The sequence below is a fragment of the Ambystoma mexicanum genome, chromosome 13 (assembly GCF_040938575.1).
Source record: "Ambystoma mexicanum isolate Mex_15411 chromosome 13, UKY_AmexF1_1, whole genome shotgun sequence".
In the NCBI taxonomy this organism is placed as follows: Eukaryota; Metazoa; Chordata; class Amphibia; order Caudata; family Ambystomatidae; genus Ambystoma; species Ambystoma mexicanum.
In genome coordinates this window covers 715,703,385-715,847,563 of record NC_090938.1, presented here as the reverse complement: position 1 = coordinate 715,847,563, position 144,179 = coordinate 715,703,385, and the positions used below count along the sequence as shown (strand labels likewise).

The window sequence follows — 144,179 nt, the reverse complement described above, 5'->3', positions numbered from 1 at the left end:
AGCGGCGGGCCAGAAAGTAGAGCGGGTCCCATGCGAGAGGAGGAGCAGTGGGCCAGAGTGGGACGGGGTCTGCAAGAGAGTAGCAGAGAGGGAGCAGAGGGCCAGAAAGTAGAGGGAGCAGCGGGATAGAGAAGGGGCAGTGGGCCAGAGTGGGACGCGGTCTGCAAGAGAGCAGCAGAGAGGGAGCAGAGGGCCAGAAAGTAGAGGGGGTCGTGGGCGAGAGGAGGAGCACTGGGCCAGAGTGGGATGGGTCTGCAAGAGAGTAGCAGAGAGGGAGCAGAGGGCCAGAAATTAGAGGGAGCAGCGGGCTAGAGAAGGGGCTGTGGGCCAGAGTGGGACGCAGTCTGCAAGAGAGCAGCAGAGAGGGAGCAGAGGGCCAGAAAGTAGAGGGGGCCACGGCCGAGAGGAGGAGCACTGGGCCAGAGTGGGACGGGGTCTGCAAGAGAGCAGCAGAGAGGGAGCGGAGGGCCAGAAAGTAGAGGGGGGCTGCGCACGAGAGGAGGAGCAGTGGGTCCGAGTGGGACGGTGTCTGCAAGAGAGCAGCAGAGAGCGAGCGGAGGGCCAGAAAGTAGAGGGAGCAGTGGGCGAGAGGAGGAGCAGTGGGCCAGAGTGGGACAGGGTCTGTAAGAGAGAAGCAGAGAGGAAGCGGAGGGGCAGAACGTAGAGGGAGCAGTGGGCCAGAGAAGGAGCAGTGGGCCAGAGTGGGACGCGGTTTGCAAGAGAGCAGCAGAGAGGGAGCGGAGGGCCAGAAAGTAGAGGGGGCTATGGGCGAGAGGAGGAGCAGTGGGCCAGAGTGGGACGTGGTCTGCAAGAGAGCAAAAGAGAGGGAGCAGAGGGACAGAAAGTAGAGGGGGCTGCGGGCAAGAGGAGACGCAGTGGGCCTGAGTGGGACGCAGTCTGCAAGAGAGCAGCAGAGAAGGAGCGGAGGGCCAGAAAGTAGAGGGAGCAGCGGGCTAGAGAAGGAGCAGTGGGCCAGAGTTGGACGTGGTCTGCAAGAGAGCAGCAGAGAGGGAGCAGAGGGACGGAAAGTATAGGGGGCCGCGGGCAAGAGGAGGCGCAGTGGGCCAGAGTGGGAAGCGGTCTGCTAGAGAGCAGCAGAGAGGAAGCGGAGGGCCAGAAAGTAGAGGGAGCAGCGGGCTAGAGAAGGAGCAGTGGGCCTGAGTGGGACGCAGTCTGCAAGGGAGCAGCAGAGAGGGAGCGGAGGGCCACAAAGTAGAGGGAGCAGCGGGCTGTGAGAAGGAGCAGTTGGCCAGAGTGGGACGCGGTCTGCAAGGGAGCAGCAGAGAGGGAGCGGAGGGCCAGAAAGTATAAGGGGCTGCGGGCTAGAGAAGGAGCAGTTGGCCAGAAAGTAGAGGGAGCAGCGGGCTAGAGAAGGAGCAGTTGGTCAGAAAGTAGAGGGAGCAGCGGGCTAGAGAAGGAGCAGTGTGCCAGAGTGGGATGCGGTCTGCAAGAGAGCAGCAGAGAGGGAGCGGAGGGCCAGAAAGTATAGGGGGCTGCGGGCTAGAGAAGGAGCAGTTGGTCAGAAAGTAGAGGGAGCAGCGGGCTAGAGAAGGAGCAGTTGGTCAGAAAGTATAGGGAGTAGCGGGCTAGAGAAGGAGCAGTGGGCCAGAAGGTAGAAGGAGCAGCGGGCCAGAGTGGGACACGATCTGCAAGAGAGCAGCAGGGAGGTAGCGGAGGGCCAGAAAGTAGAGGGAGCAGCGGGCTAGAGAAGGAACAGTGGGCCAGAGTGAAATTTTTCATATTAGGAAAAATAGTATATCGCGTGCCAGCCTACATTACAAATGTCAAGGACAAGCACTGCATTAGCCCCTGATCAAAAGTACATGCAGCCAGGTGTTGGCTGTGATACACGGTGATAGCAACACCAAAGGGGATAAGTCTGGCTTGTTTCGGCCCTATGTTCCTGCTCGTGCACTGCGTTCGGCTGACCGCTCCACTCTGGCTGTCCCTAGAGTCCAGCGTGCAAGAATGGGAGTCTGCTCTTTCTCGGTCAAAGCCGCCATGCTGTGGAATGCCCTGCCTATTGCCCTTCGGGTCAGTCTGATTTACATGCTTTTTAGGAAAGCTCTGAAAACACTGTTATTCTAGCTTCCTACTTTTTGCTCTGCTTAAATTAGCGTTAGTCTTCAGGGCCAGGCTGCCTCTTTTGGTGTTGGTTGCGCTGTACCTTGGTACGAAAAATTGTAACATAACATAACATAACATGTTCCTGATATTGTAGGAATCAATCTACTAGATCCTGATTGGCCCCTCTCTGAGAGTGGCGTGCTCTAGCCGTCACGTGGGACTTGCTTCACGGCGATCCATTAGGGCTTGATCCCCCTTCCCAGTGCTTAAGGCATGTGGATCCCTGCATATCTCACGTCCCCCGCTTCCAAGCTCTCCTTGCGCCCAAGGCAGGAAAGTAATCAAATGGATTCCTCTACCACCGCTCTGAATTATAAGGATTTGACCCCGGCAGTGTAGCCGTTTCCGGGATCAGCGAGGGTGCAATGGTAGGGAGCTTGGAGAGGGAGGACAAAGAGTGTCGCTTCTAGTTGGAGGCGGTGGGAATTCACTGCGCTTGGGTTTCTCTTTTCTATGTTCCACAGTCTGCACCCCAGCACCCCCCCCCCCCACCGGATTTAAGTCGCCGGGTTTCAGCATAGTGGCTTATCGCATCCAACTCTGTCCGATTCTATCCTACCCGGTGTCTTCGTAGCACTCGCATAGAGATCTGGCTTTTGACCCCTAACATGAGAGAAGGGTGTTGACCAGTGTCCCTCTCGTGTCATTCCGTGGTCCAAAGATTCCTGACTAACCTTTGATGGGTTCTGATTTAGACCCTTTAAAGAGCCAGGAACAGAGGATTCGAGGCCCTCTCAATAGGGTCTCAAAGGTCATCTAGCTCATCATGCCTGATTCTTCCAGGCTGAGAGCGCTGTAACACAGTACGTGTGTTATCCCCATGTAATGGTACACAATGCATCGACCCCAGCGGGACGCAGCGGACTGGGGCTCTGAGTCTGACCCCTGCCCGCCCCTTTACAGCCGGGGCGGGGAGGTGTAGTAGGGCCCCTGGAGGCTGGAGCCCAGTTTGAGCTTAGCAGCTAGCTTAGCTAACTCTCTTCTTGGTGGCGGCCGCCGGCCGGCGCCGCGGGTGCTGGCGGCGGGCCACTGCCCACTGCTGGCTCGACTCGAGTCGAAGAAGTGGGGCATATTTGTCTCGGACTCACTCGGGCACGCCACGCACCGGAACAGCCCACTGCCCACAATGTGTTCCTTTTGTGGCACTGGGAGTTTTCTGTTAAAATGTGATCATGCAAATTGTGCAATTTAAGAGGAACAGGGTGTGCCGTGGGGCTGGGGGCTTGAGCTGGAACGGTTCCTTAACTTCCTTTTGTGGCACTGTTTGAATAGTGCCCAAGGCGGAGTTTTCTGTTAAAATGTGATGCAATGTGCAATTTTAAGGAACAGGGTGTGCGTGCGGGGCTGGGGGCTTGAGCTGGAAACGGCAATGTGTATGTGTTCCTTTGTCTATGTAGCAATAGCAAGCATGGAACTCGCTGAGCCTTTTTAATTGTATTTGGTAATGTATATGCTGTTGCCTATCTCCAAATGCACCACAGTATCTATCCCTATCTAAATGATATGTGGAAGTGTACTTTTTCATGAGCGTTGTCAACTTTTTACATAACTGGCCATTAGTGTACTATTTTAACAAATACAGTTGATTAACTTCTGTACATCTCGCTTTTTACTGTGGAGAACGGCATAGGCGCATTTAAAATTCACTTTGCTGGAATTTGCATTCTAATTGCGCATACGTTATCGGGCTCCCGCGCTCCTTTGCCTTTTTCTAAGTGTATAGCTGGCTGGTTTGCCTAATGTTTAGCAGTGGTCCATTGCAAACTCTATAATCTGAACACCTGGGTTGGGTGCCAACTTCACTATCATCAGTGTTAACAGGTGCTTTCCTTTCACCATTTTGAAGCGGACATTATGGTAGTTTTAGCTTTTGTGTGGGCAGCGATAGGTATTCGACAGGTAGGAGGGGTCAAACTTACTTGTGTGCTGGCATCTAACTTCTTTACACAGTCTAATGAGACTATTTTGGTTCAGCTTCAATGTTACAAGCAGTTAACTCTCTCATTTAAGTCTGAAAGCGCCCACAGAAAGACTGCCGTGTGAATGAGCTGTGTCCTGTCCCACACCACCCTTCCAATCACTCCCTTGACATGTTAGTACTAACACCCCATCACGATTTCAACTGCCTAAAAATGTATGCATTCAAATGCAGTTTCCAACAATGAAATGCTTTGCGTTACTAATTGCAGGCCTTTGTTAACTGTGCAGCTGCAGGCGTTGTCTGTGTCTTGTTCTGCCAACGCTGTGTAGATCACCCAGGACAAATCAACTTAACCCAAAATTTAGGGGGCGACTAAACCCCAATCTGCACAATGGTCGTTGCACCACTCAAGCATGTTGTGGCTTTGCTGCATGTCCACCACATACATGCCAACATGTAGGACCCATTCAATTTATGAGATGGTAGTCCATTCCTGTTTTTATCTTTGCCTTCTGTTCCTTGTAGTCTTGGAGTCATAAGGGGCAATCCTAGACTACAAGTCCCAGAACGCTAAGAAACAAGCAGCACCTGACCTGACTACCATCTTCTGAATGGAATGGGGCATGCTGACATGTATGACCATACCCTGCTGTCTCCCCGACCATGCTCCACTGCGCCGGGTTCCCTTTGTAGGGCTGAAAGGGAGAAAGATGCCTTGGTGGTTTGTTCCAGAAACAGGGCCTTTACTGACAGTGTTTTACTGACGTGATGTTGTTGTTTTCAGGCTGGCTTTGACATCCAGCTAACAACATCAGCCTACCATCAGGTGCTCAAGGCCCTGGGATTGGCTGGCAGCTTGTCATGGACGTGATTTACTAGAGACTGCACGTTGGGATCTTAGAAACTACCCTCAACAGTCAGGCGCCATTGCCTTGTGTCATGCATGCACTTGTATTTGCTGAGGCCCTTGTCACACAAGCACTACTGTGGGCAGAGCCTGAAAAGTAGATGCATTGCACACAGTCTTGAAATGCGGCCAAATTTGCACCAGACCTGCAGATGCTCATTTTACTATAGCCGATATGATAGCTTAGTGGGTTGAGCGCTCGCTGCTGTGATGTGTGTGTGATCTGCAGGTTCGAATCCCAGCAAGGTCATCTCAGCCTTTCATCCTGAGGGCGATAAATGAATACCAAGACAGGTTGGGTGATATTGTATGCATATTTATTCTATAAAAAAGAGCTTAAGCGTAAGTGCTATACAATAACATTATCATTTGGCCTTGGACGTCTGCTTGTATTCACAGTAATTTGACAATATGGATCTATAGACACAGATATTAATGATACATATGGTGATCCTTTCTTGTATTAAATGTATATCACATTAGTGAAATCATAACCATATTTTTCATAGTGTACTTAGGAACAATGCTATTTCATGGCCATTTCCTGTTTTGTCAAGGGGTGAAAGGTAGTGTTTCATTAATGGCACTGATTCTGTAGAAACATCTGTGTTTGCGCAGTGAGAACCGTGGTAGGCAATGCATTCCTTTCTATAGCATTGCGCTTTGCTGGGCACAGATTCCTCAGTCAGTGTTCACTCTGTATCAAGTCTCACTCACACACATTGTTTTTTACAAGCCCTTGTAGTTGATGTCTAGTTTAGAGCTTATATTCAAATGACCTTTACCTGTTTACTGCAATCCCAGTTCCCTGCAATAGCACATTACTATCTGGAAATGCTTTAGCAATTTGCATCCTCCAAATGAAACAAGGAATACATCAACACATCACAAATCATCCTCTATTGTTTTTTAGCTCAATTTGCATATAGCCTTTATGGACCTGGATGCTCTACTCCTTTTTTTTGTGACAGACTACGGTTTAGCCCCTAGCTATTGGGGGATGCTTGCTTCGGTGCCCATCATATCTTTGTTACAAGCCCTGCACTGTATTTATATGCTATATACTGTGTTTATTGGGTTTTCGTCATCTTTACCTTGTTTCTTTTTGCAGGCAGGTCACTGTTCAAGTATCCACTCGAGTCAGGCCTTAGCGCGGAGCTACCAACAGCCAGCCAGGCAAGCTCATCCCTGTGGGTAAGTAACCACTAGTGACTGTACATATTCAATGCAGTGCAATGTAAGGTGGTCCTGTATAGCACACTCAAACTACTTTGGCAGCCTTTATTGTGCACACCTGTTGTCTCCCCACAGATGCACGGCCACCCTAGGCTCCAGTCCAGCATATAAGCAGAACAGTGACCAGGCAGAACTCCTAGCCTATTCCTCCTCTTTCAATCTGGCCACGTTTTGTTATTGTGAATTTGCATCCAGGCCTAATGTATGCTAGGGCGAAAGGAAAACCTGGATTATACCACTCTCAAACACTGGGGTGGAGGGTAGGATGATTACACAAATGTGTGCATTTGTGTGCATGCAGCAGGCATTCACTTGCTATATGTATGTTGCTGCATGCACCCTTGGTGTTTTTCATAAGTTAATTACAATGCAGCTTTCCTTTTTGGGTACTATTTTTTTCTGAGACGTCATGCCATAATACAACGTCCAGGCCACTGCTTGCTCGCCTGTAGAAATAAGATGCATGCATCCAGTTCATTTACCATGCCATGGGACTGGATTACTGTTAGACTCAGCATTTTATAGACCCAGCTGGATATTGTTCTCTTTTTTGGGAGGGAGGTTATGGTGAGGCTGGGGACAGTCGCATCTGAAAATGCTGACAAGCACTTGTTTCCTCTTACTGAAATTATATTTTGGATGTTGGCACTGGCAGCCAGGTTACTTAGACCTACTGTGATAAAGGTAGGAATCCGATGCACAATTAAGCTAATTTTATTTTTTAGGGGAGAAATGGATTCAAAAAAAAGAAAGGGAGGAGCAGAAAAACTAAGAGAAAAGAAGAAAAGGCGAATTGAAGAGGAAATCCGGCAAAACAAAAAAATTGAAGATCTGTTTACAGGTCAGACCATCAAAATGTCAAGTGGTGTTGCTGGGAGAAAAGTGGATGAGGGTGACCAGCCATCTTCTTCAGGTATAAGTGTTAAACCTGGTTCTTCACTGGACCCATCAACAAGAGATCAAGATGTGAGAAGACTAGAAGCCAGAGTCTCTGCAGTTATTGGAGACATCTCAACAGAGGCAGATGCTTCAGCAACTACAATGTCAGCAATCATTGAATGTGCCCCCCAAGAGGAAGTGTCGGAATCAAGTCTGCCAGAAATAATTGAGACTGTACATCTCGAGGAAGAGGCAGTCGGTGGTGGTACCAGTCTGCCACAAACAATTGAAGATTCCCCCAAGGAAGAAGTGTTGGAATCAAGTCTTCCAGAAATAATTGAGGCTGTTCATCTCGAGGAAGAGGCAGTCGGTGGTGGTACCAGTCTGCCACAAACAATTGAAGATTCCCCCAAGGAAGAAGTGTTGGAATCAAGTCTTCCAGAAATAATTGAGGCTGTCCATCTCGAGGAAGAGGCAGTCGGTGGTGGTACCAGTCTGCCACAAACAATTGAAGATTCCCCCAAGGAAGAAGTGTTGGAATCAAGTCTTCCAGAAATAATTGAGGCTGTCCATCTCGAGGAAGAGGCAGCCAGTGGTGGCACCAGTCTGCCACGAACAATTGAAGATTCCCCCAAGGAGGAAGTGTCAGAATCAAGTCTGCCAGAAATAATTGGAGACAACATCATCTCCCCAGAGGAAGTGGCAGGTACTAGTCATTCGGAAGAATCTTTATCTGCTTTACAACATACTGAAGACTCAGGGAACGGGGGTGTGAAGCACAGAGCACGGAAAGATGATCTACAGGTGGCAGACTACTTGTTTCAACGTCCAAAACCAGATCAACTTTCCTATTTCTTTCAGCACCATCCAATTCAACCTCCCAAACATAGACACATCAAAGCCAGCTTAGCCTTTTGGAGGAAAGATGGGGCAAAACGGTATTGGTTAAGTTACTCTGAAATACAAAAGGCCCTTTTTTGCACAGTTTGTTTAGCGTTTACTAAACGTGGAGAGAGGGGTCTTTTCATCAACGGGATGAAAAACTGGAGGCGTATTTACCAGCGCATTGCAGAACATGAGGCAGGCCAAGGTCACCGGAGGTGCACAGATTCATATATATTAAACTTTTCAGGGGTTGACATAGGCGGTTTACTCTTTCACCGACAGAAATTAGCTCGAAGTGAGCAAATCAGAAAAAGGAGAGACATATTGGAGCGCGTTATTGATGTTGTAAAAGTCATTGGGAAAAGGGGGCTCAGTTTTCGTGGGAAATCAGAGTCCATGTCCGAGCTGGATAATGAAGAGCTGGATCATGGCAACTTCCTTGAAATCCTTCTGCTCCTAAGTAAATATGACAGACCTCTAAAGGAACATATTGAGGTCATTCAAACCAAATCCAAAAAGAAAACTGGGCAAGGCCGGGGTGCTTCTGTGACCTTCATGTCAAAGACTACAGTTGGGTATGTGATTGAAGCCATTTCCAAACTGATCAAAATGGTAATCTGTCAAGAAATAAAGGAAGCAGGGATATTTTCCATTCAGATAGACTCAACCCACGATGTGAGTGTTACCGATCAGTGCTCTATAATTATTAGATATGTTACAGACACTGTACATGAACTCCTACTAGCAGTAACCAACTGCACTTTGTCTACTGGAAAGGGGCTGTTTGAGTTGTTGCAGAGTGTTATTAAAGATAATGGTCTTGACCTAGGCAAGTGCATTGGGAATTCAACCGATGGTGCATCCAATATGCAGGGGCAGTACAATGGTCTCACATCCTGGCTCAGTAAGGAATCCCCTGGTCAAATACATGTCTGGTGCTATGCACATGTATTAAATCTTGTACTTGTAGAGGGGACACAAGTATCAAATGAATCCATGGCTTTGTTTGGCCTGTTAAACTCCTGTGCCGTTTTTTTCAGGGAGTCCTACAAAAGGATGGATGTGTGGCGTGAGCTGTCTGTGGAAGGCCGCAAAATCCAAATAATAGGAGAAACAAGGTGGTGGGCAAAGGATGCAGCACTACGGAAAGTTTTTGGCTCCTTTAATAACCCAAACAAAGCAATGTTCATTGATGTGGTTGTTGCACTCAATAATATTGGCTCAAATACAGATAAATTCAATGCAAACGTCCGTTACCAAGCTTTAAACTTTTCTGAATCTCTGTGCAAATTCCAAACAGTGCTCACAGCTCAGTTATATCTCAGAGTATTTAATTCGACAACTCCATTATCTAAGTACCTCCAGACAAGTGGAATGGACATCCTACAGGCACAAAGAATGGTCTTGGACACTACAAAAGCGCTTGCTGCACAGTCAAGAAATTTTGATTCTGTGTATTCTGCAGCTGAAAAATTTGCAGAATGGGCCAACGTGGGATTGGAAGAGAGAGGCTATGATAAAAGAGTAGAAACTGCACTTCCAGAGGGGAGAGTGGCCCACAAAAAGAGGATGCCTGGAATGAATGCAAGGGATGAGCCAATCACCTTGGCTAAAGACCGGTTTAGAGTTACTGTACATAATGCCATTATGGACAACATTCTTCAAAGCCTAACTAGTCGTTTTAAAACCCACTCATCACTTGCCGCAGATATAGCATGCCTGGATCCCAAAAATTTCAATGAAAGTCTACCCGACAATGCTCTTACAAATATGTGCTCCTTGCTTGAAAGACTGGATGACTCCATAACGCTACAGGGGTTAAGGGAAGAACTCTCAGACTTTGCAAGCAAGTGGACTAAACTGAGGAGGACACTACCAGAAGAGTATGCCTTTGAAGCCCTACACAGTGAAGATCTAGCACTACAAGATTTTGGAGAGCTACCTTTAGTACAGAAATGCAATACATGCCGTAACTGTGCAATATGTTGCTATGCAATTCTAAAAAGGTATGAACTTTTTAGTAGTGCTTACCGGCAATTGTATTTGGCATACAAGTTCATCTTGACCTTATCTTGCACACAGGTAGCATGTGAAAGAAGTTTTTCAAAATTGAAGAATATTAAAACCCGCCTAAGAAACCACCTCTGCCAGGACAACCTCGAAGCCTTTATGCTCATGTCAGTGGAGCGTAATGTGCTTGTCCAATTGCAAAATCCGGACATAATCGACCTGGTTGCACATAAAAGTGCATTGTTGCAGGAACTCTTGATTGAGTGATTTCCAGGATTTTCATGAAGCTGGAAGCAGGATTTCCAGGAGCTGTGGACCCTGTCACAGAACTGTATGCAACGTTATGTTATTTTATGAGTTGTGTTGTTATTGTGTCATCATTTGGCTGTGTACTGCTTATTAAATGCAACTCTATTTTCATTACTGGTGTCAACGAGTAGACATGCTTTGAGTCTGGTTCTGCAAAATAAGTATTTTACTAAGTGATGATGTTTTTATTTTTTAAAAAGAACAAAAGGAATGTTATAAAATAATAATAATAATTTAGCATTTATATAGCGCTACGAACCCTCAGGTATCTGAGCACCGCTTATTAATACCCACGGTGTGTGGTGCTCATTTATCGACCTCGGAAGGATGAAAGGCTGAGTTTGATCCTGCCGGGATTTGAACCTGCATCAGCAGGCTCTGCACAAATGTCAAAGCAAGTGCTCTAATTCTAATTGTTTTTTTTATAGTGCTTTACTCGCTGTGCTATCGGACCGGTTATCACTTTCCCAGGCGTTGCTCATCATACAAGCAACTCTTTTATCTGAGAAAATGTAGGCCACAGTAAGATCAATATTTGGAGTATTTTTGAATACACAAAATGTTAGGGCAAAGAAACATTAAACAATCACGTTGCCCCTGGATAATCCCTGTGCCACTCAGTCTGTCAGTCCTATGTAGAGCAGAGCACCTCTAATAATGTCTAGCTGCAGCCTTGAGAATATAGCACACCAGCTACTGAAAGAAAGCCAGAGCAGACCTGACAAGTGGAAGGCTTCTGGCAGTGAGCATCGTGGGGGCAATATCAAACTATAGCCCACATTCATTTCATTGTGTACCCGTTTCAGCTGACTGGACTGGGCAAGAAAGGAACTCATGACAATCTGAAGCTTGGCACAGTGTGTGTGTGCTCCACATGCCTGCCCAGTGCCGGCACGCCTGCTGCTCACTGCATGGGGGGGCAGATAAGGGGCGCAGGGGTTAGGAAAGGCATCCACTGCCCTCCCCCACCTTTAGAGGCACCACTGTGTATGCACACTCTCCAACTCCCCAGCTCTCCTTCCCATCCATCCTTTATTTCCCTGCCCCACCATCATTTTCCTCTCTTCCCTCCCACTCTGCCTAACTCCCCCAGACATCTCCCCCTATGCACACCTCTTAGTTTCCCTTCTACCCCCCATCCATGCATGCCAATAGGTCAACGCCCATCTACTACCCGCCTCTCGCCCAATCCCCATTTGTTTGATGTCTAGCTTGTATTCCAAGACGAAAGCACCTGCCAGAGAGCCCAGAAGCTGTGGACACTCTGCACCATTCACAAGTCCTCTTGGCTTGTGCAACAGAGAGCATCGCGGATGGGATGGGTGACGAAGGTGGTGGGGTGGGGACCGTGGGGTACACAATGGATGAGAGCGGGCCGTGTATGGATGCCAGATCCAGAGAAATGCTCAGTACGCCTCATTCACAAGTGGCGTGCCGTGGTGCTCATTTTCAGATGATGTGCTGCTGGCCGCCCCTTGCGCCTAACAGTGACGGCATCGGCATCACGGCGCGGCCAGCAGCAATCCATGATAACGAGGGGAAGTGCATATCACCATGAGTCACTGGCCCTTGCTATACAGACGTGAAAGGAACGAATAGTGGTGCACGTGCACCGTGCATGCATCTCTTACCTGAGCAGCCTGGCTCGGACGGTGGAGGCTCCTCCTGCTGAACTTCGTCTGCGGTCGCTGCTGTCTCTGTCTCTCTCTCGTACTCGAGTCGTCTCTGGGGGATGATCTGATCATGGTGGAGAGAGAGGCCCGCGAACGCCCATTTATTCTCTAGGTAGTTGCCGCGGCCCGCCGCCCGGCGACACAGAGTCTGGGACAGCGCCGCAGCCTGAGCCACATCCATATTCCAGAGTCCCCGGCCCAGCCCCGCCCAGGCACAACAGTTGTTTCAACTTTGCACAAAGGGCAACACCTTCCTGAAAAGTTGAAAGCAACTTGTTGGGCCCGGGCGGGCGTGGAGGAGGCCGGCGCCAGACTGTGTGCTGTGCCCCCTGGGGGCCTGGGCGGCCCAAGTCCAGCCCCCGACCCAGCCCTGGCGGCAGGAGGAGGCCGCAGGCGGCGCAGGCCTGCTAATTTCATTAGCAGAGCGACGACGGCGAGCCGGGGGGCGGCCCCCCCAGGCCCACAAGGCGAGGGAGTGAGCACTAGTGTGACAGTGAGCACCACTACGCCCATGCCACCCATGGCTGCACGGTGCATCTGCATGATGCATAAATTATAATGCACGATGGCATCATGCAAATTTGCTAATTAATGTGCTGCTTCCTTCCTCCTGCTTTATCAAATCATCAAAGCAAGGTAACAACAACGTGTGTTGTTACCTTGCTTTGATGATGCGTGACAGCCAGCCTGACCCCTGCCCGCCCCCCCCCCCCTGCTGCAGTCGGTGTGTCAGTTTCCTGCGCCTGAAGTGCGAGTGCGAGCGAGGCAGCAGCAGCCAGCCTGGCCGGCCCTGCTGAGTCGATGCAAAGTTAATGTAAAAAAAAAAACACGGCCCGGGCCCGGCAGCGCTGGCACACTCACGCAAGCAGCGCAGCGCCCATGGCACCTGTCTGCCACTGCTAGCCAGTGCCGTGCAACAAACAGTAAATTAAAAAAAAAAAACAGTAAATTTAAAAAAAAAAACGGCCCAGGGGGTGCTTCACGAAAAACCGGCCCCCAGTTCTCAAAGTACACCGGCCAGTGGCCGATCGGCCGATGCGGCCAGTCCAACCCTGGTTGCCACTCTTTCCCTCCCCCACCTTGTTTGTTTGCTTGAAGTGTTTTTGCCCCCATCTCAGACTACATCTACCACTGTTTCCTATTTGCCATTCACTGAATCTCCTATCTCATTTTCCTTACTTCCCCCAGAGAGTCTAGGGTGGGAATCAAGGACTTAAGGGATTTTATTTATTTATTTATTTACTTATTTATTGTGTTTAGTTCATTACGAACTTTTACAATTTCACTTGTTTACAATAAATCAATCACAACAACTTTCACATAGATAAATATTCACATATAACAATTTTAAAATCAGCAATAAAACACACATCCATTCAAAACATAAATAAACATTTCATTCTAGTTCAGAAACATAGCAGATTCGTGTTCAATTCATATCGGGTATCAATCAAATTGCTTCAGTTTCAGTCAATTTCAGTTGTACTCTTTTCCATACCCAGTAAAGTGCCAAGTGCGTTGCTGCTGATTGTGTGTTAGAGCAAGTTACCCAGAATGGTCATGTGGAGAGGCCCTAAATACGGGCATTCTGTAAACAAGTGTTTAAAGGGATTTTTGCGATACAGTACCGTGTATCTCGGTGGACCACCAAACCCATGGTTCCCCATCATTCATATGCCTAAAAGAAAACTGCACATCTCCTCTCTTTCCACAGTGTGGCGCTAGATGCAAACTGTGGTACATGAGGTTTAGCCACACCCACCATGTTGCTTGGATGTGGGCTGTGTGAAGGCCGGAGCTTCCTGATCATTGCCGCCAGTGATGTGAAGTAGTGGTGCAGTGAGAGTTAAGGTGACATTTGTCATTCAGTCAAATATGTTTATTTGGAGACAAAATCCATAAAACAATACATGATACAAACAATTCATTTCATAAATGAATAAAAAATACATAATAAAAAGAGCGTGTCCATATCTTTTCATAACTCAGTTATAAAAACGATACTAAGGGCCTCATTACAACCTGTCAGGTCCGGACCGCGGTGATTTCGTGACGGCGGAAACAAAGTTTCCGTGTCCGCAAGGTTGCGGAAAAACCGTCCGATTACGTGATGTCGGTCGCACCACTCGGACGCGGAAACGTTGTTACCGCCGTCACGGAAAAAGCCACAGAAACATACATAGCACTGCCACGAGCAGCGCAAAACCGTGTCCGCCTCCGTCGCCACGGACACGGAACCGGAAATACCATGATTGCCGAAACCGGAAACAGAGAGGCGGCGACCATATAAAGCACAATCCATTGCCATCCAGAGTCAGCACAAGCTCAATCCACACAGTGAGAAGGCAAAAGGGAACACCAGCATGTCTGCCAGGATTCCAGCTCAGAGGCAGCGCAAACAGCGCTTCAGTGAGGCGGAGCATACTGTTTTGGTGGAGCATATCGTTGAGCATGCCGGGATGCTGTTCAGCGCCGATCAACGGCGTGCCACACAGCAGCGGAGGAAGGAAGTGTGGGCTGAAGCAGCACGCAAGTGCACTGCTGTGGGCGTGACTACGAGGAGCGTCAAGGACTGCCACAAGCGGTGGGATGACCTCAGGCTGAGGGTCCGGAACCAGATCTCCAGACACCACCAACGCAGCAGTGGGACAGGTGGAGGACCCCCTTCCCCACTGAGGCTGCAAGCATGGAAGGAGCGTTGCAGCAGTGTCCTCCACCTGGAGGGCATCCATGGGATCGGGGAGGCTGAGGCAGGAGTGAGCCCACCTGCAGATGCTGGTAAGTGCGCAAACATGAATGCCATATGAGAATAAGTTGATGGCATGACAGGGCCAAAGGACCCATTAACAACCCCCCCCCCCCGGGCAGTGCATGACAGGGCCAAAGGACCCATTAACAACCCCCCCCGGGCAGTGCATGACAGGGCCAAAGGACCCATTAACAACCTCCTCCCCACCCCCCCCCCCCGTGCAGTGCATGACAGGGCCAAAGGACCCATTAACAACCTCCTCCCCCCCCCCCCCCCCGTGCAGTGCATGACAGGGCGAAAGGACCCATTAACAACCCCCCCCCCCCTGGCAGTGCATGACAGGGCCAAAGGACCCATCAAGATCCATATGGCCACCAACATCACATCAATGCATACCCCCAACAATCAGATGCATGAAACTAACACTATTGAATGATCAGCCTGTATGATGCATGTGATGCACCCAGCAGGCACCACCACAACACTAATTATATGTCCTCTGTGTACCCACAGCTGAATCAAGTGACAGTGACACGGCACAACCCGCCAGCCAGTCTGCACCGGCACGTGTCGAAGCCACCGCACCTGCACAAGAGGATGCTGCCAGCAGTTCGGCATCACTGCACCCAGTAACAACAGCAACAAATGTGCCGGCAACCACCACCGAAAACCCCAGCGTCTCGACGCTGCCTGAGCCAACACAGGTGCCACAGGAACCCATCAGGGGCACCAGAACCAACACAGAAGGCAGATGCACTGCAGTTGAGGCGGCCTGTAGCGACAACAGTGCCCAGGCAGAGCACCCTGATACTGGGCCTCAGGGGGAGATGGCCACATTTGATGACCTGGGATCCTTTCACCAGCTTGAGTTTAGCCCCACATCATTCAGAAGTTCCCTGAGGTCACCCACCCCATCTATGGCAGAGCTCAATTCCCGCATGCAGCGGATGGAGGAGCAGCAGGCTATCCTCACGCAGCTGGTGGAGAGGCAGCTTGAGGAATCTCGGCTGCAAAGGGAGTGCTACAGCACGTCAGTGTGTCGGCTGTCAAGGTCAATAGGACGTTTTGCCAACACTATTGTCACCCTGGCACGCCATGTGCGGGAGGGCAATGATAACACCTCCAGGATCATAGAGAGCCTGTTGATTGGGCAACAGGCAAATATTGCCCGTATGCCATCCATACCTGATTCGGTGCCATCAAATACCACCACCCCATCCAGCTCCACTACTGACAGTCCATGGAGGTGCTCGAGTCGCCTAGCGGGCCTCTCAGGCAAGGATACACAAGCCCAGAAGTGCACACGGAAGTGATGGCATGTGTGCGGGGCACTGCAGGACACATGTGGACTTGAAGGGTGTGAGGGGAGGGTATGTTTGGGTGGTGGGGGAGGTCGTTTTGGGTGTTTGGACATTGGAGCATGGGTGGGGGTGGGTACGTTTGGGCGGTGGGGGAGGTTGTTTTGGGTGTTTGGACATTGGGGCATGGGTGGGGGTGGGTACGTTTGGGCGGTGGGTGGGCACGGGTGTGCAGTTTACATTACCATTGCACCTCCTTCCCTGTTGTCAATTCTTCAATACATTTTCATTTTAAATCTAAACATACATGTGTGGACATCTATCATTTCATTTGCAGTACTACCAATCATTTATTGTCATCATCATGTGCATGCATTGCTGTGAATGTGCTGTGTCTCAGAAGTAGATGCAAATCAGTTCATCCCGTGCTCTTTGGCCATCATGTGGCCCCCCAGGGGGAGGTGGTGCCATCCCATCCTCATCCCCATCCCCATCCCCATCTCCGTCTCCAACTTCTTCATCTCCTTCTGGTGGCATTGGGATGTTCCTGCGCAGGCAGATATTGTGCAGCATGGCACATACCAGTGTGATTTTACCCGTCTTCACTGGGCTGTACAGCAGTGCCCCACCAGATCTGCTCAAGCAGCGGAACCGGGCCTTCAGCAGTCCAAATGTCCTCTCAATCATTCCACGTGTGTGGATATGTGCCCTATTGAACGCCTCTTCATGCCTGTTCCTTGGTCTCCGTATAGGTGTCATCAGCCATGGCGTGAGTGCATATCCAGCATCACCTACATGGGATGGAGATGGGGGGGCATGTCAGTGTTTGTGGTATCATGTCTTCACCTGATGCTGTGCTATCTTGTATCATTGTTCATTCATGCATATTTGCCATGCAGTGGTTGGAAGTGATTATTGGCCATCACAGTGGATGCAGCCAACTGGATATCGGCCTACACATGTACGTGCACGTGTACTCTGACCTGTGGGTGACATTTGCTTGTGATTATGGCATAGTGCAGTGCTGTGCACACATGGCAGAGTCACTCCATTGTGTAGAAGTAGTTAATGCAGGACGTCTCATTTACAGGCATCATGTGCATTGGGAGGTCAGTGTCCCATTTGTGGGTGGGTGTTCGCAGTGGCACAAGGTGTATGGGACAGTGGAAGTATCGGCTGTGTGTGTCATGTGGCAGGGTGTGTACGGGCACACAGTGGTAACCTGTCATGTCTTACTTCATGATGTTTGTGATACGCAATCTATTTGGTTGATGGCAGGTGCCGTGATGCATGTGCGGTCACAGCGCCACACTCACATTGCCCATTGTCCTGGAGACACACACACCACTTCAACAGGGTCAGAGCATTGTCAGCTGTACTCCCCTAATAGCCAGGTGTTTTGTCCAGCATAGCGTTCCATGTACCGTGGCAATGTGGAATTGCGCAGTACCATTGAGTCATGGGTTGAGCCTGGGAAACGTGCGCAGCAGTGTGTAATCAGTTGCATGGCATCACATACCATCTGTACATTCAGTGAGTGGTACTGTTTCCTATTGCGGAAGACCATCTCAATTGCACGTGGTACTGTCAGCTCGATGTGGGTGCAGTCGACCGCACCTATGCAATTTGGCATGGCTGCTATGGCATGGAAGGCCAACTTGGTGGCAATGACCTCGAGGAGGGTACGGGGTAGGGCTATGTGTTCGGACACATGGCGCAACAGGGCATCCAGTACCTGGACCAGCATTTTCGAAAAACAGGGTTGTGATATGCCGTGCAGCTCACCGACCGTGTGTTGATAGGTGCCAGTGCCGAGGAAATGCAGCACAGACACTACCTTCAGGAGGGGGGGATGGCGGTGGGGTTGTCTATGTGGCTGCTGATGTTGTCCTCAATCATGGCAGTGATGTACAGGATTGTGGGTCGGTCCAGCCGGTATAGTGTGGGGATTTGTCCAGGGGTAAGGTTCCAGGGTGAGGCCCTGATGCGTGGTATTGCTGGCTGCCTGCGGCGTTGTGCCGGATAGACAATGGGGTTGGCCATGGGTGCAGGGTTGGCTGGTTGGCGCCTACACCTCCTCCGCCTCCGCCTGCTCCTCTGCACCATTACTGCCATCATGTGCAGTGCTGCCTGTTGGTTGAGTAGGCCCAGTCCCAGTGCTACTAGAGCTGCTGCTTGCATGTTTCTGTGTTGTGTTTGGCTGGGTGTGGCCCTTTTGTAGGCTCCCAGTGTGCTGCTGGGTCCAGCTGGGCTGATTAAGTGCACCTGTGCCCTGATTCAGTTCAGCAGGCACTGTTTAACGTCTTGTTCGCGGTGGCGGCTTTACCGCCTCCGTGATCACGGTTTAACGCAATTTTTCTGGCGGTGTTTCCGTGTCCGCGCTAGTTGTGATGCTTGCGGTGTTTCGTATTGCCGGTAACGGGGCGGTTTCCGTGCAGGCGGATTTTCCGGTGACCTTTACTCCGCGGTGGTGGTTTGGGGAGGTGCTATTTCCGGGGACGCGGGTCATGATTGGGCGGAGGTGGAAACGGTGCCAGTATGGTTTCAACGGCAGTGTTAACTCCGGACCGGTGCACTTGTAATGAGGCCCTTTTTGAAAGTTCTTCCTGATCTTGTACGCTTCTCTCAGAGAAGTCGATAAAGCCCCAGTTACATGATTCAAATTTGCCATAAGCAGAAAAAAGAGTGCCGGTCGACATTGGTTAAACTTAAAATTACAAAAATAGTTCTTCGTCTGATGTGCAAATAATTGGGGCAAAATAACATGAAATGCAGCAAGTCTTCTTCAGGTTGCTTGATTGCATAACGGACAGCTTATATCGTCTGGCTGGTCAAACCACTTTGCCGTAGTAGCTTTCAGTGGCAAAGTGTTAAAACGCGCCGTCGCGATTAGCCACCTAGCATACGATGTATTGCTCCACCCCAAATAAGCTTGTACGGTACGTGGACTTGAAATTACTACGTGGCTACGATTAGAGTACATTGCGAAACTCACTTACTTCACGTAATTAGTAAGACTGAGTAGTAAGGTGCAATTTGTATTGCTGGTGTGACTTTTCATCCAACACAAAAGAGTGTTGGCAAAGTGTCTGTTTTACCTGATACTACACCGCTGAGTAATTGAACCTGATGCTTTCGTCCCATCTTATCTGCCGGTCTTTGTGTGTTTTTGTGCCACCTTGATGCCTGCGGGCTGTCGGCGCGGTATAAATAAATAAATAAATGCTCGTTAGACTCTTATTAATGTATTCTAACCACAGAATGTTCAGGGCGACATTCTTTTTTTAATAATTCACAGATGATAAACTGTGTAAGGGAAGGCCCCTCGTCTGCCCACACCCTTAACCAGTCCGACACTGGCTTGCGCTTCAATTCATCCTCTATGCAGCTTTGTCCCAGCTCTTCAGGTGTTGCATAGTGAGCTGCTGATTTGGGAAAGCATCACAATGTCTTTAAAAAGGTTGTTTTGCTCAGTTTAAATCCCGCTCCTGTCCCTAAATAACCAAAGTGAAGCCCCATATGTCACTGTTGCTTTAGCCTGGATGTTGTACACCCTAAGAATCACATCCAAGGGCTGGCCTGCACGGTCTCCGCACATGCTCATCAATCGAGTCACCCCATTTAACTGTTGATGCATCCTCAAAAGTTGCTTCCCAATATGATTATCCCCTTCAGGTTTGAGGACAAAACAATCCCCTAGATAATCAAATTCCTCTACCCTCGAAATTGTAAATCCCTCACTTGGCCTCTTAGGCATTTGTCTTAATGCCCTGCTGCTGTGGCACGTCATTACAGCGGCTCTCAGTGTATTAACTTTCAGCTCTAATGCATTCATAAACAATGTGTATCCATTTGTTCATTTCTGCAGGTCCACAGGCGTGCGAGCCGCCAGCAGCAGATCGTCGGCATACGCGAGAACGGGAAACGTCTTCTGCCCTAGCGACGGAACATCGGTCGTCAAAGCTGTTAATGCTCCCTGCAAGCTATTTATGTAGATCGAAAACAGTAGTGGCGCAAGCATAGCCCAATTAACTTTGTCGAAGGCCGTGCTCAAGTCCATAAAGTCCAGATAAATCGGTTCCTTTTTTACATAAAGTGACAGTGCACACAATAGATAAAGATGTGTACGTGTTCCCCATTCATTTGGAGTGAGTGTGTTCACCTTATTAGCACATGAACATCATTATTGACATCCTCTCAGCCAATCAGAATGTTCAGATTGCAGTCAATAACTACTGGCATTGACTGCATTCTGAACATTGTGACTTCAAAAGCAGGCATGGAAACCGTAATGCAATTTCCTGGTAAGATGTCTTTCAACAAGGCACGTCCTCTCTAAGAGAGACTTTTTTTCACTGCAACATCCAATTTAGTACACCAAAGAGAACGCTAAAACATGGGAACATGCTTTCTCTTTCTTAAACTGTTTACTTTTCCACGACCCCTAATGCGCGCTCATGTTAAACCCACTGTAGTTTAACCAAGTTGCAAATGAAATGCTTAACACATGAAGACACGCTTGTTAAATACTACAAAATACAACCATATTTCGTTTACTAACTTTGTCGATTTACTTTCTCATTATTAGACTAACATGCGTTACTTCTGCACCAAAGCTCCCAGACATGTGTTGCTACTACCAGTATGTGCTAATAGCCTTATAAACCTTGTGAGGGCTCGTTATCGCTTAGGATAATGACGCTTGCCCAAAGTATGGCCCTCTGCTACGCCTTGGGCCATAACTTTGTGGCGGGTCATTATCCCACGATAACAACCTCTACCTCGGTCTATAAGGCTATAATGTTGACATTCTCAGGGTTTGAAGGCTATTTTGTATTCCTTTGGTCTGAGTGTTTGTCCCTTGACGTTGGCATTTCCAAAGTTTGATGACTTAACTTTTTTACTACTCTCATTTTAAAAAAGTCAGCTGATTTCCTTGGTTTTTTTGCATTTTTTCCGCGCGTGTGTGTGTGTGTTCCTCAATGTTTGTGTCTCCTTTTCTATGCAATGATGTGCACATTATGCTTACCTATCTCCCTACCATATTATATGTGGGCCTGTGTATGCGTGGTACGCAATTCACATGTGTGTATTAAAAACGTGCATGTGCACATATGCATTCCGAGAATGTTGCTCATGCATTATGAGCATCATGAATGTGTGTATGCATATTACGTGCATATAGCATGTGTGTATTGGCTTTTTTGTGTAATGTGCATATGTACATTCTGTTTTATGAGTTGTGTGCTTACGTGCATTACAGCGCATGGTCCGTGCTTGCATCGCCAATGCAATGTTTAAACGTACTGCGTGCTGTCTCCGCATATGCACATTATGTGCATGTTGCTTGTGCAGATTGAGCTCAGGTGTGTTTCGAGCATTTATAGGGCCCGATTCATGGAATATTTGCCCGGTTCAAAGTGACTTTGCACTGCTGAAAAGTCACTTTCCACTGCCGACACAAACCCTGTTTCATGGAACCGTGCAGAGTTTATTTGCGCCATGCAAAGTCCGGGTAACGTCAGCGCATAGTCATTTTTGCAGTACACAATGGGCCTCATTATAAGTGTAGCGGTCTGAAAACAAGGGTGCTGGTAAAATTACTGGCCCCCTTGTTTCCGGACTGCCACACTACGAGTCTGCCTGCAGGGGCCGTTGCGCCTGGCAGGTCTGACCCTGTCTGGCGGAAAAGCCCCTGCAGGCAGACTTGGCATCGAAGCACTGGCCCAGTCAGTGTTGGTGCTGGTGCTTCCGACTCCCCATTCCCGTGGAGTCCCGGGGACTTGCAAAATCTGCCACCTGACTTCACGCTCTGCCGGGACATGTGATGTCCCGGTGGTACCCGGAAGTCAGGTGGCAGATTCAGTCTAACGGGTTTGGCGGCAACCCGCCAGTAGCACCCGCGGGTTACCTCCAACCTCGTAATGAAGCCCAATGACTTTGCCTGGACATTGCACGGTTCCATGAATCAGGGTTTGTGTTGGCAGAGCAAAGTCACTTTTCAGCAGTGCAAATTCACTTAGAACCGGACAAATATTCCATGAATCGGTCCCTATGTGTTAGTGTGGGTCCTTACGCAAAGTCTGCAAGTGCGTGTGTCCATTATTACACTGACCTACTGCACAGGCGCAAATTATAGATAGGTGTGTGCCAAAAGTCTCAAAAAACCAGAGCAGACATGTGTCCCCAAAGCAATGATATTTTTTGTGTGTGTGGAAACCCCAATGCAAAAATGCCCATTTGTGCATGTTCTTTTATCAATGGAAAACATCTATGAAAATATGGCATGCTTAATCTGCTTGAGGCCAACTCGGTTGCTTGCCAGATTTGGGGAAATTCCATGGATGAGGTTAAACGTTAGAGGGAACCAGTTTCTCGGCCACTGTTGTATGCGTATATGGCGCCATACTGTGTCGTGACAGTCTTGCCCGCGCCGCATTTGCATTCCATGCCCCACACTCATACCTTGTTCTGAAGCTGTTTCCTGCTTCACTCATTCCTGCCTTAATGTAGCTCACCTGTCTGTCGCCAGCCCCCTTGCTCATGCCCTGATCGGCCTGTTTTCCTGCCTACGCACAGGGACGTAATCTAGGGGTTGCCAGAGGTCGCAACTGCAACCTCTGAGGTCTCTCTTGCGACCTCTGTGGGCTCCTTTGCGACCTTTAAAAAAAATAACATTTTTTTTGTGTAATGCAAGCTCCTGGGCTGTGGCCAGCACCATGTGGCTCTTTACTTTTGGAGTGGCTGGCTTTCTTGTTCAGGCCCCTTAAAAAAAATATATAATAAGAACAGGAGTGCCACAAGTCTAACACTTTCAGCACTGACCCTAAATAAGAAAGAATAGGAATAACAAATAATTTCTCTTTCTGGAATTCTATACAATAATTGCTAGACTCATTAAAGGTTTATTTCAGGCACATTTCAGGGGGGGAGTCACTGATTTAGTTTGTTCTTAAACGCCTCGACTCAGCCTTTCAACCTGCTGAGGTCGATAAATGAGTACCGCACAGGTTGAGTGATATTGGATGTATATTTTTTCTATATAAAGTGCTGAAGTGTAAGTGCTATATAATAACACATCATTATCATTTGGTCATGGACGTCTGCTTGCATTCACAGTAATTTGGTAATATGGGCCTATACACACTGATCTTAACGATACATATGGCGATCCATTCTTGTATGAAATGTACATCACATTATAGTGATTTCGTAACCATATTTTTTGTAGTGTACAATGCTATGTGATGCCACTTCCTGTTTTGTCAACGGGTGAAAGGTCATGTTCCATTGCTTCACGCGATATAACTTCAGGGTGGGGCAAATGACATCACTTCCTGTGATGTCTCAGGGGTCAAGGGTCGTGTGATGTCACTTCCACTACCCCTGACATTTTGGTGAAATGACGTCCCTGGCTATGCACCTTGCCACAAAGGGGGGTCTACACCTTTGCCTCCTGTCCTTGCCATGCTATCACCTGCTCTCAACTCACCCCCCTTCCCAATTCACCTTTTCCATGCGTGTGTGCATTTTACGCATGCCCAGTTAGCAGGGAAAGGATTTTCTGGCGATGAGCATTTTCCGACGTTACACCGGCCCTATGCTTCCGCCCTACAACCTGCCCTTACTGCTTAGTCCTTAGCGTCCTCTGCCACCAAAATAAATGCTGTGTGTATCTGCACACTGGTGCACTTGATGCACTGCAAAGTCATGCCACCACTGCCACTAGTGTGGCAGTATAGTAAATACATGCAGCTGTGCCGTGTGTACGCCGCTGTTTATCAGATATGAGTTCAGATTAATGTCCCCAGAGTCAAACATTTTGTGGAAATGCTATGACCCCTACCACTATAAACTATACACAGAGTATGCCGACCTTATAAGAGAAGGTCTTCCTAAATATGAAATCAGTTAGTGGTGCGCTTCTGACCAATCTTGAATGTTTTGAGTTTGGAAATAGGCAGCGTCCACCTCTCCACTTAGCCCACCCTAAAGACTAGGACCATAGGAACCAATAAGCTTGTGTTTGGAAAGGGATTAGACGCGCTCTGTCTTCCTTAATTAAACACGTCACAATGATAAACTTGTAATTAAATCAGTCAGTATTTATTCTTGTATGGATCAGCCGACACGTGTTTCGACCAATGGTCGTTTTCAAGGCTAACATTCATTTGAAAAATCAAAATAATGAAATGTTGATATAGATACCCATGTATATGATTATTATTGGATATTTATAATGCCCTTAATACCCAGAGGTTTCTAAGTGTGGACTCGGCGATCGAACCCCTGTTGCTCCTTTTTGTCTTGTTTCCAAAGCAAGCACGTAGCCCCTGAGCTATCCTCCTGAGATGTCAAAAACATCATACAACTATAATAGATAGTGCATATTTAAAAAGGTGCAAGAGCAACAGTAGATCATTGGTTGGTTTTACATACCCATTAATAGTTCATCAATACCGGCTCGAGCGGATGCAGAAAGAAACAGGAAAGGGGACACTTGTTTACCATCTTAAACACAGGATTCAGTAATTGAGCATCTCCTATTTGATATATTTGTGCATTTGCACCTCACGTGTCCATCGTCAATTTGATTATGTGGTAGGGTATATCCTGTCCCATCTGTGTTGTGTTAAGGATTAGTATTGTACTTCCACTTGCTGCATTTGTTGAATCACCACGACGACGGTAGTGGTGATAGAGGGGACATCAAAAAATTGGCACTTGGGTTTGTGGGTGTAAAGTAGGTGCACAAGTGTATACTGATAGACCCAGAGACCCCGGCCGGCAAAACGTAGGTATGGTCTAATATTTTAAGGAGGGAGAGGAGTTTAAGAAGGCGAGTTTATCAGATAATGTTTCCATATGCACGGCAGAGCTGATGGCAGTGGTTATAGCTATGGAGAAACGGCTGGCAACAGTAGTGGTATTTGTGGACTCGCTGAGTGCGGTACAAGCCATAAAGGAATGGTGCCAGAAAAGATATTGGGCCTCATGGCTACCCCCTTACCACATTCCGGATCTTGGTTCTCGAAATAGGCACTTAACGAGTCATTCCAACCTTCGAGGACCCGGTAAATCCCCATTCCGGGAACCATTCCCCATTCGAGCCCCCATAGGCCTCAATGGGATTGGGGATGGAGCTAATAACGGTACCGCAATTTGCGGTACTGTTATTAGCTCTGAAGTCCCTTAATGGGTCCCTTCCATAACACCTGGTAAAACCAGGCGTTAAGGAAGGGACCCGCTAAGGGACCTCGGAATAGGGTGGTAAAGGATTACCGGAACTTGTGTCCTTACCGGTGCCGGTAATCCCTTACCACCTACCTTGTAATGAGGCCCATAGTGTTGACTATTAGACAACAGCTGGAGAAATGCACAGCGGGAGGGATGGGGATTGAGTTGGCATAGATCCCCATTAATTGTGGGATATAGGGAAACGTGCTGGTGGACTGGGCTGCGTATGAGGCCACGACCAGGGTGGTATTGGATATCGAGATCTCCTTAAGTGTGTCTGATGCTCAGGTGGCGGTGAAAGGCAGAGTTAAGGGGGAATGGCAAAGCAGATGGGATACGAGCAGGAAAGAAACTATATTGAATCGGCTAAGAGTGGCCCATGCAGGTTTGAAATGATGGTAGTTTAAGATGGATAGAGTCCCTTTTGCGAATTGTGAGGTGTGCGGAAGCCCGGAAACAGTGGATCACTGTCTGATGGGATGCGAAAAGTACAGACTGCAGAAGGATTTGCTATTAGCCAGGATGAGTCGCATCGGGGAGTCAATGAAGGGCATTTCTGACTTGCTTCACCTCAAAACAGGGTCAGAGGATAAGCAGTGCAGGTTCCTGTTAGGGAGACTGGGAAGTATGAGGAGATTTAGTAGAGGTGTGGCTGACAAGGGTGACTAACGGCGCACATCATCTCTCCAGAGGGAAATCGCAGGCTCCGGCCCTTGAGGAGCCATCCCAAGAAGAAGAGGCTTTGGCTGTTTCTGTGTTCAGTCTCCAGCACTCAGACAAGACCAACTTTGCCGAAGCGCTGCTCTGGGCTTGGTCCCACCCCAAAGGGATCAGTCCAGCTGAAACTGCTAGGCCACATCCCTTGTGCACGAGACCACAAGCAACGGCAGACGTATGATGTCCTTGGATGTCTAGGCCCAGCAGACTTGGGACCCATGCCTGGGCTTCCCCATCCCACTCGGGGTGGGGTAAGCAACACAGAAGGTTGGTGACTGCTGAGGAGACGCGGCTTGGTAGTTTGGGCTAGCCTTCTCCGATTAGAAGCAGTGCCAATACTGATTTGCATATAGTTGGGTCTGCAATGGGGCAGGCGGGCTGAAAAACCAAGGAGTGGAAGGTATGCCAGTCGGTAAGATAAATGACTAAATCTTGCACCCCTCACATTTTTTGGTTTTAGTTGCTGGAGCGACACAGGACATCCACCACTTTTGAACGCTTTCATCCCTTGCTGCCCATGGCCAGCCTCTCGTGCAAGCAGCACGTGTTTGCAATGCACACAGCAAATGCACGGTGGCGGTGGGCCACACTCATCATGAGTGTGCACATTGCATTGCAGTGCAATCGCTCGCTGGGCCGGGCCACCGAGAGGGCTTTCATTCCTGGGTGACAGGAGCTGGGGAAAGCGCAGCGTGGGTGTGCTCCGGGAGGCGGCAGGTGGAGGGCAACTCAGTGGCATCTGTGCTCGGGGAGGCCCGTGTGTGCACCGAGGCGTGGCATCAAGAAGGCCTGCTTTCTACTGCACCTCGGAAAGGAGAGGCCGTTTGAAAGGAACCGACAAGAAACACTGGTTGTGTCATGAAGAGGCCGGGGAGGGGCAGTGGTCGAAGTGGGCGGGAGCAATAGGGAGTGGTGCTCCTCTACTTCTTTTAATTAGGTTTTACTGTTCCTATACTTTCATTTTAAAAAGAAACAGTTCCATAATGGTTTCGTTTTAAGCGTAGGAAGAAGTTGAAACTTGCACTTTCACGTTCCCCTAAACAGCAGGCACATGTGTTTTGGGGTGTGTACTGTGCGTGGGAGGGGGTCTGATGATGGAATTTGTGGGGAGAGGTGCAGGCCAGTAGGGAGCATAGTGCCACTACCTCTTTTCGTACACTTCGACCACTGGGGAGGGGAGCATGTGGAGTAAACACTTGACGCTACGCACCACCAGGGAATGGGAGGGAACTCTGAAACGCGAGAGCCGTGAGGGCAGGGTCAGGGAAACGAAGGACTAGGTCCTTGTTTCCTGATGGAGATGGATTCGGCCAGTGGGAGCGCGGGGGGGACCAGGGGGTGGGGAGAGCAGGCGAGGAAAGCGGACTGCAGGGCCAGCAAAGCAGAACTCGCAGGGGCACAATGAAGGTTACAAAAATGCTTTTCAGGGGAAATATGCACACGGGGAGCTGGATGCCTTACCTCAGAGACAAAGTTAAAGAGTGGCGAGGGAAACAAAGGACTAGGCCCTCATTTCCTGATCGGGATGGATTCGGCCAATGGGAGCGGGGGAAGGGACCAAGGGGTGGGGAGAGCATGCGAGGAACGCTGACTGCAGGTCCAACAAAGCAGCACTCGCGGGGCACAATTAATAAAAATAAATGCTTTTCAGGTAGAATATGCACACAGGGGAGCTGGGTGCCTTACCTCAGCCACGGAGCTAAAGAGTCGAATGTATAGAACATATAGAATTAATTATATCAATTATATATATAGAACATATGGAATTGACGACGGTAGTGGTGATAGATGGGAAATCATATGGCCGTGGTTAGAGCTATGGAGAAACGTCTGGCAACAGTAGTGGTATTTGTGGACTCGCTGACTGCTGTACAAGCTATAAAGGAATGGAATGGTGCCAGACAAGATATAGTGTGGAGTATTAGACAGTAACTGGGGATTGAGTTGGCATGAATACCCAGTCATTGTGGGAAATTGGGAAAGAAGTTGGAGGGAAAGGGCTGTGTATGAGGCCACGACCAGAGAAGTAGTGGATATAGAGATCTCCTTAAGTGTGTCTGAGGCTCAGGTGGGGGTGAAAAGCGTAGTTAAGGGAGAATGGCAAAGCAGATGGGATACGAGCAAGAAGGAGAGGCATCCCAAGAAGAAGAGGCTTTGGCTGGTTCTGTGTTCAGTCTCCAGCACTCAGACAAGACCAACTTTGCCGAAGCGCTGCTCTGGGCTCGGTCCCACCCCAAAGGGATCAGTCCATCTGAAACTGGTAGGCCACATCCTTTGTGCACGAGACCACAAGCAACGCCAGATGTATTCTGGGCTCATTGGGCATCACCAGCGAGGTGACCTTGGATGTCTAGGCCCAACAGGCTTGGGACCCATGCCAGGGCTTCCCCATCCCACTCGGGGTGATGAAAGCAACACAGAAGGTTGGTGACTGCTGAGGAGACGTGGCCTGGCAGTTCGGGCTAGCCTTATTCGATTAGTGGCAGTGCCAATACTGATTTGCATATAGTTGGGCCTGCAATGGGGTAGACGGGCTGAAATACCAAGGAGTGGAAGGTATACCAGTCGTTAAGATAAATTACAAAATCTTCCACCCATCACATTTTTATTAATTTATTTATTATTTTATTTGTTTGGCTGATTACTTCAACCTTTCAAACTTACATACAATTCTAAAATGTGTGTACAGTTCTAATATTAGTAAAATAATTTGTACAAGAAGAAAAAAAAGGATTTATCAGTAGACAATTAAATTCAATTTCCATAGATTATTGACTTCATTTAGGGAGAGCTGCAGACATAAACTGAACCAATGCAATATGCATTGATGTTCTACCACTGGTTAGTAAGCGCCCCCAAATTTCCTCTTCTGAGTAATAGCATAGGATTTGTAATGAATTCTTAAAATACTTTTGTCGTAAAGAAATTAGCACAGGGCAGCTAATTACTAAATGAGATAGAGATTCTCTCTGCATATTATCTGTGCAAAGGCGACACCAATTTTGATTTTTTAACACAATCCCCGTCTGGCAAGAATTTCATTAGTGGGATACAAATTTTGTCGGATTCTAAACATTTGGGTTCTAACGTAACTCAACGGACATTTTCAAAGATACTTTTCCATAGATCCCAAACTTTTATGACCAAATATTAAGATGGAATGATCAACATAATTGTTACATACATTTAGAGTATTAATCCAATCTTGGCGATAGAGAGCTAGCTTAGCTTTTGCGGGATTTAGAGTCAAAAGTTCTAATGTTACATTGACATCCTCTAAAGTGTTTAATACACATTTGTACCAGGTATTAGGAAATTTAGCCAGTGAGGTTAGAAGATAGTGTGCAATATAATTTAGAATATTTTTCGCAGAGGCTCCTATCTGGCATTTTCTAAAGAAACTACACATTTTCCAAATTACTTGACACTGTATCGAAATAGCACCTAATTCATAACGTAAGAGTGAGATTGGGGTACATCTTGGTAATTTAAAGACTGACTTCCAAAAGCTTCCTTCATATTGGTCCCAGTAATTTCTTGGTTTGGGCAATAGTGTCTCAGACCCGTATTAAATTATTGGAATCACTTTTTGCTGGTAAAAAGTCATTATATGCTTGGTGGTAAATTTACCATATTTACGCATCAATATGGTTGCTTGAGAGGCTAAAGTTTGAATTTTAGCATCTAGAGTCAGAGAGTGCGAAGGGTCACCCAAGCTTCTTGTAAACAACAAGCCTAGGTATTTATAGTTGGCTACAACCGAGAGCTTTTGTTTGCCCAAAGACTAGCTTAGATTCGGTATATTCTTTTTAGTTTTCCCTTGACATATTACAACTCTTGTTTTTTCTATATTCATTATCAAGTTGTTTTTCGTGCTGTATTTATCCAAACAATCAAGCAGATTTTGCAAGCCTTGGGCAGTTTGAGATAGAAGCACCAAATTATCGGCATATAATATCCAAATTATTTTTTGGGAGCCTAGCTTAGGGGCATCAGACATGATGTCATCAAAGGTGACTCACAGGTCCAAAATAAATAAATTGAATAAGGTCGAAGCCAAGATGTACCCCTGCTTCACACCTCTTTCTGTCTTGATTCAGGAGGAGAGAAGCCCTTCCAAGGATACCCTTATTCGAATGGTTGTGTCTGAGTGTAGTTCTTTAATTTTTACAAGAAGAGAGGATGGACAACTGCACTGCTTCAGTTTGCGAAAAAGTAACTGACGATCAACCGAGTCGAAAGCGCAAAGCAAATCCACAAAGGCCATGTATAAGGCTTGGTTGCGATTGATATATTTCAACTTCAGCATGTTAAGAGTTATCATATTTGGTGCAGTACCAAGACCAGCAACAAATCCTGTCTGAAAAGGATCTCTTATGTTGGAAGTATTCATCCACGCATTTCATTCTTGCAACACTATGTGAGAATAGATTTTTCCCAGTGCATATAACAGAACAATGGGTCTGTAGCTTTCTGGTTTACAATGATCTCCTTTTTTGAAAAGGGGAACAATTATAGAATGCTTCCAAGATGATGGAATGGTCTGAGAAAGATTCATTTGTTGGAAAATAGAGAATAAGACATTCGTCCAAAGTTCTGGATGTTGTTTAAGGATTTTATTTGACAGGCCATCAGGGCTTGGAGTGTTGGACTGACTGATCAATAAAATGCATTATATCAGACTTATCTATATTGAGGTGAAAGTGATCAGACCCACTGGGGGTCATTACGACCCGGGCGCAAAGGGATACCAGGCACCAGTAATGACACCGGTGCCGGTAATCCCTTTGCACCCTATTCCGACGTCCCTTTGCTGGTCCTTCCTTAACGCCTGGTTTTAGCACGCGTTAAGGAATGGACCCGCAAAGGGATACTGGGGTCAATAACGGTACCCCAATTTGCGGTACCGTTATTGACGCCTTCCCCCTTCCCATTGAGCCCTATGGGGGCTCAAATGGGAATGGGGAATGGCTTTTCAAATGGGGACTTACCGGTCCCGCAAAGGGCGGAATGGACTGGTAAATCCCCATACCACCACGTCGGTGGCGGTACCGTTATTGGTGCTAGTCATGGCGCTAATAGCGCCATGACTAGCACCAACTTCGGAATGAGGGCCACTGTCTATTACAGACACGCATGTTACACCGGGACGTGCAAAGATCTTACCAAAATAATCCACCCAAACCGCTTCATTTGGGAAGAAGAGGTTACACTGTTAATTGCTTCAAGCGAACTGTGTTTTTATCCCGCAAAATTTCTAGCATCTTTTCCTCATCTGATTGAAACAGCTGTGCACGATATGTACGAATCCAATTTGTATAGGTCGTTTTTATGTGCTTTAAGATTCTGTAATGCACACTTATTAGAAGATTTGCTGCCTCACGTTGTTCTTGGTGGAAGAGTGCTTTCTTATTCTTGACTACTATGTCAAATGCGTGATTTCTATGCTCATAGACTTTCCGTTTTGTGTTGCAAGAGCTACATTTTTGTATGACATCATAATAAATGGATGAACTTGAGACCTGATTGGATTTGGAATGGGCAAATACATCATTTAGCAAATCGCTCATTTGTGATACCGATTTTTCTGTCCATCTCACTCGATTAACACTGTTATTAGCAAATGTTTTCCCACCCATTGTTCTCTACTATGTGTTAAATGTCATGAGATTAAGGGCCACTGTGCACATAGCATTCGATGATCGCTACACAGTGTTCTTTCAATTTGAAACAATTTGACTTTAGAAAATAGCCCACTGTCTACGTATATGTAATCAATTGTGCCTTCTATATCTCTTCATGACCATGTTGCGTGAGGAGGGCAATCATACATGCTAGCACCATTTAACATCAGCAAACCTCGCCATTTCATCAAGTGATCCCAAGGAATCCATCTCATCTGCTCATGTGTCTTAGTATTGTCAAAACAATGCAGATTTAGATCTCTAGCAACTACCGTATGGGCAATCTCGGGGACAGTGGCAATAAAATCTAATAACGTGGAAACGTCATTGATAAACTTTTTATTTTCAATCCCATTAGGATTCCAGTATAAGTTAACTAGAGCATATAGAGTGGTACAAATAGAGACAATTGTCGATTGTGAGTAAGAATTTGGCGAGTAAGTATGTATTATAGAGATGTTTGTACTGGTCTTTGTGCATGTAACAAGGCCAGACACAGGGCAGCCTCTAATACCCTTTATAGCAGCGGTTAGATGTACTTCATGATCATTCCACATGACAGAGTCAGTGATCCAGGTCTCCTGTAGCATAACTATGCTAAATTTTGATAATTCACAATTTTTGTTGTTGATTAAATGTCGGAAAGCACATGTGTTCCATGATACTAAAGAGATCACTGAGTTTTCTTCTCCATGCTCTAGTTCACTTGTGGACTCCATACAATTTCATGCACAATTTTGGATTTTCTGAACCAACAACTCCTGTTCACTGTTGTTTAAAGACCATGACACCGTTTTTTTGCCCACCTCTTTCGGTAGAGTGATCTCATCCGCAAATTCCAATGGACCAGATAGCATAACAAATCCCATTTAAAACAGTTCTTCTTTTGATTGCCATATAAGATTTCTCACAACTCTTAGGCGGAACCATAATCTTACAGAACTTAAGACTTTGTATTTATAAACTCTACCTGTTCAATGTCCGAGCTATTGATGTCATCAAGCAACGGAACATCTGAGAATAGTTCCATAAGGCTATGACGATTTAGATCGTATTGCGGGTAGGGGTCAGGCCGGCAACCAATAATTGAAGATGACATGTTTTTGTAATTTGAATTTGCCTGGATCTGCGCTATAAACAACGGTTGGGATTTGGCAGTCTTTAACGATGGAAGTTTTTCACTTAATTTCCCATGATTTTTAGGTAGTAGGGCCTGCAACATGCGGGCTATCTCCGCACCAGGGTCCTCAGAGTGAGTTACAGATTCATTTCGAGCTAAGTTGTTATTTTCGGGGATTCTAATGGGCTGATTTAAGTCCAACGAATTCTAGCTACAGAATCGATTACTGGCAGAATTGCTCATTTCACTCATTCCGGCAGCTGTGTGTAGTGATGTTACAGACACAGATGTAAACCCAGTACCCGCTTTCATTTTATCAACATTGGAGGGTGAAGGTGCGGGCCCAGGAAAATCACCATTAGTGAGATCAGGGGCCTTCAGAACTCTTGGATTTGAGAATTGGGACGTATAAGCGTCAACTTCTCTCCTAATCTCTTTGCGACGCAAATCTTTTTCCTTTTATTCGTCGCACTGCAGAAGAATCTGTGGCGGATCAAGGAGAGAGCTAACACCTAAATCAACTGGCTTAGATTTGGGCAAGCTATAGTGATTTTGGACAGCTTTAACCAAATCATCTAAGGGCTCATACGGAACAGCCAATTGTTCTGAGTTTCCTAAGGCACTTGATTTGAATCTTCGATCTTGGGCTGTTAGCATGTATTTTTTTGAAACAGCAGTGGACGCTATTTAACAATTAGCAGGCGGGAACCATCAGAGTTTTAATAAATTGTTTGGAGGCAGCCGTCATAAATTGTTTGCTCCCTTTGGTGTTTTTGGTTTTCTTTTCCATTTTCCGTGGGCCTTTTGCAGCGCAACTCTTATTTTTCACATTACTTGTTTTTGAGAAGATTGTATATGCAGTTTTTGTATTTGTCACATTTGTTTTTATTTCAATACAGCTTTTATCAAGCGACAAATCCTTCGTTGGGATTGTCAGAGGTGTATCAGTAACGATGGTATAGAAGTTGCTTGCAGCTTATTGGCACCTAAATTTACATCTAGACATTCTGCAAGGTTTGTTAGAAGCCGAGTCTTTACACAGACTGACTTGCATTACACTTCTTACACTTCTTGCTGAAGGTAGTATATCATGTTTTGTTTGCCATGCTATGATAGAGGCAATCTGGCTACTTTGTACATTCATTTGATCATTCAAGGTATCAAATAATTTGATTAGAGTATTCATAGTAGTTTGCATTACATCAAACGTAAAAGCTAATAGTTTGGACACGCCATCATTTACATGTTGCGTTCCATTGACATTTTGCTGGCGCGGCGTGGGAGCTAGAAATGATGATGCAGCACTTATATTTCGCTGGGTGATTTCTGATATGTTTGGTGAGAAAGACACATTCAGCGAGAATGATAATTTTTCCATTAAGACATGATTAGAGGAATCTGTATTAGATGCATTTAGATCTATAACTGCAATATCTTCATTAATCACAGATATATCTGGAAATATCCTCGGCTACAGGTGCCAGGGATTCACCTCTTAGAACAGTACTGTCAGACAAAGATATATTACATACAGTTAGTTCAATTACATCTTGTTCATGATGCACGACTGGCAGGGCCAATTTCACAGATGTGCTGTCATTTCGAAGACTATCTTGTGATTTAGCAATGTCTGTGGGAGGGCCTTTAGGCACTGTTGGCGAGTAAAAAGTTCTAATGCCCGTAGTATTGGCATCAATCTCATAGTTCCTACCTTGTTTCTTGCCGTATAAGCGAGGTCTCGGTGTTGAGCAGGATGGAGGTATGCCTGCTGAGTTTTTCAATACGCTTTCGGCATTTTCCGTATCAGGAGCTATATGCCATGCGTAATCCGTGGTGGTGGCATGTCAGTTCTTAGTGTGTACAGCTTTCGCTTCATTGCGTACTTCAAAAAGTAGTCTTGGAGCCACAAACACGTAACCAAATGTAGCCACAGTTGTTTAAATTTGCTCAGCTACTCAAGACTACCAAAATGTAAGGAAGAGGCAGCTTACCAAGGAAAAAAGAAAAAGAAATAATAATAAAGCACACTCAGAAAGCACTGCAGCACTGCGACACCGCTGCGAAGCGGCAAAGCAGTGCTTTCCAGGTGCTTTGTGCTAGGTGTGCGCGCGCTGGTGCACACGAATGGCTCCTTTTATGAGTACGTGACCACAAAGGGGCGGAGCTATAAGCCCGCTGGTTTAGATTATCTAAAAACAAGTAAAAAAAGGTCTAAATATAACTAGAAGTACTGAAATATGTATCCACTTGATCGAAAAATGAGGAAAGGTTATTGGAGAAGGTGAAATACCAAGAAAGGTTCTCACAGCAGCAGCAGAGTCTGGTGCAAAGCGGTGCTTTCCAGGTGCTTTGTGCTAGATGCGTGCGAATGCCTCCTTTTATGAGTACGTGACCACAAAGGGGTGTAGCTATAAGCCTGCTGGTTTAGATTATCAATATAAATTCCAGAGTTGAAACAAACAATCTCACAGCAGTAGCAGAGTCCGGTGCAAAGCGGTATTTTCCAGGTGCTTTGTGCGAGGTGCGCATCACATTTTTTGGTTTTAGTTGCTCGCTGCGACACAGGGCATCCACCACTTTTCAACACTTTCATCCCTTGCTGTCCAGTGCCAGTCTCTTGTGCAAGCAGCAGCACGCGTTTGCAATTTACAATGCACACAGCAAATGCACGGTGCCGCTGGAATCCCAGTGATTTGACCGAATGAAAAAGTATCGAGGCTGAAATATCCGAAAACAAAGTGCTCGAATGACCAAAAGTTCTAACACTTTGTTTTCGGACATTTCAGCCCCGATAATTTGTTAAAACACACATTCTCTCACACACACCCACAACACACCCACAACACACCCATAACACCCCCCCCCAGCATAATGAAACCCCACTTACCTTCACCTTCACGCTGGTTCCTGCAGCGCCAGTTCCCTTTCACTTCTGTGATTGGGAACTGGCGCTGAAGGGTCCTTTTCTTTTCTTGTTTTTTTTTTTTTAAACGGACGGCTGCAGGGTTGTCCCCATAAAGTATAGTGAGCGGGGCAATGCGGGGACACCCCCGCAGCCCCCGTTTTTTTTTTAATGATACCACCAGAGGATCAAACTTTTGGTGTTCGATCCTTTGGTGGTAGCATTTTTAGAACTTTTGGTCGTTTCGACCTTTTTTTTCCGGTCATTTCGACCTAAACCGTGCCGCTGGGCCACAGTCATCATGAGTGTGCACATTTCATTGCAGAGCTGTGCCGGGCCACTGAGAGGGCTTTCATTCCTGGGTGACAGGAGCTGGGGAAAGCGCAGCGTGGGTGTGCCCCGGGAGGCGGCAGGTGGAGGGCAACTCAGTGGCATCTGTGCTCGGGGAGGCCCATGTGTGCACCGAGGTGTGGCATCAAGAATGCCTGCTTTCTACTGCACCTCGGAAAGGAGAGGCCGTTTGAAAAGAACCGACAAGAAACACGGGTTGCATCATGAATAGCCAGTGAGGGGAGCATGTGAAGTAAACACTTGACGCTACGCACCACCAGGGCATGGGAGGGAACTCTGAAACGCGAGAACCATGAGGGCGGGGTCAGGGAAACGAAGGACTAGGTCCTTGTTTCCTGATGGAGATGGATTCGGCCAATGGGAGCGCAGGGAGGGACCAGGGGGTGGGGAGAGCAGGTGAGGAGAGTGGACTGCAGGCCCAGCAAAGCAGCACTCGTGGGGGCACAATTAAGTTTTAAAAAATGCTTTTCAGGGGTAATATGCACACAGGGGAGCCGGATGCCTTACCTCAGCCACAGACCTAAAGGACTAGGTCCTCGTTTCCTGATGGGGATGGATTCGGCCAATGGGAGCAGGGGGAGGGACCAAGGGGTGAGGAGATCAGGCGAGGAAAGCGGGCTGCAGGCCCAGCAAAGCAGAGTTCACGGTGGCACACTCAATACAAAAAAATGCTTTGCCAGGGAAATATTCTCAAAGCCTACTTCTGGCTTAGCGTCCTCACCTGGTGTGCTCGGTGATGCTTCTGGAGATCTCCCCTTCTTCTTTTTGTCCTTTTTCTCTCTGGCAGTCCATCAGCCGGTGTTCAGATATGGTCTACCCCTGTTGGAGGCCACTGTGCTTGGTTGGATAAACAACCCAAGCAAAGTGAACTTTCCGGGAGGCACCTGTGTGGGGAAAAAGCCTTGAAGGCACAAAAACACCACGTCCTGAATCCTTCTTGAGAGTGCTGCAATAGGTGTAGATCCGGCAAGCAACAGGTGAGTGGTGGCAAAGGAGCAGGACGGTAAGGAAGAACGCACAGCCAAACAGAGCGGAGAGGCAAGGGTAGAGGACAGAACAAGGCTGGGAGGGCCAGAAGGGCTGTAGAATAAATGGTAGTCACGCGGCAAAGAAGTGGAGGAGAGCACTGAAGCTAACAAGCGTCTTACCCTGCGTCCGGTGGAAAAGGGTTGCAACGCAGTGAGACGCTGTTCGGAAGCTCCAATAAATGGTAGGGGCCATAATGGAAAACAGCAAGTTGTTCGTTGCACTCTGGCTGTGACGGAACCATCCCTGATACGAGACAGCAGCATCTCCACACGCTTCAGTGGCGCAGCAGGACAGTATGACCCCTCCAAAATCTGGGATTACCAGGTTTCCAGGGATGTCGGCGATGGAACTGTTGAATTAATTGAGGAGCATGGACACGACATGAAGATTAACAAGATCTTTCATCATCAGAGTATCGTTTTCAGTGGATGAGGTACTGTAGTGAACCACAATGAAATCGGGAATCGACTATGCGAGAGACCTCATACTCTTCTGGGCCAGTGTCTTTTACGACCAATCGCTGCTTCGTTTTCTGATGAAATCTGCCAGGAAGATAGGATTTGAGCAATGAGGAGCTGAAACCCAGATGCAAACGACTCAGGCTCTTAGGAAGTTGTAGTTTGAAAGCCACAGGATTGACCTTGGTGAGGATCTTGAAAGGCCTGAGGAAACAAGGAGATAACTTTGATGGTTGGATCCACCTAGCGAGGTATCTCGTGGACAGCCAGACCTTAGTACCTGTCTACCATTCGGGACATCTTCTTCATTTTTAATCCGCATAGAGCTCGTTTCTCTTCTTACTCCTTTCAAGGTTGCTGTAGGCATCCTTGTGTTTTTGGGTGAGATCTTCAAGCAGAGAATCGACTGAAGGGACCCTGGAAGGCGGAAAATTAATTGTCAGAATATACTTGGGATGAAATCCATAAGTATAAAAGAAAGGACTCATCTTGATGGCTATGGAGTGAATTCCATAGGTGAATTCTGCCATGGGTAGTAGGTCACATCAGTCATCCTGCTCTTTATTGGTAAAACAGTGGATGTATTGCTCCTGGGTGTGATTAAGTCTCTCTGTCCTTTACTTTGGGGATGGTAGCTGGACGACAATGCCCGGCGGATACCCAAAAGGCTACAGAGCGTAGACCAAAACAATGAAGCAAATTGAGACCCTCTATCCGATACCACTGTCTGTGGAAGTCCATGTAGTCTAAACACATCTTAGAGGAATACTGAATCCATCTGACAAGCAGTTGGGACCCCAGAAAGGGGTGACAAGTGCACCATCTTGCTACAAGAATCAATGGAAACCATGATGGCGGTGCAGCCGCGGGAAGGGGGCAGGTCCACAATAAAATCGGTTGAGACGTGTGGCCAAGGACCAGAGGTGAAGTTTCTTATTGTAGGAAGCCCGTTGGTCTTGTGATAGAGTTATTACTCTGAGCACAGGTGGAGCAGGAGAGCACATGCGCTTGCACATATTTCTTAATGGTAGGCCACCAAAAGGTACAGGAATCCAGATTGAGCGTGGCTGCGACACCTTTATGTCCGGCTGTCTTGATGTCCTGACACCAGGACATAACCATGACTTGAAAATTGGCAGTAGGAACGAATAGATGCTTGCCAAAAAATAGAAGACCATCTTCTCTTATCAGGGACATCTGGAGATCGGATGGTAGTGTGTCTAAGGTTTTTCCTGATGCGTCTCTGACCTTCCGTAGAAGGATGTTGACCTCATAAACTAACCGCCTCCCAGACAGTAGCAACTCCTTGGGCATATGTTTTCAAGAATAGTCAGCCAAGCTTCTAGAGAGGCTGTCAGCAAGTATGTTCATGTTCCCGTGGAGACAGGTGATGTAGAAGTCGAACTGAGAAAAGTAGTTTGCCCATCTGGCATGGCATGAATTGTGGCATTCCATCTGTTGCAGAGCACGAAGGCTGCAGTGATCTGTACGAATCTCATAAGGGTGTGAGGCGCCCTGCAGGAGAAGATGCCATCCCATGTAAGCCTATTGCATGGCCAAGAGTACCTTCTCCAATATGGAATAGTAGACTTCACTGGAGGGAAGCGTGCAGGAATAATATGCTGCACAATGCTCTTCTTTGTTGCTTCCTGCCTGTAGAACTAATGCTCCTACGCGCCCCTCCGATGCACCTATCTTCACAATGAAAGGAGCTGTTTGGTCTGGCTATAGAAGGATGGGTGTGGAACAAAAGTATGAGTTCAGCCATAGGAAGGCAAGATCGGCTTCGGGGTACCACTTTTTATATTTTTTATTTTGTTGTTTTTTTATAACGCACTTAATACCAGAGTTCAGTTTCTAAGCGGAGATCTGGGATTCAAACCTCTGTTGCTCTGTGTGGTCTTGCTTCCAAGACCAGCACGTTGGCCCTCTGCAATCCTCTGTTCACTTGAAAGGAACATTCTTTTTGAGGAGTGCAGTGATGGGTAGGACGATGTTGGGTGTCCTGACCCACGTTTGAGCTATCATGCTGCAACATTTGGTGCTGTGGGCTTAGAAAATCCAAGATGGCCAAAAAGCCCAAAAGTGCGCCAGAATCCAGGAGAACCACGCAGTTTGTGCGCACACCAAAATGGTTACCTCACTTGCCACCCACCAGTGTAAAGAAAGATCTTTGTTAACAAAATCCACTGTTACTGATGTCAAAAAGTTGCTGAAATCGTGGCTCACCGGACCACTTTAAAGATTCAACCCTTTTGTGGGGTTCCACATAACCATTTTACTGTAAGGAGCCCCATCAAAACAATGTTAAGCAAGGGTTATTTACTACCATGTAAGAACCATTCCTGTTTGGAATGCATTAATCCAAGAAAGATCCCAAAAATGGATGCAGTACCAACAAAATCCTCAAGGCGGCGCTAGCGGTCTAAACTCTGACAGGAGAACTAAGTGCAGTTGCTGACAAAGGGATTTGACTCCGCTGACTTCAAAGGCTGCATTTTAATTAAAAATGAGCCACCTGCTGTTCCCAGAGGCCAGAAGCCTGGGAAACCCTCTCACCTCAGGAGATTCACACCACAGCCCAGGATATCACATGGTCATAATAACCAAATGCAAAGTGACCCCCTGGTCTGCTGACCTCAACCTCCTGGAGACCACACAATAGGCTATTGCACGTGAATAGAATATGTTGATTTTGACTGTTTCCTGTCAACAAAGGCCTGCCTGCCAGAAGACACATGTGATCACTGACCGACCCAAGTCTTGGAGGCGGATTCCAACACTCTGAGAACTGAATTGAAAGCAAAATATATATTTTACAGAAACACTGATAACTCTTTGTAATCAAACGACAGGAATGTATAACTTTGGATTCAAGCCCAAACTCCAATTTGTGTGATGTTCTGGGGCAAAACCCTGCTATTTATGTATACTACAGACTCTGTGTTTAAGCTAGAGACATGGTAATTTACTGGAGTATGTATGGACAGGCCGTGTACATGTGTATAAATCTGGAGAAAAATCCGATGTTGCAAAACCCACTAAAAAGCACCAAAGGTTGCCATTTCTGAATGCAAGCCTCCAGGAAGAGCAGAATTGGAACAGGGGCTACCTCATGTGATATGTGATGGGTGCATGTAATTTCAAAACACTGTGTATCTATGAAATATGTCTTTAGGTCAAATATAGATTGTGTGTAAAGTTGACAGGGGTGGGTTCTCTGTATCATAAACAGACCTCATCATGATGACACTTCATTTCATTCCCCCAATCAAGGGGAAGAGGAGGAAGTGGCCAATGACAAGTGGAGAGGGGTAGGGCCTAGAAAGCTAGCCTCTCCACCCACTTTCAAAACACATAAAACCAGACAGTCAGGACAGATAGGGACATGCTATTCCATCTGCTGCGGGACGCTCTGCCGGGAAAATCCATACTTTACCTCCATCAACCTCCAGAGAGCCAACATAGAGACTTCAAGCTATCCACCTTCAGAGACCAAGACTTTACTTCAGAATTTGTAGCAGAGAGGTCAACTACAAGCTAAATCCCTCTTTAGCAGGCCTCAAATCATTGCCACTATTCACAGCCAGGCGAGCTGTTTGAATTCTTTGCAAGAACTCTGGCCATTTGCCAGGGAGCAGTGTTGTATCCAGAGAGAGACCAGCTGAACCGGAGACCGCTGTATCCGGACCCACAGACCTGATCAGAACCAGAGACCCAGACCAGACCAGCAGAGTAGAGCTGACCCAGACGCTGTGCGCAGAAACCGTCCGTGGCGAGTGAAGAAAACCTGTTGACCAGATCCGTGGCGAGGCCTATTTCTAAATATATTGTGAGTACCTAGCAGAACTGTGCAGAACCAATCTCTTAGTTAAAATAATATAATTCAATCTATTTTAATCTAACCAGAACTGCCTCCTAACAGTCACCTGTCATTTGCAAAGCTGTCACTTGTCATTTTCTAGCTGCAAGCTGTAACATGTCGCTTTGAACTTTTAAAATTTAAAATCCGAAAAACTACTTTATTTAATCGTCCGTATCTCTGGAACCGTTTGGGCTAGGAACCGACCTGCTACTCCGTATACTTTTGCCGTAATCACGATTCTCGCGCTCGCGAATTTTACCGCGATTTGCGATTTGGTTAAAAATCCAGCCACGTGTGAAAACAGCAGCTTCATTGCTTTCCTTTGCCAAAAATTCGTTTCACCTGCTAGTTACTCCTAGATCCTTGCTAAAGTGAGCCTGAACTCATCCTAAGTATATTTCACTCACCCTGAACCTCCTAAAGGGAATTAAAACCATTTTCAGCATATTTCTCACTGCATTGTCACCATATTCAAAGCATTTTGCCTGTGTTTCAAAACTCCTATCTGTTGTATAAGCTGCTGGGGGGGAATTGAACTGAATTACATTTGATTGCATTTCTGAGAACTGTGTGCTTTCCTTCCATTTCCTTGCATTGCATAAAGGGGGGAGTGGATTGCCAGAGAAAAGTGATTACATTGTTTTGTTGAAATCATATTGAGTATTTCTGTACTGCAATTTCATTCCACCTTGCATCCATTTGAAACCATAAAAGTATTGTTGCTATCTTATCCATCCTATAACCTCTCATCATGGATTATAAAGAAGTGTGCTAGTGCCGGACTATCCATTATTGATTACTGCTCAGATTAAGTGTGATATTCAACTATTAATTTATTATAAAGTGTGATATATATATATTGTTTAAATTATCAAATAAACCGTTTAAACTTGCAAAACAGAACTACTTCGTGGCTCAGTGGGGTCAGGGGGATTCCAAGAGAGAGGTGTTATATAGGGGTAGTCATCCAGAACTCATGAACTGGACATAAAGATATATCAATAAGGGTTTCCATTCAGTATCCCAGACTAGGCATTGACTTAGCTGTAGTGCTGGATTGAATCCTCTTACAAATTGGGGGCTCGAGCCGGACGTTTGGGTTAGATCTATCACTTGTGCAGATTAATACAGTGTGCCAGCTGACCAGATACACATATCCGGTCGGATCACCACGCTGTGTTACGCTGTAAAGCACTCCTCAAAGGAACGCTCTAAGGAAAAGGTCTGTTTTGCAAAAATAAAACATAAACTTCTGTAAGTCAGGAAGGAACTCAAATTCCAGAATGACGACCTTGGTAGATATGAAAATAGCCAGAGAACACTTCTTACATAAGCTATTTGTGAGAGGTGAGTGGACTCATCAGGACCAAACGGTCTGGTTGCAGGCCATCACGCAACAGGTCACTGAAACAGGGTCAGATATATGGAGAGATCAGGGTCCCTTACATGTGGCCCTGAGTGAACTATACATGGCTCCTAAAGCTAAGGATGAACAAGACAAGATGGTTAGGATAGCGGCATACCTGTACCTATATATGGGAGACATGCAGGATAAATGTACTGAAAGCCAAGATCTGGCGAATAAGCGACAGATGGCGTTAGAGAAGGTCCAATCTGACCTGGTCTCTTCTGAGCAGAGGCTGCAGGGGAGCCAGGAGTCAGAAAATGATAGTAGGCAGTATATCATTAAAATAAAAGAGGACATGGATATACTGCAACAGGAAAAGACAGACCGGGATACCAGAATTCTGGCTTTGCAGAAGGAACGCCAAGACAGTTTGGACTCCCTACTGCAGAGCCAGAAAAAGCTGGAGCAACAGATCAATTTCAACAGGGCATGCACAGAGCAGGTAGCCACCCTGCACATCCAACTAGACAGAGAGAAAGAGGAGAGCAATAAACTGATCCTGAAAGACCTGGATACCCAGGCAGAGTTTGATCAGGAGCGCCAGAAAGCTGGTGCCTTCCAAAGGCAAAGGGACGACCTGGCGTCACAAATTCAAGCTCTTGGTCAGGAAAGGGACACCTTAGGCCAGGAAGTCTGCCACTTAAGAAGAAAAATGGAAGAAAATCACCTGGCCCACCAGGGACTGGGTGACCTCCAAAAAGAACACCAGGACTTGCTAGAGCACACCAGGAGGGTGGAGGAGGCTCTGGCAAGACAGGAGCAGGCCAATAGGGACACAGCTCAGGAGGTAACCCTCCTGCAGCAAAGACTGGCCCAGTGCTCCAGGACCAATCAGGAAACGCAGAGAGAGAATGAGGCTCTCTGCCAGCACAACGATAGGCTCCAACAACAGGTAGCGATGCAGGAGAGACTGATAGAGTCTAGTAAGGCCTTAACTGAGGAACTGAAGGCGCAGGCTCTTGCATTGCAACAGGTAGCAGGGGCGGATAGAGACCAGGTGCGCTGGGAAAGGGAAACTCCTGAGCATAACCTCAGGAGCCCTAGTACCAGAGGCCTTTATCTCTCTCAGTCCCTGGATTCTGCCACCCCCCTGTCCCCTGGCGCACATGAGCACCGGGCCACAGGGATGGCAGATTACTATCCAGCCAGAAGCATGGGGCTCATAGGCCAGTACCTCCCAGGAATGGATGGGCGGGCATCCGGGTATGGGCACCCAAGCACAGTGCAATTTAGTGGGGAACCCCAGGAGAGTAGGCCCATTAAGGGCATCCTGAAAACCTCTGCCCAGTTAGGTCAGTGGGGGGGGTACCCATCAAATCCTGGCAGCAAGGAGGAATCTGAAGACCCCTCTGAACGGCGCAGGATGCAGGAGACCAGGTCCCCACATTCTGCCAGCCATTCCCAGGCTCGCAGAATCCGGGAAAACCTGGAAGATCAGACGGGAACCTCTGGGAGCAGCGCTTCTGAGTCGGAGGATGAATGGACCAGGGTTACCCGAACCAAAAAGGCCAATAAGGCAAAAAGGCCTTGCTTAAGGACCCATTGAAGCAAATAAAGGCAATAAGGAGTGTCATCATGCCTTATCACAAGAACGCCAAGTATTCTGTTTGGGAACACTTGGAGCTTTACGAGCAAATGATGGAGACTTTCCATTTGAAGGACAGCAGTAGCTGCATCCAGTACGTCAAACGGACATTCTCCCCAGAATACTCCAGTTTCTTTGCGGGGCTGGAGGACCAAAATCATTTAAGATGGTCCACCTATAAGGCGGCCATCTTGAAACATTTTTCTGTTCACAGAAATCCTCAAGAGGCTCGCAAGGCAGCCTACAATTTGCAATGTGGGGAGGATCAGGCCCCACAAGAATTCGTGCAAGAACTGAAACGTGCCTTTGCGCAGACCACCAGAAGGGTGCGCACAGACAGCAGAGAATTTGTCAATACATTTTTCCATGCCTTGCCCAAATATATAATGACCCAGCTCGTGAGAGATTTTCATGAGAAAAGATCTTTAGACTGGGTCATTGAACAGGCTACCCGGATCTATGAGGTACAGAAGCCTATCGAAAATAAAAATAACGCGCCGAAAAACCCCAAAAACAACAGCACCCCTGCTGCTGCCAAGGTGGCAGAGGTAAAGGTCACCCCCGTTTTGGATTTGGAGATGGGGGGCCTAAAAACCTACCTGCACCTAATAATGCTAAGCCCAGAAGGTCCTCGGGCCAGTCACAGACAGGGAGTGAAAGAGGTAGTCCCACAAATGGGGTCCCTCGCTCTCCTGACTATGTAAGTCCCCGTTACAAGGGAAACAGACTAATCCTGGGTTATGTGTGGACTCCTCCAGCCCAAGGGGGGGGATCCAGCCAAGCACCTGACCCGGGGAACTTCCCTCCTAACTTCCCCCAGGAGGGCAGAAATTCTCCAAATCCTGGGCAGAACTTTTTCCCCAGGTATCCACCCAATTTCCAGCCCCAAAATCATCCATCCTTCTTTCCCCAATTCCCTGAGCCCAGACAACCTAATCCGGGAGAGGGGAGGCCAAGGGTGGAGGGGTACCAAAATCTTCCCACCCAGGGGTACTACCAGAGAAGGGATAGCTACCCTTCCCGGGATCAGCCCAGGGGAGAAAATAGAGCCCTGTATCAGCCTGAGCGGGTTTCCCAGTAGAGCGCCAGGTCCAAAATATGACACGGGATCTGGGTCACATACTGAGGGCTCAACAGAACCCTCAGATGAGCGTGCCACCGCAGAATGCCCCAAACTCTGGACCTGGTGCTCCAGAACAATGACGGGGGCAGCACCCCGATAACACACCGGTTCCCAGGGAGGAGGCACAAGGGGAAGGGGGGTGTAAAGCCTTGGAGGAAGCTTCCTTCCCAACTTGTAAACAGCCCCTGGAAACCCAGGAACCGGAAACAAAATCTCCTGCCCCTGAAAGCCCGCCTCCCAAGGAGCAGAGGGGGGGTAGGAGAAACAAAGGACCCAAACAGACCCACTTTGTGGAGGAGGTACAGGTCTTCCAATTTGAGGGAGAGGGATCCTCAGAAGATCCTGGGAAAAGGATCTTCTCCTTCAGAGATGGGGGAACTCCTCCCAAAGAAAAATGGGTCCCAAGGGATTCCAATCCAGACTGGGGAGATATGGAGACTGAGCTACCGCAGCCCATCATCTCATCCCAGAACCCACAATACCAAAATCCCCTGGTTCAAACCCATCCTGGTGACTGCCTCCAAAAAGGGGGGGCGGCCCAGAACCGGAACCAGGGGAACCCACAATGGCTCTGATCTCCAGTTGCCAACTTTTTCTTTCAGATTCCCAAGGCTCTCCACAGAATTCTGCCCAAATTTCTTCTCTTGCAATGTCCAAAACCAGAAAGTTATCCCACCAGTTGTCCAAAAATGTGCATTATCTGTGCCCCCTTGAGGAGAAGGAGGGAAGATACTATGCCCTGGTACAAGTACAGGGGCAGGGTACGATTTCAGCGCTGGTGGACACGGGATCTCAAGCTACCCTTCTGTCCAGAAGGGCCTTTGATGAACTGAATGCAGGAAGGCGAGGGAATTACCAAATTCCTCTCACCTCACTTCCTGGACAACTCCAGAACTTTGACGGGAAGGAAATTCCCGTCGAGGGGACGGCAGATTTGGACATTAAAATTGGGCGACACAAGTTGAAACACCCAGTCATAGTTGTGACTCCAGAGGGCACCCCTTGTTTACTAGGGAATGACCTCCTGAGAAGGTTGTCACCCCCTAATAGATTGCGTAAACAAGGTCCTCTGGACCCAGACTAGCCGACCCAGAGTGTCACCCATGTTAGTTTAAACGGCACCTGCCACATGGTTGAACAAAAATCTGACCAAGTAGAATTTCACTTCCAGAACAACCAGATTCCAGACGTGACAGTAATAGCAGTAGGACAACAGACTGGTGATGGGGGGTCCTCTCTATTTCTGAAAATCAACCTTCCTTCCAGTCTAAAGTGGTATTCCACGCTGGAAGGAAACACTCTGAAATTCTATACTAATCCACAATCAGAAACTCCCACTCCTATAGTCCAGAAAGATGTGAAATCAGCTCAGAGCCTGGCTGATATTCAACAAATTGGAGAGCAGTTGTTCATCCCTGTTCAGTTAAACGATGGGAAGGACTCTGTTCTCGCCCGAGTGTGTGTGAGCAACGGTAAGAGCTTCATCAGCGAAGCCATGTTCCGCCAACTCCCAAAAGATCAAGCCATTCCCACATTCAAACTGATAGACAAATGGGAAATGGACCTGGAAGCGCCTAATTCCAAACATCTCCTGCCAAGCAGGTGTATGCTGAAAATATCCATTGGCAACAAGAGCATACTCCATAATTGATGGGTTGTGCGAGATGTCACTGCCGCCTTTTACTTAGGCAGTGACATTCTCAATCGCTTTGCCATTAGCTTGGACCTAATAAACTTCAAAGCTTGGTCCCGATTAGCGGATAATCCCATGGGCTTTGGTGATCCAGAAAAAGCATTTAGGTCAGCTCAATTGCTACCTTATGCAGTTGAAATTCAGATCAAAGAGGAAGTCACCATCCCAGAAAGGACCCGACAATTCTCCCTGGAAGTGAAAGTTAAAAGAGGACAACATTTGAAAAACCCTGATGCTTACATACATCTAAACGCTTCTCTCCAACAGCAAGGGTTGGGGGTAAACCCAACTCCATTAGTCAACATAGAACATGACACCATTCTAATAGAGGTGGATAACAGCGACTTAAAGAGTATTACTCTAGCCGCAGGCACCATTATTGGAATGGCGGTTGATGACCGACATTTTTCCATCGATTTAGGAAATGAACTGTTAGGACCAATCCCCAAGGACTGTTTTGACAGTGACAGTGAGGACAATACAACACCAGACAGGATTTTTACCCGGCATGGGGGGAACTTCCTGGTGTACACTTCCTGGCCCTATGGTAAGGAAGATGTGACTTGTGGCTTCAGGAGGGATGAGGTGATTTTCCAGGTCCATGAGGGTTGCCTTTCCCACCTGAGGCCTCCAGTCCAAATCAGCACTCTGACCAGGGACTTCTCCACCCAGCTGGAGGAGGCCGCTGAGATAGCCAAACCAGAAGTCTTTCCAGGCTTCAGGCAGATGGTGGAAGAGAGAGTCAACCTAGCTGATGCCTGTGTGACTCTGGAACAGAAGCAAAAGTTGAAACAAGTTTTCTTGGATTTCCAAGATCTCTTTGCGGTAGACTCATATGACTGTGGTCACACCGACATCCACACAACAACAATCCCCACGGACCCTGGCATGACTCCATTGTTTGTGAAGCAATATCGCTTGCCTCTCGCATCAATGGAGTCCCTTACTTTTGTTATTGTTATTGTTATTGTTATTTTGCACTTATATAGCGCCTTATATACCATTGGTATGGTCTGAAGGCGCTGGTAGGTTGAACGCCCTTGGGAACCGAAGTTCAGATCAGTAGAGAGAGTAGGGAGAGTCAAAAGGTGCGTGTGTGCACCGGATATGTGTGCAGCTCGTGCGGTACACATGTAATAGCCGATTCTTATTGATAGGTGTGGTGGTTGAGAGATCAGGAGAATGTGTTCGTTCTGGCAGGATTTATCCGGAACGGATGTGGCTGCGTTAGGCCTGAGGAAAACGCCTGGCTGGGGAGTGAGACCAGCAGTGTTTACATAGAATGATGTGGAGTAAGCGGTGGATGTTCGTATGGGAACAGTTATACCGAATGGTGTCATAGTATCTCTGTGTTCTAGTTGAGTGGTGATGTAAAGGAGAGAGTAAGCGTGGGGTGTGGTAAGAATGGTTATATGCTCTTTCAATGTGCAAACTTCTAAAATCACTTTCCCAGAGAGGCTACCGGGCGAACTTCTAAGTACAATTTTCCATACAGAGGCTATTGGGAACGTTTCTAAATTCAGTTTATCAGCGAGGCTACTAGGCACACTTCTAAGTGTAACACTCGCGGAGGCTATTGGGTACACTTCTAAATGCAAATTTTCACAGAGCGTCTACTGGGCTACATTTCTAAGTTCAATTTTCCAGAGAGGCTATTGGGCAAACTTCTACTTGAGACTTTCCAGGGTGTCTATTGGATACACTTCTATAATCAACTTTCACAGATGCTATTGGTAGCACTTCTAAATGCAGCTTTCACAGCGTGGCTAATGGGCACACTTCTAGATGTAGCTTTCACAGAGGATATTGGGCCCATATCTAAATTCATTTTCCACAGAGAGGCTACTGGGCGCACTATTAACTTCATTTTCCTGCGAGGCTATTGGGGATACTTCCAAATTCAGTTTTCCAGCGAGGCTATTAGGAACATTTCTAAATGATGAAATAATTAAGAACCTTGAGTCCAGGGGAATAATCCGTCCCGTCCACAGCACCTTCAATAATCCGGTGCTGGGAATATTAAAGCCAAACGGCCAGTGGAGACTCTGCGCTGACCTTAGGGAGCTCAACAAACGGGTCCATACTTCCCGATGGCCTCTTCCCTACATTGACCAAGGGCTGGCCCAGATTCAGGGGTCACAGGTATTCACTGCAATAGACCTGAGCAATGGATACTGGACCGTGCCGGTCAGTAGGGAGGACCAATACAAGCTGGCTTTTACCTTTGGGGGCCAGCAGTATACATGGACCCGGACTCCCTTCGGATACCTCAACTCCGGCAATGAATTCAACATTTTCCTACATAAGGCCATGCCCGACCTAGGTGCAAGGGGTAACCTGGCTTATGTAGATGATGACCTCATCAAAAGTTCATCTGTGGAGGAACACATAGCGGAGATACGTTATGTTCTGACCCAGTTGAGGGCCGCCGGAGCAAAACTTTCCTTTCAGAAAGCACAGTGGTGTAGAACCCGTGTTAATTTCTTGGGGCATGAGATTACTCCTTAGGGTCTCTGTCCCCAGGAAAGGAAAGTGGAAGCACTTCAGAAACTGAAAGACCCCACAACTCTGCGGGAACTAAGGAGCCTCTTTGGACTGACTAATTACAGCAGAAAGTTCATTGAGTGCTACGCAGAGATCACCAGACCCCTGATTCATCTCCTGAAGGGGGGGTCAAGTGGGAATGGGGTCCAGAACAAGCCGAGGCGGTAAAACAACTCAAGAGAAGCCTCTCACAAGCGCCTTGCCTAGCTTACCCTGTCAGAAACAAGGAGTTCTTCCTGGAGACGGGGTTCTCTAATACGTGCTTGACGGCAGTATTATACCAAAAGCATGACAAGGTCAATAAAGTAATCTCCTATGCGAGCAAAACTTTATCCTCTGTGGAGGAAAAATTCAACGATTGTGAGAAGGCACTCCTGGCAACGGTGTGGGCATTGAAGAATTACCGCCCGTTTATCCATGGGGAACACATCATAGTGGAGACTCCACACCAGCCTCTGCAATATCTCCAAAGTGACAGAATCTGGGCCGGAAATGTGAGTAATTCCCGAATTACTTCCTGGATTCTGTCAATGCAAGGCTTTCCTGTGGAGGTCCGATATGGCCAAAACAAGAAGAGTCCCCTCGCGCAAGGTCTGGCTGACTTGCATGATTGTGCCAGAGAAAACTGTCTCGAGGACGAAAGTCTAAAAATCAAGGGCAACATGGAGGCATACCTTAATTCCCCACACAAAGTCTTTGAAGAGGACAAGTGTGAGGGAATGCCCACTGTCTATGTGGATGGATGCTCTTACCATGTTGACAACGACGGGGAGAAAGAACTGGTGGCCGGCGTAGGGAATGCATGGGTGAATGAGTTCCCAGAACCCTCCGCTGGATACAAAATTGGTCCCCGAAGTAGTCAGGTGGCAGAATTGATGGCTGTGCATCAAGCCATCCTCACTGCTGTCCAACATCAACTCCACGAACTGGTCATAATCACAGATTCGGATTATGTCCGGAACGGGTTCGTGGAGCACCGGGTTAATTGGAAAACCAGAGGCATGTTATGTGCTAATAACAAACCCTTGAAACATGGGAAGTTGATCCAAAACATTGATGATCTGGTCACCTCGAATGAGATGACCATCTATTGGAAAAAGATCAAGGGTCATTCCAAAGTGGAGGGACCAGACAAAACTGGAAATGACTTAGCTGATCAGCTGGCCAAAACCGGGGCCATCCAAGGGGATCTAATTGAGATTGAGTCCCTGTTGGGGGAAATCCAGGTCACTGCTATCACTAGGTCCCAGACAAATGCTCACAATGACCTTTCAATTGCACAATGGAGCAAGGAGACCCCTGATGCTGATTTGATTACCGCTCAGAAGGGGGATCCAATAATTGGTACATTTTACCAACACATTGAGGACCCTGAGAACTTTCCCCTGACGGATACCGATTACAACGGGAAAGAGGACCTTAGAGTGTTGATGAAATGTCCAAAAATGTTCCGGATCCAAGACGGTTTGTTGGTAAGGAAATCCAAAGCTGGCCACGATCAGTGGGTGGTTCCTACCTCATTCCGAAGCCTGATGTTAAGTCACGCCCATGATGCGGCCACCGCCGGTCATAGGGGGTTTCACACAACACTGGAAATCTTAAGAGAGGTTGCATACTGGCCACACATGGGCCAGGACCTCAACCAATACTTGAAGGGTTGTCTTGTGTGTGCACAATTTCAGCCAACATCCCTCACACACCGGGCGCTTCTCCAAAAGAGGGGGATGACACTGCCATGGTCAGATTTACAAATCGACTTTGTAGGCCCTGTGATTCGCTCGACTAGAGGAAACAAGTACATGTTGACCGTTACATGCTTGTTTACCAAGTGGGTGGAATGTCTCCCAGCCCCAAATTGCAAGGCAGAAACAGCAGCTGCCCTGATGATTAACCACATCTTTTCCCATTTTGGTCTACCTCAAAGGATTGAGTCAGACAGAGGTAGCCACTTCACCAGTGAAGTAATGACAAAGATGTGGGAGATACTGGGGGTCAAGAGAAAGCTACACATTGCTTACAGGCCAGCTTCTTCTGGGGCAGTAGAGAGATATAACCGAACCATTGTGAGCATATTAAAGAAGTTTGTGGCAGATTCTGGGCCAAGTTGGGATATCCGATTACCTCTGGTCCTAATGGCCATCAGATCTACCCCTTCATCTGCAACCAAAATGTCACCATTTGAGTTGATGACTGGACGCAAGATGGTGCTTCCTCAGCATTTGCTCTACAGAACCCAAGAGCAAACGTTGATAAATGCCTCCACAACTCATGAGTATGTGGAGAATTTAAGGAAACACCTTCAGCATGCTTTTGCCTATGCTCAGCGGAATCTAGAAAGATCAGCTGAGAGTATGAAGACCCACTATGACCTGAAAACTTCCAGGAAGGAATATCAGGTGGGGGACCGGGTCTATCTATACAATTTCCAAAGGAACCAGGCCAAGCAGCGAAAATGTTTGCCTACATGGAAGGGATCCTATGAGATTATAGACAAGATCTCCCCTGTGGCCTACAAGATCCGCATCCCCAAAGGCGGTTTGGCAGAGGGGGAAGACAAGTGGATACATATAAATCAGCTAAAGTGTTGCCATCCCAGGCACACTCTGCAACAACTGGTGGAATCCTCTGGAATCCTAGAGGGTACTGTCTCAGATTAATTCAGTTCTAACTTAAAATATCCTACATATCGCCTATCAAATTCTGAGTTTCTCAATGTGGGTGTTTTCGTTTTTGAATGCAAAAAGAAATGTGCATGTTCATATGTTTTGACTATAAATTTATATGCCACCCCACTATATCAATGGTGGGGGAAAAATGTCTATGAATAGGTATTGCCGCTCTTCCTTTGTCGTCCTAGGAGAAAGAAAACCTTGAGACTGGCCAGGGAGGACGATCCGGAGACCGGGAGCAGAGACGCGAGGGGCCCAGGGTACCGCCCAATATTCCCATCAGGACCGGCGTGGAGAACCGATCGATCAGTACCGGATGGAGGAAAAGATGCTGAACTGTGCCATTTGCAGAATTGGAAGAAGATTATGTGGACAGACCAGTGCGTGGGTCAAAACCCTTGTGCACCCGACTCCCCATCAACTCAAATTCAAAGGGCAGTCAAGTGGGGGGATTTGTTGGGTGTCCTGACCCACGTTTGAGCTATCATGCTGCAACATTTGGTGCTGTGGGCTTAGAAAATCCAAGATGGCCAAAAAGCCCACAAGTGCGCCAGAATCCAGGAGAACCACGCAGTTTGTGCGCACACCAAAATGGTTACCTCACTTGCCACCCACCAGTGTAAAGAAAGATCTTTGTTAACAAAATCCACTGTTACTGATGTCAAAAAGTTGCTGAAATCGTGGCTCACCGGACCACTTTAAAGATTCAACCCTTTTGTGGGGTTCAACATAACCATTTTACTGTAAGGAGCCCCATCAAAACAATGTTAAGCAAGGGTTATTTACTACCATGTAAAAACCATTCCTGTTTGGAATGCATTAATCCAAGAAAGATCCCAAAAATGGATGCAGTACCAACAGAATCCTCAAGGCGGCGCTAGCGGTCTAAACTCTGACAGGAGAACTAAGGGCAGTTGCTGACAAAGGGATTTGACTCAGCTGACTTCAAAGGCTGCATTTTAATTAAAAATTAGCTACCTGTTGTTCCCAGAGGCCAGAAGCCTGGGAAACCCTCTCACCTCAAGAGATTCACACCACAGCCCAGGATATCACATGGTCATAATAACCAAATGCAAAGTGACCCCCTGGTCTGCTGACCTCAACCTCCTGGAGACCACACAATAGGCTATTGCACGTGAATAGAATATGTTGATTTTGACTGTTTCCTGTCAACAAAGGCCTGCCTGCCAGAAGACACATGTGATCACTGACCCACCCAAGTCTTGGAGGCGGACTCCAACACTCTGAGAACTGAATTGAAAGCAAAATATATATTTTACTGAATCACTGATAACTCTTTGTAATCAAATGACAGGAATGTATAACTTTGAGAGCCTTCATTTAAAAAATGTACCTTCGATTCAAGCCCAAACTCCAATTTGTGTGATGTTCTGGGGCAAAACCCTGCTATTTATGTATACTACAGACTCTGTGTTTAAGCTAGAGACATGATAATTTACTGGAGTATGTATGGACAGGCTGTGTACATGTGTATAAATCTGGAGAAAAATCCGATGTTGCAAAACCCACTAAAAAGCACCAAAGGTTGCCATTTCTGAATGCCAGCCCCCAGGAAGAGCAGAATTGGAACAGGGGCTACCTCATGTGATATGTGATGGGTGCATGTAATTTCAAACCACTGTGTATCTATGAAATATGTCTTTAGGTCAAATATAGATTGTGTGTAAATTTGACAGGGGTGGGTTCTCTGTATCATAAACAGACCTCATCATGATGACACTTCATTTCATTCCCCCAATCAAGGGGAATAGGAGGAAGTGGCCAATGACAAGTGGAGAGGGGTAGGGCCTAGAAAGCTAGCCTCTCCACCCACTTTCAAAACACATAAAAGCAGACAGTCAGGACAGATAGGGACATGCTATTCCATCTGCTGCGGGACGCTCTGCCGGGAAAATCCATACTTTACCTCCATCAACCTCCAGAGAGCCAACATAGAGACTTCAATCTATCCACCTTCAGAGACCAAGACTTTACTTCAGAATTTATAGCAGAAAGGTCAACTACAAGCTAAATCCCTCTTTAGCAGGCCTCAAATCATTGCCACTATTCACAGCCAGGCGAGCTGTTTGAATTCTTTGCAAGAACTCTGGCCATTTGCCAGGGAGCAGTGTTGTATCCAGAGAGAGACCAGCTGAACCAGAGACCGCTGTATCCGGACCCACAGACCTGATCAGAACCAGAGACCCAGACCAGACCAGCAGAGTAGAGCTGACCCAGACGCTGTGCGCAGAAACCGTCCGTGGCGAGTGAAGAAAACCTGTTGACCAGATCCGTGGCGAGGCCTATTTCTAAATATATTGTGAGTACCTAGCAGAACTGTGCAGAACCAATCTCTTAGTTAAAATAATATAATTCAATCTATTTTAATCTAACCAGAACTGCCTCCTAACTGTCACCTGTCATTTGCAAAGCTGTCACTTGTCATTTTCTAGCTGCAAGCTGTAACCTGTCGCTTTGAACTTTTAAAATTTCAAATCCGAAAAACTACCTTTATTTAATCGTCCGTATCTCTGGAACCGTTCAGAAAGCTTAGAACCGACTTGCTACTCCGTATACTTTTGCCGTAATCACGATTCTCGCGCTCGCGAATTTTACCGCGATTTGCGATTTGGTTAAAAATCCAGCCACGTGTGAAAACAGCAGCTTCATTGCTTTCCTTTGCCAAAAATTCGTTTAACCTGCTAGTTACTCCTAGATCCTTGCTAAAGTGAGCCTGAACTCATCCCAAGTATATTTCACTCACCCTGAACCTCCTAAAGGGAATTAAAACCATTTTCGGCATATTTCTCACTGCATTGTCACCATATTCAAAGCATTTTGCCTGTGTTTCAAAACTCCTATCTGTTGTATAAACTGCTGGGGGGGAATTGAACTGAATTACATTTGATTGCATTTCTGAGAACTGTGTGCTTTCCTTCCATTTCCTTGCATTGCATAAAGGGGGGAGTGGATTGCCAGAGAAAAGTGATTACATTGTTTTGTTGAAATCATATTGAGTATTTCTGTACTGCAATTTCATTCCACCTTGCATCCATTTGAAACCATAAAAGTATTGTTGCTATCTTATCCATCCTATAACCACTCATCATGGATTATAAAGAAGTGTGCTAGTGCCGGACTATCCATTATTGATTACTGCTCAGATTAAGTGTGATATTCAATTATTAATTTATTATAAAGTGTGATATATATATATTGTTTAAATTATCAAATAAACCGTTTAAACTTGCAAAACAGAACTACTTCGTGGCTCAGTGGGGTCAGGGGGATTCCAAGAGAGGGGTGTTATATAGGGGTAGTCATCCAGAACTCATGAACTGGACATAAAGATATATCAATAAGGGTTTCCATTCAGTATCCCAGACTAGGCATTGACTTAGCTGTAGTGCTGGATTGAATCCTCTTACAACGATTTCTGAGACGTTTTTTAGGAACTTCCTACAAAAATTGCCCAACCCTACAAAATGTTGGATATCTTTGACTGTTCAAGGAGTAGGCCATCGCATGATAGCGCATATTTTTGAGGGTCCATTTGTTATGTTATGTTACCGTTTTTCACACCCCTGAGGCAAACCAAACAAAAGGCAACCTGGCGCTAGTGCTGAATCAAGAGAAAGAAAAGAGAGGACCTAGAACAGTAAAGTTTCAAGAGCCTTCCTAAATTGCAGATGGCAGATACCAAACGCAAGGTGTCAGGAAGAGCATTCCAAAGAGCGGCAGCTCTAACCGAGAAAGAGCGGCCACCAGTTCTAGCTCGATGGACCCTAGGGACAGCCAAAAGAGAGCAGCCCCCGGATCGTAATGTGCGGACAGGAACATACGGCTGGAATTTTAGCTGCAGGTAATCCAGGCCGACACCATAGAACGCCCTATGCAGCAGGCATAAAGACTTAAAATGAACACGTCTGCCCACCGGCAGCCAATGGAGAGATCTCAAAACAGGAGAAATATGCTCCCGATAAAGGGTGACAGTGGCGAGGCGGGCAGCTGAATTCTGGAGAACCTGCAGGCGCTGTATCAAATAATCTGGCTGAGCCAGATAGAGAGTTGCAGTAGTAAATCTTGCTGAGGACTAAAGCAGAGACCACTGGAGCTTGCAAATGGTGCAGGAATAAATTGGAGGACCTTCCTAAGAATTTTCAATCGAAAATGGCCTGCTTGACAGACCGCGCCAACCTGGGGGGCCATGGACAGAGAGGCGGAGAGTTTGACACCTAAGTTCTTAACCACTGAGACAGCAGCGGGGAAGGGACCAAAAGAAGAAGGCCAAAAAGCAGGGGTCCAACAGAGGAAGCAGATGAAGAACTCACAACCAGGACCTTGGTATTGTCTCCATTTAATTTAAGGCAATTCTCGGCCATCTAGCAACCCACGGCCGTAAGGCAATCTCGCAGCTGAGTGGCATGGGCTGGATAACAAAGATCCAGCCTAACCAAGATCTGCATGTCGTCAGCGTACAAGTAGCATCTAAAGCTGTGAGCGTGGATGAGAGCGATCAGAGGCCGAATATAGATTTCGAAAAGAGGGGGGGAATAGGGCAGAGCCCTGTGGGACACCACACAGCAGAGCTTAGACTGCAGAAAGAAAAGTTTGAAGCAAAAGGTGCTGTGAACGATCAGACAGAAAAGAGTGAAACCAGGCCAGGACTGGGCCTGCCATGCCTGCAGCAGCTAAATGACTGATCAGGATGGAGTGATCAATGGTATCAAAAGTGGCAGGCAGATCTAACAAGATCAGAGCCGCTACTCCACCCTGATCAGCAATAAGCGTAAAAGATCGTCAAGCACCGAGACCAAATGATCTTGGTGCCCTGGCCAGGTTTAAAGCCCGACTGAAAGCCATCTAGCAAAGATGTAGACTCACAGAAACTCACCAACAGTGGGGACACCAAAGATTCAAGTAACTTCATACGAAAAGGGGAAGAGAAATGAGTCGGAAATTAGCAAGAACTAGAGTGTGGAGAGCCGGCTTCTTCAAAAGAGGGATCACAGTTATGCATTCAAGTACAGGAGGAATAATCCCCATCGAGCAGATAAGATTCACTGCAGATGTCAGGTGGGGCAAAATCTGGGGGAGAATATCCTTCACTACAGACAAAGGAAGAGCATCTGCAGGAGAAGCAGATTTCATGTTAGTGACCGCAGCAATAACATAAGTGTCTGTAAAGGAAGGAAAAGAGTCCCACAAAGCAGTGGTAGAGGGCACAGTCCCTTAGGGGGCAACAACATGGGAAACCGGCCCGCTGACTCAGCGATTGCAATCAGTCAAGCTAGGATCCCTAAGTTTATCGATCTTGCAAATAAAAAATTTAGCCAAAGAATCACAGCGATCCTGAGATGCAGGTGTAGCATCCGCGGGTTCTCTAGCCGACAAAGTGCGAACCACCTTAAAAAGCTCTTTAGGCTGTGTGATCGCATTTTCAATTTGAGAAGTACTTTTGTTTTGCTTGCTAAATGGCCAGATGGTATATAGAGGTAGTAGCACAGAAGGCAGTCCAATCAATAGCAGAGTAAGAGGAGCCCCAATTGCGTTCTGCTTGCCTACGTTTAAGGCAGAGAGCTTTTAAATCTTCACTAAACCAAGGTTGAGAGGGCCGCCTAGGAGCTTGAATCTCCAGCAGAGGAGCAAGTGAATCAGCCGTAGTGGTAAAAACTTGGGATAAAGTATCAAAATCCATAGAAGGTAAGGCACTGCAGTTGGTGTTAATGCGTGCGGCTATCATAGAAATATCAACTGCAAGCCAGTTGTGCTTCTTGGCTCTGGGCTTATCAGAAATAGGAGGATGAACAGTACCAATCAATTTGAAAGGAATAACAAAGTGATCCAACCAGGTGATACATATCGGGGAAGAGACTGTCAAGGAGTCATGCTTTCCAAAGACTAAATCAAGCTGGTTGCCCAAAATAGGGGTCGGTGAAGTAACATACTGCACCAGAAGGAGATCACCCATTGCAGTAATACATTTTACGGCATTTGAATCCCTTCTTCAGAGAGTATGAACCCCAGGTAGGTAACAGAAGTAGCCTCAAATATGCATTTTTCTGGTTTGGCTAAGAGCCTATGGAGACGTAATCAATGTAAAATCTCCATAACATGTTGAAAGTGGGCTGACTTGGTAGATGAAAAAAACAGCATGTCATCTAGCTATACGATGACAGTGCGAAAGAGGAGAACAGCAAAGATTGTGTCCATAAATCGCTGGAAAACTGCCAGGGCATTGAACAATCCAAATGGCAATACTTGGTATTCAAAATGCCCCAAAGGTGTTCTAAGGGCGGTCTTCCACTTGTCTCCCATGCGAATGCGAAGAAGATGGTATGCGCCACGTACATCCAGCTTGGTAAACACTTTGGGCCTGATTCATGGAACTTTTTCCTATGGCATTGCACCATTATAAAACACTTCCATGAATCAGGAGCTGTAGCTCCTTCAACAACCTCCACAATGTCCTTAATTAATGACATTGTGTAGCGATCACGAATGGTGATGGCATTGGGGCCACGGTAATCAATACATGGTATAAATTATTCTTTGGACTAAAGAACAAAGAGGCCCCAGCTGCAGACTTGGATTCTCTTATCAACCCGTTCTGGAGGTTGTCTGGAAGGTATACAGTACATCCATCGAACACCATAGCCGCGAACACCATAGCATTGAATTATAAGCAACGAAATGCCATTCCATTGAATGACCATTTCGATGCATATAATTCGATGGTAGTATTGAAATGGTTAGGGTTTGGGTTGGTGTTAGGGTTAGTGTTAGGGTTAGGGCTAGGGTTTGGGTTAGGGCTAGAGTTTGGGTTAGCGTTTAGGGTTGGGGCTAGGGTTAGATTAAGGGTTACAGTAGGGTTAGGGAACCCCCCCAATATACAAACATTTTTTTAACGTTACAAGGAGCTGGCCAGTGCCGAATTTTCAGCACTGGACAGCTCCATGTAACGTTTTAAAGTTACAAAAAAAAGGATTGAAATGCTGTCTTTTACATGTAAAAGACATTTCCATTGAAACCAGTCCATTTATATTTTCGATGGACTGGTTTAGATGGAAAGGCACTTTTACATGTAAAAGATAGCCTGTCGATGCTTTGGCATTCAATCCTTTTTATTAGATGCTTTGGTTTGTCGTCTTTTTTTTCTCGATGTAATTACTATAAACCATCTGGAAGGTAGTCCAGGGCCTCCTGTTCAGGGGGGGGGGCAACGAAAACATCAGTCCAAAAGGGACGAGGCATTGGTTGCCAATTCGATCGAACAGTCCTCCTGCCAGTGAGGAGGTAATTCTTTGTAGTACTTCTCTTCAAACACATCCCTGAAAGACTCAGACCTAACAGGAATGCTCAGCATGAGTGCTGTGGGCATGTGAATCGGCATAGCTTCCTCTGAGGCTTCCTTACTCGTCGGACTGCAGTTGGAAGAGCAGAATCCGGATTGGAACAATATGGTGTTCTTAGACCAATCTATTGCCAGGTTGGGGAACTGTGCTGTGCGGGTGAGGTCAAATGTCAGGACCTTCTCATGATGAAACATAGTCATTCGTAAGGGTTGGGTGTCTTGTGTTATGGGACCAGATATCAAGGGGGTTCCAGCCACATCTTCGACAGGAACTGGTTCTGTCTTATCCTTTCTGGGAACGAGTCTTTCTTCCACCCAAGCGCCGTCCATGAAATTCCCAGCTGCACTGCAGTCCAGCAGTGCTAGGACTTCGAGAGGAACCATTTGAGGAATATGAAAAAGAACTCTGAAGACCATCATTCGATTGTTGCCGATGTCAAGAGCACACTTGGTTGTGTAACAGGGGCTGTTGTGCTGACCCCAGACCATGGTCCCTGTTAGAGCCGGGTTGGTTTTTTCCCTGTCTAGGTGCGTTTTTGACCCGCAGTACATGCAGAGCCCCAAGTCTCTTCTTCTCTTGCATTCCGTGGGGTCAATTGTCCCCGGCAGAACACATCTGCATGGGTTCTTCAGTCTGAACGTTCTCATTAGGTGTAGAAACGGCGGGAGGTTATCCCAAAGACCATCTTGTCTTCTTGCGTTCGGATCTTCTTTCGGCCATCCGGTACTCCATCTGCAAGGCGAGGGAAACCAATTCTCGGAACATAGCGGGACGTGCGACTCGGATAACTAATCCTTAATGTCTTCAGTAAGACCCCTCCGGAAAATAGTCTGCAAAGGTGGGATAATATTGTAAAGCAGGATTAGCCGCAGTAACCAAAGGTGTGGCCCAGGCTGGGGCATTTCCAATCAGGTTGGAAGTCAGGAATCCGACTTTAGCCCTATCAGTGTCGTATGCCCTTGGCCAGAAGGTGTAATAGACTGTACAGGGGTCCAGAAACCAGTTAAGTTTCTGAGGGGACACATCATATTTTCCAAAGGAAAAGGTTAGGGGTGGGAGGTTGCCTCTCTGATCTTCCCGGGTTGCCAGAAAATGTCGTAAGTTTCTGTTTTCCGTCTGTAGGTTCTGCATTTCAAGGGAGAGACCCTGCACAGCAGCAACCAACTCTAGATATAGTTCCAAACTGGTAATTCTTCTTGGCCGTTGCAAGCTCTCAAAACCTTCAACTTCTGGTTTAGCGTCCTCACCTGGTGTGCTTGGTGATGCTTCTGGAGATCTCCCCTTCTTCTTTTTCTCCTTTTTCTCTCTGGCAGTCTGTCAGCCGGTGTTCAGATATGGTCTAGCCCTGTTGGAGGCCACTGTGCTTGGTTGGATAAACAACCCAAGCAAAGTGGACTTTCCGGCAGGCAGCCCGTGTGGGGAAAAAGCCTTAAAGGCACAAAAAAAACAAGCCCTGAATCCTTCTTGTGAGTGGTGCAGTAGGTGTAGATCCGGCAAGCAACAGGCATAGGAGCAGGACGAACACACAGCGAAACAGAGCGGAGAGGCAAGGGTGAGGCAGAAGGGGAGAGGACAGAACAAGGCTGGGAGGGCCAGAATGGCTGCAGAATAAATTGTAGGCATGCGGGCGGGAAGGAATGGAGAGCACTGAAGCGAACAAGCGTCATACCCTGCGTCCGGTGGAAAAGGCTTGCAATGCAGTGAGATGCTACTCGGAAGCTCCAATAAACGGGAGGCAGCCATATTGGAAAACAACTAGACCACTAGTTGTTCTTTGCGCTCTGACCGTGATGGAACCATCCCCGATACGAAACGCCAGCGTCTCCACATGCTCCAGCGGCACAGCATGACAAATATGCAGATGGGGAGCCGGATGCCTTACCTCAGCAACAGAGCTAAAGAGGGGCGAGGCAGGGTCAGGGAAACGAAGGACTAGGTGCTTGTTTCCTGATCGTGATGGAGTCGGCCAGTGGGAGCGGGGGGAGGGACCAGGGTATGGGGAGAGCTGGGGAGGAAAGCGGGCTGCAGGCCCAACAAAGCAGCGTTTGCGGGGGCACAATTAATCAAAATAAATGCTTTTCAGGCGCAATACGCACACAGGGGAGCCGGATGCCTTACCTCAGCCACGGAGCTAAAGAGTCGAATGTATAGAACATATAGAATTAATTATATCAATTATATATATAGAACATATGTAATTGACAACAGTAGTGGTGATAGAGGGGAAATCAAAAAATTGGCGTTTGGGAATGTTGGGGTAAAGTAGGTGCACACGTGTATACTGATAGACCCAGGGACCCCGACAGGCAAAAAGTAGGTATGGTCTAATATTTTAAGGAGGAAGAGGAGTTTAAAAAGGCAAGGTCATCAGATAATGGCCCTCATTACAAGTCAGGCGGTGGACCATGGTGCTATTAGCACCATGGTCCATGCCGGATTCCGCCATGGTGGATGGAGGAATTACCGACCCATTCCAAGGTGAGTGGGGCGGTAATTCCCCATTCACCATGGCCCCTTCCCCATTCCCATTTTTCCCCATAGGGCATAATGGGGATGGGGAAGGCGCTAATTACGGCACCGTAAATTACGGTGCCGTAATTAGCACCAAGGTTGATTAGCGCCTTGGACTTTAACGCCTGCAAAAAGCAGGCGTTAAAGTGTGAATCAGGCGTTAAGGGTTAACGGCGCTGACGGCGCCGTTAAACCCTTAACGCCTGGCTTGTAATGAGGGCCAATGTTTCCATATGTACAGCAGAGTTGGTGGCAGTGAATATGGCAGTGGTTAGAGCTATGGAGAAACGGCTGGCAACAGTAGTGGTATTTGTGGACTCACTGAGTGCGGTACAAGCCATAAAGGAATGGAATGGTGCCAGAAAAGATATAGGGCCTCATTACGACCTTGGCGCTGACGGAATAAAGGGGGCCAGTACGGGACTGGCCTCATTCATTCCATTAGGGCCGATTACGAGGTTCCCTTTGCGGGACCCGGACCAGACTTCTGGTAAAACCAGACGTCTTTTCCGGGTCCCGCGAGGGGAAGAGGGAGGTAACAACGGGACACTTGTAATGTGCCCGTTGTTACCTCCATCCCCATTCCCATTGAGCCCTCTGGGTGCTCAAATGGGAATGGGGAATGGTTCCTTCAAGGAGGAATTACTGGGTCCTCCTATGTCAGAATGACACGGTTATTCCTCATTGCAGGAACCCGGTAATGGAGCCCAGTTTGGAGGCAGCCATGGAGCTAATAGCTCCATGGCTACCTCCAAACTCGTAATGAGGCCCATAGTGTTGAGTATGGACAACAGCTGGAGAAATGCTTAGCAGGAGGGATGGGGATTGAGTTGGCATAGATCCCCATTAATTGTGGGATATAGGGAAACGTGCTGGTGGACTGGGCTGCGTATGAGGCCACGACCAGGGTGGTATTGGATATCGAGATCTCCTTAAGTGTGTCTGATGCTCAGGTGGCGGTGAAAGGCAGAGTTAAGGGGGAATGGCAAAGCAGATGGGATACGAGCAGGAAGGAAACTATATTGAATCGGCTAAGAGTGGCCCATGCAGGTTTGAAATGATGGTAGTTTAAGATGGATAGAGTCCCTTTTGCGAATTGTGAGGTGCGTGGAAGCCCGGAAACAGTGGATCACTATAGGATGGGACACAAAAAGTTTAGACTGCAGATGGATTTGCTAATAGCCAGGTTGAGTCGCATCGGAGTATCAGATGTAAGGAAGGGTCTTTTTCAACTCCCCCTCCCCCTATATTCCAGTCCAACTATACACACTACACTCACACCGAGGCTGACCATGTACCCCTGGCCAGGGTGCCGGACCGCCTCGGGGCGACCCATGCATGTGCAGCTTATACTGGGTAGGCCGAACTATAACTCCATTTTGTATTAGGCCTGGAGTTTGTAGTGTATTTTGGGGGACTGCTCACTTTCACAGTGAAGGGTATTTCTAACTTGCTTCACCTCAAAACCGGGGCCGGGGATAGGCAGTGCTGGTTCCTCCTTCAGTATGTTAGGGAGACGGGGAAGTGGGAGGAGATTTAGTAGAGGTGTGTGGCTGACAAGGGTGACTAACGGCGCACATCTCTCAAGATGTAAATCGCTGGCTCGGGTGCTTGAGGAGCCATCCCAAGAAGAAGAAGATTCTGTGTTCAGTCTCCAGCACTGAGACAAGACCAACTTTGCCGAAGCGCTGCTCTGGGCTCGGTCCTACCCCAAAGGGATCAGTCCAGCTGAAAGTGGTAGACCACATCCCTTGTGCACGAGACCACAAGCAATGGCAGGCGTATTTTGGGATCATTGGGTATCGCCAGCGAGGTCACCTTAGATGTCTAGGCCCAGCAGGCTTGGGACCCATGCCTGGGCTTACCCATACCACTCGGGGTGAGGTAAGCAACACAGAAGGTTGGTGACTGCTGAGGAGACGCGGCTTGGCAGTTTGGGCTAGCCTGCTCCGATTAGTGGCAGTGCCAATGCTGATGTGCACATAGTTCGGCCTGCAATGGGTCAGGCGGGCTGAAAAACCAAGGAGTGGAAGGTATGCCAGTCCTTAAGATAAATGACTAAATCTTGCACCCCTCACATTTTTTGGTTTTAGTTGCTGGAGCGACACAGGACATCCACCACTTTTGAACGCTTCCATCCCTTGCTGCCCAGGGCCAGGCTCTCGTGCAAGCAGCACGCGTTTGCAATGCACACAGCAAATGCACGGTGGCGCTGGGCCACACTCATCATGAGTGCGCACATTTCAAAAGCAGTGCAACCGCTCGCTGGGACCCTGAGAGTGTTTTCTTTCCTGGGTGACTGGAGCTGGGGAAAGCGCGGCGTGGGTGTGCCCCGGGAGGCGGTAGGTGGGGGGCAACTCAGTGGCATCTGTGCTCGGGGAGGCCCGTGTGTGTGCACCGAGGTGTGGCATCAAGAAGGCCCGCATTCTACTGCACCTCAGAAAGGAGAGGCAGTTTGAAAGGAACCGACAAGAAACACTGGTTGCATCATGAAGAGGCCGGGGAGGGGAGCATGTGAAGTAAACACTGAAACACGAGAGCCGCGTGGGGGGGGAGGAAAAGTTGCATTGTCATGGAGGGGCGGGGAGAGCAGCCGTGGGGAGCGATTAAAGTCCGGGAGGAAGACACCCCAAAGAACCATAGCGTCTGTGGCCACCTTCCTCTCGTCTACAGGGGCCTCCTCGCAGCCAGCTTTCCCCCGCCCCCGTGCGGTTACACCCTAGGAGTCCGCGACAGAGGCGCGTGCAATGGCCACCAAGAAGGTGATAGCAGTGTTCGGGGCGACAGGTAAGTGCAGAAGGCACCTCCCAGGGACTCGGGCCAGAGAGCCAGCGTCAGGGAACTCAGAAGTCCATTCTATCCGCGGGGCGGTGCTAGTCCAGTCCCAGATACTGCTTTGCATTCTGGAACTTGTAGTCCTCGGTTTATACTGGGGAATGCCTTTGCCTTTATGCAGAGAAAGAATCAGGACTGGACTGGCATCTTCTGAATGCCATGTGGCATGTATGTAAACAGCAGGAGTGACGTGCGTCACAGTGCTCAGGTGAAGGGAAGTGGCGGCGTGCATGTAGACAGCGGGAGTGACCTGCGTCACACTGCTCAGGTGAAGGGTAGAAAGCGGGAGTGACCTGCGTCACAGTGCTCAGGTGAAGGGAAGTGGCGGCGTGCATGTAGACAGCGGGAGTGACCTGCGTCACAGTGCTCAGGTGAAGGGAAGTGGCGGCGTGCATGTAGACAGCGGGAGTGACCTGCGTCACACTGCTCAGGTGAAGGGTAGAAAGCGGGAGTGACCTGCGTCACAGTGCTCAGGTGAAGGGAAGTGGCGGCGTGCATGTAGACAGCGGGAGTGACCTGCGTCACAGTGCTCAGGTGAAGGGTAGAAAGCGGGAGTGACCTGCGTCACAGTGCTCAGGTGAAGGGAAGTGGCGGCGTGCATGTAGACAGCGGGAGTGACCTGCGTCACAGTGCTCAGGTGAAGGGAAGTGGCGGCGTGCATGTAGACAGCGGGAGTGACCTGCGTCACACTGCTCAGGTGAAGGGTAGAAAGCGGGAGTGACCTGCGTCACAGTGCTCAGGTGAAGGGAAGTGGCGGCGTGCATGTAGACAGCGGGAGTGTCCTGCGTCACAGTGCTCAGGTGAAGGGAAGTGGCGGCTTGCATGTAGATAGCGGGAGTGACCTGCGTCACACTGCTCAGGTGAAGGGTAGAAAGCGGGAGTGACCTGCGTCACAGTGCTCAGGTGAAGGGAAGTGGCGGCGTGCATGTAGACAGCGGGAGTGATCTGCGTCCCAGTGCTCAGGTGAAGGGAAGTGGCGGCGTGCATGTAGACAGCGGGAGTGACCTGCGTCACAGTGCTCAGGTGAAGGGTAGAAAGCGGGAGTGACCTGCGTCACAGTGCTCAGGTGAAGGGAAGTGGGGGCGTGCATGTAGACAGCGGTAGTGACCTGCGTCACAGTGCTCAGGTGAAGGGAAGTGGCGGCGTGCATGTAGACAGCGGGAGTGACCTGCGTCACACTGCTCAGGTGAAGGGTAGAAAGCGGGAGTGACCTGCGTCACAGTGCTCAGGTGAAGGGAAGTGGCGGCGTGCATGTAGACAGCGGGAGTGACCTGCGTCACAATGCTCAGGTGAAGGGAAGTGGCGGCGTGCATGTAGACAGCGGGAGTGACCTGCGTCACAGTGCTCAGGTGAAGGGAAGTGGCGGCGTGCATGTAGACAGCGGGAGTGACCTGCGTCACACTGCTCAGGTGAAGGGTAGAAAGCGGGAGTGACCTGCGTCACAGTGCTCAGGTGAAGGGAAGTGGCGGCGTGCATGTAGACAGCGGGAGTGACCTGCGTCACACTGCTCAGGTGAAGGGTAGAAAGCGGGAGTGACCTGCGTCACAGTGCTCAGGTGAAGGGAAGTGGCGGCGTGCATGTAGACAGCGGGAGTGACCTGCGTCACAGTGCTCAGGTGAAGGGAAGTGGCGGCGTGCATGTAGACAGCGGGAGTGACTTGCGTCACAATGCTCAGGTGAAGGGAAGTGGCGGCGTGCATGTAGACAGCGGGAGTGACCTGCGTCACAGTGCTCAGGTGAAGGGAAGTGGCGGCGTGCATGTAGACAGCGGGAGTGACCTGCGTCACACTGCTCAGGTGAAGGGTAGAAAGCGGGAGTGACCTGCGTCACAGTGCTCAGGTGAAGGGAAGTGGCGGCGTGCATGTAGACAGCGGGAGTGACCTGCGTCACACTGCTCAGGTGAAGGGTAGAAAGCGGGAGTGACCTGCGTCACAGTGCTCAGGTGAAGGGAAGTGGCGGCGTGCATGTAGACAGTGGGAGTGACCTGCGTCACAGTGCTCAGGTGAAGGGAAGTGGCGGCGTGCATGCAGACAGCGGGAGTGACCTGCGTCACAGTGCTGAGGTGAAGGGAAGTGGCGGCGTGCATGTAGACAGCGGGAGTGACCTGCGTCACAGTGCTCAGGTGAAGGGAAGTGGCGGCGTGCATGTAGACAGCGGGAGTGACCTGCGTCACAGTGCTCAGGTGAAGGGAAGTGGCGGCGTGCATGTAGACAGCGGGAGTGACCTGCGTCACAGTGCTCAGGTGAAGGGAAGTGGCGGCGTGCATGTAGACAGCGGGAGTGACCTGCGTCACAGTGCTCAGGTGAAGGGAAGTGGCGGCGTGCATGTAGACAGCGGGAGTGACCTGCGTCACACTGCTCAGGTGAAGGGTAGAAAGCGGGAGTGACCTGCGTCACAGTGCTCAGGTGAAAGGAAGTGGCGGCGTGCATGTAGACAGCGGGAGTGACCTGCGTCACAGTGCTCAGGTGAAGGGAAGTGGCGGCGTGCATGTAGACAGCGGGAGTGACCTGCGTCACAGTGCTCAGGTGAAGGGAAGTGGCGGCGTGCATGTAGACAGCGGGAGTGACCTGCGTCACAGTGCTCAGGTGAAGGGAAGTGGCGGCGTGCATGTAGACAGCGGGAGTGACCTGCGTCACACTGCTCAGGTGAAGGGTAGAAAGCGGGAGTGACCTGCGTCACAGTGTTCAGGTGAAGGGAAGTGGCGGCGTGCATGTAGACAGCGGGAGTGACCTGCGTCACAGTGCTCAGGTGAAGGGAAGTGGCGGCGTGCATGTAGACAGCGGGAGTGACCTGCGTCACAGTGCTCAGGTGAAGGGAAGTGGCGGCGTGCATGTAGACAGCGGGAGTGACCTGCGTCACAGTGCTGAGGTGAAGGGAAGTGGCGGCGTGCATGTAGACAGCGGGAGTGACCTGCGTCACAGTGCTCAGGTGAAGGGAAGTGGCGGCGTGCATGTAGACAGCGGGAGTGACCTGCGTCACAGTGCTCAGGTGAAGGGAAGTGGCGGCGTGCATGTAGACAGCGGGAGGGAAGTGGCGGCGTGCATGTAGACAGCGGGAGTGTAGAAAGCAGCAGTGACCTGTGTCACAGTGCTCAGGTGAAGGGAAGTGGCGGCGTGCATGTAGACAGCGGGAGTGACCTGCGTCACACTGCTCAGGTGAAGGGTAGAAAGCGGGAGTGACCTGCGTCACAGTGCTCAGGTGAAGGGAAGTGGCGGCGTGCATGTAGACAGCGGGAGTGACCTGCGTCACACTGCTCAGGTGAAGGGTAGAAAGCGGGAGTGACCTGCGTCACAGTGCTCAGGTGAAGGGAAGTGGCGGTGTGCATGTAGACAGCGGGAGTGACCTGCGTCACAGTGCTCAGGTGAAGGGTAGAAAGCGGGAGTGACCTGCGTCACAGTGCTCAGGTGAAGGGAAGTGGCGGCGTGCATGTAGACAGCGGGAGTGACCTGCGTCACAGTGCTCAGGTGAAGGGAAGTGGCGGCGTGCATGTAGACAGCGGGAGTGACCTGCGTCACACTGCTCAGGTGAAGGGTAGAAAGCGGGAGTGACCTGCGTCACAGTGCTCAGGTGAAGGGAAGTGGCGGCGTGCATGTAGACAGCGGGAGTGACCTGCGTCACAGTGCTCAGGTGAAGGGAAGTGGCGGCTTGCATGTAGACAGCGGGAGTGACCTGCGTCACACTGCTCAGGTGAAGGGTAGAAAGCGGGAGTGACCTGCGTCACAGTGCTCAGGTGAAGGGAAGTGGCGGCGTGCATGTAGACAGCGGGAGTGATCTGCGTCCCAGTGCTCAGGTGAAGGGAAGTGGCGGCGTGCATGTAGACAGCGGGAGTGACCTGCGTCACACTGCTCAGGTGAAGGGTAGAAAGCGGGAGTGACCTGCGTCACAGTGCTCAGGTGAAGGGAAGTGGGGGCGTGCATGTAGACAGCGGTAGTGACCTGCGTCACAGTGCTCAGGTGAAGGGAAGTGGCGGCGTGCATGTAGGCAGCGGGAGTGACCTGCGTCACACTGCTCAGGTGAAGGGTAGAAAGCGGGAGTGACCTGCGTCACAGTGCTCAGGTGAAGGGAAGTGGCGGCGTGCATGTAGACAGCGGGAGTGACCTGCGTCACAATGCTCAGGTGAAGGGAAGTGGCGGCGTGCATGTAGACAGCGGGAGTGACCTGCGTCACAGTGCTCAGGTGAAGGGAAGTGGCGGCGTGCATGTAGACAGCGGGAGTGACCTGCGTCACACTGCTCAGGTGAAGGGTAGAAAGCGGGAGTGACCTGCGTCACAGTGCTCAGGTGAAGGGAAGTGGCGGCGTGCATGTAGACAGCGGGAGTGACCTGTGTCACACTGCTCAGGTGAAGGGTAGAAAGCGGGAGTGACCTGCGTCACAGTGCTCAGGTGAAGGGAAGTGGCGGCGTGCATGTAGACAGCGGGAGTGACCTGCGTCACAGTGCTCAGGTGAAGGGAAGTGGCGGCGTGCATGTAGACAGCGGGAGTGACTTGCGTCACAATGCTCAGGTGAAGGGAAGTGGCGGCGTGCATGTAGACAGCGGGAGTGACCTGCGTCACAGTGCTCAGGTGAAGGGAAGTGGCGGCGTGCATGTAGACAGCGGGAGTGACCTGCGTCACACTGCTCAGGTGAAGGGTAGAAAGCGGGAGTGACCTGCGTCACAGTGCTCAGGTGAAGGGAAGTGGTGGCGTGCATGTAGACAGCGGGAGTGACCTGCGTCACACTGCTCAGGTGAAGGGTAGAAAGCGGGAGTGACCTGCGTCACAGTGCTCAGGTGAAGGGAAGTGGTGGCGTGCATGTAGACAGTGGGAGTGACCTGCGTCACAGTGCTCAGGTGAAGGGAAATGGCGGCGTGCATGCAGACAGCGGGAGTGACCTGCGTCACAGTGCTGAGGTGAAGGGAAGTGGCGGCGTGCATGTAGACAGCGGGAGTGACCTGCGTCACAGTGCTCAGGTGAAGGGAAGTGGCGGCGTGCATGTAGACAGCGGGAGTGACCTGCGTCACAGTGCTCAGGTGAAGGGAAGTGGCGGCGTGCATGTAGACAGCGGGAGTGACCTGCGTCACAGTGCTCAGGTGAAGGGAAGTGGCGGCGTGCATGTAGACAGCGGGAGTGACCTGCGTCACAGTGCTCAGGTGAAGGGAAGTGGCGGCGTGCATGTAGACAGCGGGAGTGACCTGCGTCACAGTGCTCAGGTGAAGGGAAGTGGCGGCGTGCATGTAGACAGCGGGAGTGACCTGCGTCACACTGCTCAGGTGAAGGGTAGAAAGCGGGAGTGACCTGCGTCACAGTGCTCAGGTGAAGGGAAGTGGCGGCGTGCATGTAGACAGCGGGAGTGACCTGCGTCACAGTGCTCAGGTGAAGGGAAGTAGCGGCGTGCATGTAGACAGCGGGAGTGACCTGCGTCACAGTGCTCAGGTGAAGGGAAGTGGCGGCGTGCATGTAGACAGCGGGAGTGACCTCCGTCACAGTGCTGAGGTGAAGGGAAGTGGCGGCGTGCATGTAGACAGCGGGAGTGACCTGCGTCACAGTGCTCAGGTGAAGGGAAGTGGCGGCGTGCATGTAGACAGCGGGAGTGACCTGCGTCACAGTGCTCAGGTGAAGGGAAGTGGCGGCGTGCATGTAGACAGCGGGAGGGAAGTGGCGGCGTGCATGTAGACAGCGGGAGTGTAGAAAGCGGGAGTGACCTGCGTCACAGTGCTCAGGTGAAGGGAAGTGGCGGCGTGCATGTAGACAGCGGGAGTGACCTGCGTCACACTGCTCAGGTGAAGGGTAGAAAGCGGGAGTGACCTGCGTCACAGTGCTCAGGTGAAGGGAAGTGGCAGCGTGCATGTAGACAGCGGGAGTGACCTGCGTCACAGTGCTCAGGTGAAGGGAAGTGGCGGCGTGCATGTAGACAGCGGGAGTGACCTGCGTCACACTGCTCAGGTGAAGGGTAGAAAGCGGGAGTGACCTGCGTCACAGTGCTCAGGTGAAGGGAAGTGGCGGCGTGCATGTAGACAGCGGGAGTGACCTGCGTCACAGTGCTCAGGTGAAGGGTAGAAAGCGGGAGTGACCTGCGTCACAGTGCTCAGGTGAAGGGAAGTGGCGGCGTGCATGTAGACAGCGGGAGTGACCTGCGTCACAGTGCTCAGGTGAAGGGAAGTGGCGGCGTGCATGTAGACAGCGGGAGTGACCTGCGTCACACTGCTCAGGTGAAGGGTAGAAAGCGGGAGTGACCTGCGTCACAGTGCTCAGGTGAAGGGAAGTGGCAGCGTGCATGTAGACAGCGGGAGTGACCTGCGTCACAGTGCTCAGGTGAAGGGAAGTGGCGGCTTGCATGTAGACAGCGGGAGTGACCTGCGTCACACTGCTCAGGTGAAGGGTAGAAAGCGGGAGTGACCTGCGTCACAGTGCTCAGGTGAAGGGAAGTGGCGGCGTGCATGTAGACAGCGGGAGTGATCTGCGTCCCAGTGCTCAGGTGAAGGGAAGTGGCGGCGTGCATGTAGACAGCGGGAGTGACCTGCGTCACAGTGCTCAGGTGAAGGGTAGAAAGCGGGAGTGACCTGCGTCACAGTGCTCAGGTGAAGGGAAGTGGGGGCGTGCATGTAGACAGCGGTAGTGACCTGCGTCACAGTGCTCAGGTGAAGGGAAGTGGCGGCGTGCATGTAGACAGCGGGAGTGACCTGCGTCACACTGCTCAGGTGAAGGGTAGAAAGCGGGAGTGACCTGCGTCAAAGTGCTCAGGTGAAGGGAAGTGGCGGCGTGCATGTAGACAGCGGGAGTGACCTGCGTCACAATGCTCAGGTGAAGGGAAGTGGCGGCGTGCATGTAGACAGCGGGAGTGACCTGCGTCACAGTGCTCAGGTGAAGGGAAGTGGCAGCGTGCATGTAGACAGCGGGAGTGACCTGTGTCACACTGCTCAGGTGAAGGGTAGAAAGCGGGAGTGACCTGCGTCACAGTGCTCAGGTGAAGGGAAGTGGCGGCGTGCATGTAGACAGCGGGAGTGACCTGCGTCACACTGCTCAGGTGAAGGGTAGAAAGCGGGAGTGACCTGCGTCACAGTGCTCAGGTGAAGGGAAGTGGCGGCGTGCATGTAGACAGCGGGAGTGACCTGCGTCACAGTGCTCAGGTGAAGGGAAGTGGCGGCGTGCATGTAGACAGCGGGAGTGACTTGCGTCACAATGCTCAGGTGAAGGGAAGTGGCGGCGTGCATGTAGACAGCGGGAGTGACCTGCGTCACAGTGCTCAGGTGAAGGGAAGTGGCGGCGTGCATGTAGACAGCGGGAGTGACCTGCGTCACACTGCTCAGGTGAAGGGTAGAAAGCGGGAGTGACCTGCGTCACAGTGCTCAGGTGAAGGGAAGTGGCGGCGTGCATGTAGACAGCGGGAGTGACCTGCGTCACACTGCTCAGGTGAAGGGTAGAAAGCGGGAGTGACCTGCGTCACAGTGCTCAGGTGAAGGGAAGTGGCGGCGTGCATGTAGACAGTGGGAGTGACCTGCGTCACAGTGCTCAGGTGAAGGGAAGTGGCGGCGTGCATGCAGACAGCGGGAGTGACCTGCGTCACAGTGCTGAGGTGAAGGGAAGTGGCGGCGTGCATGTAGACAGCGGGAGTGACCTGCGTCACAGTGCTCAGGTGAAGGGAAGTGGCGGCGTGCATGTAGACAGCGGGAGTGACCTGCGTCACAGTGCTCAGGTGAAGGGAAGTGGCGGCGTGCATGTAGACAGCGGGAGTGACCTGCGTCACAGTGCTCAGGTGAAGGGAAGTGGCGGCGTGCATGTAGACAGCGGGAGTGACCTGCGTCACAGTGCTCAGGTGAAGGGAAGTGGCGGCGTGCATGTAGACAGCGGGAGTGACCTGCGTCACACTGCTCAGGTGAAGGGTAGAAAGCGGGAGTGACCTGCGTCACAGTGCTCAGGTGAAAGGAAGTGGCGGCGTGCATGTAGACAGCGGGAGTGACCTGCGTCACAGTGCTCAGGTGAAGGGAAGTGGCGGCGTGCATGTAGACAGCGGGAGTGACCTGCGTCACAGTGCTCAGGTGAAGGGAAGTGGCGGCGTGCATGTAGACAGCGGGAGTGACCTGCGTCACAGTGCTGAGGTGAAGGGAAGTGGCGGCGTGCATGTAGACAGCGGGAGTGACCTGCGTCACAGTGCTCAGGTGAAGGGAAGTGGCGGCGTGCATGTAGACAGCGGGAGTGACCTGCGTCACAGTGCTCAGGTGAAGGGAAGTGGCGGCGTGCATGTAGACAGCGGGAGGGAAGTGGCGGCGTGTATGTAGACAGCGGGAGTGACCTGCGTCACAGTGCTCAGGTGAAGGGAAGTGGCGGCGTGCATGTAGACAGCGGGAGTGACCTGCGTCACAGTGCTCAGGTGAAGGGAAGTGGCGGCGTGCATGTAGATAGCGGGAGTGACCTGCGTCACAGTGCTGAGGTGAAGGGAAGTGGCGGCGTGCATGTAGACAGCGGGAGTGACCTGCGTCACAGTGCTCAGGTGAAGGGAAGTGGCGGCGTGCATGTAGACAGCGGGAGTGACCTGCGTCACAGTGCTCAGGTGAAGGGAAGTGGCGGCGTGCATGTAGACAGCGGGAGTGACCTGCGTCACACTGCTCAGGTGAAGGGTAGAAAGCGGGAGTGACCTGCGTCACAGTGCTCAGGTGAAGGGAAGTGGCGGCGTGCATGTAGACAGCGGGAGTGACCTCCGTCACAGTGCTGAGGTGAAGGGAAGTGGCGGCGTGCATGTAGACAGCGGGAGTGACCTGCGTCACAGTGCTCAGGTGAAGGGAAGTGGCGGCGTGCATGTAGACAGCGGGAGTGACCTGCGTCACAGTGCTCAGGTGAAGGGAAGTGGCGGCGTGCATGTAGACAGCGGGAGGGAAGTGGCGGCGTGCATGTAGACAGCGGGAGTGTAGAAAGCGGGAGTGACCTGCGTCACAGTGCTCAGGTGAAGGGAAGTGGCGGCGTGCATGTAGACAGCGGGAGTGACCTGCGTCACACTGCTCAGGTGAAGGGTAGAAAGCGGGAGTGACCTGCGTCACAGTGCTCAGGTGAAGGGAAGTGGCAGCGTGCATGTAGACAGCGGGAGTGACCTGCGTCACAGTGCTCAGGTGAAGGGAAGTGGCGGCGTGCATGTAGACAGCGGGAGTGACCTGCGTCACACTGCTCAGGTGAAGGGTAGAAAGCGGGAGTGACCTGCGTCACAGTGCTCAGGTGAAGGGAAGTGGCGGCGTGCATGTAGACAGCGGGAGTGACCTGCGTCACAGTGCTCAGGTGAAGGGTAGAAAGCGGGAGTGACCTGCGTCACAGTGCTCAGGTGAAGGGAAGTGGCGGCGTGCATGTAGACAGCGGGAGTGACCTGCGTCACAGTGCTCAGGTGAAGGGAAGTGGCGGCGTGCATGTAGACAGCGGGAGTGACCTGCGTCACACTGCTCAGGTGAAGGGTAGAAAGCGGGAGTGACCTGCGTCACAGTGCTCAGGTGAAGGGAAGTGGCAGCGTGCATGTAGACAGCGGGAGTGACCTGCGTCACAGTGCTCAGGTGAAGGGAAGTGGCGGCTTGCATGTAGACAGCGGGAGTGACCTGCGTCACACTGCTCAGGTGAAGGGTAGAAAGCGGGAGTGACCTGCGTCACAGTGCTCAGGTGAAGGGAAGTGGCGGCGTGCATGTAGACAGCGGGAGTGATCTGCGTCCCAGTGCTCAGGTGAAGGGAAGTGGCGGCGTGCATGTAGACAGCGGGAGTGACCTGCGTCACAGTGCTCAGGTGAAGGGTAGAAAGCGGGAGTGACCTGCGTCACAGTGCTCAGGTGAAGGGAAGTGGGGGCGTGCATGTAGACAGCGGTAGTGACCTGCGTCACAGTGCTCAGGTGAAGGGAAGTGGCGGCGTGCATGTAGACAGCGGGAGTGACCTGCGTCACACTGCTCAGGTGAAGGGTAGAAAGCGGGAGTGACCTGCGTCAAAGTGCTCAGGTGAAGGGAAGTGGCGGCGTGCATGTAGACAGCGGGAGTGACCTGCGTCACAATGCTCAGGTGAAGGGAAGTGGCGGCGTGCATGTAGACAGCGGGAGTGACCTGCGTCACAGTGCTCAGGTGAAGGGAAGTGGCAGCGTGCATGTAGACAGCGGGAGTGACCTGTGTCACACTGCTCAGGTGAAGGGTAGAAAGCGGGAGTGACCTGCGTCACAGTGCTCAGGTGAAGGGAAGTGGCGGCGTGCATGTAGACAGCGGGAGTGACCTGCGTCACACTGCTCAGGTGAAGGGTAGAAAGCGGGAGTGACCTGCGTCACAGTGCTCAGGTGAAGGGAAGTGGCGGCGTGCATGTAGACAGCGGGAGTGACCTGCGTCACAGTGCTCAGGTGAAGGGAAGTGGCGGCGTGCATGTAGACAGCGGGAGTGACTTGCGTCACAATGCTCAGGTGAAGGGAAGTGGCGGCGTGCATGTAGACAGCGGGAGTGACCTGCGTCACAGTGCTCAGGTGAAGGGAAGTGGCGGCGTGCATGTAGACAGCGGGAGTGACCTGCGTCACACTGCTCAGGTGAAGGGTAGAAAGCGGGAGTGACCTGCGTCACAGTGCTCAGGTGAAGGGAAGTGGCGGCGTGCATGTAGACAGCGGGAGTGACCTGCGTCACACTGCTCAGGTGAAGGGTAGAAAGCGGGAGTGACCTGCGTCACAGTGCTCAGGTGAAGGGAAGTGGCGGCGTGCATGTAGACAGTGGGAGTGACCTGCGTCACAGTGCTCAGGTGAAGGGAAGTGGCGGCGTGCATGCAGACAGCGGGAGTGACCTGCGTCACAGTGCTGAGGTGAAGGGAAGTGGCGGCGTGCATGTAGACAGCGGGAGTGACCTGCGTCACAGTGCTCAGGTGAAGGGAAGTGGCGGCGTGCATGTAGACAGCGGGAGTGACCTGCGTCACAGTGCTCAGGTGAAGGGAAGTGGCGGCGTGCATGTAGACAGCGGGAGTGACCTGCGTCACAGTGCTCAGGTGAAGGGAAGTGGCGGCGTGCATGTAGACAGCGGGAGTGACCTGCGTCACAGTGCTCAGGTGAAGGGAAGTGGCGGCGTGCATGTAGACAGCGGGAGTGACCTGCGTCACACTGCTCAGGTGAAGGGTAGAAAGCGGGAGTGACCTGCGTCACAGTGCTCAGGTGAAAGGAAGTGGCGGCGTGCATGTAGACAGCGGGAGTGACCTGCGTCACAGTGCTCAGGTGAAGGGAAGTGGCGGCGTGCATGTAGACAGCGGGAGTGACCTGCGTCACAGTGCTCAGGTGAAGGGAAGTGGCGGCGTGCATGTAGACAGCGGGAGTGACCTGCGTCACAGTGCTGAGGTGAAGGGAAGTGGCGGCGTGCATGTAGACAGCGGGAGTGACCTGCGTCACAGTGCTCAGGTGAAGGGAAGTGGCGGCGTGCATGTAGACAGCGGGAGTGACCTGCGTCACAGTGCTCAGGTGAAGGGAAGTGGCGGCGTGCATGTAGACAGCGGGAGGGAAGTGGCGGCGTGCATGTAGACAGCGGGAGTGACCTGCGTCACAGTGCTCAGGTGAAGGGAAGTGGCGGCGTGCATGTAGACAGCGGGAGTGACCTGCGTCACAGTGCTCAGGTGAAGGGAAGTGGCGGCGTGCATGTAGATAGCGGGAGTGACCTGCGTCACAGTGCTGAGGTGAAGGGAAGTGGCGGCGTGCATGTAGACAGCGGGAGTGACCTGCGTCACAGTGCTCAGGTGAAGGGAAGTGGCGGCGTGCATGTAGACAGCGGGAGTGACCTGCGTCACAGTGCTCAGGTGAAGGGAAGTGGCGGCGTGCATGTAGACAGCGGGAGTGACCTGCGTCACACTGCTCAGGTGAAGGGTAGAAAGCGGGAGTGACCTGCGTCACAGTGCTCAGGTGAAGGGAAGTGGCGGCGTGCATGTAGACAGCGGGAGTGACCTGCGTCACAGTGCTCAGGTGAAGGGAAGTGGCGGCGTGCATGTAGACAGCGGGAGTGTAGAAAGCGGGAGTGACCTGCGTCACAGTGCTCAGGTGAAGGGAAGTGGCGGCGTGCATGTAGACAGCGGGAGTGACCTGCGTCACACTGCTCAGGTGAAGGGTAGAAAGCGGGAGTGACCTGCGTCACAGTGCTCAGGTGAAAGGAAGTGGCGGCGTGCATGTAGACAGCGGGAGTGACCTGCGTCACAGTGCTCAGGTGAAGGGAAGTGGCGGCGTGCATGTAGACAGCGGGAGTGACCTGCGTCACAGTGCTCAGGTGAAGGGAAGTGGCGGCGTGCATGTAGACAGCAGGAGTGACCTGCGTCACAGTGCTGAGGTGAAGGGAAGTGGCGGCGTGCATGTAGACAGCGGGAGTGACCTGCGTCACAGTGCTCAGGTGAAGGGAAGTGGCGGCGTGCATGTAGACAGCGGGAGTGACCTGCGTCACAGTGCTCAGGTGAAGGGAAGTGGCGGCGTGCATGTAGACAGCGGGAGGGAAGTGCCGGCGTGCATGTAGACAGCGGGAGTGACCTGCGTCACAGTGCTCAGGTGAAGGGAAGTGGCGGCGTGCATGTAGACAGCGGGAGTGACCTGCGTCACAGTGCTCAGGTGAAGGGAAGTGGCGGCGTGCATGTAGATAGCGGGAGTGACCTGCGTCACAGTGCTGAGGTGAAGGGAAATGGCGGCGTGCATGTAGACAGCGGGAGTGACCTGCGTCACAGTGCTCAGGTGAAGGGAAGTGGCGGCGTGCATGTAGACAGCGGGAGTGACCTGCGTCACAGTGCTCAGGTGAACTGGAAGTGGCGGCGTGCATGTAGACAGCGGGAGTGACCTGCGTCACACTGCTCAGGTGAAGGGTAGAAAGCGGGAGTGACCTGCGTCACAGTGCTCAGGTGAAGGGAAGTGGCGGCGTGCATGTAGACAGCGGGAGTGACCTGCGTCACAGTGCTCAGGTGTAGGGAAGTGGCGGCGTGCATGTAGACAGCGGGAGTGTAGAAAGCGGGAGTGACCTGCGTCACAGTGCTCAGGTGAAGGGAAGTGGCGGCGTGCATGTAGACAGCGGGAGTGACCTGCGTCACACTGCTCAGGTGAAGGGTAGAAAGCGGGAGTGACCTGCGTCACAGTACTCAGGTGAAGGGAAGTAGCGGCGTGCATGTAGACAGCGGGAGTGACCTGCGTCACAGTGCTCAGGTGAAGGGAAGTGGCGGCGTGCATGTAGACAGCGGGAGTGACCTGCGTCACACTGCTCAGGTGAAGGGTAGAAAGCGGGAGTGACCTGCGTCACAGTGCTCAGGTGAAGGGAAGTGGCGGCGTGCATGTAGACAGCGGGAGTGACCTGCGTCACAGTGCTCAGGTGAAGGGAAGTGGCGGCGTGCATGTAGACAGCGGGAATGTAGAAAGCGGGAGTGACCTGCGTCACAGTGCTCAGGTGAAGGGAAGTGGCGGCGTGCATGTAGACAGCGGGAGTGACCTGCGTCACAGTGCTCAGGTGAAGGGAAGTGGCGGCGGGAGTGACCTGCGTCACAGTGCTCAGGTGAAGGGAAGTGGCGGCGTGCATGTAGACAGCGGGAGTGACCTGCGTCACACTGCTCAGGTGAAGGGAAGTGGCGGCGTGCATGTAGACAGCGGGAGTGACCTGCGTCACACTGCTCAGGTGAAGGGAAGTGGCGGCGTGCATGTAGACAGCGGGAGTGACCTGCGTCACAGTGCTCAGGTGAAGGGAAGTGGCGGCGTGCATGTAGACAGCGGGAGTGACCTGCGTCACACTGCTCAGGTGAAGGGTAGAAAGCGGGAGTGACCTGCGTCACAGTGCTCAGGTGAAGGGAAGTGGCGGCGTGCATGTAGACAGCGGGAGTGACCTGCGTCACAGTGCTCAGGTGAAGGGAAGTGGCGGCGTGCATGTAGACAGCGGGAGTGACCTGCGTCACACTGCTCAGGTGAAGGGTAGAAAGCGGGAGTGACCTGCGTCACAGTGCTCAGGTGAAGGGAAGTGGCGGCGTGCATGTAGACAGCGGGAGTGACCTGCGTCACACTGCTCAGGTGAAGGGTAGAAAGCGGGAGTGACCTGCGTCACAGTGCTCAGGTGAAGGGAAGTGGCGGCGTGCATGTAGACAGCGGGAGTGACCTGCGTCACACTGCTCAGGTGAAGGGTAGAAAGCGGGAGTGACCTGCGTCACAGTGCTCAGGTGAAGGGAAGTGGCGGCTTGCATGTAGACAGCGGGAGTGACCTGCGTCACACTGCTCAGGTGAAGGGTAGAAAGCGGGAGTGACCTGCGTCACAGTGCTCAGGTGAAGGGAAGTGGCGGCGTGCATGTAGACAGCGGGAGTGACCTGCGTCACAGTGCTCAGGTGAAGGGAAGTGGCGGCGTGCATGTAGACAGCGGGAGTGACCTGCGTCACACTGCTCAGGTGAAGGGTAGAAAGCGGGAGTGACCTGCGTCACAGTGCTCAGGTGAAGGGAAGTGGCGGCGTGCATGTAGACAGCGGGAGTGACCTGCGTCACACTGCTCAGGTGAAGGGTAGAAAGCGGGAGTGACCTGCGTCACAGTGCTCAGGTGAAGGGAAGTGGCGGCGTGCATGTAGACAGCGGGAGTGACCTGCGTCACACTGCTCAGGTGAAGGGAAGTGGCGGCGTGCAGGTAGACAGCGGGAGTGACCTGCGTCACACTGCTCAGGTGAAGGGTAGAAAGCGGGAGTGACCTGCGTCACAGTGCTCAGGTGAAGGGAAGTGGCGGCGTGCATGTAGACAGCGGGAGTGACCTGCGTCACACTGCTCAGGTGAAGGGTAGAAAGCGGGAGTGACCTGCGTCACAGTGCTCAGGTGAAGGGTAGACAGCGGGAGTGACCTGCGTCACAGTGCTCAGGTGAAGGGAAGTGGCAGCGTGCATGTAGACAGCGGGAGTGACCTGCGTCACACTGCTCAGGTGAAGGGTAGAAAGCGGGAGTGACCTGCGTCACAGTGCTCAGGTGAAGGGTAGACAGCGGGAGTGACCTGCGTCACAGTGCTCAGGTGAAGGGAAGTGGCGGCGTGCATGTAGACAGCGGGAGTGACCTGCGTCACACTGCTCAGGTGAAGGGTAGAAAGCGGGAGTGACCTGCGTCACAGTGCTCAGGTGAAGGGTAGACAGCGGGAGTGACCTGCGTCACAGTGCTCAGGTGAAGGGAAGTGGCAGCGTGCATGTAGACAGCGGGAGTGACCTGCGTCACACTGCTCAGGTGAAGGGTAGAAAGCGGGAGTGACCTGCGTCACAGTGCTCAGGTGAAGGGTAGACAGCGGGAGTGACCTGCGTCACAGTGCTCAGGTGAAGGGAAGTGGCGGCGTGCATGTAGACAGCGGGAGTGACCTGCGTCACACTGCTCAGGTGAAGGGTAGAAAGCGGGAGTGACCTGCGTCACAGTGCTCAGGTGAAGGGTAGACAGCGGGAGTGACCTGCGTCACAGTGCTCAGGTGAAGGGAAGTGGCGGCGTGCATGTAGACAGCGGGAGTGACCTGCGTCACAGTGCTGAGGTGAAGGGAAGTGGCGGCGTGCATGTAGACAGCGGGAGTGACCTGCGTCACAGTGCTCAGGTGAAGGGAAGTGGCGGCGTGCATGTAGACAGCGGGAGTGACCTGCGTCACACTGCTCAGGTGAAGGGTAGAAAGCGGGAGTGACCTGCGTCACAGTGCTCAGGTGAAGGGAAGTGGCGGCGTGCATGTAGACAGCGGGAGTGACCTGCGTCACAGTGCTCAGGTGAAGGGAAGTGGCGGCGTGCATGTAGACAGCGGGAGTGACCTGCGTCACACTGCTCAGGTGAAGGGTAGAAAGCGGGAGTGACCTGCGTCACAGTGCTCAGGTGAAGGGAAGTGGCGGCGTGCATGTAGACAGCGGGAGTGACCTGCGTCACAGTGCTCAGGTGAAGGGAAGTGGCGGCGTGCATGTAGACAGCGGGAGTGTAGAAAGCGGGAGTGACCTGCGTCACAGTGCTCAGGTGAAGGGAAGTGGCGGCGTGCATGTAGACAGCGGGAGTGACCTGCGTCACACTGCTCAGGTGAAGGGTAGAAAGCGGGAGTGACCTGCGTCACAGTGCTCAGGTGAAAGGAAGTGGCGGCGTGCATGTAGACAGCGGGAGTGACCTGCGTCACAGTGCTCAGGTGAAGGGAAGTGGCGGCGTGCATGTAGACAGCGGGAGTGACCTGCGTCACAGTGCTCAGGTGAAGGGAAGTGGCGGCGTGCATGTAGACAGCAGGAGTGACCTGCGTCACAGTGCTGAGGTGAAGGGAAGTGGCGGCGTGCATGTAGACAGCGGGAGTGACCTGCGTCACAGTGCTCAGGTGAAGGGAAGTGGCGGCGTGCATGTAGACAGCGGGAGTGACCTGCGTCACAGTGCTCAGGTGAAGGGAAGTGGCGGCGTGCATGTAGACAGCGGGAGGGAAGTGCCGGCGTGCATGTAGACAGCGGGAGTGACCTGCGTCACAGTGCTCAGGTGAAGGGAAGTGGCGGCGTGCATGTAGACAGCGGGAGTGACCTGCGTCACAGTGCTCAGGTGAAGGGAAGTGGCGGCGTGCATGTAGATAGCGGGAGTGACCTGCGTCACAGTGCTGAGGTGAAGGGAAATGGCGGCGTGCATGTAGACAGCGGGAGTGACCTGCGTCACAGTGCTCAGGTGAAGGGAAGTGGCGGCGTGCATGTAGACAGCGGGAGTGACCTGCGTCACAGTGCTCAGGTGAACTGGAAGTGGCGGCGTGCATGTAGACAGCGGGAGTGACCTGCGTCACACTGCTCAGGTGAAGGGTAGAAAGCGGGAGTGACCTGCGTCACAGTGCTCAGGTGAAGGGAAGTGGCGGCGTGCATGTAGACAGCGGGAGTGACCTGCGTCACAGTGCTCAGGTGTAGGGAAGTGGCGGCGTGCATGTAGACAGCGGGAGTGTAGAAAGCGGGAGTGACCTGCGTCACAGTGCTCAGGTGAAGGGAAGTGGCGGCGTGCATGTAGACAGCGGGAGTGACCTGCGTCACACTGCTCAGGTGAAGGGTAGAAAGCGGGAGTGACCTGCGTCACAGTACTCAGGTGAAGGGAAGTAGCGGCGTGCATGTAGACAGCGGGAGTGACCTGCGTCACAGTGCTCAGGTGAAGGGAAGTGGCGGCGTGCATGTAGACAGCGGGAGTGACCTGCGTCACACTGCTCAGGTGAAGGGTAGAAAGCGGGAGTGACCTGCGTCACAGTGCTCAGGTGAAGGGAAGTGGCGGCGTGCATGTAGACAGCGGGAGTGACCTGCGTCACAGTGCTCAGGTGAAGGGAAGTGGCGGCGTGCATGTAGACAGCGGGAATGTAGAAAGCGGGAGTGACCTGCGTCACAGTGCTCAGGTGAAGGGAAGTGGCGGCGTGCATGTAGACAGCGGGAGTGACCTGCGTCACAGTGCTCAGGTGAAGGGAAGTGGCGGCGGGAGTGACCTGCGTCACAGTGCTCAGGTGAAGGGAAGTGGCGGCGTGCATGTAGACAGCGGGAGTGACCTGCGTCACACTGCTCAGGTGAAGGGAAGTGGCGGCGTGCATGTAGACAGCGGGAGTGACCTGCGTCACACTGCTCAGGTGAAGGGAAGTGGCGGCGTGCATGTAGACAGCGGGAGTGACCTGCGTCACAGTGCTCAGGTGAAGGGAAGTGGCGGCGTGCATGTAGACAGCGGGAGTGACCTGCGTCACACTGCTCAGGTGAAGGGTAGAAAGCGGGAGTGACCTGCGTCACAGTGCTCAGGTGAAGGGAAGTGGCGGCGTGCATGTAGACAGCGGGAGTGACCTGCGTCACAGTGCTCAGGTGAAGGGAAGTGGCGGCGTGCATGTAGACAGCGGGAGTGACCTGCGTCACACTGCTCAGGTGAAGGGTAGAAAGCGGGAGTGACCTGCGTCACAGTGCTCAGGTGAAGGGAAGTGGCGGCGTGCATGTAGACAGCGGGAGTGACCTGCGTCACACTGCTCAGGTGAAGGGTAGAAAGCGGGAGTGACCTGCGTCACAGTGCTCAGGTGAAGGGAAGTGGCGGCGTGCATGTAGACAGCGGGAGTGACCTGCGTCACACTGCTCAGGTGAAGGGTAGAAAGCGGGAGTGACCTGCGTCACAGTGCTCAGGTGAAGGGAAGTGGCGGCTTGCATGTAGACAGCGGGAGTGACCTGCGTCACACTGCTCAGGTGAAGGGTAGAAAGCGGGAGTGACCTGCGTCACAGTGCTCAGGTGAAGGGAAGTGGCGGCGTGCATGTAGACAGCGGGAGTGACCTGCGTCACAGTGCTCAGGTGAAGGGAAGTGGCGGCGTGCATGTAGACAGCGGGAGTGACCTGCGTCACACTGCTCAGGTGAAGGGTAGAAAGCGGGAGTGACCTGCGTCACAGTGCTCAGGTGAAGGGAAGTGGCGGCGTGCATGTAGACAGCGGGAGTGACCTGCGTCACACTGCTCAGGTGAAGGGTAGAAAGCGGGAGTGACCTGCGTCACAGTGCTCAGGTGAAGGGAAGTGGCGGCGTGCATGTAGACAGCGGGAGTGACCTGCGTCACACTGCTCAGGTGAAGGGAAGTGGCGGCGTGCAGGTAGACAGCGGGAGTGACCTGCGTCACACTGCTCAGGTGAAGGGTAGAAAGCGGGAGTGACCTGCGTCACAGTGCTCAGGTGAAGGGAAGTGGCGGCGTGCATGTAGACAGCGGGAGTGACCTGCGTCACACTGCTCAGGTGAAGGGTAGAAAGCGGGAGTGACCTGCGTCACAGTGCTCAGGTGAAGGGTAGACAGCGGGAGTGACCTGCGTCACAGTGCTCAGGTGAAGGGAAGTGGCAGCGTGCATGTAGACAGCGGGAGTGACCTGCGTCACACTGCTCAGGTGAAGGGTAGAAAGCGGGAGTGACCTGCGTCACAGTGCTCAGGTGAAGGGTAGACAGCGGGAGTGACCTGCGTCACAGTGCTCAGGTGAAGGGAAGTGGCGGCGTGCATGTAGACAGCGGGAGTGACCTGCGTCACACTGCTCAGGTGAAGGGTAGAAAGCGGGAGTGACCTGCGTCACAGTGCTCAGGTGAAGGGTAGACAGCGGGAGTGACCTGCGTCACAGTGCTCAGGTGAAGGGAAGTGGCAGCGTGCATGTAGACAGCGGGAGTGACCTGCGTCACACTGCTCAGGTGAAGGGTAGAAAGCGGGAGTGACCTGCGTCACAGTGCTCAGGTGAAGGGTAGACAGCGGGAGTGACCTGCGTCACAGTGCTCAGGTGAAGGGAAGTGGCGGCGTGCATGTAGACAGCGGGAGTGACCTGCGTCACACTGCTCAGGTGAAGGGTAGAAAGCGGGAGTGACCTGCGTCACAGTGCTCAGGTGAAGGGTAGACAGCGGGAGTGACCTGCGTCACAGTGCTCAGGTGAAGGGAAGTGGCGGCGTGCATGTAGACAGCGGGAGTGACCTGCGTCACAGTGCTGAGGTGAAGGGAAGTGGCGGCGTGCATGTAGACAGCGGGAGTGACCTGCGTCACAGTGCTCAGGTGAAGGGAAGTGGCGGCGTGCATGTAGACAGCGGGAGTGACCTGCGTCACACTGCTCAGGTGAAGGGTAGAAAGCGGGAGTGACCTGCGTCACAGTGCTCAGGTGAAGGGAAGTGGCGGCGTGCATGTAGACAGCGGGAGTGACCTGCGTCACACTGCTCAGGTGAAGGGTGGCCTTTTTTTGTATTCTGCGATTGCTAGTCCTGGGCTTTTATTTCTCCATCAATTTCATTCTTGGAGCTGCAGTCTTAGCTCACTTCAATAAAATGGAATATCATAAAACTAAAGAAAATGCAAATCGCAGGAGTGCAATGGGGTGACCTCGACGACCTGGGGTCACCTGGGAAACCATTCTTGCCTTCCTGCAGTCAGGTCTCCCCAAGATGAAACCATCAGGAGCACCACTGACTAGCCTGGAAGCCATGACAGGGTCTTGCACCCCTGCATGACAGGGTAAGGCCCCCTGGCCTGGCGCACAGGTGAGGGTCGTCTATGCTGTGCTATGGCCCAGCTAAGGGACTGAGCGGACCATGGGGAGAAGAGGATGAGGCCTTGCCCCTCTGGCCCAATCCTGACCATGACACTGGGAAATATCAGCTACAAACGCTCAGTGGCGTCGCTATTAATCAAATTTAGGAGGGGTACAGAGGGGGCCAAAGACAAAAGTAGGGGGGGCACAGACACATGTAGGGGGAGAACATGGTCACTGCTCGTTTTAGGTGGGGGGTGCAAGGGGGGGCACAGGGTTTCACAGGGGGGGCGCCCCCCCCCGGAACTCCCCTAGCGACGCCACTGCTTGAAACGCTTGAGGCTGTCAGGGATGGCACTACCCATCCCTGCGGGACCAGATCGCTTGACTCCCAGGAGGTGGAGCCCACTGCCAGAGGAGTAGCTTTTCTGAAAATGCTGAGGGGGACATGACCTCTGAAGAAAAGGTGCCCCAGCCAAATGAATGGGGACAAAATGGTGTGCCATGAAAGTTGGGGGGGACAAACACTCCTGTCCCCCTCCTAAAATTACGCCCATGCCCACTACCTTTTAGGGGTGCAATTCCAAATGTGGGGGGTGGCTGGGCCCTACGCACATGCCTTGGCCCTTTCTCGGGGTAGTAATAACCCCCCTGCATCACAGGGACCCCCCTGCACCTCAAGAGGCAGAGGTGCCAGCTTGACGCCGCACATCCTGCCACTGCACATGTTCTATGGTGCAAACTGTGGACAGAAGGGGTGCACCAAACCCCTCCATATTTTCTGGAGCCCCATTCCACCCCGCCATTTTATAATCCATGTCGCAGCCATCTCGGCGTTAGAGGATTTTCTCCAAATTTGTATACACCAATTTTCACCATTTCATGTCTTGAACTGGCTTTTTTTTGGAAACAGGCTCGCAGATTGCTGTTCTATCAGGCCCCTCCTCTCCTCGCTTGGAATTTTTGGAGCGCACCTGCAATTATGCCTGTAGTTTTTGTGGGGTGGGGCCGCAGCAAGCCTACACATGAGGGATGACCCTTGGCCGCAGTCCAGCACGCTGCACGCACTCTCACTTCCCTGGCACTAGTGGTAAGTCAATGGAACAAATCTCAGGTTGCCCCAAAAACAGAGGCCTTGCCTTCTGGCGCTTCAGCGCCAGGCATATATAGCCCCGGCTAAATAGCTCAGCAGTTAAGCGCTCGCCTCAGTGATCCCTGTGTTGCCTAATGTCACAGCTTCCCATCCCAGCAGGGTTAGCTCTGCCTTGCCTTCTGGAGCTTCAGCGCTAGACATACGGCCTCGGCTAGATAGCTCAGCAGTTAAGCACTCGCCTCAGGGATCCCTGAGTCACCTAATGTCGCAGCTTCCCATCCCAGCAGGGTTAACTCTGCCTTGCCTTCTGGAGCTTCAGCGCTCGGCATATAGCCCCAGCTAAATAGCTCTGCAGTTAAGCGCTCGCCTCAGGGATCCCTGTGTGGCCTAATGTCGCAGCTTCCCATCCCAGCAGGGTTAGCTCTGCCTTGCCTTCTGGAGCTTCAGCGCCAGGCATATAGCCCCAGCTAAATAGCTGGGCAGTTAAGCGCTCGCCTCAGCTATCCCTGTGTCACCTGACGTCGCAGCTTCCCATCCCAGCAGGGTTAGCTCTGCCTTGCCTTCTGGTGCTTCAGCGCCAGGCATATATAGCCCCGGCTAAATAGCTCGGCAGTTAAGCGCTCGCCTCAGTGATCCCTGTGTTGCCTAATGTCACAGCTTCCCATCCCACCAGGGTTAGCTCTGCCTTGCCTTCTGGAGCTTCAGCGCCAGGCATATATAGCCCCAGCTAAATAGCTCTGCAGTTAAGCGCTCGCCTCAGTGATCCCTGTGTTGCCTAATGTCACAGCTTCCCATTCCAGAAGGGTTAGCTCTGCCTTGCCTTCTGGAGCTTCAGCGCCCGGCATATAGCCCCAGCTAAATAGCTCGGCAGTTAAGCGCTCGCCTCAGGGATCCCTGTGTCGCCTAATGTCGCAGCTTCCCATCCCAGCAGGGTTAGCTCTGCCTTGCCTTCTGGAGCTTCAGCGCCAGGCATATAGCCCCAGCTAAATAGCTCTGCAGTTAAGCGCTCGCCTCAGCAATCGCCTCAGCGATCCCTGTGTCACCTGACGTCACAGCTTCCCATGCCTAATTCTCATAATCGAATACCATTGCGTTGGTTAGTAATACCACCTAAACCCAACGACATTTTGAGGCTCACGGTGTGTTCTACATCATGGTAGGGTGGGGAGTGCTTCCGTGTCTTTACATCTCGGTGCATATGCATCGTTTATTTTATTTAAACGGGGGCCGCCCCCTCCTTTCGTATTTTTTCTATACCCCTTAACCGTTCACATTTGTTTTTCTTGTTCCCTGAAAATGAGCAACAGCGATGTAAACGCGCAGATGCAAAGTCATCGATCTAAAGACACCAAGGGGCATGGGCCCTGAGAGGCCATCAAGAGGCTAACTTGCTGACTCTGGAGCTAGGAGACCTCTCACCCATAAAAAAAACAAAAGGATTTGATGCGGGGTGAAAGACTTTGGGCCCGATTCATAGAAAAAGCTCAAAGTCCCTGCAAAGTACTTTTCACATAAAACAACTTTGCGCCTATCTGTATGCAAAAGTATGTTTTGCGCGCTCCGCGTATTCATGGACATATAACCGCAAAGTAACCCTAGGTGCAAAGAAAAAATAGTAGCGCCCAGAACAATCACGACACGCCCCCAGCGCAAACCAAAACCCGCGACCTACACTGTCCTATGCGCCTACCTTGTTCCCACCATCAAGCACCCTGACAATACTGTGGGCCGTCCCCCTGCAACCAAAGCAGCACACCGGCGAGACTGCGTACGAACCCCCGTAACCCAAAACAGCAGCGCGATAATCTGCATACCATTTCTCGTAACTAAAGGCAGCACCCTGCTAATCCGCATGCCATCACCCCTAATGCCAAGCAGCCCCTCAACCTTGTGTGTCACCGCTAAATTGCCATGTAAACGTTACCTTTGCGCATTGGTTCCTATGGCTCATGTGGCAGTGACATCACAAGATTTGCGTGTGACTTTTCCCGAGACGTGAAGTTACGTGTTGGATTGCATGAATACGGTTATGTTTGCGCTTGACTGGGCGTGTGATTTCTCTGCGTGGCCCGTCCCTCATCACGCCTGCGCCATTCCTTCTTCGTCCTCATTTTGCAGGGAGAATAGGGTCCTGCAAAAGGGCGTGTCGCGTAAAGTGCTCGACTGCACGCATACGCGCAAAGTCCCGGAAATACGCGCAAATTCCGATCTATAAATCGGTGACAGGAGTTTTGCGAGCTGAAAAGTGCGCAAAGTCCCCTTTCAGCACGCAAACAAATTGAGGAATCGGGCTCTTTATCTTCCTGTTCCTTGTTTAGGTGTTTCTCGGCGCTGCGGTACGCTATTGGGTGTCATCCATTACTATAAAAATGGCTTCAATTCAAATGACCTAACTTCATTTCCCTTGTCTGTCGAATTGGTAGCGCTTAGAAGGAAGCTGAAGAAAAGTAGCAAGCAGGCTCTCTAAATGATTATTACAACTCTGCAACACAGGAGGCCTTGCCCGTACGCATTTAGTGCACACATGGAGAAGCAAGCACGCACGCATCTATGTGCCATAGTCGTACCACTCAGTTGGCCCGCTGCTTGCGCGTGCGCAGTGGAAAGTGCGCGCGCGCGTACACCAGGCACATTTTCAATAGCTCTATCCCCATAGAGCGGGTGCAAGTTTTTTTTGTTGCCGCCCTGAACAAATTGACACTGTGCAAATATTCCAAAAGAGTTCCTCCTCTTGTGCGCCACACCTGCCACGTGACCTTTCTTTATATCCGGTGGTGATTGGCGCAGTAGAAACGCTTTAATGTAACACCCTTTCCCATAGGTCAGACCCGCTCTACTCCCGCCTACCCTGAGTCTGGGAGATCTGGTCTTGCTGCCCCCTCTGCTTTCTCCCCCCCCCCTCCCTCCCCGCTTGCTTGCAGTTCCCCTGCTGCCTAAATGCCCCCCCCCCCTCCGCTCCCTAGAAGTTCTTCCTCGTAATCTGATGCCATTGCCGTGTACTCCCCCCCCCCCCCGCCCGCCTCTGACTTATATAGCGCTGCGTTGCTTCTTGGAGCGAGGCTCGCGCTCCATAAATGCCCATATAACACAGCTGCCATCAGAGCTAGAAAGTGGCAATCATTACTCGGGAACTCCTCCTCCTGAAGAGGCAAATGAGGCGGGGTACCGGTAGTGGGCAAGGGCAGGGTTAAGTGCAGGGTGATAGGCACCTGACGGGCTCCATGGGTGACACGCATTTCTGAATGCCATCGTGTCACCACCACCACATTAGTAGTAACGCGTTTCACCTGGTCTTTTGATAGGACAGTACTAGCACCTCTCACTAGTTAAACTTTACTGTTCATGACGGTATCAGCACTTTTTAGGCCTGTCATGTATTTGATGGGACCAGCACTTCTAAGCAGGCCCGTTTCACTTTTATCTTCAAAGGACCATCACGTGTGCTTTGCTGTTCGTCTTAACAATACCAGCACTTCTCCACAGCACGGTACCAGCACTTAACATGCACGGTACCAGCACTTCGCAACAAGTCTACGCCACTGTTCATGCAGCAGTAGCAACACTTACTCACGTGGCCTGTTACACCTTTGATGGCACGATCCCTTCTAAGCAGTCCTATTGCACTTCTAATACGACAATGCAAGCACTTTTCACCCGGTCTGGTAGGTTTTTGATGGCTCAGCACCCGCACTTCTCAGCAGTCCTGCTTTGGAGGAGGGCAGGCACTTCTCATCAGACTTGCTTTCCGGTCTGGTGGTTTTTGATGGCTCAGCACCTGCACTTCTCAGCAGTCCTGCTTGGGGGGGGGGGGGGGGGGGTGAGGGGGGGTAGCACTTCTCATCAGACTTGCCTTCCGGTCTGGTTGGTTTTTGATGGCTCAGCACCTGCACTTCTCAGCAGTCCTGCTTTACTTCCATTGGGGAGGGCTAGCACTTCTAATCAGACTTGCCTCCCGGTCTGGTAGGGTTTTGATGGCTCAGCACCTGCACTTTTCAGCAGTCCTGCTTTACTTTAATTGGGGAGGGCTAGCACTTCTCATCAGACTTGCCTTCCGGTCTGGTAGGTTTTTGATGGCTCAGCACCTGCACTTCTCAGCAGTCCTGCTTTGGAGGAGGGCTTGCACTTCTCATCAGACTTGCTTTCCGGTCTGGTGGTTTTTGATGGCTCAGCACCTGCACTTCTCAGCAGTCCTGCTTTGGGAGGGGGGGGCTGAGGGGGGGTAGCACTTCTCATCAGACTTGCCTTCCGGTCTGGTTGGTTTTTGATGGCTCAGCACCTGCACTTCTCAGCAGTCCTGCTTTACTTCCATTGGGGAGGGCTAGCACTTCTAATCAGACTTGCCTCCCGATCTGGTAGGGTTTTGATGGCTCAGCACCTGCACTTTTCAGCAGTCCTGCTTTACTTTAATTGGGGAGGGCTAGCACTTCTCATCAGACTTGCCTTCCGGTCTGGTAGGTGTTTGATGGCTCAGCACCTGCACTTCTCAGCAGTCCTGTTTTGGGTCGGGGCTAGCACTTCTCATCAGACTTGCCTTCCGGTCTGGTTGGTTTTTGATGGCTCAGCACCTGCACTTCTCAGCACTCCTGCTTTACTTCCATTGGGGAGGGCTAGCACTTCTAATCAGACTTGCCTCCCGGTCTGGTAGGTTTTTGATGGCTCAGCACCTGCACTTCTCAGCACTCCTGCTTTACTTCCATTGGGGAGGGCTAGCACTTCTAATCATACTTGCCTCCCGGTCTGGTTGGTTTTTGATGGCTCAGCACCTGCACTTTTCAGCAGTCCTGCTTTACTTTAATTGGGGAGGGCTAGCACTTCTCATCAGACTTGCCTTCCGGTCTGGTTGGTTTTTGATGGCTCAGCACCTGCACTTTTCAGCAGTCCTCCTTTGGGGGAGGGCTAGCACTTCTCATCAGACTTGCCTTCCGGTTTGGTAGGGGTTTTGATGGCTCAGCACCTGCCCTTCTCAGCAGTCCTGCTTTACTTCCATTGGGGAGGGGGCTAGCACTTCTCATCAGACTTGCCTTCCGGTCTGGTTGGTTTTTGATGGCTCAGCACCTGCACTTCTCTGCAGTCCTGCTTTGGGGGAGGGCTAGCACTTCTCATCAGACTTGCCTTCCGGTCTGGTTGGTTTTTGAAGGCTCAGCACCTGCCCTTCTCAGCAGTCCTGCTTTACTTCCATTGGGGAGGGCTAGCGCTTCTCATCAGACTTGCCTTCCTAGGCACAAGACAGTATGGGAGCTTTTTGGCAGGCCATTTCTTTCAGCAATGCAGTAGCAGCACTTTTTCTCAGCTGGCCTGCTATGCTTCTGGTGAGGTAGCACCAGCACTTCTTAGCAAAGGCACTTTAGCATTCACGGGACAGTACCATCACTCCCGAACAGGCCTGTTATTCTAGTGATGGGACAGCACCAGACCTTTCAGAAGACTTACTTACAAATTCACAAGCCAGCACTGGCACTTCTCAACAGGCGCAACTTCTATTTCAAGAGCACCTGCACTTCTCAGCAGACCTGCTTCTGGGGTGATGGGATAGGCCAAGCACTTTCCAGAAGACCCTCTGCAGTTTTCATGAGATAAGACCTGCACTTTTCAGCAGGAATTCTCTCAGCCTTGTTTGACAGTAACTGCACTTCTCTGCCGGCAGCAGACACCCCAGCTGCAAAAGGCCTGCATTACCATTTTGATTACACGAATTATCAAACATGCACAAATGTTATAAATCCTAAAACTTGATCGGTCATGAACAATGCATGAGACCAGACTGCAACATGTATGTGCAAAATGACTAAACATGATTATTATTATGATTATGGATTTTATTGTGCATGGACCTAGCTTCTAGAAAAATAGATATACAGGGTGAGGGGGGAAGGGGGGGGTGAGTGTAGGATACAGAGGAGGGGTACAGCTGTCCCGGGTGGCTGGGAGGAGAGGTGTGGGTGGCAACTAGCAAGCCATGCAGCACAAGGCGCTCCCATGCATTTTTTATATTGAACTGCATTTATTTGCATTCAACAACAAAATTGATAAACAAAGCAGTGCCTATTGGCCTGTAACAGATCAAAGAGCTAAACAAGTCTCAATTCACTCATATCGTCTGTTGAGATATTTACTTTATTCCTAAACATTAACAGCCAACACGTGTTTCGACCATCAAGGTCCTTTTCAGGCCACATGGCAAGCAGGACTAACAATTACAATGAAAGCCTGCCCGACTTGGTCGCATGCCGGGCAGCATTTATTTTTAACTCTGAGTGGCACTTGCCATGCTCGCAAGTCAAGCGGCACTTACAATTAGAATTGAAACATGCCTAACATGCTTGCGTGTCAGGCATGGTTTCATTGTAATTGCAAACGCTGCCTTCCATGCGAGCATGTCAGGCAGCGTTTACAATGGATCGCAATGGGGTCTGCCTGCTCGATGCTGGTACATAAAGCCGGCGGATTCCATAGGTATCTCCAAAATTTGTGCTGGCATGAAAATGCATGCTGGGGCATTTGTATGATGGAGAGGAAAGAAGGGGGTGGAAACACAAGTTAAGTTCCGGCGCTCCTCGCCGCCATAAAAATGCTTGAAAATGAGCTGTGACGTTAATGGAAGGAGTAAAAGCCTTTACGTGGGGCCTTTACTCCAGCGTTATGGCTCTGGTGAAAATAAGCAAAATGGATTTGCTATTAAAACATTGCTATGAGTTAAAATTGAACACATTATTTGAGTACTCGATTTAGGAGAATATGGGATCTATATGATTATTGCGAAGGCCGAAAATGGCGACTTAAAAAACTTTACACCACATATATATGCGGGTGAGACCCCCTGCAGCCCCCCATATTAATATTATATTCTATACCCCCCACATATATATGTGGTGTAAGGGGGGTCCAAAAAAAAAAGAAAAGTCAGCATTTTTGCCCGTCGTAATTGTGAGGGCGACATTTTGGTTCGATTCCGAGAATATGCAATTTCGGATGTTTCTTGACTGTTTGGAAGAGGAGGTTTGTTGACACGATTTGGTAGGAGTTCAATATATTGTTCCCGGATATAGAATCCCCCATGCTTTCGACCGGGATACGGTTCAGACCTCTGGGACCCTTTCATTGGTTGATTATCCATCGGGGTGGAGAACATGTGCCGGATAACTAGCATAAGGGGCGGGTAATGTATCAACCATGCCAGATAATAATCCATTCCTGGTGGTTATGTAGCGCATAGAGCACAGGATGCTGTGTTATGTGGCATTTTCCATGAGCATCCAGGATGCCTTGGCCACACTCAGCTGAGCCGCACATTGTGTAGTTCGGCCTCTGTTATTCCACATGGGTGCCAGATAAAGGGCTTTTGCCGTAGCTGGAAGATTTACGGAGCCACATTTTAAGGCGTGAAAGGAGCTGGTGGCAGAGCAGTGAGGTTACAGTCCAGACCTGTAGGAAGCACTTGGGTGAGTGGGAGTCCCAACACATTGTGGACAGGGTGGACTGGGAACCAAAAGAGGCCCTGGAAATAATGTTCAAAGTGGCCCTATATTACATACTTTCAGCAAGCCCAACCCTTTTCGCATGGGAAAATGTGATAATACCGCACAAAAGAGGCCCAGGGTGCAGAGGCCTACCCGGAAATCTCCAGAGTTCCCTATGGGCCAGTCCAGCCCCGTCCAGATAAATGTGCAGCCAGGGGCGCCGCCAGGGCTTCCTCAGTCCATGCAGAGGTAAAAGTCCCCCAACAGATAATTTTCCCTTTCTCTCATTCTGCAACCCTGGCTCCCACCGGCTGTGCTCTGATGGTAAAGTGAGCAGGTTCTCATACAGGCTGGGGCACGGCGAACGACGCCCACAAGCAGGCCTCCTCCCCTGCCGTAGTGGCAGACGAGCAGGGTGTAACTCGAAAATGCGGATCCGAGGCCTGTCTCCAGCCATCGGTGCTCTGGTATAATGACATGGTTGGCAGCACAGGTGGCTGGTGCCCAAGGCCTGCCAAGGCAGAGGGCAAATCACGTACAGTTGGCACCAGTGCAAAATATGAAGCCTCCCCATTGGTCTGGAGTCGCTCGCGGCCTCGTGCAGAAGCGGTGTGGGTGGGACTGCCCCTTTTGGCCTTCGGACCAAGGCTGATTTGAATATGCTCTTTCCCCTTCTGTAATGCATGGCAGCCTGAAAAACAATGGTCTAGAGGGTTGTCCAGAGCAATGCAAGGGGTTATGATTTATTCAAAACCTCACAGCCATTTGACACGACTTTTGCTGATTAAATATGGAGCGAAGCAAACCGGTTTTGCCTCAATCCATGTTATGCCCAGGCAATAAAATTTACCCCGGGGAGCAGTTGCACAATCTTTACTAGTGTGAGTGTATTTAATTAGGGTTTTCATTGAGCTCTGCCCTAGCTCCGGGAAGCATCAGGGCGCTTTACAAGACATGGCACGGGAAGCAGATTGCCAGGGATCAATACAAGGGAACGGGGAGCTAACAACGGGTGACGGAGAAGGCGGGGCAATAGGGCATCTACCAGCAACCAGGGGACGGACCCGGGGGCAGCGGCTCTCCCTTTCTCGGGCTATCTGGGACGTGGACCCACAGCATCCTTGGCTTGCACCATAAGGATTGAAGTGAAGAGATTTTGCTCTAATTCAACCTTGTTTGACCTACACAAAATGCCCCTTTTTTCTTTTTATTATTTATTTGAATTTACAAAATATACAGAAGCCAAACACATCAAACCAAAACTAGACAAGAGAACTATATACAACATCATCTGCCCCTTTTTCCATGTCTCTCCTCACATTCAAAATATCTAATGCAGCACACCCTGGATGGCAAAGGCACAGGAGTTAGTTTGTATTAGGTCACTTGGCCTGTGACTGAGTGCCACTGGTAACCACGTCACCGTGGGCACTGGCATACACCCTCGAATAGAGGGGTCTGTGGGGCAGATATTTAGATGCTGGGAGACTAGAAGAAGTGCCCACTGTTAAAAAAAAGTATTGGTAATGTCAACTGTTTGGGCTTTTGTGTAGGCATGGGAAAGGCACTTCCTGGCACTGCCGTAGTGGTATTAAAAGGCCATTGATGGTAGCAGGTGCTAAGTGGTGCAAGTACTTGGGCATCTAACTGCAGTGCCTGGCAAAAACTCATTCACAATCTAAAACGGTTGGCTTTGCAAATGCTTGTTTTTAACAGGACTTCAGTGAAGGGCACGCATAGTGCTTATAAATACAGTGGTTGCAGGCAGGCCTGTTTAAAACATCTTTATTACACCAGTAGCCCATTTACAGCCCCAATGACGTCCTTAACTCTCAGAAGACTGCTTTGAGAAAACACTGGCAGGCACTTTGAGAACAGAGTTTGTCGGCAATGCTTGATTAAAGAGAGCTCAAAGAGTTCCCACAAGGAGGTGTTTTGGACTGGGAGGGGCAGGCACCGGGTGGGAATGGCGATAGGGATTAGCATGGCCATGGGCAGTCAGCGGGTGGGCAAATGACCAAAAAGCCGCTAGAAGCTTTGTGTCCCTCCTCATACGTCATTCCTCCCCATCTGTACTCCAATGCAAGAGTTTTGGCTTATAGGTAGCGCAAACGCCAACCTACAGCTTAAACTAAAAAGAGGCGTGCCCAGAAACTTTGCTCTGAGCCATGACCAGTGCATCGAGGCTGTGAGACCACACAGAGTCACTGGGTACAAATATCTGTGTGCTGCTATTCATGTCTGGAATGACTGACCCCGTCTCCAGGGCAATTCCTTAGAGACGCAGGGGGTATGCAGCAATCGGGCAGCTGCGATGACTGACAAATTAGGCCTCATTACGAGTTTGTCGATGCAGTAAAAATGTGGCGGTCATTCTGTTACTGCCCTTTTTTGGCAATAATGGAATTGCTGTGACTTTTACTACACCGCCGATTTTAGGGTTTGAACTTGAAGTGGAAGATTTATCGCCAGCCTGATGCTTAAGCTAAAAAATCCACTTTAAGGCCAAAAACCCTAGCAGATTTGCTATTCATGATAATTCTGCCAAAACCCCCATGGATTCCAAAAATGGGGACTTATGCTGCCTTGCCACCACTCCTAAAATCACGGTAAATCTGTGGAACTGAGTGGCAGCAATGGTAACCGAGTTTTGCAGTAATTCGGTATCACTACATATTATTCCCACCAGAAATATCGCCGTATATATGGTCATCTGGAACGGCCATAGGCGAAATTTTGGGGGAGCGTGATAATTTTTGGGGTTTTTGGTAGCGGGGGTTTGCGAGGGTGTCCCCCGCTCCTTTAAAAATAATGCAGGGGTGTCCCCCGCAGGTTGCATGCCTTAATATCACACAAAAATATGGCAATATTTTTGCATGGCGATATTTTTGCAGGGATATTAACACATGGAACCAGTAATTCCGAGGCAAATCCGCCAATTTCCCACGAAACTCGTAATCGGGCCCAAAAATGTAATTTCTACAAATATCCGTAATGATGGCATACAAAGTAACATCAGCACCACATGGTCGTGCCAATGGCAGACGTGCAATTTTATTTACTGGTCATTTGTTAGGCGCTTATACAATTATCAAAACTATTTCAAAGCGCCCAGAGGGCAGCAGGGTGCAGGCAGGGGAAGGTAGACAATGAATTACAGCAAGGATAAATAATTGAGTTAATAGTAGTAGCTGTGCTTTTTCTAATCTATGAATGGTTGGGTGAATGGAACTTTGATGGGGTGCTTCCAACTGGAAGCCCACACACAGCTCCTGTTACCCAGCAAGTAGGTGTCTTCTTCCAGGACACGTGAAGGGAGTAACATACGAAACCCTTCGTTTGATATTTTGGCTATTGTGTGGTGCTGTAAGCACTGACTTTATCCAATTTATTGGCTTGGTAGTGAACGTGGGAGGGAAATGGGATGTGAGGCAGGACAGGGTTGTTTGGATTTTTTGACCCATTCATTGAGAGCGCATGGTCATGGTAGTCCCAGTGGCCGCACACACTATCTGCCCCTCGGTGCTCCCGCAGCCTTGTTGGGATCTTTTGGAGCCAGCTCTGTGCTTGGAAGGATTTTGACAGTGTTATTTCTATGCAGTGTTCTGGAATGTAATAGCTTCATTGCAGCTGTAAATCAGCTCCTGGTGTAATCAAAATGGCTTATCTAAGTGTGTCTTCATCCACTTGATTTTTAAGAAATATGTGTGTCCTTGCATCTGGCCAACATTTTTGGGACATGTATAGGCACTAGATAGGCATTTGCCAGGTACTGCCATCATATGTTCAGGTCCTAACACTATGTGCCAACGGTTGGCATTTTATGACCAGGACGTACCAATTATCGCAGTGCTGGAAAATGCCTATCCCATGCCTGCACAAAAGCCAAAACTGTTGGCTTTGGCAATGCTTGTTGAGTTTAATTTTTAGCTTAATTTATATCCACGATGTGTTCTAGCCTCACAAGCAAAAAAGGAACGGTTTGCTTTCATGTGGATACTCAAATTTTACTAACTCTATGCAGAACAGCAAGCTGAAAGTCTATGCAGACTGCCGCGGTAGGCAGGCTGCCTTATGACACATTGGCCCTTATTACGAGCTTGGGGGAAATTCGGTGGTCCATTTTCAGAATTACAGCCAATCTCATTTACCGTTACAGCCACTCAGTCCTGTGGGTTTACCACAGGATTACAAGCGGTGGTAAGGCGGTGTTAATCTCCATTTCTGGAGTCGGAATTACTGAGAACGGTAATTCCTCCACTGTAATGCTACAGATTGTGGTGGAAATTCCTCTACTTTAAGGTCAAACCTCTAGTTCAGCGGTGCAGAAAAAACAACAATCGTTATGTTACTGATAAAAAAATGGCATTAACAGAATTACCGCCAGTTTTTTCGTGCACTGCCAAACTTGTGTTGAGTTCAGCAGTAAATCTGCGAATTACCGCCAAACTCATTTACTGTTACTGCCATTTGACCCCGTGGATTTACCATGGGATTACAAGTGGTGGTAGGGCAGGTTTAAAACCCATTTTTGGAGTCCACAGGTCTCCATGGGCATTTCTAAATAAAAATCCTCCACTGTAAGGACACATTTGTATTTCGGTGGTCCAGGGAAAATGTTGGTAATTTCATTAGCGCCAAAAAAAGCGACCTGAATACCACCAGTTTTTGCCTGCACTTCCGAACTTGTAATGAGGCCCAAATGTCTTTTTATTGTGTGGCTTTAAATGCTGAAAGGGTAGTGCTGTAAGACAGAGGCTATGTTTCAAGCTTGCAACAGTTTGCATACTAAGACTTGTAATAATTTTCCATTCAAGCCGTGTAAAATAAAGCTACTATGTTACTCCTTTGACCTTATTTTTTTCTATAAGGACTTCTATGTGGGCAGGTTGCTTTTCTTCATGGTCTATGAACTTTGCAAGTAAACTACATAAGACCTTATTGTTATAGTTCTTGAAAGGCAAAACCTAAATATTTTTACCAGCTAGAGCTTGGAATGTATGTGATCAAGTGCCTGCATTGCACAGTGGGCTAAAGTCCCAGCATCACTGTTAAACCAAAGAGTGTAAGACTGGGCAATTACGTTAATCTCCCTGGGCATTATATGCAAAGAGTGTGAGTTCCTTGAATTCATTCAGTTCACACTATTCGGAAAAAGCGTACCTAACAATGGGGCCGATTTAAGGGGTCATTTTCCAATCCTGCGCAGAGATGTATGAGGTGTAAAATCAACTATTTAGCCATGAGTCTTCTCCTCATTTGCTAATCTGAGGATTTTCAAGGTTTTTGCAGGCGGGGAACAACATTTATGTCCCCCATACCAGCCATCCTCCATGCCTGTCAAATACCAATGGATTATCTCCATCATCTAATCTTCATGCTGTTGGAAATAAAACGGAATGCGCCTGCTTTTAGCACCTGGTAAAACCTATCGAATACCACAGGAAGCCATGTAAAGACCTCCTGCCATGCATGCACACGATGGTAGGCACTCACGATTGTTTTCACCAATAAGTGAAAACAATAAATGACAACCAGCCTGCCTGAATTTCCATACATTGGGCCTCTTATAAGTTGGGCGGTATGCCGGCGCTAAACCCGCCGGGATACCGCCCAATGCAATTAGCGTTATTGCAACTTGGTCCTGCTCTGTTAGCGCCAGATAACAAGTTGCAGTGATTGTGTAAGTCCTGTGAGAAACCAGAAGGTGTCTCACCCGCTAGTCCCCGGGGATCTGTCATCTTGGTGCCGAGGACACGGCCATAGCTTTTGGATCCAGTTCCTGGGGGTGGACCAGTGCGGGAGGATCACCTGGGTGAGGGGTCTTCGGGTAGTGGGACACCGGATGGTGAGACGCGGTATCCCTTCCCCGTAACACCTTTACCCCATCCTACCAGGAAGGATACTTGGGGACCCTTTCCCTTCTCCAACTCATTCACACGGACAGCCCGCTTTGGTAGAAAACAGACTCACACCGAGCAGTGTCCCTAACATGTCCCGCTAGTATGGTCATGCAATTACTGACAATCACTCACACCTGACTTCCATTAAACTTCCCCATATGGATAAAAGATGGAGCACGGGAACACACTCTGAGCGAGGCAAAGCACACAAAGGTACAGCAGTTTCGAGTTGGCAGCTGAACGAGGGGAGAAAGATGGCAAACCAAGAAGGGTTTGTACGAAGATAATTACTCTTAACCTTTTCTGCAAGACACCATTACTTTCAAGAAACCTTCGAGGCAGAAAGCAGAAGGCCAGGAAACCGTACTGGAGAATCCTGCATTGTGTGTCGGGGTTACCGAAGGCGCCCCTACATAACTGATCAAGGCGGGGAGCAGCAGCATCCGCCATGGTATCGTCCTTGGCTCCAAGAACAAAGAAATGCCAGAAAGATCAACATCGCCGGTGAGACAAAGTTGTAAACGGCAACATTGTATAACGAGCGCTGAAACGAACATTGTTAAACGCGTGTGATAAAAGACGCGAGTAAAGCTAACTGCTGATGAATGTTTGAACTTGAGAAGGAAGGATAGGCTACCGTTGACAGAGTGGTCTGGCACCGTGAATGTGCTCAATCGAAGGTCTCTGTAAGGTATCCCACCAAGAGAAATCAAAGTAGAAGATTGATGAGAACAATTGTGTGAAGTGAATCGAAGTGGTCCTGCAACCATTTAAGCAAAACCCATTGCACATTCGAAAGTCTTTGATTTTGATACTAAGAAGATCCAAGCCCGAACGAGGGAGATCCACATCAAGAGGGTTCAAGCGTGAACGAGGGAGACCAAGTGTGAACATTGTGATTAAAGGGATCTCAGCCGGAAGGAGGGAAACCCATGATGAACATTGAAAGCGAGATCCTTTGCATGTGAAAATCCTAATAGGAATGAAACTTTGAGATTTGTTTGTTACAACAGATCCTCTGCAGTAAAAGACTGTTATCTGAAAAGAGGCTTTAGCAGAAGGCCCTCATGTCTGTGGTTAGAACTGTATCCTCATGGCTGAGAAACGAGAGTGTGTACGAAGCTCGAATGTGAGACCTTGCCCCGTGCAGAAAACATGGGGAAGGGAAGCCAACTGCCCATCCGTCCTGACATATTATTTCTTGAACACTTTTCTTTTGTATACAGCATTGTCCCACACCCTTTTGTATTTAGAAATAAGGATTGGCAATAGGTTTATTTGTATAGACCCCTTTATTTTGACAGAGACTTGACTTGCTGCCATCCTTAGATTTAGGCTTCGATAGGCGTTCAACCAACCCATTTGAAGTTCAATAAACACCCTTGAACTGCGATCACTTGTGTCTGTCTTCACGGTTTCATACCATGCGTTCCTTACAGCCGCCATTTTTTTGAGTCCTTAGGACTCAATGGGGTCTTTTTGGTGCAATTACCACGGCGGTAATTGCGCTGAAAATGGACGGAAAGTTGGCACATTTATCTCCAGCTCAGAGCTGGAGGTGAATCCTCTGAGTTTTCCCCAAACTCTGGATTGGGTGGAGCAGTAATGCAGTAATAGGTAACCTATAGTGCAAACCATTAAAATTGCACAGCACGTACTACTTGCACAGCACGTACTACTTGCATGCAAGTGCTAGAGTGAGTGGTGCTCTCGCTGTGCAATTAGGACGGGGAAGAAAAGGGCCCCTTCGTGTTTCCAGTGACAAAACGGCCTCCTCTTATCCTGCTATGCGGGTTCCCTTCGCGGCTCGTTACAGGTATTGCAGCACCGGCCCGCCTAAACATCACATCACTTGATCTGAGAGGGGCCAGTATATACTCACCAGCCAGTCAGGGCTCTTGGATACTATGTCAGCACGGCCCACATTCCTTCCCCCTTCTGCTGCCTCCAAGCACCGGAGCGGCTCAGCCCGGGCAGTGCCATGCTCTTCAGGAGGACGAGTCTTCAATTGGTATTTTACTTGCACGTATGTGTGTTGCGTGTATCTAGTGCCACATTGGAGCTTTCCTTGTTCAGTGAGCTTTCTCCTGTTCCGTACTGCACTAGGTGCAGATCGACCCTCCGGCATCAGTACTGCCCTGGTCTACTAAAAAATTTGAATTCAGCACCAAAGCCGAGCCGTGGCATTTTGCCCTCAGCACAATCTACAGTGCCACTTGTTACGATGAACAAGTTTGTTGCCAAGTTATTCACCTCATTACATCATCAGTTGCAGCCACCCTATGGCCCTCGGCAGGTTTCAATGGGGGTTAGTTTAGGGGTAACTGTTCCCATTGAGCACCCTCATTCACCCATACATTATATGTATTCGTTCAGTATTAGTCATCTTTTTCTACCCTCCCTTTTGTATGTTAAAATACTGGTGCCCAAACAGGGCAATATCAGTCTGTGATTGATGAACATCGTTGAGAGGTTGATTCATTAGTTTGACAGAAACCACTATAAAGTGAATGACTAGAGCACGTGACTGAATCACTGACTGAGAAGTGTCAGCGTGTCCTGCTCCCAAGACCCAGGCCCAGAAAAAAAGTGTGACGTATGCAGAGTGTGTAAGAGAGGGTGACAGCGTGACTGCATAACAGAGGAGAGGGACACACAGAAAGGGATACAAACAGAGAGTGAAACACGAAGAGACACCTAGAAAGTTAGATAAATGGAGAACTACAAAACTATAGAGGGACCCAGAAAGTGGGCTTGATAGATATGTGTGGCGGAGCCCTGGCATGGCCCTGGCACACGGGCAATATTTAGATCCTGCTGGGCCGAGAGGCAGCCCACCTACACTGTAATGAAGTCCCTTGCCTGGTTCAGGTGCCACCCTCAAGACAGTGGATGTTGGGCCCCGGGGACAGCATGGGGAAGAGCTCCTCGTCACCCCCTCTTGGTGCCCGTCATGTGGTGGCGTTGTCAATCACAGCGCTTCACCACAGTTGTGAGGGTCTGCGCTCTCCCCACCCTACCAGCGCAGTGGGGTGGGCAGCACTAAACGCCCTCCCACCTGAGAGAGCCTAAAGATCCCTCTGAGCAGACCCAAAGTTCCAGCAAGACAGCAGCCGTCATCCCCTTTACTAGAAGTGATTTCTCTTCCCTGGTAGCAGGTTTGTGGATAACAGCTATGCCCAGTACATCAAAAGGAGCAATTTCACACCATGTGCAGGACCTGTGGGAGGCGGGCGGGGGGGGGGGGGGGGGGGGGTGGAACTCTCCGTCTTTCAGGTAAATATTAATCAGCAACTTCCCGAATGCTAAACATTGAGCACTGGCAGCAAAGCCACTCCCAGCGAGGTATTATCACGCCTGGGATACAATGTTTTCCATTCCCCACGTGCCTGCTGTAAAAATGGACCCACAGTATCCACCAACTCTGTCCAGTGTGTTTCCAACATCTAAGTGAAATAAAGGGAGCACCAGAGACCCCCGCTCAGTGCAGGCAGCACCAGGGAGGGTCAGAGGAGAAAGGCTATCCAAGTGGTGAAAAGGCCAGTTAAGGGCTAGTGCAGTCCCTTGATATGATATGATAGGTTATTTATAAAGTGCTTAATACCCAGAGGTTTCTAAGCACGGACCCGGGGATCGAACCTGTGGTGCTCCGTCTCATCTTGATTCCAAGGCGAGCGCGTTGCCCCTGAGCTATCCTCCCAAGACAAATCGGTCCCAGGTGCACGCAGAGGCAACAGCCAATCCCAGCCCGTAACCAACTACAATCCACAAATGTAGACCCTCACTGGAGGTCCCTTAGGGGGGACGTGGGGGCACATAATGAATGCAGGTGGGTTGCAGAAGCCGAGGGCTATCATTTGGAAACTGCTGAATAGTGTAGAGCGGTGGCAGATGCAAAGGCTTGAGTTGAAGAAGTAGGCGGGGCCATCACAGGGGGAGAGGGGGCAGACTGAGGTTTTGGGGAGTCAAGAAGTTGGAGGAGGTGATACCAGAGCACTAGAGGACGGGCAGATTTAGTGAGAGTTAAAGGAGTGATACAGGAGGTGATATCTGAATAGTATGGTTGCCGTGAAGAACTCAGGGTGCAAGAGAAGGTGGCGAGACCCGAGGAGGAGGAGGTGAAATCAGAGGAGGAAGGACACAGCGGAGGTGACATCAGGGGAAGAATGCGATGCAGAGGAAGTGGTGGAAAGAAAGCCACAATGCGGCAAAGTGCCCGCCTTGGAAGCGAGACGACACGGAGCCACACGGGTTCGATCCCCGGGTCCGTGCTTAGAAACCTCTGGGTATTTAGCGCGTTACAAATAACCTATCATACGATGGTGGCATGGAGGAGGTTGGAAGTGCGGCATCACACGGAGATACCCCAGAGCCCAGAGAAGGAGGAGGATTAGAGGTGGTACAATGGGTGAAGACCCCAGATCAGACCATGCAGTAGTGCTACGCGAGGGCACAAGAAATGCATTCGTGGCATTTTTAAGAATAATTGAAGAAGAGATTTTGGAACTTTAGTGATTTTTTGTGATTGTAGATGTGATTGATTACTGTTGGTATATTTTGTTTATTATGTACCTTTTGATTTGAATAGTGTTTGTATTTGATATATGTAAACGTATGATACAAGAAAGATGAGATCAGGGGGAGAGGCAAGGAACAGAGGAGAAGAGGGAATAGCCAAGGCCGGCAGGTTCTGTCAGGCATGGCCCATCCTAGATTGAACCAGATGGTGGGAGCAGGACCGCGCTGGGGCCGGGGAGATAAACGAGGCGTAGATATAGAAAGCGGTGCAAACCCGGGTAAATCCCCGGGATCCCTTTCTATTCTTCCTGCCAGCTGGGCCTGCTCACCTGTCCGTCATCTATCCTAATAGAACCACTTCATTCCATGTAGTGCTGAAGCCGCCTCAGAACTGTTTGACATTCCAAGAGCTTGTCTCCTATCATTCCCAGTGTTCATTACTTGAGCCATTAGGAGTGTCCTGCAAGGATGGTATTATTTTGCTTTACGAAGAGAGAGATTTGTGAGATCATGCTGAGCCGCCTCAAGGACCGGCTGGAGTAATCTCACCGGCGCGCCGGCCAAGAAGCGGTAGATCGGCCCCCGGCGGCTTCAGCTGCTGATCCAAGAGCAGCAGTGGAAGTAATCCGAGTGTGGAACATGACTTCTCACCAGGCGGGTTCCTTTAGTGTGGGACCCTGGAAAGCGTGGACAAGGCAGGGGGTCTGGCAGCCCCCTGTGAACTGTATGCAATGGAAAGCGTGTTTCAGAGGCCATGAAGGCCTAGATTCCTGCACCCCGAGCAGGAGACTTTGGATGAGGAAAAGAACCTGATTGCACTGGAGGGAACAACCGGACTCCGTTCAAGGGAACAGCCTGACTCCTGTGTATATTCTGGGCAGTTCCTATCTTGGTTGCACTTAGGGAGGGAACAGCCTGACTCCTGTGTATTTTGGGGAGTTCCTATCTTGGTTGCACTTAGGGAGGGAGCAGCCTGACTCCTGTGTATTCTGGGGAGTTCCTATCTTGATTGCACCTAGGGAGGGAACAGCCTGACTCCTGTGTATTCTGGGGAGTTCCTATCTTGGTTGCACTTAGGGAGGGAACAGCCTGACTCCTGTGTATTCTGGGGAGTTCGTATCTTGGTTGAATTTAGTGAGGGAGCAGCCTGACTCGTGTGTATTTTGGGGAGTTCCTATCTTGGTTGCACTTAGGGAGGGAGCAGCCTGACTCCTGTGTATTCTGGGCAGTTCCTATCTTGGTTGCACTTAGGGAGGGAGCAGCCTGACTCCTGTGTATTCTGGGGAGTTCCTATCTTGGTTGCACTTAGGGAGGGAGCAGCCTGACTCCTGTGTATTCTGGGGAGTTCCTATCTTGGTTGCACTTAGGGAGGGAGCAGCCTGACTCGTGTGTATTTTGGGGAGGTCCTATCTTGGTTGCACTTAGGGAGGGAGCAGCCTGACTCCTGTGTATTCTGGGGAGTTCCTATCTTGGTTGCACTTAGGGAGGGAGCAGCCTGACTCCTGTGTATTCTGGGGAGTTCCTATCTTGGTTGCACTTAGGGAGGGAACAGCCTGATTCCTGTGTATTCTGGGAAGTTCCTATCTTGGTTGCACTTAGGGAGGGAGCAGCCTGACTCGTGTGTATTTTGGGGAGTTCCTATCTTGATTGCACCTAGGGAGGGAACAGCCTGACTCCTGTGTATTCTGGGGAGTTCGTATCTTGGTTGAATTTAGTGAGGGAGCAGTCTGACTCGTGTGTATTTTGGGGAGTTCCTATCTTGGTTGCACTTAGGGAGGGAGCAGCCTGACTCCTGTGTATTCTGGGCAGTTCCTATCTTGGTTGCACTTAGGGAGGGAGCAGCCTGACTCCTGTGTATTTTGGGGAGTTCCTATCTTGGTTGCACTTAGGGAGGGAGCAGCCTGACTCCTGTGTATTCTGGGGAGTTCCTATCTTGGTTGCACTTAGGGAGGGAGCAGCCTGACTCGTGTGTATTTTGGGGAGTTCCTATCTTGGTTGCACTTAGGGAGGGAGCAGCCTGACTCCTGTGTATTCTGGGCAGTTCCTATCTTGGTTGCACTTAGGGAGGGAGCAGCCTGACTCCTGTGTATTTTGGGCAGTTCCTATCTTGGTTGCACTTAGGGAGGGAGCAGCCTGACTCCTGTGTATTCTGGGGAGTTCCTATCTTGGTTGCACTTAGGGAGGGAGCAGCCTGACTCGTGTGTATTTTGGGGAGTTCCTATCTTGGTTGCACTTAGGGAGGGAACAGCCTGACTCCTGTGTATTCTGGGGAGTTCCTATCTTGGTTGCACTTAGGGAGGGAACAGCCTGATTCCTGTGTATTCTGGGAAGTTCCTATCTTGGTTGCACTTAGGGAGGGAGCAGCCTGACTCATGTGTATTTTGGGGAGTTCCTATCTTGATGGCACTTAGGGAGGGAACTCCTGTGTATTTTGGGGAGTTCCTATCTTGATGGCACTTAGGGAGGGAGCATCTTCTTTGAGGTGCCCATTCTCATGACAAATCCCCTAGTGAAGATGGTAAACTCTCCCCTATGTTTCTTGATCTCAGGCGCCCTCTGCCCCAAAGCCTAGACTTTTCTCCATTTAAATCTTAACAGGTGTTATAACATAACAGAACACAAGAATGGTGTCTTTCCTTTTACATAGAAAACACATTGACACTGGCATAATATTACGCAATCACACAATTTGACAGAGATAGCACCCCGCATGTTCACGTGGTAGCAAGCTGACCAAGGCTCTGACAATAGTCACGTTCCCCTGGGGCCCTCTGGCCCTTGATTAGTATGTTCTGGGCCCGTTTGTTGCCAGTTCGGACCTCATTGGAGCCAGCGCGTTAGGGGGGGGTGCTTCTGATGAGGCATGGGTATTTTTCTGCATAATCCATGAATGGCGCCCAGGTGTTCAGAAAATAATTCAGGTTTTCTGTCCGAATAGCCGGTGCTTTTTTTATTCGGCAGCACGTTGACCACCATAAGGGGAGCGAGGGACCATCTACGTTTTTCCAGAGCCTGGCCATTGCAACTTTCGCGGCTGGTAGGAGATGTGTGCAAAGCCGCAATATCTTCCCTGATAATGGGTATTCCCCCCTGTGTCACCCAAGAGGTGTCTTTCCTTTTAAAAAGCTATACCACTAGGACACAGGATGCACAAAGCAGTGATAACCCAGGATACTGAGCAGAACTCATGGATGCCGCGTCTGCGGTGTTTCCAACGGCGGGGATTCGTGGGGAGACTGGCATGCCAGTGTAGGGTGCAGCGCCCGACACAGGAACTTTGTGTCCTTCCTGGGCGAGAAAGCACCTCCCACCTGGATGCTGGCCAGAGGAGCATGAGGGTGAGCACAGGGGAGGTGGCAGCCCTGGCACAGTGTGGATGACTCACTGGGTGTGTGCGTGCTGGGTAAAAGCAAACCTTTATATCTGCAGAGTAACCCTTTCAGTGCCAATACAGTTATTAGTCATAGAATCTTTTAAAACTCATGTATCAAGAATTTACCTTAACCATATGGAGGATTGAGGGGGGGTGGTGTGTGTGTGTGTGTGTGTGCGTGTGCGTGTGCGTGCGTACGTACACGCCAATGACAAGGCCTGAGTTGCAGAGGGAGGTTGGGCTCTGGGACACCCAGGGCCATTGGGATGGTAAAGGCCGCAAAAATGTCTTTTAAACAAAATATAATATATATATATATATATTGACCTTCTATTTTAAATATTCTGTGCAATTTGCCTTCAACCCCCTTCCAAAATGTTCTCTGCAACTCAGGTGGACGCGTTCTCGTTGTAGCCCACAAATCGGAAATGTGTGCCATGTCAACCCTTCTAATGTCTTGTCAATTGCCCAGCACATGGAAACTGGCCAGCGGGAATGCATTCTACCCCCGGGGGCACCTGTAATTAACCAAAGCTCAGGCCAAAGGCCACGAGGCGTTCCTGCGCCGGGACAGGAACCCTTAACATGCCACATGGTATCCTCAAGACCTGCACTTTGTGCACGCAGCTGGCACACATTTTGGAATTGCCCCTTGTTTGCGCTTTAACATGCGGAGTGGCTGCATGGAGTGGCTGCATGGAGGGGCAGCATGGAGTGGCAGCATGGAGTGCCAGCATGTGAGAATGCAACATTTTACATGTTTTACTGAAAAACAAAAGGGCCACAAGGCGTCCATTCCTTTGAGGGGGGCCCTATCCCCCACCCCCGCAGCAAGCTTGCTCAGCATAACCCCCAGCCTCCCAGAGCCAGCACGGTGGGAAGTGCTTTAGAAATGTGCAGTTCTGTGTTGCTTGGCTTTTTTTTGTGCAAATATATTACTTCGATTTGAAATATTCTGTTTGATTTCCCTTGAACCCCTGCCCCATTTTCTCTGCAACGTAGGTTGAAGCTGTGCGGTTGGCATTTTGGGAACATAGCTAGCCACTTCCGGTGTGCCTATAGAGTGCATCTCTGGCATAGACGCGCCCACGGAACACGCTAGCGCCCAGAAGGTGAAACCTGGCCTAACCCCCCCCCCCCCCCACTCCCTCCCCGCCCATGCGTTGCTAGTCCAGAGAGGGTGGCACAGGTGTGCCTGTCGGGGGCGGTGAGAGGGGGAACCAGGAATACTTCATCCCCCCTTAACCAATGAACGTGCCAGCAGCACTGCACAGCCCAGAGTACACCATGAACGTACGGCACTGAGACTGGCTGGCATAGGCTTGTTGCCAATGCCGAGCCCTGCAGGTTGCCACATCAGCCTGCAGCTGTACAACACATGCGGCAAAAGATCCCTGGCAAGGCTGGCGGCAGGAGCTGGCGCCAGCAGAAGCGACAACCAAGCCGGTAAATACAATAAATAAATAAATAAATAAGCGCGCCGCTAGCAGAGGAGTCTGGGCGTTAAGAGAAAGGACCATTATACGTGTAATCCGCACATCCTGGTTTTAGACACACGGCAGGGCCTGGTTCACAGAGCGTTTTCCTATGGGATTGCTTCGTTATAACGCGCTTCTCTAGCTGTTGTCACACCGCGCAGGACTCTTGAAATCTAGGCATTCAGCCACACTTTGAAGATTGGCTGCAAAACATATAACCTACTAACAAAAAAGCTCACATTTTCTGCGTTCTTAAATCACTCAAAAAACTCACACAACCACCTTTCGCACTGCAAGCCGCATGCACTTCAACACGTAAGCCGCACCAACAGCACACGAGAGCTGACATCGCGCCAATACCCGCACCAAAGCTCTTTGCACGGAGTATACCGAGCTGAAGCTGCCAACAGAACACCACTCCTCTCACTATCCTACTCCCTCATCAGCCTACTAACCCACCCCGCCTTCTCGCTTGCAGATCCGCCAGAGCGCCTGGGGACCATCACCGTTGGTGACGGTGCACAGTACAAATACATTTAACATTCTCTGAATCCGGGCCACAGAGTTCTTTGGAATGGCCACCCCCCATACTTCCCTCAACTATCATATGTTGCCAGATTTCCTCTACTCGCCTCCATCTTCGCTCAGCAATGCCCCGTCAGTTAGTTAGGGACACATCAACGCGAACACTCTCCCATTGCACTAATGGTGATACATGTACATTGTTTTGCAGAGCCCACAGCTGCAGTCAGCTGCATTGGGATCACTGGACGCAATATGAGCTGAGTGTGACTGTGTTTTTTTTACGCGCAGCATTCACTGGGCGGCGTCTGTTCACTGATGACTGCTCAGCTAGGGTGACCAGACGTCCCGGTTTTGCCGGGAGTGTCCCGGAATTTGGTGCTCTGTCCCCCTTTCTCAAGATTATGTTCCCATTGGAAACTGCACTGGTCCCGATTTTTGGTAGTAGGTCTTCACAGCTGGCAGGCAGGAATGCATATTCTCACACAGAAGAAATGCTGCATTTTACAATTTAAGATAGTGTTAGATTGTGATAAATTAATTATAATATGTGTTTCTTTGAACAGTAACACTTAAACCCCCTTCTCCTCCAAACGCTACTGAAGTGCAGTGGCTTGACAGCCACTTTCTAGAGTTAATAATAATAATAATAAGTTAAGTTAGTCCTACTTTTATGTTAGTTGCCCTGTCCCAGGTTTTTAGTTTTTAAATCTGGTCACCCTACTGCTCACCCCTATTCTGCAGTGCACTGCTTGATTGTGTAATGCTGAGCCATCCGCCACACATGTCATGCTGCCAGGGCGCCAAGACTTCTCCAGCTTCCTGTAGTGGAACGTCCCGAGACCCCACTTTCCCATGATTCCAACCCTTGTCATCTATTCCACGTCCATCCTGGGTCTGGCCACTCTTGGAACTCTGGGTTGGCACGCCCAGTTTACTCTGCAGGTTTTTGTTTTGCGTAGAGTGACCAGCTGTCCCAGTTTTGCTGGGACTGTCCCGTAATTTGGAGCTCTGTTCCCCTTTGTCAAGATCATTTTTCCAAAGGAAACTGCCATGGTGCCAGTTTTTGGTAGTAGGTCTTCATAGCTGGCAGACACAGCTCGCACAGAAGAAATGCTGCCTTTTACAACTTAAGATAGTGTTGGTTTGTGATAAATTAATTTATGTGTTTATTTTAACAGTAACACTTAAACCCCCTTCTCTCCAACCGCTTTTAGTCCTAACTTTATGTTAGTCGGCCCTGTCTCGATTTTTACTTTTTGAATCTGGTCGCCCTAGTTTTGCGGCACTTCTCAGATAATATAAGCCTTCATGCTTCAAGGGCGTTTAAGCACATCTGGACTCTAACACGCAGGCAGCCCTGCACCGTAGTTAGTAATAGCTTATATATTAAGCTCCCTCAGGTAAACGCCCCTTTAGCCACAGACACCTTTGGACTTCTCACTTTCAGCAGTATTCGGTCATGCTCCACACTTTTTGGAGTTTCACGCGTCCGCGCTTCCACACTCGCTACCCATCACCTCTCTCACTTATTCGTTTCCCTTACTCAGTCTCCCTTTTATTGGGTATAGGCACGTGCGCAGTCTGCCTCATTTCGGACAAGTGCATGCGCTCTGCGATTGTCCCAGCATACAAGCTTTGTAACATAACATAACTTCTGCCAGAGTAAGCAAGCACACACCACCAATTGTGTACCTTAAGGCCCTGATTCATGGAACGTTTTCCTATGGGATTGCGCCATTATAAAACACTTCCATTAATCGGGACATATGACTATGTAGAGTAGAGGGTGGATTTGGCACAGTTGAAGGCTTTCGTGCTGGGGAATGATCTGCTGGGCCATGCCAATTGGGTTTCCAGCCTGGCTACAATACAGGGGACTGATACCCTTCAGGTCGTGGACGATGGCGACGGCATGCTGCATGGCGCGGTGCCCGTTTGATGGTTTTGCTTGATATCTTAGACGCCTTCTACACGTTTGACCATGGGTCCTTACACGCCAGCCTTTCTCAACCTATGGGTCCAGTCAGTAGCGGGGGTGGGGGATCCAGGCTTTCCCCCCACACATTTTTGTCCCATGCTTTTCAATCTGTTGGTTTGCATGTGTGCTGCTATGCACCAGTATACGGATGACACCTGTTGTAACTGCGTATTATATCCAGGAATAATCTACGTCTCCTAGAAGGGCTTCTCTTGGGTGATCACGAATTGGATGGCTCCACTTTCGCTCCTCAGAAGGAAGTGCTCCACTGTGCTGCCAGGTTTGTGGTTCAGGCTAGGAAATTCGATCTGTCCGGCCCAGTGCTAAAATGGCGGCATTTGCTAGGTTGCCCAGTGCTAAAATGGCCGCAATTGATAGCTTGCCCAGTGCTAAAATGGCCGCACTTGATAGCTTGCGCAGTGCTAAAATGGCTGCACTTGATACCTTTGAAACCAGGATCACTTTCAAGGTATCTTTGGCTTACACCACTCCTAAGTGGGTGCACGGGGTCCATTCATCAACTCCCAAGTTATCTGGATCCAAGGCTCAAAATGTGCTCTCGCCACTAGCCATTGGCCAGTAATAATTGATTCTTGGAAAGTAAGTAATGCTGTGATGTGTGCAACCTTTGGCTCTCAAAGTATTTTACAACCTCTGCCCCCAGAAGCCCTAGCCAGCATAGTCAACAGTGAAATATCATGGGAGTTGTCTTCCAAAATATCTGCTGACTCACAGGAATGCAGACCCTTGCTGTATGGTGTGGTTTGCACCATTCCATTGTTGAAAGTATGTTTTATTGTGAAATTGCACCCACGTTGTGACATGTGTTCTCTCTTCCTAGGTGCCCAGGGAGGTTCGGTCGCCCGAGCACTCTTGCAAAGCCCTGAGTTTGCAGTGAGAGCCATTACCCGGGATGTCAGCCGCCCGGCAGCTGTGGCCCTTCGTGACCTGGGGGCCACAGTGGTGAAAGGAGACTTTGACAGCGAGAAGAGTGTGGAAGAGGTCCTACAGGGGGTCCATGGGGCCTTTTTGGTGACCAACTACTATGATCATTTCAGCCAGGAGAAAGAGGTCCTCCAGGTGAGAAGCGACCGGCTGGCATTAGCCGACATGCAGTGTGCCGACATTGGCCCAAAGATGAATGCATAAAAGACCCTCCTAAAATCCCCACAGATTGAACACCATGCTCTACTAGAGTTTACGCTTTTCAGAAATTGGGGAGGGCCACGTTACAAATGAGTACTTGCTGATAATGAGGATCAGTGGGGAGGGTTATCCCAGGCTACAAATCTTGGATCTATGTAATCCTTGATATCCCCACACATTTTCCTGCAATTACATGTGGGGGGGAGACCCCCCTGCACCCCCCTCCCCCATGCGCCCATATATTTTTGTATGACCCCATACCCCCCTCCCGAAATGTGCTTTTCGAAATTCGGTATTTTCATGTTCGAAGTTTTCTTCGGCTCAGTAATTGACTCGTCACAGTACTTACTTCCCGAGGGTAATTGCAATTGCATGTACAGAAAACCACCAGGCCCGATGAGCTTCGTCACATGCCTCGAAGAACATATACCTGACTTCTCACTCGGAACCCTGCTTTGCAATCATGTTGCAGTATCATGTTCGCAGACAGTTTAAGGAGGGGGTGGTAAGAAGGGATCCAAGGGATGTGACCAGGAAGAGGAAAACTAGGTGCCCAGGAAGAGGAAAACTGGGTGCCCAGGAAGAGGAAAACTGGGTGACCAGGAAGAGGAAAACTGGGGGACCAGGAAGAGGAAAACTGGGTGACCAGGAAGAGGAAAACTGGGTGACCAGGAAGAGGAAAACTAGGTGACCAGGAAGAGGAAAACTGGGGGACCAGGAAGAGGAAAACTAGGTGACCAGGAAGAGGAAAACTGGGTGACCAGGAAGAGGAAAACTGGGGGACCAGGAAGAGGAAAACTAGGTGACCAGGAAGAGAGAAAACTAGGCGTAAAGTAATTCTTCCGTAACTAATCCGAGCCCTTCCTCATCACTGTCCTCACTTTGAGGACCAACCAAACATGTTTTGGTCACCGTTCACATCTTCTACAAATTGATTGATTTTCAGAAAGTCTAAATTGTTAATTAATACGTTGTATTTGCCTCTGAGCATACCATGTGTCTTGTTGAGTGCCTGGAAGCTGCACTCTTTAGCTCATTGGCATTATACAAAGGTTGTAACATTTGTTGGGTATTGGCACGCATGACCTGAGCGGGAGCCCAGCCCACCACTGCTCCTGGGCTGCAAAGGAACGTCTATCGTGGGCCTCGTTTGAGGAACTGGAGTCAGAAGGAGCTCTAGCCGGCTTAACCAGACTTCCCCATGGCCATGCCGGAAGAGAGGTGCAGACAAGCACTAGGCACAGAAGATCACTGAGAGCGAAAGATCGGGCACACATGGCCTCCATGGACCGCGAGCCATCAAGCCTTCATGAAGCACTGAAACCAACCAGACGATGGGCAGCCCTAACCAAGGCCACCACCAGCTGGTCCCACCCAAGAGCCAGGCAACCTTTAAAACCAACAGTAACAGGTCCATGTAGTTGAGGCCCTAGGACCACTGGTCAGAAGAGCACATCCACAACCCCAATTTGGACTGACCAAGAATGGTGCCCCAATGCCTAAAGCGTTAAGCAGCTCCAATGGCAGACGACACGCGGCACTACAAAATATCCCATAATAACAGGAAGGGTGCAGAACACACTGTTTGGTCGACCGAGAAAAAAGACATGTGTGAGTGTGTGACAGACGCATGCGTGCCCTAGAAGCACTTGCAGAGTATACTGGGACAACCAGTGCGTGCAATACAGGAAACTAAAATGTATGAGTAAGACTCAAAATCCCTTAGGCACATACCCCCCCCAATACAGACTGAATAATATGCAGGGCTTTAAGTGGGACTTAAATTCGGGAGATGGGGTGGCTGGAAAGGGGGCGTGCCCTCATTGTTGTGGGTGTGGCTTCCATGAGGGGCGGTTGACTTAGGTAAGGGCCTCCTGACCCAAACAATACATTACAAAGTCCTGCAAACATGTACTTTGGGCCACCCTACATGATCTCATGTCTTGTTTGCATACTATAAATAAAACTCCCTCTGGTTTAGTTTCCAAATAATCTGCTGTCTGTAAATACATCCTCCTAGCAAACTAGGAGTCTTGTATACCAATTTCGAGAGAGTTTGATTTTGGGAGTCAGCTGCAGCTCTCTGCTTTAGCACGCCGACCGCTTCTCTTCGTGCATTTCCGTCACAACATTCCTACTGACAGACTAAAATCACTTGTGGCACTCTGGGGAGTGGGAGACTGAAGGAGCTCCAGCAGTGCCCTGCCTCAAGGACAGCTTCTATAGACTGTCGGAGTTCCAGCCTGGTTAGCCCTGGCCCACTTAAAGCCCTGATAATCAAGCCATGGGCTACCAAGTGTTGTAAGCACACAGCAAGAGTAAGAAGCACATTTGACTTTGAAGAGATTGTTTTAAGAGGTGCGTCCAATACAAAATTCTCTGACACATGTGTTAACTTTCAGCTAGAGAAATGCACAGACTATGTTCCATTTTTGGTCTGGCTGGGGTGAGTGTTGCTTGCTGCCAGAGCTGATGACGATACATTTCAGAGAAGGACGCTGGTGTCAAGCGGCCTCATGTTTAACCATTGCAACTCTGTTAAAGGAGGGGCCATTTTGTAGTAGAAAGTTCAGTTTAAATGGACGAGTCGTTGGGTAACCATCCTTTTAAGGGCTTATTTAGCTCTGTGTTTCTTGGTACATCATGTGTTTACACTTCTTTTTGCTGCATTATCAGGCGTGTAGATCAAGTATAGTCATTGTGACTTTACAGCTTGTTTTGCGATTGGAATAGGACCATCTCAAAACACGCTGTCAAGCGACCATAGTTAATTAAATAGTCTGTAACATGAGGTAATTACTTTTAACACATTTTTTTAAACTCAGTGTTTGCCTTTTAACATGACATGGTCTCGGAGACTGATCCTGACCACTGCCATTAATATCTGATTTCTTGTGAGGACACCTGCATGTTGTCAGTGGCACTGCCCCTTTTTTCTCTATATATCTCTTCTTCTAATTAAAAAAAAAAGCCTGCAGTTCTACTGATGGCCAACAGATGTCCTCACAGGAAATCACCTGTGATCAGGGGTTGACTGGGAACCAAAAGAGGCCCTGGAAATGTTTAAAGTGGCACAATGTTATGCCATGTGAGCAGGCACTACCCCTCTAAGTAGGCGTTGGGGGTTGATTGTCCAAGAAAATGTGGGAAATAAATACATTGAATTTTAATTTAAAGCACATGTGCACCTAAATAGTCATTAAAATAAAGTTTAACATAACTAAGAAATAGATATAAAACATGTGATAAGAGTGAGGCGTCACAAATGATTAACTTTAAAGGGAGGAGGATGGATGTATGGGGGGCAGCTCGGAGAGGGTTTAGAGGAGCAGAAAAACAGGTTACCCACGGACATGGCCAAAGTTCCCTGCTGGCCAGCGCAGCATCACATGTCCTCCCGCCGTTCCCTGCTACGTGAAGCTGTGATGCGCTAGGCACATGAAGCGCTCTTGCTCACTCAACATGGCCCCAGCAGGTTTCTTTTTCACACAACTTTGTGGCAGTTGAACAAGCCGGCTCAGCCTGGAGCTTTTAATCGCCCGGGCCTTCGTGCAGCATGACGCCCACTCCATGTCCTTGCTCAAATGCGCTTGTTTATCCATCCCCGGGAAAGTACTGTAGCCCACGTTGTACAGGACGGCAAGGCTGGCATACAACTGGGGAGCAGCACATAACAGTTGAATGGCTTTAAGGTTTTCATAAGGTTGAACATATCTTACTCCTGTATGGCCTTCAATGAGAATAGCGGGGAGGTGTCAGGAGAGGGTGAGGGGGCGGGGGTACGAGTATTGGTAAGTGAGTTTTTAGTGGTTTGGATTTTTGTTTGGAGTGTATTCAGCTTGTTACGCATGGCTGTTTGTAGTTCATCACACCATGCCCTATCTTCGGTGAAGTTCTGGGAGTCGGGTGGGGGTCTCTAGCTCTCTGAAGATAGAGAAAATGTCTTTCGGGTTGGACCTTGCATCGTAGATTCTGGATTCGAAAGATTTGGCTTTGGCGTGCGTGATTGCCTTCCTGTACTCTTTTTTGAGCGAGAGTTGAAGTCAAGTTTGTCTTTGTCAGAGTGGGAGTTTTGCCAGTGTGCTAGAGCGTCCCGTTTATCCGTGCAGAGTTTGAGGAGGTCCGGGGTGAAGCAGGCATTAGAATGGCTGGTGGGTTTCGTTTTGCGAGATTTGAGTGGGGCAATGGAGATGACTGCTGATTTGATTGCGATGTCAGTGGAGAAAGGGGGTCTGGAAGCTGGACTCTGGAGGAAGGGTAGTAACCTTTCTTTAGTAAGTTGCGGGAGCTTCTTGCGAGGGCTGGAGGTAGGGGGGGAGCAGAGGTACTGGTGGTGGGAATGCCAAATGTGATAATATGGTGGTCAGACCAGGGGGTGGGGCTATTGCCTGTGATGAAGAGAGGACAGTTATTTTGGCCGATCCAATCCAGAGTTCTGCCTAGAGTATGGGTCGGGTCCGAGATAGTGTTACTGAACCCTAAGGGCTGAGTTGAGCGATTAGCTGCTGGATCTTTGGTGTCATTAAGGCCTAGGTTAATGTCACTAAGTAAGATGACTTTGGTGGGTTTCTTACGTTGTCTTGCGCACCAGAACAGCAAGCTCTGGTCTAGAACCCACCCAGTCCCTGCCATATCACACCCTCAAACTAGTCAAATTAGGAACAGCAGAGTGGGTGAACGCTCACACCCCACCATCTCCCAGAGACCCAACAAGAACCTCTCCTATGCGAAACCAGGCCCATCGCACAACACCACCTGGCCAGGATGTAAGGCCCATACTGCCCAGCCCCCCCAAGCGTATCCAGACATTGCCTGATAGCCCAAAAGGTCAACCCTACTAGGGAAGGCCCTGTTAGGTTCCAGGACATCATGCCACTGACTCCCACACATCTAATCATGAACTCATCACTGGCCCCCAACAAGATGGACTCACCCTCCAATCTTCAAGCAGGGGCCCTGATCAGTGCCAGATCCATACCCATACATGCCCTTGACATAAATGACCTCATCAGCACCCACAAGCTAGATTTCTTGGCCCTCTCTGAAAATGGTTGCACCCATCTGCCGGCCCAGCACTATCACTTGCCATCCCCGGAGGCTATATCATATTCAGGATCGACAGGCCATCCGCCAGAGGTGGTGGGCTCACACTGACTGCCAAAGAGTCCATCTCCATTAGACACGCCACAATACCCGTAGCAGGCAACTGTGACCTCCTCTCTGCTAAGTTGACCCTGTCACACACTGACACCATGACCATCTTTGTTGTCTACCGACCCCCGGGCCACATCCTTACTTTTGAAGAGGATCTCACACACGCTGTGGGAGCTAACATCAAGCCCTCCACTAGAACTATCCTTTTAGGGAACCTTAACCTGGGTCACAAAGACCTGTCGGACTCACAGGCACCACAGTAGTCAACTCACTCCGTAAACCTTGGCTTTTGACACTGTGTCCAGAGCCCCACCCACATAAATGGCCACACGCTAGATTGGGTAGCTGACCTCAACTGCTAGTTAACCATCCTTGCTAACGCGCCCTGCCAATGGAATGACCACCATATAGTCTCCTTCTCCACCTCGCCCCTTGGGATTACTACACATGCTCGTCCCTCCTTGCCCCCAGCTTGGACACGCAGCTCACAGAATCTCACGAGGGATAGCATTGCGCCTCTACTGCAAACTCGCCAACCCCAGCACTCCAATGACCTCGTCCGCACTAGCTGATATTTACAAAAGCACTCTATCGTCTGCAGTAAACGCAGTTGCCTCACTAGCTCCTAGAAAACCTAAAAAAGTCAAACGTGCCAATTCATGGTACACCCCAGAACTCACCGAGCTGCATAAATCGAAACGCCTGGCTGAAGCCAATTGGAAGAAAACACCCTGAGCACTCCTTAAAATGGCAGCAAAACATTACAAACAAGCCATCATTTCAGGCAAATCATCCATCTATAATCAGAGAATTGGCAATGTGAAATCCAATATGAGTGAGATTTTAACTATCCTGAGGGAATTAGAATCCCCCGCTACCACCCCCGCCCTCATCATCGTCAAAGATGAGGCATGATGCTCCAAAATCCAAATAGCAATGCTGGAGAAGACTGAGACCCTGCACAAAAGAATCTGCCACAAGCTATCCTTGATCAAATCTACTGACACTCCCCTGTCCCTACGACACCCAGTGACCACCCCGGAAACCAACCATCCCCCATTATTCCTCTTTACCACTGTCACCCACTCAGAAGCAGCCCCGATTCTCAAAAGCCTGAAACCCTCCAGATGCAAAGACAACATTTGCCCTGCATCCATTATTAAGGACTGTGTGGACGAACTGATCCGACTTAGCACCAAATTAATTGATGCCTCATTCTCTGCAGGTCTTGTGCCAGCCAACCATAAGGAAGCATGGGTACTCCCTCTGATCAAACAACCACCTTGATCTGGAAGTCCCTAACAACTATTGGCCCATCAGCACTGTCCCTTTTCTCTTAAAAATCCTGGACAGAGCTGCATATCAACAATCCAACAATTTCTGGAAACCTGTCATATCCTGGGCATACGACGATCTGGTTTCCGACTGGGCCACGGCACGGAATCTGCCCTGCTTGAGCTAGAAAAACAGCTGGATGAGATCAAAGATCAGGGAAACTCTGCCTTCATCTTTCTCCTGGATATCTCAGCTGCGTTCGATCTGGTTGATCACCAGATCCTCTGCCAACACCTGACCATCGCAGCATGCTTCTCACCCGGGTGGTTTCCTTCTTGGAGGGAAGATCTATGAGTATTCTTTGAGGCAGGCGCCCCAGCATAGTCCCCCAGGGCTCCTGTGTGTCCTCAACGCTCTACAACATATTCACCAAACCCCTCTTCGATCTACTCGATTCCACTGCCATATCCTACACTTTGTGCCGACGACACTCAAATCCTCCTACCCCTGTCTTGCAACTACCTAGAAGACACCTGTGCATTAAACAATGTTTACGCCATAATACAGGCCTGATGGCCACCCACCCACCACCTCTGCCTTAATGATGATAAGACAGAGCTCCTCCTGGTGGGGCTGCCGGCCACAATCAAGAATCTTGATGCTCAATACACCTCCTTCTGCATTGACGGCATACACATCCCTGTCTCATCTTCAGTGAGACATTCACAAGGCAAGTGAATGCTATTGCCTCGTCTTCAACACACACTACTAAACTGATTGATGTCACCAGGCCCTTCTTCTCTCAAGACAGCTGTCGCGCGATTGCCCGCGCAGTTATAGGATCAAATCTGGACTACTGCGATTCCCTATTTGCTGGCACCTCTTGCCAGCTCCTTGCAAAGCTACAGTTTCCGAGCTGCCTTGAATATCCCAAGATGCGAACATATCTCGCTGCCAGGAAAAATGTCCACTGGCTCCCAATCAAAAAAGGGCATTATCTTTAAGTCGCTAGCCACCATCCACACATGTTTGTCCAACTCTGCCCCCCTTACCGTACCCAGAAAATCCTCAGGGATCAGTCCAGCAGACCTCGCAGAACAGCCCACTGTAACATGCTACTGCAACCAAAATACACATGGTGGTACCAGCTTCCCAACCTTTGCAGTAAAACAGTGGAACTCCCCCCCTTGCCCGCCCCACTGCCTCCCCATCCCTGAGAGTGGAGAAATCATGTTTGGTATTCAGGAGATCACTAAACACCTGGCTATTTGCATAACTACACACAGTCTGATGCTCTAATTTAGCCGACTTTATATAAAATAAATAAACTCTTGGCATACACGAAATTCCAGTTTATAAATATATGTGCACATGTATACGCTTTCATGCCTGTCCCCTCCACCATTTGGTGTTCCAGACGGGGCTTAGATCCTGCCCTTTGCTGGCAGATTTACTTCCATAATAATCCACCAAATAACATAATAAAGAGAAACACTTCAGGAAATTCAAGTTGACCAGTTCTACCAAAACTAATTGCAACATTGGGCTACATGGACATAGGAACATACACGACCAACATAACAAGAAACAAAGCATAACCCATGAATAGTGCACAAAGCCATAAGCAGCAGCTGGATTGGGCACAAACCTATGCAAATTCCCAGGCACAACCAGAGGTGGAGCAGGGGGCGCGGGAAGCACAGTGCGCCACATTCCGAGTTGGCCGGTCTGGTAAAATAGTGCTGGTATTCGTGGATACCGGCACTTTACCGAACTGGCCGACCAGCTGGCGGTAAGCCAAGCGCCCAACCAGCAAAAAAAGCCCTCCGTGCCGGTGCTGGTAAGGACGGCAAATCCCCTTATGGAGTCCCAATGCCTCCGGACTGAGTGCTGGACACAGTGCTAGCATTTGCTGGTATCCCGGCAGCTCGGCAAAGTAACAATGAGGCCCAGTATCCTTATTTATTGCAGGGGTCATAATTGAGCATGATGGAAGCCGTCCTCTGGTTCGTGCCCATATACGGTTAAACACTATTTTAAAATCGCACTGTGGATATTTGAAATTCCCCCAAATGATCACAGTTTGTATAGACTAGCGAGTACTCCATCGGGCGACCAATAGTGGCCAGCAGGATGCAGTCTCCGTGTGATCCCTTCTTGCCAGCTTCACACTGCCTATGGGTTATTTATACACAGCCACTCCCTTTCAGCGGCGGGCGGGGCTTTCTGTAAATCCTCAATCTGCGCCCCCCCCCCCCAGTTTGGATAGAGAAGCTTTGGGCGCCATTCCCTCACCTCTCAAGACTCCAGGTCGATACATGGTTTTGTAGTGTGAGATCGATTTTCCGTCTGATGTTCATTTCTTTGCATAGGTCTTAGAAAAGAAAAAGGAAACCGCTGCTAGCTGCTACCGTGTTGACAGGGGTGTTGCTAGGTCTGGAAAAGGTGCTGGGCTATGCTAATGTCGGGACTGTCGGGACTCCAAGATAGCTAGTCTTTTGGTTGTAGCCCCTGATCTTCTATCCATGCTACAACGAAAAGAGCCATGGCTTTACCCCACCCCCCCCCCCCCCCGCACCCCCAGAGCCTCCCTAGCGACGACTCTGTTTGTCGATCCATATTACCTCTAAAAGCTGTTACCCCAAGTTTGCAAAATAGCTTTTTAGTTCTCGGTTTTCCCGATGGGAGTCTGTAGGTTCGGCGCGCGCCATTTGATCTCACTAATTTCTTTCCAGCATGGTCAGGTTCTCTCCAGTGTCTCCCCCAGCCATTGTCTTCAGGCTGGAGGTACAGGTTGAAAGCCCTGCTTTGGCCTCATTCATGCATTAATAGGATGGGGCAAAGGACGATGATGGGTTCCCCGCTCTTGACGGTGTATGAATCAATGCTAGCGCTTCAGTTCAGATATTACATTGCCAATGAATCTTTTGCCCTCTGCCTTGGCATATTTTAAAACCAGCGACTCATGTTTAGTGTTGTTTCCCCATCTCCAAAACTCTGATTCAAAAAGAACAATCTCATTAAGTGTAAGTGTAGGGGTTTGACCCACCAGCTCCTGGGAGTAAATGCCCACAGCCTGGGAGGCTTCTCGCAGATGTAGCATCCACTGTGCTTAGTGATAGGATGCTTCAAACACTGATGCATTTCCAGACTTGCAAGCACCCCAATTTCACCAGTCACTGATCATGGGTGATGGCGGAAAGGAGGAGTAATCACACATACACAAACACCCCAGGAAACGGGCAATGCCACCCAGGAGTCACCGTGCAGCATCCAGTAGAGTAAAGCACCCTCTGCAGTTTCCAGGATCTGCAGTGCTTGAATTGCTGAGACAGGGGAGGTCCAAATTGAGCTCTGATTACATTGGAAGGAGGGTGTGGGTGCGGAAAACTGTCTGAAGCTGCACATTGCCCCATAGCAGTAACAACCAAGGTGAATTGAGCTCTGATTATAATAACACATTGTTGATAGTTGTAGGACATGACAGAAGAGCATAGCCATTTATTTTCTTCTAAACCACTCCAGTGCGCTCTGCTGGCATCCAGTTAATTTATACTTGCAGATTATGTTTTTCTTTGATTTCAGACTTCATTTTCTATGGCATCTGCCAGTTATGTTTGAGGTTTCTTTTCTTGGCTCGTGCATCATTGAGCAGTTCATAATATAGTGTTAGTAATCGGACTGTACCGGGGGATAAACGGCCCAGCTCGGGCCGTTAACGATGGGACCTGACCGATTACACCTGGTATAGACTGTGAAATGCGTTACTAACGTTATTAGCACCCCTTGTTACCAAAGCTGTAACCCGGGGTGCTAAAAAATAATAAGCATTTTCATTCATGCAGTTGGACGCCGTGTGCATCCCGTTCAATGAATGAGAATACTTTTCCAAGATGGCCGCCATGGATGTAGAAGGTAGGGCTCTGTACGTAGCCCCTCTTCCATTTCCATGGTGGCCTCAAAGCGAATAGAAGGGAAGCTGTTGCGGCAGCGGCAGGCACCGCTGCCGCCACAATCGGCTAAGTCAGGCTGGAGAGGGGGGTGGGGGGCTTGAGAATATTTTTTTTAAAGGGGACAGAGGGTGGGGTCAAGATGTAAGATGGCGGTCCGGGGCGGCAGGAACCTGATTGGCTGCTCCCCCAGCCCTGCGTGCTAACAGTAAATTGATGTTTTTGACATTTAGTCTGCTAAAGTAGGACGCTGCACGCAGACAAAGATTTGTGTAAGAAAGCCAGGCAGCTACTAACAGATTAGAATTGGAAGGAATTTTGTCTCATTCCGCCCTTCTCCTTATTTATTGGCTTTCACGCCATTCGTTTCTTGTGGGAGAGGGGTAAAAGGGAGAGGGGATAGAATGGAGAGGCTCCAAGATAGCACCTTGCCCAGGATGCTAAGTGACCAGCTGTGCTTTTCTGCTATCCCTCTGCAGCCTGGCTTAGGCTGTGTAGCACAGACCCTGCATTATCAGCCCATTCTTACTTGAAGCTAGTGACTGGATGCCACTACTGTTTAACACAATAGCTTCCTTTCTCCCACAGGGCAAAATGGTGGCAGACACAGCGAAGCGCTTGGGCCTAAAGCACGTGATCTACAGTGGGCTCGAGAATGTGAAAGCCCTGACGGGTGGCAAGCTGGAGGTGGCACACTTCGATGGCAAGGGGACGGCCGAGCAGTACTTCTGGGGCACGGGGGTGCCGATGAGCAGCGTTCGAGTCAGCTTTTACTATGAGAACTTCCTGACAGCCATGAAGCCGGTGAAGGCGTCGGATGGCGACCATTACAACTTGAGTAGGTTGTGCACTGTGTGTGGGACGTAGAATGATGGCGAGTCTGTTGCACATGGGCCTGGGCCATTTATTGCACACATTAGTGGAACAGCCTGTGCACACGGGCCAAAGTGCATGAAGGAAGACATTTTCATAGTGTTAATAGAGACATTGCGGAGGCGGGATATTCTGACAATAATTATGTTTACAGAAAACCGTTGTATGGGGCATAAAGTAATTTATGTTGTTGGAGAATTAGAGCTTATTCAAATGAATTTCTGTTCTTATGTTTTTTTAAAAAAATGTATATATTTTATTAGTGTATGCTGTTAAAGTGGTATTCTTGTCTTTGGCTATTTCTGGAGCTAATTGTATGTTATTGTTGTAATACACATTTTGTTCACCTGGAAGATGAACTTGAAGTCTTAATATTTTATGCATAAGGCAACCGCTCTCTCTAGTGGTGATAACAGGTGTAGCAGGTAGTTTCTTCTGCACAACTTCAGGGCTTATGGTTGTATGCGTAAGGCAATAGCTGCCCCCACCCCCATAGTGTTAGTTATAAGTGAAGCGAGCGCATGACAGCTTCAGACAAACATACATCTGGCCTTTTATTATATAGTATTATGATATGATGATGCTGGAGTATGCCAGCTCCTACTTGACCCAGCAAGAATAATCTGGATACATTTTGTATTTCTATTTAACCTTCATACTGAAGGGTTGGCCATGCCATACGGTTGTAAATTATGTCTTCTACTATCACTATCACCCAACCTTTTCCAGAACATGTTAAAGTGATCTTAATGTGCTGACACCGCCTGCAACAGGTAAACACACATTAGGAAAATTACAGCCAGATTACGAGTGGTGGTAAGTGGTGTTAGTCCCCATTTATTGGAGACCATAGGACTCGACGAAGATTTCGGCAACATTAACAGCGGTGCTAATTCCGCCAGAAGGCAATTCAGACGATTTGGCCTTTTCTTTGCCTGTAAAGTAGAGGAATTAGTTCACACATTCTGCTGGAGGTTTTTCCTCCACCATACCTCCAAACCCATAGTTCGGTGGTGTGGTAATGCGAAGGTAACGCAGTGGTCGCTCCATCATCACTGCATTACGACCGTTTTTGTCCACACCGCCAAACTCATAATGAGGCCCATTAAGCGTTATGAATGAAAATGCCTCCCTTCAATATCATGTGGGTGGAGTGGATGGGTAGTGGAGCACCAGATGGCCAATCCGTGATCGGCACACGCTGCGGGTGGCAGGGCTTGTCTCCAAGGCGACAGATGCAGCTTTCCTTATCCATAGTGGTCACCGATGAGTTTAGGTGCTTTCCATTCTCATGTTGACATGAAGACCGCTCACCTCCCGGCACTCGAATCTCTCAGCATCTGGGGGTTTACTGTTGGGGAGCAGAAGACCAGTCCATCAATGTGTATCGCTGATATTTATATGCAGGCAATGGAAGAACAGTAGCAAGGACGATGTTGCTTTCATCCCTGCGGGCCATCTGTTTTACTCCCTCCTAATACCCAATGTCTCTGCATCTTTTTCCACCAGTGCTTCCGATGGGTGACATTCCAATGGACGGGATATCCGTGGCGGACATTGGACAAGCCGTGGCCAGCATCTTCCAGTGCCCCAAGGATTTCGTGGGGAAGGCCATCGGGCTGAGCGCTGAGCGTCTGACTGCCCAGCAGTACGCAGAGAAGCTGTCCCAGCACTCGGGGAAGAAAGTAGTGGATTGCAAGGTAGCGTGCCCACAACTTCAATAGTAGAGTAAAACAGAGTGTTCCCAAATGTATGGTGCAATCGGATTCAAACACGGAGGTAAGATATTAGCCAAGTGTACACTCCGTGAGCGTCTTGACTCACATGAGGTTGTAGCCTCTTCGCTCATACAGACAGGCCAGGTTAGTTGGGTGGACAATGATTGACTGCCCAAGCTATGCGGGATTCCCTATAGGCGTCAGTAGATGAGGGCATGTCACCACCAAGCTGGTCATGATCAACCACATGCCTTCCCTCGGCCGCTACTCTGCTTCACGCCTAGAAACTAAGGGCCTGATTTACAAAAAATGTTTTAACATGGGAAAGTCTCATTGAAAACATGTGTAAACCGGTATCCAGTGCATGGACAACCACACCATCAAACACCAAACAATCAAATTCTTTCCATCGAAATATCATTCCATAGAATGGCCATTTCGTTGAATAAAATTTGATGGATCCATCGAAATGTAATGTTAAGATTAGGGTTAGATTAGGGTTTGGGTTGGGTTAGGGTTGGGGCTAGGGTTAGATTAAGGGCTACATTAGGGTTAGGGCTAGGGTTATTTTAAGGGTTACATTAGGGTTAGGGTTGGGGGTTAGAGTTGGGGCTAGGGTTATAGTAAGGGTTACATCAGGGTTAGGGTTGGGTTTAGGGTTAGATTAAGGGTTATGTTAGGGTTAGGGTTGGGGCTAGGGATAGGGTTAGGGTTGGGGCTAGGGTTATATTGAGGGTTACATTAGGCTTAGGGTTAGGGCTAGGGTTAGTTTAAGGGTTACATTAGGTTTAGGGTTGGGGGTTAGGGTTGGGGCTAGGGTTAGAGTAAGGGTTACATTAGGGTTAGGGTTGTGTTTAGGGTTAGATTAAGGGTTATGTTAGGGTTAGGGTTAGGGTTGGGGCTAGGGATAGGGTTAGGGTTGGGGCTAGGGTTATATTGAGGGTTATATTAGGATTAGGGTTAGGGTTAGATTAAGGGTTACGTTAGGGTTGTGGTGAGCGTGGCGGTTGGTGGGGTTGGGTGTGTCCCCACCAGTAATATACAAAAATAAATTATAACGTTACAAGGAGCTGGCCAGTGCCGAAATTTCAGCACTGGACAGCTCCAGGTAACGTTTTAACGTTACAAAAAAATGCATTGAAATGCTATCTTTTACATGGAAAAGTGCATTTCCATTGACACCAGTCCATTTATATTTTCGATGGACTGGTTTAGATGGAAAGGCACTTTTACATGTTAAAGATAGACTGTTGATGCTTTGTCATTAGATGCTTTGTTTTTGATGCTTTGGTGTGGCGACCCATTTTTTTTCGATGCAATCTCTATAAACTGCGTAAACCCGGCCCCAAGACTCCTCTCTTTTACAGAATGTACTGGGTGTCATTGTGCATGGGCTAGAGCGGGAAATGTAGTCGTAAAAGCCATGCGTAATGCTTCTACGGCTTGATTTACCACTCTGGCCCATTTTCGTTTGCGTTTAAGGCAGAGATGGAGCAGAAAGTGGAAGTTAAGCTCTCTGCCCTGCTTTCCTCCTCCGTCTCCAAAGTAAATGAGCTTTACACCTGCACGTGGCACCACCATGTGTGCCAAAACTAAATAGCGGAGTTCTGGGAGCAGGGAGAGGTTGGAGCGGGAGCTGGGCGCACACTGCAGTTTGTATGCATGAAAATAAAATCATCAGCTTGGGTCAAGCATTGCCAAAGACGGAGACCCTATGGACACATCCGGTGCAGGTTTGGAGCGAGGCAATGTATGTGTGTAGGGTCATGGACAACACGTGGTGCCTCCATCTCTGTCCTTTGTGGCGCTATAGGCAGCTGAGTGTGAAGTGCAGCGGAATAGAGGCCTTGGGTGATATGTTGATGCTGGTGCAGGTCAGATGGAGTGGGGTGGGGGCAAGCACTGCATGGGGGGATTAGGGTTAGCATACAAATAAAAAGATTGAAGGTGGAGCATGCTGCGCAAAAAAGGGGGGAGTCGCACACGCATCAATAGCCCACAACTAGACTCAAGACAACACACGAATTCAAAAAAGACACCTCAGACTTGACTCCACAGCTGCAGTGGGTAGTGGCACTTAGCAATCCATTCTTCAGGCAATTTGCAATGATCTGTTTCCAACTTTCAAAATTACCCGGTTCATCAAAGGCAAGATGTATGATCTTTGACACAAACATTTTAGCAAGCGGGTCCGCTTTAGTTACTTTTATGGCGGAGTAGGGCCACGGATTCCAACTTGCGAATCCACGTTCCCCGCCCCTTCGGCCATACAAACCTGCATGCATTCTCACCAGCATCTGATTTTGACGCTGGTGGAAATGAATTGGATTGCTATGGAGTCCATGCAAAGGCCTACCACCGTGCACGTACGTGGTGGGCGGTATTTACACTTGTGGGGTGCACTAAGACACACAGGCGGCTCCAGCCCGGTCAGCAGCGCAAGCGTAGACCAAGTGTCTCCGAAACCAGTCCCGAAGATAGAGATCAATGCCATATGTATGGGATATCCCTCCAAAATACATCTCAATCTAGTTTATTCATTTTTACATTCTAACTAAACACAACCACACCTCTTAAAAGCGTAGCATGCCGTGCGCACTTCACCACACCGCAACAACAAACACACCACACAGACCCTCACACAACAGCACACAACGGACTCGGAACCGAATACCACACCAGTAGGCTCGGCGAACGGTGTTAACCGAACTGGAGCTGCCAACAGTACTTCACAGCTCCCCTGCTCTTCTCCAAACTTTGTCCTGCTATCACGCCCTAACCTCCCCCCCTTTTGTTTCCGATCCGCCAGAGTGCCAGGGGACCACCACTGCGGTGCTGACAGTGCGCGGTACAAATATCCTTTAACACTTGTAGAAGCGCATAAAGCCCCAGGGCATCTAGTGAATCTGAATGGGAGTAATTCTCAGCGGTTGTCCTGAAAGCCTGGAGTGTAAGGGAGAGAATGGTGGGGGCCCAGGAAGAGTATTATGTGGGCGGCGAGGGAGAGGTTACCCACTGAACCAGTGGAGACTGCAGAAGCATGGTGGGTGGGGGGCAGTTGAGAGGAGGAGCTGGCAAAGTCTAGTGCAACTGGGGACGGGACAAATAGGTAAGCAAAGATGCCTAAGGGATGCTGTGCGCTCTATACATTCTAATAAATAAATAAATAAGTACATGTGGCACAAGGAAAGCATATTTGACAAGACAACTCAGGGTCGCAGAGGGAGAGAAAGTAATGACACGAAGTGTCTGATACAGAGCAGTCAAAGGTCAAGCCCGAATGGGGGGACACATTGCGCTGTGTACCCTACTCGACCTAATTACATGCATCCAAGTTTGTTTTGCATAATGCATTCAGGGGTTTCCTATGGTGAAAGACAGTAGCACTGTAGATATAATAGACTTCATATTCTCCAGCACTGGACCTTTCATAGATTCAGATGCTTAATAATTCCCCCGCCGTCGGGCTGTGAATCCACTTTAAACCATAAATGCATAGCCGCAAGAAAAGACTCAACTTACAACCTATCAACCTCATTATGGCCTTAAGATCCTTTTGCCCACTAGGCCAATGAGTCGGAGAGGCTGCAGCACCGGCCACGGGAGCCACGTCCGATTCTTTTACTGCTTTGTGCACATTGGAGTCCTCCAACATAGATCATCCAAATTTACTCTTTTGCTGCTTTTTATGTTTTCTAAAAGTGTACATTTCCACTTCTGCTCCACAAGATTGTCTCATGCTCTTGCCAGCTGAGCTGTACCAGACCAGCAAAGGTCACTTATTGTGTTCTTCGACCCTTGAAGCCCAGCCATCATATCTCGTGACTAAGGGGGAACATCGCTTCTGGGGTTCTCAGAGCAGGGAATTCGCACTCTCTTTTTAAGGGTTCTGCTACTTGTAGAAAGAGAAAGGTGTATTTAAGGGATCCTCACAATGAGTCCATCTGCTCCTGTACCCCAAACACAAGCCTGAACACTGCAAAATATGTAATTTTCTTCCAAAACACAGGCGGCGTAGGCCGCTCCTGTACTTGGCAGCGACTCCAACTATGTCTTCCTGAGCGAATCTGCAAAGACGGCTTCAGCTCCCCACTCAAGAAGACAAGTTAAAGTTAAGGGTAAGAGCAGGGCTAGACACCCCCTCCTAAGAAGGTGAAGCGTGCTACAAGCCTGAGGTTCTCCCGCTTCTCAGGCATCGAAGGCTAAGCCCAGTTATGCTGTGTGCGCTGACTGAGACCTGTTAACATCTTGAAAGACCTAGTCATTGAGTGAGTCGTCTATGAAAGCTCTGTGAGTGAGTAGACCATCCACGGCAACTTACTCGACGAGGAAGAGGTCTACTACATCCATGAGGTTTGAGCTGTCGATGATTGGATCTCCTTCAGTAACAGTCCAAAAGCACCTCACCAATGGGGGCCCATTCGATGAGCATTTCTTCAAGGCACCCGTCCATAGCACAGCCGTTCGAAACACCCACCCACCTCATGATATGATATCATATGGCATTTGTAACGCGCCTATACACAAGTGTTTCATTGTCCATTTTATACCTGGCTTTGCCTATGGGACCTCTATCAATCAAACCCATTTCTTCTACTTCAACCACAAGACCTTTGTTGATGAAAGGCATCACTTAAAAAGGACCTGGGTCTCGTCGACAAATGCTCAAATTCAGCCATCAGAAACTCAGATTCAACCGCCTGGCTTCATCGCTTCTGCGGACTCATCAGCAACATTTCCCTTGTGCAGAAATCACTGCCAAGCATTCTAGACACTACTTCTCATCTGCAACCCTCTGTGGAAGACAATGTCCCTGAACAGGACCCAAAGCTCTGCATATTGCTATCCATGCAGAGGGTAATGGACACACAGCTTGAAATTCCTTGGGGCTCCTGAAGAGCCCTCATCTGGGAGAGCTCCAGGATCAGACGGGATTTCAGGACCTGCAGACCGCCTAGAATCTCAACCCAACAGACTGCTTCCGAATGTGACTGTGAGCTGAACGACTACCAGTGGAGCTTCACAGAAGAGGAAGTAGATGGGATTTCACAATATTTCCATGGGATGATACAAGATTTGATTACCTCCGTTCGGTTTAAGCCGAATGGGGTAAATGGTTTGCACCAAAGTCGAGCCCCAACGCACTGTCCTACTACAAATCATCAAAACCTGATGACCTCATTTCCTGTCTTCTCAGGAACATCCCAGCAGTGGCCCTCTTAAAGGTCTCCACAGAGAGAAATACGTCTTTTCTCAATGATCGCCGTAACTGGCCGAGAAAAGCTACCATGATTACTCTGGTGTTGGAAGACATTTGGCAAATGCCCAAGCCCATATTCAAGGCTCCATTTTCTAACCCTCCCCCCCAAGTCTGCCAGAGGGCACAAGAAATACAAATGCCCTAATGCCACCAAATCGTTCCTGCATGGGCATCCAAAACTGGACTTGCTTATTGTTGTTGCTGCCAGGAGGTCCTAAGCGGTACTCTTCTTGGACACCAATTTCAACACAGCAGTAACTGGTTCGACAATCCGAGGAACATGTCCGCAATTTGCTGGCCATGGTGCGTCTTTTCACATCAAAGGCAACCTGCATGGTGCACATCTTTGAATCCCTGTTGTGAGCCATGTCTTCCTGAATCACCCTTGTCCCACACTGCAGTCTACAGAGGCTCTCTGCACAAGATGAAATCGACCGCTAGTGGGTTTATTCAGCAGGTGACTGAGACAATATCCCGCCCCCAGGATGAAGTTCAGAGGTTCCGTCGATGGTATATAGAGGTGGATTACCTCTCTGAGGGGCGCCCCTTCCAATGGCAGAACATATTATCACAGATATTGTCACAGAAGCCTCCATTTCTGGTTGGGATGCGCATTTAGAAGGCCTCACCCCACTTTCACATCAATATCTTTTAGCTTTGGGCCATCTGGTTAGCTCTGAAGGCCCTCCCTCTCTCACTCAACAGTCATCGTCCAGACGGACAACACAACCTTGATGCATTATGTGAACAAGCAGGGAGGCACCAGGTCAGCACTGCTATCGAACGATACACAGCCCCTGTGGTCTGGTATCTGTAAGGGATGTCTGCTTAGTACTGTGGAAGGTCCTCTTTGGATTCCAAGCACTCCTTACAACCCCTCAAGTCCTCTCACAGCTTCGGTGGATGACATGTAGGATGACCCTGGTTGTCCTAGCTTGGGCACTACAAGGTTGGCCATCCCTCCTGTAGTGCTTCATAACCTCGCTGATTACCCTCAGAATCCACCCTCGCCTGCTGCCCAGGGAATGGGGCCAGGGTCTTTGCACAGTCCCATTTCGCTTGAGCTAACCGCCTGGAACCCAAACGGCTGTGTTTTGGACATGGAGACCGCCTTTATTACTGTCTCGGCATCCTCCACAGTACCAGAGCTGCTGCATCACTCAGGGCTTACTCCAAGAAATGGAAGCAGTTTCAGTACTGTTGCAACGGAAAGGGGCTTTCACCCTTGATCTTCAGCCCCACGATATCCCACCTTATCTATTGCACTTTGTTCTAAAGGGCCTTTCGCTAGCCTCTGTCAAAGTTCATCTGTCTTCCATCTCTGATTACCTGTGTTTTTTTAAAAAACATCTCGAGACTGCAGGTGTGCAGAGGGTTATTTCTGGCAGGTCCCTCAAACTCCCGTGGGCTCCCTCCATCCTAACCCAGGCTTCCCTAACACCGAAAGCTGGAAGGGCCTAAAGGCTAGGGCCTTATCTAACTTCCTTCATTCGGGGCATCCTAAGGGTAACTGCCACAAGAATGTCATCACTAGTGTTCTGAACAGTGCCCGTATATTCTCTGACACTCTCTCTTCCTCATCCTCTTACTACCTTTCTCTGATATTGCCTCCCTACTTACAACCCCCCTTTCTCCTCCTACTCCTTCTCTCACCTAGCCTTCCTTCTCTCTCATTGTCTCCTCCTTCCCTTTTCACCTACTCCCTCTCCTCTCTCTCCCTGCGTTTTTCACCCCTCCCCTCTTCTGTCTCTTCTTCTCTCTCCTCCTTCCTCTTCTGTCCAACCGGTCGTTTCACACTCCTCTCTTTCTATCTCTACCACTTCCCTCCTCCACCGACTACTTCTTCCAACCTCCCTTTTCTATAAATCCTCCCTCTTATACACTCACTCTCAACCTCACCCTTTGTTTTCTTCACCCTGTATACTCTCACATTCCACTATCTCCTCCCGTCCTCTTTACTCCAACTCTACACGATTCACTGCTATCACTCACTCTCGTGTACACTCACAATCAAAGCAACACTCTTTCCACTTCGTACTACTTTCTCTCAATCATATTACCTCATCTGCAACTTCATCCAACTCCTCCACAAACTCTTCAACCCTCCATTCCACCCTTTGTTCTTCTCCTGGTCTCTTGCTCCACCTCTGCATCTTCTGACGTCAACCAAACACCTTTCACTCTTTCTCATTCCTCAGAGCCTTTTATACTGGTGATACCCTTTGTCTGTCCTTCCTCCCCCTCTTCTTTGGTTCCGCGTGTCAGCCAGCTGCCACTATGCCCTAAGTATGGCAACTTCTTTCACCGCTGTGGGGCTGCACATTGGGAGTCGAATCCCTTTTAACCCCTACCTCTTTCTGTGCATGGCATTCAACTCAGTCTCTATTTGCCATGACCTCAGTATGTGTAGCAGACTATTTTCTTGTAGTTGCAGTAAGACCCTCAAGATTCGTCTCATATGATTTATTTTGAAAAAACAATGCTAGATCCAGACAAACCAGCCAGCTACAGGACCATTCCGAACCTCCCTTTTATTGGCAAAATAGTAGTTGCAGCATAAGTACTCGCCAGATCTGAACAACTCCACCTCCTACATTACTATCAGTCAGGGTTTCCCCCAAGTGTAGCATCAAGACAGCCACCATCCAGTTGGTGGATGATGCTCTCCAAATCATGGATAAGTGTGACTCATGCCTCTTCATGCTCCTTGCCCTCTCGGCTGCATTTCACACCATTGACCACCACATCCATCTCTTCCCCCTTGCTGACCGGATGGGATTCTCTGGCAATACACTTTCCTGAATTTACCTCCTACATCTCAGGCAGACACCAGGCTGTCCAGATGAACCTGTTGCCTTCCAACCGATTACAGGTCTCCTGTGGAGTCCCCCATGGCTCTATCCTCTCACCAATCCTTTCTAAACTTTACATGGAGCATCTGGTCACTCTCCTCAAAGATCCCAATATAGCCATCCACTAATACGCAGACGATACTCAGTTGCACATGAGAGTAAATAGCGGCGCGCGGGACATCATTCATCTCTGCGATTATCTAGCCGTCATCCAGTCCTGGATGTCAACTGCCTACCTCAAACTAAACCCATCACAGACTAAATGGCTCAATGATATGCGCTTAGAAAGATTTGATCCAGAACCCTCGGACGCAGCAAAATCCTTGGGCTTTACCATTGACAGCAGTATGTCCTTCAAGAAAAAACATTGCCAAGAAGGCCCAAATAGCCTTGCTCAGAATCTCTACCCTTTGAAAAATCAAACCCTTCACCCCGCCGCATGCACTTGTGGTTTCCGACATCGATGGGGGAAATGTTCTCCTGACAGGGCTCCTGTCCGTTCACTTGGGTCCCCTAAACGCAATCCACCACGCTACAGTACATCTTATTACGGGAGCACGGAAATGTGACTGAATTACCCCATCCTACGTGAATTACGTTGGCTTCCACTCCAAGCCAGGATACTGTTCAAGACTGCACATATCATCTACAAAGCAGTTACGAGTACCACACCAGCATACCTGGTGGCTAAGCTCCACATATCTGGTGGCACACGCTCCTCGTGCAGCAAATCGATCAACCGGCTTGAATCAAAACTCATACGCAAAGAGAGGACCCGCAAACAATCCTTCTCTTGTGATGCACCCATCCTGTGGAACTCGATCCCAGCGTCGGCTCAGAATGCCCCCACAATTCTCCAGTTTCACAAATCTCTCAAAACATGGTTCTATCAACAACACCTGACCAAGGACTTATTCCAATGGATGCACATACTGACGCACTGTTAACAATGCCTGCCCAAATGCTGCCTACCTGCACTCTGTCCAGCGCTCTGCTGCTCTCGAGCTATGTCCGAGCTTTAAACAATAAAATACAAATACTATAAGTTATATCTCTTTGGTCTTTTCTGGCGTGTGTCCGACGGTGGAGAAGCAGGGTTGGTTTCTATGCAGCCGGCTTTGTCCTCGGTGCTCCACTGACACTGCATTGCTTGTTGGTTCTTGTGGTCCTGAAATGAATAGAGAACTAGCCAGAATTGATGGTGCAAGGCATTGGGTGACAGACAGCAGTAACAAGATCAATCATCACAGAACAGTTTGGGAGTACAGGCACCGGGGCCCTTCCAACTCCCTCAACCCACCTCTGGCATGCACCCTAGTAGGCCTCCTACCCAAGCTTGGGAAAGGCTGTGGGTCCCTCCTGACAGGTCACACGCCTCTCCCACAGGAGCCCATAGAAGATTCACTGCTTTGTATTCCATTCTAGAATATATGAATCCATGAAAGGTCCAATGCTCCCGAAGGTTCAGTACCTGTAACTGTCGTTCTCCAGCGTTGACATCATTTAATAATTCTGGAGCGGGCCCACCCGCCTGCCCTTAAGGAAGGCCTGGGGCATTTAAGTGCCATGCATTACAATTGCTTACTCACAAATCTAACATGGCTGCCATGGGTGGAGCCTCAGCACCTCTCCCTCATTGGACCAGTGAGGAAAAGAACCAAAGAGCCATAATGAGGTTGATAAGCTGTACGTTAAAGGTCTTTTCTTAATGCTATGCATTTATGGTTTAGTGAGGATGCCCAGTTTCATGACGGGGAATTATTCTAGCTTGTGAATTTATGAAAGATACCAACCCTGGAGAACTACAGTGACAGGTAAGTAACTAAAGCATAGTAACACAGAAAATAAACGCTTGTAGCCAAGTTTACCGCTGAAGTTGAGAAAGGAGATAAGATTGCAAGCTCGCACATGCAATTCAGCTCTTCATCTCTGCAGAGGGTCCACCTCTAAGGGGTGAAAGTGGAGTTCAGTCATTGTGCCAGTTCAGACAGCGAGGCCCAGATTACGCGTTTTGCTGTATTTCCTCTGGAAACACTGCAAAACGGCAATACTCTTAACCCCTGTTGTAACATTTCAAGTCTGCACGATTCAAAGTCACGCGGACCAGAACGTTATTCCCCATTTGGAGTCCTATGGGGAGTTTTCAATACCGCATGAGGTCATTACCACATCCGATAATGCTTTTACGTAGCGGTAATTACCGCCACACAAAAGCAGGGAGAGAAAGGATGAGTTTCACATCATAAAGTCATAATTTGGCAGAGTGGTAAAACATCCAGTATTCAAAAATACCGCACTCATAATCAGGCCGTTGGAGCTCTTTGGAGACTGGCACTTGGTGCATCTCTTGGTGCTACTTATGATGGCGTTATTTGGTTGATGCACATACCTATGCCCTTCTAACCGAAATTACATGTCTCACCAAGGAGCACAATTTAGCAATTTTGTGATTGCATATTTTTGTCTTTTTGCCTTTTATCTAGATTTCCCCTGAAGATTATGCAAAGTTGGGGTTCCCGGGGGCTCAAGAACTTGGTGCAATGTTCCGCTTCTACTGGTCGAAGCCAGATCGCAACATCAAACTAACACACCAGCTCAACCCGAAGGTGCGAAGCTTCGACCAGTTCCTCTGTGATAACAAGGAGGCCTTGAAGGATTTCTAGGAAGGACCTCTCCATTGGTGCCAAGGGATAAGAAGTATTTTAACAATAAAGCTCTTCGCTAACTATTTTCCAATTTTCTAAAGGTTCTCATTTTCTTTTTTTGTGTTGACTTCATTTTGTGGATGTGTTCTGAGGCCCTGTTCATGGAATTATTTGCGTGTAAAACAGGGATTTGTGTGGCATTCTGCCTGCAAATCCCCATTCGTCAAACAGAGACTTGCGGGCAGAATGGCTATCTGTTCCAACTTTTCTTCCTTCTCGTATATCCATAAAACGTGACCACGTTCCTTATGGGAGCAGAGCTTTTCAAAAGTATTATCTGTGATGTACAAAGCTCATTATATTGCTGCGGCCTTCGTTGCGGCAACACACCGGCATGGACCCACAATGCCTCATTCAAGTCTCTTGATGCCATTATGCCCTTCGAATCCCCAATTGATTAGTGTTTCAGAGAGACCACCAACATGTGATCTGACTCAACAGGCTATTCAGACCTGATGCTGGTCCCACTGTTTTTCTGGTGAGCACATTATGGCTTGACTCCCACTCATCCATGCATTCAGGCTCATAGCCCCACAAATAACCAAACCCGATGAATAAACACCTGGAACTTGCCCGGATGGCTCTGGATGTGTGGGCTGCCCTCTGACATTCTCTCATAACCGAGTGCTGGGAGTTGGTACATTTCCAGTAAATGAGTGGATTTCCATGGATATGGAAAAAATGGGAAAAGCATTGGAAAAAAAAATCTTTCTCTTGTTTAGATGTTTTAGGAAAAAATGTGTACATTTGTTGAGAGGACCAACTTGGACATTGTTCCACTTTAGTCTGAGGTTGTTGTTGTGTTTTATTTTATTGTTTTGTTAAGCAAAATGTGATAGAGTGTGAACCTTTGTTCATGTAGGCAGTATGTTATTAAAGTGATGATGCAATACATCATTTACTTATTTATTTAAAATTTGTATAAAGCGCCACACGCCCGTAGGCCTCGGGGCGCACAGATAAACAAAACAAAGCCAACACGGAGAAATAGCGGGGAGAAGGCAGAGATCAATCGTAACAGAAGTATTATTTTAAAAAAATACTTTAAAAAAAATACAGAGTATGTTAACAAAAAATACATAGTATATTTAAAAAATAAACAATCTTAAACAAAAAAGGTAATGATATAACAAGGCACCAAACTATAACAAAATGCAAAAAATGTCGAATCCACTACAAAAGAAATATCCAACGTAAGAAACAGAAAAGTTGTCAGTTCCGGGAGAAGCAATAAGCATGAATAAGCCAGCCTCAGGATTGTGGGTAGAGAATTTCAAAACCTTGGGGCTTGCATCTACAGGAAACTCTTCCCTTTGGTTTTCTGCTGTCTTTTGGCCTTGAATCTCCAGTGGCAGCCATTGTTTTTTGTGCGCGGCCAACACTGCACCCAATAAGCACACCCTAGACAAGTGTGGCACGTTTCAAGAATGTTTTGTAAGCCTTTGATGCCCAACATGCTCATAAGGAGTTTGCCAGTCTGGAAATAAGGTGCCGGTAACAACGTCGACCGGCTGCTTTCCGGACCGGCAAACTCAGAGTCATCTGGTAGGGGCCTGACAGGTCAGGCCTGCTGGGAGTTCAGGCCCCTACCAGCAGACAATTGCCGCAACCACAGGCACTGGTAATACCGGTGCCTGTGATTGCGGCATCTCCATCCCATGGAGTCTGTGTGACTCCTTGAGAATGGGGAGTTACCAGCATCTCTGCCGCCTGTAATATCCCGGTAACACCTACGGTAGTTCCCTGGTACCCCGCCGGAATTACCAGAGGGAAACCGGGGGAACTTATAATGAAAGTGCAAGACTCAAATGGCAACCCAAGAAGGAAAGCCAGTGAAGGCATGATCTGCTCATATCTTCAGGCTCCGATTGGACAGCCGCAGAATAAAAGGTGGATTTAAAAGCCATCAAACAATCTTGAAAATTCCAGCCAACAAAGTATTACTGCCATCCACGTGTGACTGAACGGTAGGTTGAAACCATTATCTTGGATAACGGGGTTGGTTCGCTTCAGGAGCGATGACCAGTATTGCGCCGCATGGATCTCTTTCATGACCTTCTCCCTTAAGGAAAGCTCGGCATCGAGCGGAGAACCCAAAGAGCGGGTGGAGACAGTTCATGCTGATGTGATGCCCTCCTGAGACACAATGGGGCACCACTTGGCCTGAGAGGGTCTTCTCCAGCCCAAGCACCACAAACTCTCTGTCTTAGAGGGATTTAATTTCTATCCTTGTGTCCTTCCGTGCACGGCCTGTCGCACTGTGCCAAGTATTCAGAGGCTTCCCCGAGTTCTTGCCACTCAATCTCCCATGTTTACATCCTTCTGTGTCCCACCCCAAATTCACACAGTGTAAGAGGGGGCTTTCTTGCATGATACATTCTTGTAGGTGCTAAAATATTGAAATGGGAGGTATATTCATACTACACTGACAGAGAAAGTATTTAAAATCATGACGAGGGAAGGTTAGGTGAAAGCCTAGTTGTAGCAAGTCCTAAAGTACATCCCGGACATCTTGATGGATTTCGGGTGCTATGACACAAACATATTTACCACTTGCCTCTCACACCCCAATCCAAAGAAATGTAGAGATCCAACACCCCTGCCTTCACGGCAGTCACAACCCATCGCTTGATATGCAACTTGGAAGTCCTCTTTCTACCTTCATTTGCGCTGGAATCGGAATAATAAACAAAAAGCATTTAAAGAGGAACTTTAGGCCATAAGGCAGGTATATTTTAAAAATAGCATCCATGAGGAAAGTATACGGACTGTAATATAGATGGAGGCTCGGGGGGATAGCTTAGGGGCAGCATGCTCGCCTTGGAAGCAAGACCACACGAAGCAACACAGGTTCGTACCTCTGGGTATTAAGCGCGTTATAAATAACCTATCATATCATATCAGTACTCGGTTCAGTAGCCATATGAAGCAAGCATTGGCAATGCCAACAGTTCTGGCTTTTGTGTAGGCATGGGAAAGGTATTTGCCAGGAACTGCCATAGTGGTAAATGACTATTGATTGTAGCAGGTGCAAAATTGTTTCGAGTGCATGGGCATCTAATCGGAGTAAAAACTTGTGAGGACCACTTCTGTCTGTCAAAGACCAAGGGGGTCTGTCTATAAATCTGTCGTATCTCCCAAAAGGGACAGAAAAACTCACATCCATTATTAAAACAACACAGGCACATCTACTACTGTCGCACTAGGTCAGGGTTGTCCAACTCCAGGCCTTGAGGGCCTGGATCCTGACGGGTTTTCAGGATATCCTTCATTAATATTCATGAGGAAATATTTGCATACATTTATAATCAGTGTATGCAAATGTATCTCATGAATAGTAATGAGGGGTATCCTGAAAGCCCGACATGGATCTGGCCCTCGAAGCCTGGAGTTGGACAACCCTGCACTAGGTGTATTGAGACACTGGGGGCTCAAGAGGAGTCCAATGCAAAAGGAGACAGACAGCAAAATGGAACCGCCCCTTTTATCACCTCCACGTTTCCCTGGGGGCGGTGGTGCGTCGCCCATCTACGAATGGACAGAATGAGAAGCAGAATATGCTGCACACTAAGTGCCTTAATACATGTACTCCAGTTGCTATCTTTACAGGGCATTTATACACCAATCCTACACACAAAGGGAACTATGTTTCAATCAAATATATTTTAGAAGGTGTCTACACTCTCAGGGTTTGTACAAGTTTATTCGTCCTGGGGTGTAACACACTACGTTAAAGAATGCCGTGCCAAGGTTTTAGAACTGCACTATTTACTACAGAAACCTAGTATGGTATCAAAGCAGAATGCTCAATGACGCCCAAAAGTCAATGGTTTGCCAACATTTATGACTGTCTGTCGCCTGGTTTCAATGCCATACATTAATTGGTGCCATCTTCATCAGGACTGTCTTCTGTTCTGCCAATACTTTTTAGCAATCATTAACGCCAAGCGTTAATATTAAAGCGATACGATACTTGTACGCCGTTGTATTTTCATACGGACTGGGCTGTGTGTGTCAACTGCACTGTGGGCACTATGTCACCACGTATGCCTGTCTAACACGCAAGGGTCGGCTGTACTTCTCCGCCTGTCTACGAGGTCGCTCCGACAGTGCCTAGTCCACTGGCATCGAATTGCAGTGCTGGCAAATGCATAATATTTATACACACGCCAAAACTGTTGGCTTTGCCAATTCTTGTTTTTTAACAGAACGTCCGTGAAGAACAAGCATAATGCTTATAAATCGAAGGCAGATATGCCTGACCTTTTATTACACAAGTAGAGCGTTTATAGCCCCAATTAATTAACTCTCAGAAGACTGCTTTAAAAACATCCTGGCAGGCACTTCGAGTGCAAATGTTTGATGGTAAGGTTTGAAAATGATACCTCAAAGAGATTCCAGGAAGATGTCTTTTGGGTGGGAAGGGACAGGAACTGGGTGGGAATGTCCATAGGGGTAAGCATGGCCATGGGCAGTTAATGGGTGGGTAAAATAACCAAACAACACCTACACGATTTGTATCCCTCCTCATATGCCATTGCTCCCCTGCTGTATGCTAATGCAATAGTTGTGGCTTATTAGTGGCGTTTTAGCGCCACCTAATGGCTAAAACTATTGAAACAACCACAGCAGATGACAATGAATTTAGATTAGCAGTCTCACGGAATGCTTACGTACTCGGGCATGGGTACAGGGTGCAAGCTCAAAGTTACCAGAAAGGTATCTACACAAATTAAGTGCATTGGCTTTCAAGGGGGATTGCCAAGACTGAGTCAAGAAAGAAATGGCTTTGTGGTGGATATATTGAGGGCTGCTAATATTATTTATTTATTTATTTATTACATTTATATAGCGCACAGGCAGCCCAGGGGCATTTTGGCACTGTTACTTGTAAGGAGACTTAGTTACAATGGGTACAGGTTGTGCCTTGGGTTACAGTGAGGCGGTGACCTGTGATCAGCGATCGATGGTATCATACAACCTAATACATGATATTCATATGGTGTTGGTTAGGTGAATAGGGTAGTTTTCATGGCTTTACGAAAAGCAGTCAGTGAGGGTTCAGAGCGCAGGGAGGTAGGAAGGGTGTTCCAGTGTAAGGCAGCAAGGTACGGGAAGCTGGAGCCCCCTGCTCTGGCTCTTTTTATCCTGGGTACTGAGAGCATGTTGGCATAGGGTGACCTAGTGGGTCTTGTGGAGGAGACTGGGTGGATCCTCTGGGATAGGCACACTGGGGCGGCGAGATGGACACATTTGTGGGTGATGCTTAGCGCTTTGAACAGGATCCTTTCCTTTATGGGGAGCCAGTGGGACGCTTTTCTGGCAGCGGTGATGTGCTCTCTCTTAGCAATGCCTTGTGCAGCACGCAGGGCACTGTTCTGTATAACTTGAAGCTTCTCAAGGTTTTTATTGGAGGTCCCTAGGAAAAGAACATTGCAGTAATCCAGCCGCGAGCCAGTTATGGCCCTGGCTATGTTAGTGCAAGTGTCTTTTGACAGATAAGGTCTGATTGCGTTGAGGAGTTTTGCATGGTAAGCAGCAGAGGAGGCGATGGCGTTTACTTGTCTGTTCATGGATAGGTTGGAGTCTAAGTAGACGCCTAGTGTTTTTACCGTGTCTAGAACTGGGATTCTGATTGAGTCAATGGTAAAGTGACTGAACTGGGCGTCAAGTTTCTTGAGGGTGTCAGGGGAGCCTACGAGTAGGAGCTCAGTTTTGTCAGAGTTAAGGCAGAGGCCGTTGATAGCCATCCACATTTGGATTGTGTTGTAGATGTTGTTGAGAGTAGCACAGTCCGTGTCATAGTCGCATGTCAGTGTGAGAAGGATCTGTGTATCGTCGGCGTAGTTGGTGTAAGAGATGTCCATGGCGTCAAGGATGAGGAAGAGGGGGCGGGTAAAGATGTTATAGAGGGTGGGAGAGAGGCAGGAGCCTTGGGGCACGCCACATAGCATGATGGTGGTTGACGCGGTGGCTAGGTCAGAGAAGACCTGTATGGCTCTGCCTTGGAGGAAGGAGGTGATCCATGTGGTGGCTTCTTGGGAGAAGTTGGCTGTGGAGGAGAGGTGGTGGCAGAGGATGGCGTGATCTACAAGATCAAAAGCTGCCGAGAGATCAAGGAGAAGGAGCAGGACAGGATTGCCTTGGCCCCTTGCGTCATCCATTTGGTTTTTGAGGTCGAGTAGGGCGGTCTCTGTCCCGTGTCTAGGGCGAAAGCGGGATTGTCTTAGTCCAAGGAGGTTCTGCTCTTCAAGGAAGTGCTGGACCTGCAGGTAGGCTGCTTTGTCTAGAATCTTGAAGAGGAATGGGACTGTGGTGATGGGGCGGTAGTTATTAGGGGAGGTGGGGTCAAGTGTGGTTTTTTTTTTATGAGAGGTCGGACCCATGCTTCCTTGAGGCAGGATGGGACTCTCCCTGTGGTAAAGGAGGCGTTGACGAAGGCTGTTAGGAAAGGAGCCAGGGTGTCTGCGCAGTCTTTGATGATGGAGGCAGGACAGGGGTCACCTTTGCAATTGGATGGTTTTATGTTTTTCATGATGTTGATCATGTCTTTCTCTTGGATGGTTTTAAATGAGAAGGTGTGTGGGGCCTCTGTGGGTGGGGGGAGCGGTGGGGATGGGGAGGGTGTAGTGGGGGTGGAGAGTGCTAGTTTGGTGTTCAGGATTTTGGCTTGGAGGGAGCTAATCTTATTACGCATGGTTGTTTGGATGTTGTCACACCATTCTTTATCCTTGGTGAAGTTTTGGGGGGTGGGTGTAGGGGTCTCAAATTCCCTGAATATGGCGAACATTTCCTTGGTGTTCGATTTGGCCTCTGCGATTCTATCTTCAAAAGATTTAGCTTTGGCTTTGATGATGGCTTTCTTGTATTCATTTGCAAGGGATTTGAAGTTAAGTTTGTCTTTATCATCACGGGATGTTTGCCATAGAGCTAATGCTGCTCATTTGTCAGTGCGTAGTTTTAGAAGGTCTCGGGTGAACCACGCATTGGCATGTCTAGTGGGTTTGGTTTTGCGCGGTTTAAGTGGGGCAATGGCATTGATTGCTGCCGTGATAGCAGTATCGTAGTTTTTGGCCAGGGTTTCTGGGTCGTTGGAGAAGGGGGATCTGAAGGCAGGTCCCTGTAAGAAGGGTATGAGTCTTTCTTTGGTCAGTTGACGGGCACTTCTTGTGAGGGCTGGTGGTAAGGGTAGGTGGGGGTGGGATGTGGTTGTGGGGATGTTGAAGGTGATAGTGTGGTGGTCAGACCATGGGGTGGGGGTATTGCCTGTGACTGTGAGGGGGCAATTGTGGTGGGCGATCCAGTCTAGTGATCTGCCTAGGGCGTGTGTGGGGTCAGTGATGGTGTTGACGAATCCTAGGGTGGCTAAGGCTGTGTCAAGTTCTTTGGCAGCAGGGTCTTTGGCGTCATTCAGGCCGAGGTTGATGTCTCCAAGGAGAATGGCTTTGGATGACTTTTTCAAGTTCTGCCAGGAGGTGGGTGAGGGAGGCCTGAAAGTCTCCTAGGGGGCCTGGTGGTCGATAGATGAGATGTAGGGTGATGGTGCAGTGGTGAGAGATGGTGAGTTTCAGTTGAAGGTAGTCGCTGTTATTGTTAATAGTTTTGTCAACCTTTCTGATGGTGATCAAGTCTTTGGCTATGAGGGCGACACCGCCCCCTGTGGTCAGGCAATCTTGTCTAGTGATGGCATAGCCTGGTGGGAGTGCGAGGGATAGGGCGGGGCCTGAGGCTTCGTGTAGCCAGGTTTCAGTGACTATTAGAAGATCTAGATCTAGGGTGGTAATGAGGTCGTGGATGTCTAGCGCGTGTGCATTGATGGATCGGGCATTGATGAGGGCACATTTGAGGTGCGGCTCAGGGGTGACATTAATGGTAGAGGGTGGCACATTCAAACCAGTGGGGGCACATTTCCAGGTGTCATAGACATAGGCAGAGTGGCATTTGCATCAGTGGGTAGCATGG

At 49.7% G+C, this 144,179-nt stretch overlaps 1 protein-coding gene across 1 annotated transcript; it reads left to right on the top strand.

Annotated features, from left to right (window-relative positions):
• The first annotated feature begins 64,799 nt into the window (after window positions 1–64,799).
• On the top strand, window positions 64,800–136,257 carry LOC138521780 (nmrA-like family domain-containing protein 1). Its single transcript, XM_069634854.1, has 5 exons — window positions 64,800–65,032; window positions 112,126–112,364; window positions 123,398–123,647; window positions 125,192–125,382; window positions 135,996–136,257. The coding sequence occupies exons 1-5, from the start codon at window positions 64,993–64,995 to the stop codon at window positions 136,173–136,175; spliced, it is 900 nt and encodes a 299-aa protein (XP_069490955.1). The 5' UTR covers window positions 64,800–64,992; the 3' UTR covers window positions 136,176–136,257.
• Window positions 136,258–144,179: the final 7,922 nt, after the last annotated feature.

Bases quoted from the DNA above. Each gene is read 5' to 3' on its own strand.
- LOC138521780 (XM_069634854.1), top strand. From the start codon at position 64,993: ATGGCCACCAAGAAGGTGATAGCAGTGTTCGGGGCGACAG. The intron at 65,033-112,125 runs GTAAGTGCAGAA...CTCTCTTCCTAG, and splicing joins AGCAGTGTTCGGGGCGACAG to GTGCCCAGGGAGGTTCGGTC. The intron at 123,648-125,191 runs GTAGGTTGTGCA...TTTTTCCACCAG, and splicing joins TGGCGACCATTACAACTTGA to TGCTTCCGATGGGTGACATT.